The sequence below is a fragment of the Phocoena phocoena genome, chromosome 9 (genome assembly GCF_963924675.1).
Source record: "Phocoena phocoena chromosome 9, mPhoPho1.1, whole genome shotgun sequence".
In the NCBI taxonomy this organism is placed as follows: domain Eukaryota; kingdom Metazoa; phylum Chordata; class Mammalia; order Artiodactyla; family Phocoenidae; genus Phocoena; species Phocoena phocoena.
Window position 1 is genome coordinate 17,415,202 of NC_089227.1, and position 144,179 is coordinate 17,559,380.

The 144,179-nt window shown below is 45.9% G+C and overlaps 1 protein-coding gene across 1 annotated transcript; it reads right to left on the bottom strand.

Annotated features, from left to right (window-relative positions):
• Positions 1 to 39,437: 39,437 nt before the first annotated feature.
• CDHR3 (cadherin related family member 3) lies at positions 39,438 to 110,894 on the bottom strand. Its single transcript, XM_065883544.1, has 18 exons — positions 110,849 to 110,894; positions 96,541 to 96,740; positions 90,258 to 90,423; positions 86,734 to 86,831; positions 77,202 to 77,296; positions 76,322 to 76,426; positions 71,226 to 71,374; positions 69,104 to 69,293; positions 56,835 to 57,006; positions 55,480 to 55,582; positions 54,166 to 54,264; positions 52,486 to 52,712; positions 50,010 to 50,181; positions 48,214 to 48,464; positions 46,313 to 46,494; positions 44,265 to 44,274; positions 41,269 to 41,317; positions 39,438 to 39,745 (listed from the first exon to the last, which is right to left on the bottom strand). Exons 1-18 carry the CDS (start codon positions 110,892 to 110,894, stop codon positions 39,438 to 39,440), a joined length of 2,622 nt encoding a protein of 873 aa, XP_065739616.1.
• Positions 110,895 to 144,179: the final 33,285 nt, after the last annotated feature.

The following is a 144,179-nucleotide window of genomic DNA, read 5'->3' on the forward strand; positions in this document are numbered from 1 at the left end:
AATTAACATAGTGTAGTTCTGGTACAGGACTGCACCAACAAACTGACAGATGGATGCAACAGAGAGCCCAGAATCAAACCTGTGCATACGGGAGATTTTAAGACACTGGAGGTATAGACACTGGAAGTAGTGGGAAAAGGGAACACTAATAAACAAATGGGGCCAAAAAATTGAAATCAGCTCTTCGTATATAAAAATCCAATCTAGAAGCATTAAGAGCTTAAATGTCCAAAGCAAACTTTAACTTTTAGAAGAAAATATAAGTGAATGTCTTTCTGATATTAAGGAATAATTTTCTAAACAAGACAAGTTTAATAATCATAAAAGGTGATATTAACAAATTCAGATACATTAAAATGAGCCATCAAAACGTGTGATCAAAAGGTACTTTAAAGAAAGTAAAAGCTACAACTTGGGAGAAGTTATTACTACACAAAGAATTACCATGCAGAATATATAAAGATTTCTACAGACAAATAAGTAAAAGGAAAGTAGCCTAATAGAAAACTGCACAGAAGATTCAAACAGGCATCTCACAGAAAAGGAAATAGAGCAAAGAAACATTTGAGAAATGTAAATGAAAACCATACAGAGATACCATTTTACAACTATTGATAAAAGTTAAGAAGTCTGACATGTCAAGTTTGAAGGGAATGTGAATCAGTGTGATCACATTGCTGGTAGGAGTGTAAATTAATACAACCACTTTGGAAAATAATTTGTCATTGACCTGTAAAGTTCACGCGTTAAGACCCAGTAATTCCATATCTAGGTACATACCCAAAAGAAACATTAGCACCTGTGTAATATGAAATAGATAGGAGAATGTTCATAGCAGGAAAGCTTGTTTTAGAAAAAGAAATAGAAATGACCCAAATATCTGTTGGCAGGAGAAAATATATATAGAATTTGGTAGACTCACACAATGGACTATAACACAGAGGTGAAAATAATGAACTACGGTGTTACCACATGGATGTCTCAGAATCAGTGTTGAGTAAAAAGAACGGTACAGAAAACAAAATACAATGTGATAATCATTTTATTAACCAAGCAAACGCAATTATATATTATTTAGGTGTATAAGCATATTTGGTAAGATTCATTTTAAAAAGCAAAAGAATGACAAACACCAAATTTAGGAGAGGAGCAACCTATGTGAGAGGCAGAGGACAGGGATAGAGAGGGTGCCCTGAGGTCAAGGGAAAATGGTGGTGATGGTCTAGTTCTTGGTTGGGCATTGGTTTCAGCAGGTGTTCATTAGCAAATAAAAATAACTAAGTAAAATAAAGCCGTGCAAGGAACAATGATGAGAGTGTGCCATGAATCAAGAATTTCTATTATTTGCATTCTGTGCACTTGTAATCTATTTTTTAAATCATTAAAAAAAATGTTTTTTAAAAGGCTGTGAAAACGGTAAAAGAAATTTTCCGTAATCCCACTACCCCAGTGCAGCAAGCAACTCCTCCTCAAAGTGTCAGTTAATGACCTGGAACGTGCCTCTGTGGGTTTCCAATGAAGTGTGAAGTGCTGCTGTTCTTGTCAACAAACTGTCAAGCCACTTGTGCCACTTCCAGCAGCTCTAAGGTCAGGGGAATGATTTGGAAAACTTTGGCGGGGAACTTTAGGAAAGAAACAAAAAAGATGTCACCTAAGGCTCCTCAGGGACCGTGCTTAGTTTGTTTTAAGAATCTGGTTCCAAAAGGCTCGTTTAAATTCTAGAGAAAACAAATCAGGGTATTGCAAAGTCAATGTTTATTGCAAGTGTCAGCGTTTTAGGTCACGTTTATATTGTAACCTGCTTTGTACTTTTCTTCTGTGTGATTCATGGTTAAAATGTTCTTGAGAACTTATTATAGCCCTCAGTTTGCATTTCTGACAGAAATCATCAAATCATATCTGATATGTTTGATGTCAAATCCCTAATCAGGAATGTAACTCCAAGTTTATAACCTTGTTCTCGTGATAAAAAATACAATCCACTTGGCAGAAACCTGTTTTATGATGCTCCAACTTATGTGATGGTTTCGAGAAAATTTTTATAGCAACAGCTGAGGGTTGCCCCCTCACTAAAATATTAATTACATAGTCGGTGTAAAGCAATCCATCTGGACTTCACTTTATACCGTACATGTTTTCCTAAAATGGTGCCTATGAAACAAATCCTTGTCTCCATTACTTCACGTTATCATTTCAAAAGCACTTTATCTTTCTTTCTGCTAGATCACACTTTGAGGTGGCACCTCCAAAATGTCAGCTCAGAGTCTCTCTGCCCTTCAGCCTCTCTGATGAGTAAGTTAACGATCTGTAAATAAATCCTTAAATGTCCTCAGGAATCTGCCTTTTGAAGGAATCCTATTAGAAACTGAAGAATCCTTCTGAAATGCAAATACTCTCGTCCTTATTGAACTGGCCTGAAGTGGGCTTTCTGGAGGGGAGCAAACCCCCAACAGAGCCCCTGCCTGCCTTTTAGTGGTTCTCATTGTCTTTTGGGGGAGAGAGGGAAGAAGCAGCCTAGAAAATCTTTATCTCATATTTTTCAAGAGGAATAGGAGGAAGATCGAAAATAGTTAGGTCTGGCGGCTTAATCTGGGTTGACTGCTTTTGCCAGCAATATGTAAAATGTGTTTTTCAAGGATAAGGAGTTTGGGCCCTGGGCCAAAGCTTACGTCTGTCATCGACAGGAAGATGAACGATCTCTTTAACCCACTGCTATGCTCTTGTTTACCTTTGTACTTGATCATGAACACCATGCCTGCTGCAGGCCCAGAGCTGCCCAGGGTTGATCCTTCCCTTTTTCCAGGCAGGACCTTCATGCTGCCAGTTGGGTGGGCATGACAGGGCCTGCCCTTTGTGGGTCAAACTCCCAAACCAGCACCCCTCCCTAGAACTGGTATTTAGCTTCTACATGTTGCCTAAGAGGCTCATGAAGGGAACTGGAAGTACTTTTACTTTTTAATGCCCACAAAGGTCATTTCTCAAGAGGTGGGAAGAATACACACAAGGTTCCTACAAGAGACGAATGGCCATCAACCACCAACCACCAAGAGTGTCTGCGGCAAGACCCCTGGCAGAGTCTGGGCTTCACGCACGGAGCTGGAGCAGCACAGCCCGCTACTCTGTAGAGTCTTAAGGGGATGTCTGCTCAACCATGTTTCCTGTAAAGTTAACACAGCAGTGCTGAGGGCAGAGCTCAGAGCAGAGGGTTCAGGCATGAAAAAGGCATGGGACTGGCAACATGGCAAGGCCTTGACCCGTTCCATCTGGCCCTCTCCTGTCTTCCCCGATCAGCTGAGAAAAAAAAAAAAAAAAAAAGCACAACCTAAAATTTGAGAATTATGTGTTACCTGGCGGTCTTTCTGAGAACTCCAAGCCCAGGAGGCAGCCTCTCAGATAGTTCTAAGGGACTGCTCCCATGAGGTAAGGGAGGGGCCAGGATATATAGGAGTTTTGCAACAAAGACCAGGTAACTGGAACATCAGAAGATTACTGTTAATTAAAGAAAACCAGTCTCTCAAGTTAATGAATTTAGTGCTTTTCTGCATATGGGAAGATGCAAGAGCCTGGGTTCACTGAAGTCATTCCTTTGATGTGCCCATCCTGATGTCCTGATGCACTGTAGAGGTGGCTGTAGCCGCTTGATGGCTGTCACGTCCTTTGTCTACTGATAAGGCGGCCACATTTTTCATTCACACCCCCCTCACCGGGAGAGCTGTTTCCTCAGGGGTGGAAAAGAGCAGGGGGTTCTAGCTCGTTCAGGAACCGCACGGGGCAGGGCTTCCCGGGAGCCTGGACACGCACGAGATTTCCCTGCGTCCTGTGCCCTGCCCTTCTCCCAGCGTCTGACTTGCATCTCCTCCATCAAGAGCAAGCGGACAGGCCCAGCCAAGAGCTGAGACAGAGAGAGACTGACTCTGACCAAGAGGCAGGGAAAGAGAGACAGAGGAGGGACAGCCAGTGACTAAGTCACTCACTCAGCCCAGCTTCCCCAAATCCTGCCTCTGAAACTGGGGTAGGAGTATGCGGAGGACAGGACCACGATGGAGCTGGGGAGTGGGCTGCCACGGAAGGATAAGAGGAGCCACGGAATCAAAGTGGCATCATCTCCTCAATCCTACTCAAAGATTTGGAAAGGAAACATTGGAGTTTGTTAAACTTATAACGTTACTTTTTTTTTTAACATCTTTACCAGAGTATAGTTGCTTTACAATGGTGTGTTGGTTTCTGCTTTATAACAAAGATAACATTTACTTTTTAAACAAAGACAACCCTTTTTTTTTTTTCTGAAGTTGGGTCCAGCTACACCCTTGTTTGTGACTAAAAAGCAATGACCCAAAATAGCCCCCAGCCTGTAGCCTCTGTCCACTTAACCCCTCCCTCACCAGGCTTTCCTTGGGCTCCCACTGTGTGCCCTGATGGGAAAGGTGCTGTTTCTTCCCTCAGGGAGCTCGAAGTCCAGGGAGAAGGAGACAAGTTCATGGGTGTCTTCATTGTGAAAGGCTGGGCCCTGACAGGGGACCTGGGAGAAAGCTAGAAAGAGAGGTAGTAAAGCACGGGATTGGGGTGATGAGCGAGCTCCCTACCAAGCAGTCACATCGCCCTGGTCAGGTCCCCTGCCCTCCCAGGCGCCCATTTCTTCACCTGACAGATAAAGGAGTTGCCGGGGACGGGGACCGACGCTGAGGCCTTGCTGGCTTGATGTGTCTGCGGCTCCCTTCACACACACCTCTGCAGAGCCTTCTGCTGTCGAGGGACAGAGCCCAGCCCGAGGGCAGTGCAGGTGGGGTTGGGATGTGTCAGGCTCATCCTGACCCCAGAAACCAAAGACGGCCATGGCCGGCCCCAGGATGTCCTACGTTGCCTGGCAAGCGGGGAGTAGTGTGTGGCAGCGTTGGTCCTGAAATCTCGCCAGCTGGGCGTGAGGAACAGGCCTGGCAGAATCCAGGGCATGTTCACCTCTCACCGGAGGAGCCAGACTTGATTCTGGCTGTTGCAGAGGTGCCGAGGATTTGTTCTGGAATTGTGAGCACCCCAGCGACCCCACCCCAGAGGGCACCCCCCTGCTCCCCCAGCCCTGCAGCTTCCTCTTCCCGTTCATTGGTTGCTAGGCAGTACCTGAGAGGAATTTCACCTCATCTGGGCAGGTAACCCAGGGCACATCTGTAGAGAATTTCATATCCCCCTGCCCCACCAAAAAACACTCAAAGTTATTGCATAAATGTGAGACTTAAGGAGCTCCTGCCTGAGAAACGCACTTGCCCTCCTCCTGTAAGCAGTGCTGTTTTCAAGACCAGTCTTTTAAGTCCTTCGGAGGAATTCCTGTCCCTCAGTCAAGATTTAGCCCCAGTGGCCTCCTCCTGTCCATCCTGTGCACTTCCTTTGTGCACATCTCTACCAGAGCTTAAGAGCACAGCCTTGCAATTCATCTGTAGATGTGTCAGTCTCCCCACCAGGCCCTGAGCAGATTCTCAAGGGCAGCAACTGTTCAGGGTGGGGCTTCCATCACCTACTAAGGAGGCCTCTGCCAATGCCAAAGCTCTGTGAAGATTGCAGTCAGTTCCCAAGATTCTTGTTTCAACTATTATCATCTTAATTGCTACGGTCTCTGTTCCTTGCATAACAGTTTACTTATTTATTTAGACCTCATCTGTCTTACTGAATGGTGGTGAGTCATCACCACCAATGACTGATGGGTCATCTGGGGGTCAGAAAAACAGTGAAAAAATGCTGACACTCTGGCTACTACTATTTCTAGGGATAATAAAGTGTCCTTCTCTGACCCAGGAGTCTCATGTCTTCCACCAACATCCATGAATTATGACAGGTTAACTTATGAGCCCACGAGTAGGGTAAAATTGCGGGCCCTTCACAGTTCTTGACAGCTTGGAGCATTGCAGGTAGAGGAAACAGAATATGCAAAGGCCCTGAGGCTGGAGGGATCACAGCCTATTCTAGGAGATCAGAATTGCCAGGAGATCAGAATGACTATGGGATACACGTGCGGTGTGAGGTGGCAAGCAATGACTTCCTTCAGGCTTCTGCTCATATATTACCTTCCCTGACCATCCTGTTTATGACCATCCTATCTACCTGGCAGCTTTAGAGATCCTTTCAAGTATTTTGTGATTCTCATTTTAGGGCAATGATCCCTTTAGCAGTGTGGGGAGCTCACTGAAAGAGAACAAGACCATGGGAGGCTGGAAGACCAGGTAGCAGGTTGGTGCATAATCCAGGAGGATGACGCTGTCTGGATTTAGGCCGTTAGAGGTAGAGAAGAAAACGGATGAGTGTTAAAGCTATTAAGGATGTAGAATTGATGGGACTTGGTGATTGATGGGGTGCAAACAAGTCGGGGTCACAGATGGCTATTGGGGTGACTAGGTAAATGGTTCAGGGAGTTCAGGAGAAATGGGGAGAATTTCAAAGGGAAAAATTTTGGCTTAATATTATCTGCAAAACTGAAGTAAAGGCCTGGAAGCGTTGTCTGACATAAATTCAATAGCAAGTAGTCTGTCGCTGGTGCCAGGGTCGGAACGTGGTTCAGCCTCAGTCTTAAGGCTCACAAACGCATGGAGAAGCAGGTTACTGGGCTTTCTGATGACTGAGGCCAGCTCCAACATGGATAGCCCCCATTTAACTTGACCTATTCACTCTTCTCCAATTCCTCTTTTCTTTTTCAATATTTTTATTGATATAATTAAAATTTTCAGTTTTTTATTTACATGCAGTAAAATGCACAGATCTCGAGTGGACATCTCTATGAATTTGTACCTATGCCTAAACCATGTAACCACCACCCAAATCAAGATACAGAGCATCCCCATGTCCCCCAGGAAGTTCTCTGTGCCCCTTCCAAGTCCAAGGTAACCATCCCCACCCCAAAGTAACCAGTGTTCTGACTTCTATCATCTTAGATTTTTGGGGGGGAGGGGGGGTGGGGGTGGTATAGTTGTTTTGCAATTTTGTCATCTTAGATTATTTTTGCTGATTTTTTGAACTTCATTTAAATAGAATCAGACAGTGTATATGTTTTTTGTATGTAGCTTATTTCAGCATAATGGTTCACTTTGGTGTGCTTCAGAAATCTGCTCTTTTTTTTATAGCTGTGTAATAGTCCACTGTATAAATACACCACAAGTTTTTACCATTCTCCTGCTGATGGGCATTTGGGTTGTTTGGAATAAAGCTGGAAGGGACTTTCTTTTTGAAAAAAAAAATATTTATTTATTTATTTGGCTGCATCAGAGTTTTGTTTTTTTAATTTATTTTTGGCTGCTTTGGGTCTCTGTTACTGCACGCGGGCTTTCTCTAGTTGCGGTGAGCAGGGGCTACTCTTCGTTGTGGTGCACGGGCTTGTCATTGTGGTGGCTTCTCTTGTTGCGGAGCACGGGCTCTAGGCTCACGGGTTCAGTAGTTGTGGCTTGCAGGCTCTAGGCGTGCAGGCTCAGCAGTTGTGGCACACGGGCTTAGCTGCTCTGCAGCATGTGGGATCTTCCCAGACCAGGGCTCGAACCCATGTCCCCTGCACTGGCAGGTGGAATCTTAACTGCTGCGCCACCAGGGAAGTCCCTGCATCAGGTCTTAGTTGCAGCATGCAGGCTCTTCCTTGCAGCACGCAGGCTTCTCTCTAGTTGTGGCATGAAGGTTCCATAGCACATGGGCTCAGTTGTTGTGGCACACGGGCTCTAGAGCATGCGGGCTTAGGTGCCCCACAACATGTGGGATCTTAGTTCCCCGACCAGGGATCGAACCCTTGTCCCCTGCATTGGAAGGTGGATTCTTAACCACTGGACCACAAGGGAAGTCCCCTGCAATGAACTTTCTTGTTCAAGTATTTTTATCTCTACTTTCAACAATTCCAGGGAAGCCTGTGTTTCATGTGTATGGATGGGTGTTATTAAAAGAAAACCTTCTTGACAGGGCCTTGAACTTGCTGCTGCTGGTCTCTGCCTAAGATAGCCTTGGCAATTGGCAGGTCCGAGGAGCACTGGACGGGAACTCAATTCCCAGTGACCCTGGGTAATATCCCTTTATCTCAGTTGTTTCTGTTTTATTAATGAGCAAGAGGATTTGGGGGAAACACACCAGTGGTCTTGAGCAGTTATTTTCATGCACTTATGAAGACTTTTACAAACTTCCCAAAGACCAGGGCGGATGAAGGAGATTGAACCACGATGTATGATTGGTCCCATGTACCTGGAGAGTGGCATTGAGCTGCCTACAGCCTGTGGCCCTAAGTCAGGGAGATGGTTTTCCTATATCACAATGGAAAAGGTTTTCATTTCTGTGTAATTATACTCATACTTACATCCATAAAGCATCCATCACTAGGATTCAAATGAAAGAGGTCATCTCCTAATTTCTGCTAAAGAACTTCTCACATCCTTGATTCCTTGTGACCACGTGACATTCTCATAGACCCTTTTTCCCTTCTAAGCCCCTTCCCAGACATTTCTGATCTCTCAAGCACCTCTGCTGAAATGTTGCGAGATCTCTAATGCTAGACTCCTTCTCAGGCAACCCCAGATTTCAGAAGAGAAAGAGAATTCTCATTGACTAAGCCCTTGCTAGGTGCCAGGTATTGTGTGAGGGAGTTTATATCTGTTTTCTTATTTAATCTTCACAGCAACATAGTGAGATAGGTATTGTCTTTCCCCTTTGACAGATGAGGAAACAGAAGTGCAGAGAGGTTAATCACCTTGCCCTGAGTCACACTGCAGGGTCAGAATTTGATCTCAGATAGTTTGACTTTTTCTCTTCCAGCATACTGCGCTTTAGAGACTGGGTAAGCACGAGTAGACCTCCTAGCCTGGCACACACTGTCTCTAGGGTCTAAAAAAAAAGTGTTATCTTTCAAATGATTCTGTGGAATTCCACTGCCTTTAATAACTTTCTTGTATGGAAAATAATCATAGGTCTTGAGGCTAAATTGACACCAACCCAGAATCACATGTAGCCCAGTGTTAAAAAGCTTAAGGTGACACCAGCATCTCGTGGTGACTTCCAGAAATCTGCAAGACCAAAGGGGAACAGCTCAAAGGCACGGAAATTCCTCTCACACTACTTAACTCTCAGAGGGGCCCTGGGACAGGGGTTAGTCCCAGGTCACGAATGTAGGAAGCTGGGGTCCTTGGGGCCTGGGAGAGGCTCAAGGGAGCTGCCTGGCTGCCAGGAAGATGCTGGGGAGCACAGTCCAGCTTGGGGCAGGGCAGTTGCTGGCTGAGCGCTGATGGGAGTGTCAGCAGGAGTGTCAGAGCCTGTATAATTGCATTCTTCCTAATTTCTGAGGATAGTGAATCAATCTCCCTGTTTACCTATAAAAAAGAGCTTATGTAGATAAAAGCCTCCAGGGAAAGTCATAGAAAGTCACATAAGAAAACAAGAGATTTGTAAATGAAACTTCCATGTGTTTGTGGAATAATTTGCTGTTGGCATGGGGAACTTTGAGTTTGGGAGAAGCCTTCCAGTGGGGTGAGAAAACAAGCTACAGATCATTCTGGAAAGGAGCCCTGCTCATCCCAGGACACTGGATTTCACATAGGAACAGCCAGCCCTGGAGGAAAGGGAAGGGGCTGAGGGACAAGGGTGAATGAGGCTTCCCTCCCCTTGCTTCAGACTCAGCTCTCAGACGCACCCCAGAGAGTTCCAGGTCAAGCTGCCTCTAAGTCACCCATGTCACCGTGGCCAGCAAGACCTTGTTCCAGGACACTCCACCAAGGGGATCCCCATCCACTGGAGGTGTCAGACTGACAACAAGCTGCTGTAACCGAGCAGAACCCTATGGGCCCTTCCTGGGACAGACCCCTTCCCCCATGCTCTCTGCCTGCCTCTTCTTTGTATAAAAAGCTGTAGTCTCCCAGGCCTCCCCTGAGTCACAGAAACCTGGCTCAAGAATTAATGATTGAAAGGATGTGAACATGTAGTGACAAAAGTAGCAACTGAACCAGGAGAACTGGTAACAATTTAAACAGTATATCAGCCATACTGCAGTCACAGAATCTTTAGTTCCTCCCTGAAGTACTTAGATAACAGTATCTGATGCACATTTCCTGAGTTGTTTTACAGATGCTAAAACCCCCACCAAGTGGAAGAAGTTAACTACACGATGACCATGAGCATGTAGCCCCCAGACCAGCTGGAGCCTGAAGATGAGTAATGTTAACCCCTGTGACACCACCCTGTCACCTCACCATCAACCAGAGAATTGTGATCACATGCCCTGCGACCCCCCACTCCCTCACCTTGCCTTTAAAACTGCTTCCCTGACATCCATCTGGGAGTTGGGGGTTTTTTGAGCATTAGATGCCTGGGACTCCCTGTCTGGCACCTTAAAATAAACCACTGCACTTTCCTTCACCACAACCCGGTATCAGGAGATTGGCTTTACTGTGTGCAGGTGATGGGACCCACGTTTGGTTCAGTAACACTGCTTGATTTCAGAACGAAGGGCAGGGGGTTGAGACTGGGAAAAGGGAGCCCCATGAGGGAAGACGCTACAGGAGAGTGGATTCCAGCAGCTGCTGGATGGGAAGGTCCCAGATGGCCAGCTCCAGAGAAAAAAGGGGCTCCCAAGAGGCCTCCCCTCCAGACCAGGCAAATGGTGGGTAACGCCCCCCGGGAGCAAGCTGCCTACTCTGGCAGCCTTGAGTAGTTTTCTATTTTACACAAAGGAAAGGGAGGGAAACGGCTCTGAATGCTGGCGGGGCTCCCAGAACCCTGGCCACACGTTAAGTGGAAACAGCTGCTCAGCCGGACAGCCGGCTTGGCCAGCGCAGATCTGCGCAGACTCCAGGGCAGGAGGCGGAGCCCAGGCTCTGGTCCCTTAGTGGTCGCAGCCACGCCCACCGCGCCGCCTCAAACAGCGCCGCCTCAAGCCTCACCTCACAAGTGGTGGGTGTAGAAAGAACCCTGAGCTGGAAGTGTAAGTGCTGGCTCAGCTAAGGAGCTTCATCACCGGAGCACGAGTTAGTGACTCAGGGTCCCCAGGGCCCAAGAGGAGCTTCCAGCCTCGGAGGGGTTTGGCTCGGAGGACTCACACTGCCCTGCTAGCGGAGCCTCCTGAGCGCCCTGGTCCTCGCGGCCCTCGCGGCCCTCACGGCCCTGGGCGCAGGGAGACACCCCTGCGGGACCCCTGCTACCCCTACCTAGGTTTGCCCCACGCCGGGAGGCCGCATCTTGCCTCCTGCAAGGTTCACGTCCTCAGCAGTTCCCGGACGAACAGGTACTTAAGCAGTATTCATTGCCTGATTAATAATGAGCCCTGTCAGAGGGGGCCTTGGGGCGCCACGAATCCCCGTTGCACTTGGAGCTGTGAGGCCCGAGGTGTCTCCGCCTCTCCAGGGCTCAGCTTTCTCGGATGTAAAGTGTGGCTCCAGAGCGGATGGGTGCGTTAAACCAAGGAACATGTGGCAAGCAGGAGGGGGCCCGATAAATGAGAGTTCTCTTTTTCTGAGTGACTGGAATCCTTGATCCCTTACCTCCAGGGGGAGGATGTGAAGCCCGCTGAGCCTGTCAGGGCAGGAACCTTCTTGGTTTTAGGGTCACACCGTGGAGAGCGCGTGGTACATCTGCTGGGCTGGCACTTAGCTTGCGGAGAGGCCTTATGCCGCGGCTGTTGCCCGGCGCCCTGCAGAAGGGCCTCCCTGCAACCCCGTACTTAGGCATCTTCTGCTCCCTCACAGCTCCCCCCTCCACGCCCCCCACTCCTCCCGCCTCCCCAGTTTCTCACCTGTTGGCCCTGAGGAGGAAGGGGAGGGATGAGTCTTGCCAGTAATGGTTCTGGAACAGAGTGGAGGGTTTTCAATACGTGTGGCCTGTTCCCGGGAGCAGGAATTTTAACCCCTGATTGGTCTAAACCTATACAAGCCTCACCGCGATTCCTTCTGGTGGAATTCGGTGTTTCAGTCCTTTCAGCTGCAAGGAAGGTGGATGTGCGTGTCACTTTACACAGCACACTCGGGTACACTGTTTCCTGTGATCGTCACCACAAATCCCGAGGCAGGCAGGAAAGGAGTCCTTTGCCCCATTTTACAGACAAAAGCATTAGTCCCAGAGAGGTTGAGCAACTTGGCCAAGGTCACACAGCTTATTACTGGCACTGGAACTCATGCCCTCTAGACTCAGTGCTCCCCCTATTACAGGCCAGGCAGGAGGGAGCCATTGTTCAGCCTCATGTATTGAGTTTGGGAAGACATTTTGCATACACGCGTACACTCACGTTCTGTTTCTTTCCTGGGTTCACTGTCCTGTCACTATGGGCAGGGAAAGGACATGGAAAGTTACTCCCGACCCCATACTACAGACCCCACTTTAAGAAACCATTATGTAGGGGCTGCAGGCCTGGTGGCACCTCTGGAGTCTGAGAACACCTTTAGTCTTGCCCCGGGCACATTCAGCCTGTCCCCAGACCCAGGGGCTCGCTCAGGGCCTGCTTTGTTGAAGTCCTGGGCTAAGAAGCCACGGAAGGCACCTCTGACCTATGCTGTTTCTCAGACAGGTGTGGGTGGGGGCCTGACCATACACCCCACAGGTTCTAAAGGCACCGCCAGGCAGCCACTGCCAGGATGAGTGCCTTCGGCACAGAAGGAAAACAGTGGTCATTTGAGACCCACCTACATGTTCCAAGGCTATGTACCCCCTCCCAACTGCGATGTGGTCCAGGGGTGTCCTCCTCACTGTGGTGCCGTCCAGAGGCTGAAGCGTGAGCACTGAATAGGGTGAGGGCAGAGCTGGGAGGCATAAGAACAAAGAAAGCAGAGTCCCGGAGTTTAGATTCAAATCCTGACTCCCTTTCTTAGCAGCTGGGTGGTCTTAGGTAGCCCCTGAACCTCTCTGTGTGCCAGATTCCCCATATGGGGACGGTAATAGCACCTACCATGTGGGTTGTTATGGGATTTAAATGAGGTAATGCATGTAAATCACTGGGCGCTATACCTGTATACAGTGGTCGCTCAAACCGTGTTCACTGTCACTCAGTGGCCAGTGAAGTGAACTCTTCTCATGGCTGTGGTGCCGGGCACGTAGAAATCCTTCTCAGGGCTGTTTACCACGCTTCACACGTCATGGGTTTTGCTTTTCATTTTATGTCCTGTCTCCCGAATTGGAATATCATTTTCTTGAGGGCAGGGATTTGTGTGATTACGTTGTTCACTCATGTATCCTCAGTGCCTAGAAGACTATCTGGTGCCTAATAAAACTTGGCTTGTTGAGTGAAAGACAGAAAAAAAAGAAAGAGACGGACTGGAAAAGAAGGAAGTAAATCTCCTTAGGAATACAGTTAACAAGCTCTGTTCAGGGGGAGCTTTTGCAGATCAAAGATCTACGCTGCCTGCTGTGTTTGTAAAGACCACGCCGAAGGATGGCAACCACGGTGGCCTGGGCTGGCTCAGAATACACATGGCATGGGCCCTGAGGGAGAGAGGGGAGCTGGGATCCAGATGGCCAAGAGCAGTCCCACGACCCATTACAGTCCCTCAGTCACACCTGACTAAACGTCTCACCATTCCTGAGTTTGGAAGTGGCACTCAACCGCCACTGCTCAGTGGTTATTTGTTGGACACATAATTATGCAAAAGTCCTCTATAGGCTAAGCTGCATCTGGTTCTCAATACAGACGTGGCTTTCCATGATTTCAGGATATTCTTTTAGCTGCCTGTTTAGTTCTTAAAGGCTAATCAGGAAAGGTTTCATGGCCAGGCAAGCCCCAAATGAAAAGGGCAAGTGAGATTCTGGAGTGGGCAGACCAAGGGAGTGGTGGTTAGGAGTGGGGCCTCCTCAAATTCAGCCCAAGTCCGCACATGCTCCTTGTCACACATGGCTTCTGCTTCAGCCAATAGCAGGGCAGTGCTGCCCACGAGGGAGGAGAGCGGATTACCATCAGCGGAGGGTGCCACCCAGCCAAATCTCAGTCTGCCCACCTGCGCGCAGTAAAACCCATCTGCTGACACGGAGTTGCCGTGATGAAAAATGCAGTGTTAATTACAGGGCACCAAGCAAGGAGTCCAGGCAGCTAGAACTTAAAAGAGCTGAACTCCCCAGTGGTCTTTCAGGGAAAGGTTTTTAAAAGACAGGATGAGGGAGAGGGTTGCCGGGTGAGTGACCAGCTCGTGGACGTTCTTCTGATTGGTTGGTGGTGAGGGAATCAGGAGTCAACACCATCAGCCTGGTTCCAGTCAGTCTGGGGTCTACGTGCTTGTGGGCAGCCTGCAGTTAACTTCTCCCACCTGGTGCGGGTTTCAGTATCTGCAGAGCAGCTCAAAGGACATGGCTCAGAATATTATCTATAGCCCTTGAGGAGGAACTAAAGGTCCTTGACTTTGTTTAATGGCTACATTTTGTCTTGCTTGACGGTCTTCTTCCTGCATTTTCTCACTTCTCTGATTAAATTTATTCTTTGGAACTTGGGGAAGGCCTAGGAGGCTAATGTTTTTCTACAGAGAGGAGGCAGGCAGAGGACATGGGGTGGGCTGGGGGTGCCCCAGGAAGGCCCCATTGGGTCTTGCTTGGTTACAAGGGAGGCCCTCTTTTACCTGGACTTAGTCTAGAAGGTGCTCATCGTCAGCATATTTACATTGTCATAAATAGGCTGCCCTGAGTTCCCCATGGGCTTGTGAGGTGACGTGCACAGATTGTCTGTCTGAATTTCAGACTGAAAAGATGTTTTTGCAGCCCAGGTGGCCAGGCTGAGACCTGGGAGGAGAGCCAAGGGAAGATGCCGAGAATGGGGGCTGGAGGGATCTGCCTGAGACTGGGGGATCTTCACCCCCATATCCCCCACTGGTGGGGACAGGAAGGGAAAGGACAGGGGTCCCACTCATGCTCTGGGTGGGAAGATACTTGGGGGAAGGTCAAAGCAGACACTCTGCAGGGCCCCGCAGTCCAGGCCTCCCTCCGAGGGAAAGCCCCAGGGTCGCTGAGAACCCTCTGAAGAGAGCTCTCCGGGCCGGGAGCCCTTCATGCCTCAGCCGAGGAGCCAGACCTCATCACGGTCTTGGTTTGCGTTTTCCTGGATCCTGACAAGGTTGGCATCTCCATGTTTACTTAGTCTTATGTGTTTCCTCTTCTGTAGAACGCCCATTGTTTTTGCCTATTTTTCTACTGAACTGTTAGACCCTTCCCTACCGCCTCCACCCCGCGAGGAGGACCAGACTCTTGATATATTCTATATTCGAATCCTTTGTCACTTACGTGTGCATTTGTTTTCCTGGTTTGTGGCTTACCTTTTGAGTTTCTTTAAAGCACCTGTGATGAACTGAGGTTCTCAAATTTACAGTAGTTGAAATTATTCATCTTTAATTTTGTCGTTTGTGATTTTGTGTGTGTGTGTGTGTGTGTGTCTCGGTTAAGAAATTCTTCCCTACGCCACAATACCCGCTTCCATTCTCTTCTGGTAGCATATGGCACCCGTAGGACGCTGCCACTGTTGAGGAACCCGGGCCCAGGCCCCAGCGGGGATGGACGGGCTCCGAGCATGCCTTGATGCCAGGAGGGCCAGCATTTCAGGGCACAATCTTCACGGCGCCGTTGCTGTCAAACCTGCACAGCGATAGGCACTGGGCACAAACTGCATGCTCTTGTGCCAGCCCTACCCCTACTCTGGGTCAGCACAAAAGGTGCCAGTGGACCCGAGGCTGTAGGAGTCCACGTGGAGGTGGAGGCATCACATCCGACTGCGGCTTCTCAAAATACTGCGACCAGCACAGAGCTGTCTGCTCACCACATGCCAGGATCTGCCAGGGGCCATCTCACAGCTAAAGACAAATTCCTCCTGTCAGGGCCACAAAGCAGTGCTTTGTGACGCCGTGGTAGCCTGCATCTTCCCAGGGCAGGGCTCCAGGCTGAGCTGGTCAGCCCAGGCCACCGTGGACAATGGAGCCACAGTGGGGTCTGGGCGAGCAGTGTGGTCAGTGTGGGGAATGGCAACAAGAGGCAAACTCTGGCAGTGGCCAAGTCCACAGTGTGCCTCTCAAGGTGGGCAGTGGGGCAGGGCGTGACTCAGCAGTCACCTGGGCAACTTGAACCTGGCCAAGTCTGACCAGCACCCAGGCAGGCTCCGTAGAAACCCACCAGGGCCTGATTTTCCTGTCTCAGTCTTCACGTCCGCCAGAAGGCCCTTGATAAATATTCAGTCGCTCTGGCCCCTGGGCCCACATCTGGAGGACATGCTTAGGCAGTGAAGGGGAGAAAAGATGATTGGAGCCCTTGAAAGGAACCCCAATCCTCAGCTCTTCTTTCTGTTCTGGGTTTGGGTTTGGTTTGGAAGGGTCCCCGGGGAACTGCCCACCTGCAGGTCTAACCACCCGAGGTAGATGCTTGGGTTTTCTGAGCCCCGCTCTCAGGCAAGGAGGGGGAAGTCGGGCTTTGAGAAGGGACACCAGTAAATGTGGTATTTAAATTGGTGTTTTAAGACACTGATAGCAAATACAGTAGTATCAGGGGATTTTTTTTTTTTTTTAAACAAGCTGCTGAATTAAAAATTTGCATCTTCCCTGTCAGAGGAACGAGCCTTGGTCTCCGTCTGTGGTTCCATTTGAGCAGTCCCATGGCTCAGGACTCACTTCTGCCTCCATGTTCTGCCTGCCGCCCACAACGACTTCCCACTGGGGCGTCCATGCCCTAGCCAGCCCCCAGTCATCAGACTTTCCCACACACGGTCTCCCCTCTCTTTCCACGGGCCATTTTGAGTGTAAAGATTCCCATTTAGCTCAAAATATTTGGCAGACAACCCCCCCATTATAAGAGACTCATGTGGAATACAATATATATTAGACTTGTAAGATATGTAGAGAGAGAGCATCCAGTAGGTGAGAAACTCTCTGATGATCAAAGCGACTGTGAATTCAGTAACCACATTTAGTGACATTTATCCAAAGAACATCTAGGCACCTCTGAAAACCACCAGTGCCTAGGCGTACAGGGTTTGTTGTTTGTTCAGTGGCAAGTCAGTGGAGAGTCTGCAGCCGCCTGACAAAAGCCCTCGTTTCTTGAAGGGGCCCTGGTATCCTCAGGCCTGGAGCTTCAGGGCGTTCTCTGGGTTCCTCCACTAAAAAAGAACAGGGCTTACAGCCCAGGTCTGGGTCCAGGGCACCTGGTAACATGTGGATTTGGCCCAGGCTGAGTGCAGCTGAGTAAGTTCTCATCAAGGCCGACCCTGGAAGGAACATTGGTTGGAGCCAGAGGTCCTTTACCGTCTTTGGGTTATAGACCCCTTGGCATGAAAGCTTTGGAGGTTTCCCCTGTATAGTGAATTTTGCAATTCAAGGGATTCCCAGAATCCTGGAGCCCCTCCATAGGCATCATGGACCCCACACGGCAATCGATTGGATGGGGAGATCTCAAAAGCTTTTCCATTTCTAAGAATCTTGTATGATTACTTAGTGCCCGCTGGACTTTGATTCCCTGGCGGAACCTTTCTGGGGGGCGTCCGCCTCCTCTGCTACCAGCATGTGTGGTCAACCGTGACTGTGAGGAATGTCATGGTGCCACCTTGTGCTTCTGTTCTAAAATTGCACCTCCTCTGGGGCCAAGCTCAAGCCTCCCACCATCCACCCCCAACTCTCTGACCTCATTTCCTACTATTCTGATCCTACCATACTGGGCTCTTTATATTCTGGCCTCAGGGCCTTTGCACTGACTGTTCCCGCTGCCTGGAGGTGTGCTTTTGAAACTAATTATGCAAATGTGGTTTGTACTGTCATATAAGGAATCAAGAAAAAGTAAATCTCTATGAAGATACTTTTATTCTCATTTGACCTCAGACAGAGAAAATATCACGAGCACTTTTGTTTTGAAATTTGAGGAGGCTTTGGGGAAAGGTCAATGAAGATTATGGAGGGTATATTGGTCAGCTGTCATTAAGTTTTGCTGCAATAACGACCTCAAAATCTCGGTGGCTAACAGCCACAAAAGTCTTTACGTTGAAGTTACCTATTTGCTGGGTGTCAGCTGTGGCTTTGCTCCACAATGCTTCTTCATTGCAGATTGGAGGAGCTAATGACCTGCCAGGCAGTCTCTCACTTTTACCCCCTTCAAGGCGAAAGTGACACTGAACAAAGGAGCCAGGAGCCCTCCTTTTCCCCCACATTAACAGCCTGTATGAGAAAAGGAGGGCTAAGAGTTGTGGAATAGAAACTTCCTCCTCTGGCTATAGGGATACTAGGCTCTGCCTTCCCAGAGCAGGACTGAAGTTGTCACTGCCACAAAGCAGGAATAGGCTGCAGCCACGGGGAGGAACCAGAGGCCGGGGCACTGGAGCACCCCCCTGGCACTGCCAACCAACATACACCTGGACCCACAAGTGCCCAAGATTGCACAACTCCTAAACATTTCTTCTCCAACTACCACAGTACTGAGTAAGAGAGCTTCTGGGTGCTATAAGAGGGCTTCGGGCAAAGGCAATGAGAAGGGTGAAAGAAGAATCATAAGGAAAACAGAGGCCAGGAGGAAAGAGAGGAAAGAGGGGGAACATGACGGACCTGTGGTGTGTGGCAGGTCTCTCCGAGACAGCTCAGAACAGTCCAGCACAGCCAGCCCTAGAGACTCTCTCCTTCAAGGAAGCACCATTAGCCTGAGGCTAACCCTAAACCTCATCCTGGCCCCTCACCTGGACTTCTTCCCACAACTGAATGGACATTAGAACGGCCTACCTGGGACACTGATGGGTGATTTGTGTCCTTCCCTTGAAAGATCTCTTTTCTCAGCCACAGGAAAACAAGTTTCAAAGTAGATTGGGAAGAGGGGGCTGGGGTTCAGATATGGAAAGAATGAGGAGGGAACAGATGGTACCTGCTAAGGCGACCAGATTTTTTTCCCCCAGTTAATCTGGGAATGACCTGATTTACATAGTATTTGCATAAATTTCCATTTCAAATTATAGCTGTCCTAACTTCAAGTATACAGGAGAAAATAAATGAGATCAGGCAATCTACTGTAAATGAACTCAAGCTGACTTCTGTGAAAGGTCAAGCTTTCAAACCCTGGCAGATGAGAGGAAGGAAGTTTGCTGCTGTCCATTAGCAAGAGAGGGGCTGGAGAAAGCCTCTCCATCTCTGAAATTAGGCAAAGCTACCACTGGTCCAGTGTTGGGTCAGAGATGTGGGGAGATGATAAAATTCAATCTCTTCTTGCTCTACTCCTCCCTCCGCTGTGGGATCATCCCGGGAAGAAAAAAAATTAGGAATGGAGCAGAAAAAGCAGAGACTCTGTCCCAAAGTCCAAAGTCAGGGTGGCAGCATGGGGCCCAGCCTCTTGTGGAGAGCAGGAATTGCTTCTGAACATCCCAACATGTGTCTGGCTACTTTGCTCTCCATCCATTCATTCTCAACCTCCACTAAGTCCCAAATCCCATTACATACCCTCATAGACACACTAACTTTCATGAGTGTTCAGGAAGACACACACACACACCCACACACACACCCCGTGGTGAATACTGTTATATCAGTCACTTTGACACACCAAGCTTGTCCCAGGTCAGAGAGGAATCTCAGGTGGGTCCATCCACTAAATGTCAAGTCTCTCTCCCTCTCTCTCTCTCTGGGATTAAATCAGATCCCGGGAACTTGCAGGGCATGAATTCCTAGGGCAGATCAGATGGCAGATGGGGACAGAGCCACAGCTGGAGGCTAGGATGGTATCATGCCCTGTGGGGACATGCTGGTTGCCGTAGAAGAAACTCCCACCAAGATGAGGGAAGGCCAGCCAGTGGCCCTGAGTGAAGGCTAATGGTCAAGGTGTCTGCTGACAGTTCTTGAGTGCTGGACTCTGCATTTTCAGGGGCTGTGTCTCCCTCCCTCACCCCACTGATTTTTCTGCACAGAGCCTCCCCCTCTATTTCCACCCCCTTCACCTCAGAGAACATGGTGGGGGAAGCCCCGATCTCTACCTTAATGTTCCCCTGAAGCAGTTTTGGCTGAGAGCTCTTAAGGCCTCCCTGCCCCGAAGTTAAAGCCAAAGATGCTTCCTGTCCCCCTCACCCCAGCTGCCTCGAGACAGGAGCGCAGAACAGCCTGGCTCTTGGGAGCGGCAGGGAGTTTGAGGAGAGGAGATATTTAAAAAAGAAAAGACCAGGGGGGGAAGAAGGTGTTTATTAATATTTCAAAAAATTGACTTTGCCATATACTTTGCCGGGCAGGTGTGACCCAGAGTCCATATAAGCCCAAAGAAAAATAGAAAAGAACCAGAGAAAAGTGTTGCTAGCTAGACAAGAGGGAAAAGAAAGGTCAAGTGGAGAGAGAGGTCTGAATCTAATGCTGGCTGATTTTTTCAAAGGCTGTCTGTCCTTCCTGAGCCTGGCCCCATCCCCCTGGGCCAGGCCACACAGTGCCTGAGGGCAGCTGGGGCCTCTGGGCAGCTGCTGGATGGCTGCTCACCCATCAGTCAGTCCTGGGGTTAAGACGATGCTCCTGCTGGCCAAGGAGAGGATCAGAGAAGGCAGCCTCAGCAAAGCCAAATTTGTCTATTCAGCTGCTCCTTTAAAGGCCCCACACCAGCAATACCATTTCTTTAGGGGTAATCCCATCCCTAGCATGAGAAATACCATGCTTTAAGCCAGGGGTCAGGGCCACATAGTAAATATTTTAGGCTTTGCAGGCCACGCTCAAGTCTGCCATTGTAGTGCAAAAGCCACCACAGACGATATGCAAACGAATGAGTATGGCTGAGATCCAACAAATACAGACACTGAAATTTGAATTTCATGTAATTTTCATGTGTCAGGAAATTTTTCTTCTTTTGATTTTCTTCTTTTTTTTTTTTTCCATTTAAAATGATTCTTAGCTCATGGGTCTACAAAAACAGGCAGAGGGCTGGATCTGGCTGGTAGGCCATACTTTGCTTTAAGCAAACCCCAAAGCAGAAGGTTGGGTCCTCATCAATGCAAATTAAGAGTAGATTGATTTGATTTATAGAAGAATCTAAGGCGAAGGTTCCTTGAAGGCATTTAAAATAAGATTTGATTGTAACTTCTTCCTGACACGAAGTGTTGCCTTCCTTCCTTTCCCTACTTTGGTGTTTTTTAAACTGACATTTGTCATCCTTTAGTGGGCTGCAAAATTCATGACCAGCATTTTGGATAGAATAGAGTAGAGTAGGATAGGATAGGATAGGATAGGATAAGATAATGAATAAAAAATATATCAGAGTTCATCATACATAATAAAGTTTGATAATATAACATTTTGCAGCTGTGTGTATATTCATATGCATACACATATATGTATGTGTGTACTGGATTGTAATGTTAGAGATGGTTCTCCTAGTGGATCATGGTCAAAAAGTTGAGAACTTGCCTTGATGAATATTGGGGAAAAAGAGGGGTTGAATTTCCAGCCCTCCTGGATCACCCTCAGAGGCTGGCATTTCTCTTTCAACCCGTGTGTCCCTGTGGGTTTCTTTGTTGATCAGCCCTGAGAACCACAGGTCAGATAACCTCACCGTGATGCTTTGGCACACGGGGTACTGGAGATGACAAAGGCACAGGCCACACCTCGTTGTCATTTCCACAGCCCACCACACCAGCTGCTTGTTCACCCCGCACCTTGGAGACAGTGGCTGGTGTGTAAGAGAATCTCGGCAGATGTGTGTTGAATGAATGAGTGACTGAATCCAGACAGCAGGGTTGCAGGGCCGAGCGCTCTGAGATGTGACGAAGCACAGAGCATTGTGGAACCGAAAGAAACTCAGTGAAAGTGACCTCAGTGGCTCTTCTCGCAGCTACCCCTCCTGCCCGGGCTTACACACACTGCTCATCAGGGCTTGGTCGGTTTTTGGTTAGAGCATTCTTCTCCCCGTTTGTCAGGGAGCAAAGGGCCACAAGCTCAGGTTGGCCTGAAGACAGTGCCATCCACCTTATTCAGTGAGAAATGCCGGTTATTGCAAAGGCTTCAGAAAGATCCCAGCAACCCTGCAGAACCGTCCATTTCCAGGAGACTTTGAGAGTCATAAAGCAGGCAGTGATGGGCTGGGTGTTGAGATCAATCAGGGCTGGGCTCTTAGAAGGGACAGATGAGGAGGACCGTCCCAGGAGCATCGGCAGAAGCTGCTGCAGCCCTTTCCCTTGTGCAGTCATGCTTACAGAAGTTCCTTCCCAGAGCTCCTTGGAGGACCCTGCCCTTCCCTTGCTTTGTGCCTCTAGGCTTGGTGGTGGCATTTAAGTGCTGTTCATTTGTGTTGGGCCATTGTGTTTCTAAGTGTGATGGAAGCAGCTCTGCGGAGTGACCTTATCCAGGTGTCCTGCCACGTGGTCCTATCTGAATTCCTCCCCTCAGGAACCAGATATGAGATATGAGGCAATTCCATAACATCACACAGCATGGGTTAAGGAAACCGGGGCAGGGTGGAGGGGAACTCACAAGGCCAAAGGAGAGCCCCAAGACACAGACGGGCATGCATCCCCCATCCTGTCATCATTCCTGGGGTCAGGGTGAGTGGGCCCACAGGGTAGGTTTTCATGTCTCTGGAGGACCCTCCCCCAGGTTGCTGGAGGAACACACAGGCTACTGGGCTCCAGGCAAAGGAGATGTGCAGGCATTACCTGGGGTGTTGCAATGCTCCCTGGGCACCGATGGGGGCAGGGGAGAAAGCCTTGGTCTGCAGGAACATGAGCTTGGGTGCAGCCCCTCCTGCAGGGAGAGGGGACCAGGTCCCAGCTAGCTGACCATCCCAGTGATGCAGAGAGAGCTTCCAGGGACCCATTCCGATGCTCCTGCCCTTTGCCCTGCAACCCCGGGGGCAGCTGCATGCTCATTAGCATTCAGATGGGCCTCTGGCACAGCCCACTGGACACCAGCCCACTGTCTGAGACCCTCCATGTGCAAAGAGGGTCTGTGTTGTTCAAGATTTTGGAAAGTCTTAGGTGTGCACTACTGGTCTCAGCCATAACTGTGTCGTTCACACCAAGAGCTGAATGAAACCCTGTGACTGGAAGCCTCTCCATGTGAACGTGGAGTAGACCCGGAGAAGGCAGGACAGGAGACAGAGCAGACTTTCCCTTGCTGCTCTCAGAGTCAGACGTTTGGTTGAGATGTTTTGTTCTGTGTCGTTGCATTATTTTCTTGAGGTGAAACGAACATCTGGTACACAGATCTTCATATGTTTTAAATGCCTCTCCCAGCCTCTGTGCTGCTGGGACCCCGCCCCTCTCCTTCCCTGCATGTTCATTTGAATATGAACTTAATGGACGCTAAATAAGTCAGAGAGTTGCTGTTTTTCCTGCAGTGGAGCAGATGTTTCTGAGGAAATGTGCTTGTATGGGTAACCTCACCCGCTTCGCCTAGACAGACCACAGACTCGGCCAACCTCTGGGGCCCTGGAGGAGAGTGCCCACAGCTGCCTCTCTGGGGGAATTGAAAGTGTAAATGGCACCCAGCCCCCCTCCGTGAAGTTTCCTCCTCCCTCCTGTCCTCCCCCCTCCATTCCTCTCTGTGCTGAGGACTCCGGGGTCCTTCAATGAGGAAGGGACAGCCCCTGACCTCGAGTGGCACCTACCAGTCCAGTGCTGGGAAAATAGTCTGTGCTCAGCAACGTTGATGGACTAAAACCAGGGGTCAATCATTCAAGTTCCATCCTAAGTTCTAGCACTTTAGGGGATTCTGTGAAAAGCAGGACAGGCCAAGGAATGTGCCCTGAGCCTGGGTTGACTCATCCTCATGTTGAAGAATTCTTGCCTGAGGTCTGACATTCCCAATCTGGGACTTGTAAAGACTCACAGAAACTCCTTAGTGCAGCTGAAAGCTGGAGCAGTCACCCAGGCTGGCTTTGTCCCCTCTCCCGCACCAAGGACTATTGCTGAAGCTGTGCTAATGACAGGGACCTGGGCTCAGGCACAAAGCAGCCTAAATCTCAGCCTGGGCTTTCAGGGAGGCTGTCTTCCCAGCCAAGCAAGGGCTCCCTGGCCTCAGGTGCAGCTTGGTGTGGGAGAGGGACAGAGGTCCCAGGCAGTGGGTCTGGCCCTGCTCCTATTAGCTTGGTCACCTAGCCCTCTCTGGACTTTCCTCTCCTTATCTGCATGGCAAAGGGGTTGAAGAAGCTGACCTCAAAGCTATTTGCAGGTTTAAGACTCCATGCGGAGTTTTCTTTCCTCTAAACTCTGCCTAACCCACAGGATTGTTCTGCGACTGGCACGAGGTGCATGAAAGCTCCTGGAAACTGAAAAGCACTGGGCACACCAGCCCTTCTAGTGAAGATGAGTCTGTGAGCCCTGCTTGGTCCAGGAATCCTCCCAGATACTGTTCTTTTTTTTTTTTTTTTTTTAATATTTATTTATTTATTTGGTTGTGCCAGGTCTTAGCTGTGGCAGACGGGCTCCTTAGTTGCGGCTCCTGGGCTCCTTAGTTGCGGCTCCTGGACTCCTTAGTTGCAGCACCTGGGCTCCTTAGTTGAGGCATGCACGTGGGATCTAGTTCCCTGATCACATAAGTCTGCCCCAGAATCAAACCTGGGCCCCTTGAATTGGGAGCACAGAGTCTTATCCACTGCGCCACCAGGGAAGTCCCTCAGATACTGTTCTTAATGCATTTGCCAGCCTCTTAGATCAGCGATTTAACAAAAGCCTGGCTGAGCCCAGGTTAGGTTTCTTGGAGCCAGGACTTGAGGGCCTGTCCGGTGGAGCCACTTTCAAAGAGCCATGTGACCTTCTCAGACCAGGAGGCTGGCAGGGGCTGGGGCTTCTCACCCACGCCCATCCTCTGACCTGAAGTATAGGCCCAGTGACATCTAGCAGCAATATGCCTAAAAGGACATCTAGCACCGAAGAGTGGTGGGTCACTCACGCCCATCAGTGCTCAACACACTTTCCATGCAGTGAGAGGCCCCAGTCCAGACTTGCAGGTTCCATGTCAGCTGTGGCCTTGGCCGTCTTCTCTAGAACCAGTGACATTGCCCCCAGAGAGGCAGGAGGAACAGAGCTGGGAGGAGGACCCCATATGCCCGCTATGATGTTTCTGTCACCCTCACCTGGAAGGGCTCCAAAGTGCAGGCAGCCCCAGCAGGTTTCTAAGGGAAAGTTCTGATGGGTCCCTGGGAAATTCCACTTAGCTGGAAAAAAACAGTGGGTGTTTACCACTTACATGTACATGATCTCATTTAACATACACACTTCACCATGGGGCAGACTTATGTCATCATCATCCCCATTTTACACAGTAGGAAACAAAGCACAAAGATGTTAAATAACTTACTCAAGGTCACAAATATTTGACCCCAAGTGTATTTAATATCAGAGTCCACACCCTTAACCACTAAGCCACGTCACCTCCAGAACAGGAACAGGTCACCTTGGTTTGTCCACGTAGACTAGAGATGATTTTTTGTCTTGAGACACTGTCTGGCAGCAAAAGTCCAAAGAGTCCTCAGGAGGTGAATTAAATATATAAACCTAAACAAAGGCCCCACAACTTTGGAGAAATTAGCTACTGAGTTTTGAGAAGTTTTATCTTTAGGATTCTAGGTGCCTTCAAATACAAAAGAGAATTAGACTTTACTGATGGCCTTCTAGACCTTGAAGGAGTCAGCCCAGGGGGAGAGGGTGCATTCCCAGTTTAACATCCTGGCCCAACCAGGGTCAGTGCCTGACCGGGGGAAACTCCAAGTTGAAGTGTGGGCTTCTGATACAGCCCACCCTCCTCACCAGATTCCTTCCCATTGCCAACCCTGGTGGTTATGGTTATTTTACTAACAAGGGAGGCATCCTGGTATCTTTCAATTCACTGAAAACTTGCACAATGAGTTAATGGTAGAGCTTCCGACACCCCTTGTGTGTGGCTGGCCTGAGACAGGCCTCCCAGGTATGAACTTCTTGTTATGTTGAAAGTACTTTGGCTTAAAGCTGGAGGTTCTGGAGTTGACCTTAGAGGGTTGATGCAATACCACAGAATAAACTAGGAACAAGCTGGATGCCAGCATGTGGATATTCACAGCCCTCTCCCAGTGACAGGGGAAATAGGCTCTCATCAGGCTTAGGGAAAGCAGTTGAGACTGTTCACGCCTCTAAAGGCAGTTGACCCACAGTGAGGGTGGCAGCTGGGTACTCTGTGTCAGGGAAAAGTGGTGTTTTTTGTTTGTTTGGTTTTTAATTTTTGGCTGAGCTGGGTCTTTGTTGCTGCACGCGAGCTTTCTCTAGTTGCAGTGAGTGGGGACTACTCTTCGCTGTGGTGCGCGGGCTTCTCATTGCAGTGGCTTCTCTAGTTGCAGAGCATGGGCTCTAGGCATGTGGGCTCAGTAGTTGTGGCGCACGGGCTTAGTTGCTCCGTGGCATGTGGGATCTTCCTGGACCAGGGCTCAAACCCGTGTCCCCTGCATTGGCAGGTGGATTCTTAACCACTGTGCCACCAGGGAAGCTCACAAAGTGGTATTTAAATCCATGCTGTCTCGTCAGAGACCCTCAAAGAACATAAACCCAGTTAATCCTTTGGCTTATAGGAAAATAAAAACTGACAACTTTCAGAGACATCCAGTAAATGTGATGCAGGAAGAATGGAGGTATTGAACCTGAAGCCAGCTCTTCACAATTATTATTAGCATCCCCATCCCTAACTTTATCATGATTTTATTCTATTATTTATAGGACAGGAGAAGATACCAGACACATTGAACATGGAAGCTATCAAACACACCATTTCTGACTAAGAAAACTGCCCTAGTCATAGCTCCCAAGGAGAGAAGCGTCCCCAAGCTGTTGCTCATCCAAACTTTGCTGTGTTTTGACCACATGACCTGCACCCTCCTTTGGCCAGTGATTGGACAGAGGCGGATGCCTTGCCCAGGACCTCCATGTATGGGCTGACTGGTATTGTCTGATGTGGTCCAGCTCAATCAACCCTGCCCAGATGAGATCAATCAAATTATATCTTTCTCTCTTTGGGAATTGATTTTAGAAATAAAGAGAAAATGAGCCAGCTGGTAGCAGGACAAGAATCATGAAGATACACTTAGAAGAGGGGCGTGAAGATTGCAGTCACTGAATCACACTGATGCTGGAGCTCCAGGACCAGTGGTTCTGAACCCAAATACCTGTGCACACGGGCTGGAAGCTACCCTCACAGGTGGGTACCATATTGTGTTCAAGCTGGAGGATGTACCTTTTGTTGTAACTGAGGATATATGTTGTTACAATAGTGTTCCTCAGACAGAATGTTGAGAGGAGTGCTTCATGTAGAATGGGAGAATCCCAAACGGGCACATTGGATGGCAGAGGTAGAGTATAATGACAAGCATGTACAAAGGAACCACGTGTTTCCTAGGATGTGTGCAAACTTGGTCTCGTGAGTACAGAAGAGAGCACAATTGGGGCCATAACAGTTATCCTCGAATGAAAACACAGGCTTGAAGAGTAATCAAGTGAATGATATGATAAGTGGGGATGTAATTTAATCCATTTGAAGCCTTGCCAAAAATTCTAGTATTTGAACGTGCACTATGGTATTAGTCAGGACCCTTTTGGTTTTAAGTGACAGAGACTGAACTCAAATTAACTTACGAAGGAATTGGATGGCTCACGTAATTGAAAAATCTAAGGATGGAATTGACTTCAGTCCTGGCTGGATCCAAATGTGCAGTATCATTGGGAATTATTACCTCTCTCTTACTTTTGCTTTCCTCCAGTTGGCTTTATTCTTTGGTTGGCAGCAACTCCCACACTTGACATGGTGGCAGACACTGGCTGTATGTTTCATGCTTACCTCCTCCCAGCCGAGCAGCCTCAGCAGAAAAAGAGTAAATTCCCTAGGGGTACAGCACAAGTCCCACGGATAGCTCTCATTGGTCCACCTTGGGACATGTATCCATCCCTGAACCAATCACTGAGGCTAGGGAAAAGCAGCAATCTGATTGGCCTGGCCTGGGTCATGTGCTCGGCTTTGGATCTAGGGCATGATGTCAGTACCACCAGAAGACAAGGCTTAAATTAACAATAGAAAAATGGTTGTAACTGGAGGCATGTTGAATAGGCAGTCACAACAGATATCCACCTCAGCCCCAAACAAAATAGTTGAGTACAACCTCTCTGAGGTAGTGATCCTTGAACTGCTGACATGAACCTCCTATGGCTGCCTTGAATGTAGAATGACTTTCTGATTCCAATGTCCATGAAAGCTAACTATAATTTCATGGTGGGTTTATCAATCTGGGTTCTTACTTACAAACAACAAAACACTCTACTTTGTTTAAGCAGGAATGTGTAAGAGGATATTAGTGGCTCACAGAATCTCTGGCAGAGTTAGAGAAGAGGGCTTGAGGCTCTGTAGCCATAAACAATACTCATCTCGTATCCCCACTGGTCCAGTCAGAGGCTTGATCCCACTGCCTTTGGCTCATGTTACTGGGAGTATCTCTGCCGCTGCTTCCTCTGGGGGCTCCACATGCCTGGCCCCCATCACCAAGATGCAATCCCATGCAGCAGCTGCTTCGTTGCTTTTCACGCTTCTGTGCAAATTTCACGTTGCTGCATCCAACTGGCAGAGCCTAGGTCACATGTCTGTGTCCTAGCTGCAGAGTTGGTCTGGGAAACTGAGTTCTGATCTCCACCCTGGTGAGGTAATGACCCTAACATGGCCTGTTTTCCTAATTTAGGAAGGCTTTTCAAGTGATGCTGGGCTGGCACCAATATGACCCCCATCCATGCCACCACACTTCAAATAGTCAGGTCTTCTGCATCTTCTGGGTTCTGGAGAGATCAAGCAATGGGGCCAATGCTCTTTATTTCCACAAGCGGCTTCCCAGTAAATCTGAATCTCTTTGATCTTTGCAACCAATGGAACCCAGTTAATGCAGGTAATTTGGCCAATGTAATTTAGATAAAATTTAGCTTGGGGGAAGTGTTTCCTTCCCAGTAACAATGGATTGCAGAAGCTCATGGTTTCTTCTTCAACAGGAAAGCCTTCAGTGGGTCTCTTGACAGTCCCTTTAAATATGGCCTCGAGGAGCCCTCCCAGGAGTGCCAACCCACAAACATTTAATAGGCCTTTTTACAGAGCTCTACAAGTGCCACCCTGGGCTACTGTTTAACCACAGACTGTCCCCAGCCATTGACAGGAAGCTGAGTTGCCAAGGTCTGATAAATTCCCCTCGGAGTCTGGAATCCTATAGCAGCGCTTCCCAGGATATTGGATTATCTGGCCTCCCTCCCCTGCCCTGCCACTGCCTGATCAGCAGCTGAAGTCATTCAATTAGGAGATCGTTTCTGAGTATTAACTATGTCCCAGGCCTTGTACTAACACTGGACATACTCTGCCCCCAGGGAGCCCTCAGACAAGTAAATTAGCCAAAGCTAAAATGGAGCCAGGGGAGGCAAGGAAGGGGACGAAATGTTAAAGCGCCATTACCCAAGAAAGAGGTGCATAGTTTTCATTTTTAAGCAGACTTATTGATCAGGGTGATGATGGAAGCTAAGGTCTTTGACCTAATGTAGAAGCATAGTCGTTATATTTTCTCAACACGGAATCTAACAAAGAAATGTCTGGGATTGGTCAATTCATTTGTGTAAAAGTCTTCTAAAGGTATCACCACTAAATACATTCAGTTAGATTTAACACATGAAAAGAATAAAACTAGAAGAAATAACGACCACTTCAGAAAATCTAGCTAAAGTCTGTCGGATATACATAACTGGCTATAGTAGGAAGTCCAGTCTTTGACCAGTGCCCCCGCCATCCCTGGGAATTCCCATTAGAATACTGACCTATTACACAGGGCAAAATATGGCCTTTTGCAGCTAGGGAAAAGAAGACACTTCTGCTCTAGATCCCAGATAACACTTCACCAGACCACAGGCCTCATCGTTTCCACGATGGCGGCAGGTGCCCACAGAGACCACTAGGTGTCGCTGTGAACCTGCAAGAGCCTGGCCTCATGCTGCGGGCACACTTCAGCTGGGTCTGTTTTCAATCAACACGTTGTCAGTTTTTCTCCCCGAGGCCCCAGGGGTGTGCTAGGAATTTTTATTTCTTGAGAAATCCCGTGATTCAGCTGCCCTTTGTTGGTCCTGCAGGAGAGAATGAAGGCTGTTCTTGCTCTACCAGCTCCCCAGGCAGGGGGCTCCCAGGCAAGGGTCTGAAGCCACCTCTCTCTCTGCTCTTCATTGCTTGCTTCAGCCCTGTTGTCCTCCTCCCTTTTTGCCTTTCACTTCCCTTTTTATCGTTCTCACCCGGTGCTCAGTGACACTAATGAGCCCCTGGCTGCTCCATGGGAAGGGTCCGCATCCTGGAAGACTCTCGTCCAAGCACTGATGAATTTCAAGGCACCCAAACCAGCTCCAGCATAAACTAGCTTGTAAATTCTGTCCACACCTTCCCCTTCTGATTCTATGCCCAGCCTCGCGCCTTCTTCTAAAGCAGCCCCAAGTTGAAGGCAGTGTTGGGGTGGGAGCATGAAGGGGCTTAGAAGCCACACCTGCTTTCGGACTCCACCTCCCTCTGCCACTTACTAGCCGTGAGACCTTTGGGAGGTAAATCACCCTTTCTGAGCCTCAGTTCTTCATAGGTAAATTAGAGAGTACCTCCAGATGCATTATATTAAATACAACTATAAATACAAAGGACCCCACAAGATCTTGCACATTGCAAGCATTCTATAAATGCAAAATTTGATTTTAATTATTAGTACACGGACACATCACACACTCAACCAAACAAAGGCATGGAATTTGGGACCCTCATTCTCTGGAACATGTGGCAAGATGGTGTGTTAAGGGAACAAAATCTGGGGGTATTTATTCAGAGATGCCAAGCCCCACAGCTGATTCTAATCCTCTGTTCCTAAGTCAACAGTGATAAAGTTGTTCTGAGCCCAGCTGGGAGCTGTCTTCATCACTAGCCATAGCTTGCTTGGCAAAATGCCCTAATCACTGTCCAGGGGTCTTCCAGGAAAAGGCTACTCATGGGTGGAGTCGGCCACTCACTCCCTCCTCCAGAAAGTTTGGTAGGGCCCTCCAGGTTTCTAGCAGCCACATTGCTGTTGTGGGGTTTTGTGGGCGGCCACAAGGCGGAATCCTGACTATGGGTGCCCTGCGGCTGCTGTCTGCAGGGCCCGCGGCCACATACCCTGAAAAGCTTGGGGAAAGGTGGAAAGGAGGAGGACCAGTTTATTGGAGGCGTTTCTGGACCACTCAGAGGAAGCCAAATGGCAAAAAGAGCCCCTGCTGGCCAACATGTATAACTGCAGCCCCTTCCCCTTGGGGAGGAGGGGGCTGTTTCTGAGTGACCCAGACCTTGATTTAACGTCTTTGGAAGGCACTTGAATACTCATAGCCAAGATGAGACTGCTTCTGTTGAGCAGCAGACAGGTGGGGAATGTGTGCAGAAACGAGAAAAGAATAGACTGTGCCTTTCACACAGCCCAAAGACGCACGCTCTGAGCTTGCAGGGCTGCAGGAGGCTGGCGGCTATGTCAGATCCCAGCTCAAGCCAGGCAGGAGAGGATGCTCTCAGAGCCTGTCTGCTGGTCCAGAAGCTGGTATTGACGCTGCACGTGTGAGGGTTTGATTTTTGCAGGCATGAGTAGCCTTGGGCTTTCAGGGAAGAGGTACTCGGTCAGAGGATCCGTCTGAGGGTTCAGTCATCCTCTGACTGATTATCTTTTCCCTGAAAGCTCCCCCAGAACACAAATCAAAGGCCATAACTGAGCCCTTTGGCCTAAGCTCCAAGGAGACAGACCCAGTTTGGTGTCCCGGCTCTGTGACCTCTGGGCAAGTTCCCTTATCTCTCCACCCCTCAGCTTTCTCATCTGTAAAATGCAGCTAACTGGACCATCCTCAAAAGAGTACTGTGAGGATTTGGAGACTGTGTAGCTAGTGTGCCCAGCATATGTTAGACACACAGTTGCAATCCTGAGGTTTGTAGAGACCTATCTGCAGACCACTCAGGTGCAATGGAAGCTCAGTGAGGTCGACCAGCACTCCAGACCACAGGCAGACTCCTTATGCCAGAGCCTGACACAGTCTGGGAAGGGCTGACACCACCACAACCTGGGCTGAGGGCACCTCTTGTCTGTTTAAAAAGTTTGTGGGGCTTCCCTGGTGGCACAGTGGTTGAGAGTCTGCCTGCCGATGCAGGGGACGCGGGTTCGTGCCCCGGTCTGGGAAGATCCCACATGCCGTGGAGCGGCTGGGCCCGTGAGCCATGGCCGCTGAGCCTGCGCTCCGCAACGGGAGAGGTCGTGACAGTGAGAGGCCTGCGAACCACAAAAAACAAACAAACAAAAAAAAAAACCCAAACTTTGTGAAAGACTGGTGGAATGTCAAATGGTGCAGCCACTTTGAAAAACAGTTTGCAGTTTCTTAAAAAGATAAATATAGAATTATCATATGACCCAGCAGTTCCACTCCTAGGTATATACCCATGAGAAATTACACGTGTCTACACAAGAACTTGTACACTAACGTTCACTGCACAGTATTCATAATAGCCAAAAGGTAGAAATAACCCAAATACCCATCAACCAGTGAGTAGATAAATAAAATGTGGTATACTCATGCAGTAGAACATTATTCAGCCATAAAAAGGAATAAAGTACTGATATCTGCTACAACATAGATAATTCTTGAAAACATGCTAAGTGAAATAAGCCAGATACAAAAGGAAAAATACGATACGATGCTATTTATATGAAATATCCATAGAGACAGACAGTAGATTAGTGGGTGCTAGGGCTTGGGGATGGGGAATGACTACTAATGGGTGTGGGGCTTATTGGGGTGGTAATAAAAGTGTGTTAGAGTTAGATAGTGGTGATGGTTGCACAGCTCTGTGAATATACTTGGAAAACCACTGAATTTAGTGGTATGTGAATTAAATCACAATACCAATAAAAATGTTACCAAAAAAAAAAAAGACCAGCTGGAGGGTGTTCTGACTGTGGGCGAGCAAATGAGGTGGGCAGTGCAGGGAGTGGAGCTCTTGTGAGCTTCACCTATAAATCAGATTAACCAGCTTCCCTCCCTCAGCTGTGCCTGGGTCTGCAGGGGCTAGAGCAGCCGCAGATTGTTTCTGAACACCGCAAGATTCCCAGGGCTTCTGAGTACGCTGGGGCCCCAAACGGGCAGTGGGATGCTCTCGTCCAAGCACTGGGCCTGCCTAACCTAGCAGGCACCACCCAGAAGAGTGCAAAGCTCTCGTAAGCATGCTTTACTTTGGTCTTAAGACTTGCAAGGATCATGTTCTCCAAGCCCAGAATCAGGACTGATAATTATGGTTCGTACTCATGGGAACAGTAGGTGATATCATTTTAAGTAGCGACTGTCTCCAAAAATCTGATCATAAGGCTCCAGTTTTCTAGGACACACTTGCCTCCCGGTTTCCCTCTAAACAGAGTGGTTTCCTAAGAACTTAGACTCTCTTGGAAGTCACAGGCCACAGTTTTTTCATACAACTCAGGTCTCCTGGTGAACGGCTTTTAATCAGAACTGTACTTTTTCAGAGTGAGAGCTAATCTAATGCATGTCACGGATGAATGAGGTAACTGCGACCTTTTGCACAGCAAGGCACAGAGTCCAGACAGAGAAAACACCGTCCAGGCCTGTTTGCTCTGCTTCCGTGAAGCCTGTTTGGAATCTTGACAGGATTCAGTTCAATGTGGCAGAAACACTAAGGGCTTCTCTCCCCCAACACACCACACACACACACGCACACACACGCACGCACACACACGCACGCACACGCACTCTCACCACCATGCCGGATAGCAACAGCAACAGATTTCACAGACTAGGCAGGGGGCAGTTGTGTTCAGGAAGCACTGTTTGGTGTTATGTGAAATAGCTGTATCTGGAGGCTTCCTCTGAGGGAGTGGCTAGACCCTGCTGGGGCACCTTTATCTAATATGGGAGTAGACCCAGGGCTTCTTTTGCAGCTGGGACACTCCTTCCAAAAGGTCCTGCAAGGTTTCCATGTGCCCACCACCCTGCACCAAAAGCCATCGTCATCTCATACCTGGATTAGTCCAATAGCACCTCACTGGTCTCGCTGCTTCCACCTGCTCCCTGCCTTCCTGAAATCTGTTCTCAAATCAGTACTCAGAGAGACATGCTTTCAAAATAGAAAATACGTTGCTCCCCAAACCCTGCAATGTCTCCTCATCACACTCAGAGTAAAAGCCAAAGTCTTCACAGCGGTTCACAAAGCCCTACACGATGAGCATACCCTCCTCCTCTGCCTCACCATTTACGCCCTGCAGGCCACGTGTCCCCACCGCCACCCCCAAATACACACCTACTTCCCCACACGCACATGTGCGAAGGAGTCTCCTCGGGTCCTCACGCTCATCGCTCCGCGTCTCCAGCTAATCCTCAACCTGGCCTTGCCTTTGCGCTCTCTGCCTGGGGGCTCTTCCCCGTGACCTGCATGGCTCTTTCCCCACTTCTGCTGCTTGACTCTCATCTTACCATCGGCCTTCTTTGACCACCTGTTTGAAGAGGCCGTCCCCACCCTCCATAACGCTGACCCTGTTCATTGTCGTCAATAGCATTTACCACCATTGAAATATCGTATGTGTGCATATAAGATATATATATGTACATACCTATGATATATGCATACATATGAGATATACATACATATGCTATATATACACGTATATGTATAATCTGCTTATCTATCATTCCTGTGGAAACAAACAAAGACCAACCATATGGGAAAAGCAAAGGGTATTTATTTTTCTCTTACTATAGCAAGTGAGTCAGCCACCATCACTCCCATTTTGTCAGAGACTCAAAGGCGGGCAGAGGAGTGGGAGAGCTTTGTCGGGGAACAAAGGGAAGGCTCCGGGTGCTCTGATTGGAGGCTGTTGGCCTGGGGAAGCTGTAGGTGGGCTCACTGGAGGCGGTCCATCCTATGGTGTATATTTAGTTTTCTCTGGCTGGTCCTAAGTTAGAAGCGGGGATAAAAATTAGGGAAGCTGTCTGTTACTAATCAAGTCCTGGCCATTTGGGGCTGATTGTTACAGAAGTTATTGTTGAGCTTCCTGGATTGTTACTAGAAACAGCCATTCTGCTTCCTGCAAGTCTGACTTAGGCAGGCTGGCTTCCTGGGCTGTTTATTGTAGATAAGGGGGTTGGTTTCCTGGGCAGGTTGCTGTAGGTTGTAGGTCCAAGTTCTATTTTTATATATGGTCCAGCCATTGTCCGTTTGTACGTTCAGTCTCTGGTCCTTCACTAGGATGTAAACACTAAGAACATTGTTTTATTTACTGCTATCTCCCCAGAGCCTAGAACAGTGCCTGGGACCTAGTCGGCACTCAGTAATTTTTTATCGTTGATCGTCATAATGTTCGTGTAGATCTAGTTAGAAAAGTTGTGACTGCTACATGACTTGGGTCGGAAACCAACTGCCAGCTTGCTTAATTCAATCCAGTTCTACAAATGTGTTTTGAGCGCTTGCTACACCCCCAGGAGGCTCTGTATGGGCTGTGGTTATTCACCCCAGGTGACATAGGACAAGCACTGGCTGAAAATTGATTGACAACCAGGATTCTGAATGCTTTAGCCTTTGCTCAACATTTCTCTCCTCCTCCACTTTGGACGCATAGCTAGCTTTAAGAACCCTTCAGCGTCCAGGTCTTCCCTCACACTTTTAGAGATCGCTGGGGCTCCATCTGCTTTTTTCCACACCCACTACCTATGAAACTCATTTACTTCTCATGCAGTGCCTGGGGGGTGGCTGTGGTCTTTTCAAAGAGCTGGTTACCTTCTCAGTGGGATTATTCCTTAGAGCAGGAGCCCCATCTCACCCCCAATACAGGTGACACATAGTAGGGTCTCAGTCATCTGAGTCTCCCCCCGATTCTCCATCCCGTCCTATGTCTGGCCTTTTCCCTGGGCTCCAGATCAAAGGTCTCTCTGGCCTCAGGATACTCCCATCCTCCACACAAGGAAGTCACACCTGCTCAGAGCTGCCATCCTGAGGTTATAAGCCATACGCTGGTCAGATAACCCAAGGCTGGGGCCCCTCCTTGGGCATCTCAACTATTTTCTTTCCTTCTTTTTTTTTTTTTTTTTTGGCCGCGCTGTGCACATGTGGGATCTTAGTTCCCTGACCAGGGATTGAGCTTGTGCCCCCTACGGTGGAAGTGCAGAGCCTTAACCACTGGTCCGCCAGGGAAGACCCCTCAACTATTTTCTGATAAAGGCTCCCCATTAAGTTTTAAACAGTATTTAAGTGGTTCTGAAATATCTTCTTCCAGAAAGGAAATTCCAGACTTGGGTTAATTTATCTTTCAGATAGAACACTCAGGGAACCAAGAAACAGAGGCCAGGATGGAAGTGGAAATAGAATCTTTGGGGATGTGTATCAGCAGGCCACCTTCAGCTGCAGCAGACAGAATGTAAGCTCCTCAAGGGCAGGGTCCTGGGGCTGCTGTGTTTACTAATGAGTCAGCACCTGGCACACAGTAGTCACTCCATAAGTATTTACTGAATGAATGGGAGGTATAAACACACTAAGTTTGAAATGAGAAATGCCACGTTTCAATAGCCATCATTTTCTAGATTCACTCACTTGGTTGCTTTAATTTTCTCAGCCGTTACAAAACACATTACATAAAAAGGCAAACGGTAGATCTACAGACGTGAGCAAGGGCTCTATGGAGCAAAAGCATCATTGCCCGGTTTCTGCTCATGAGCCACACATGCTTTTAACACAGGCGGACAGCGATACGGACCTGGCTTCCTGCTGAGCACAGGGAAAGCTCAAACTTAAGAATTCACAACGGGGGCTTCCCTGGTGGCGCAGTGGTTGCGAGTCCGCCTGCCGATGCAGGGGACACGGGTTTGTGCCCCAGTCCGGGAAGATCCCACATGCCGCGGAGCGGCTGGGCCCGTGAGCCGTGGCTGTTGAGCCTGCGCGTCTGTGAGCCTGTGCTCCGTAACGGGAGAGGCCACAACAGTGAGAGGCCGTGTACCGCAAAAAAAAAAAAAAAAAAAAAAAAAAAAGTGAACAACAAAGAATTCACCACGGGGTTCCACATCCCTCAACAGTGGACCCCTCCGTGTCCTGATCCCTGAACATCTTTGCTTTAATTTTTAATGACTCAGCATCAGGCAAGTCAACATTAGCTACAATAAATTCATATGATTAAGGCCTTGGGAGAGAAATGTGAGAAAAGTTTCACAAGGTCCCCAATGGTCCCTGGCTTGATTTTATTCAGATAATTTATTTTTGAAACCTGGTAAATGTTAGAAACCAAATGGCCTCAGCCCTGGACCTGAGATTTCTGATTTCCCCGATCAAATAGTCAAATATGCAAAAAGAAAAGGTGGTTTTGAAGCTTCCTGATACCACTCCTGACCCATGTCTTGGGTTCCTCGAGGTTCACATCTTGGGGCTTGGAAGATAATCAGCTCTTCCTGCCCATCACCAGGGAAAGAACTGACTCTTCAAACAGACCCCAGCCTTTGGGAAGTCCCTCCCTGTGCCTAACTTAAATCTCTTCTTCTGGCCGAGAAGCATGATCCCCTCCTGCCCTGTCATCACCAGAGAAGGGATAACAGCTGTTCACCGCCCTCCTTTTAATCATCCTTAATGGGCTCATAAAGAGTTATCAGGCACCCCCTTCAGCCTTCTCGGAGCCTCATTTTACTTGCATTGAAGCTGAGAGCTTCTGAGGAAGGTGTTTTACCCGGGGCTCCACAGACTTGCAGAGTCTTAAATGGGTAGTCAGCCACTTCACCCACTTTAACCTCCACAAATGAGTAGCTCTGCCTTCTTTGCAAAATTTAAACCTATTCAAGGGAGTTCCCTGGGAACCAAGCCTTATTAATAAATTGTGCTTGCTCTAGGCCAGGACAGGGCATTTTAAAAATGTTTCTTTTTCTTGAGAAGTCACACAGACGCAGGGGCACACAATAAACGGGCAGCTCCTCCCTCCGAAGTTCTGCATTTGCAGGATGGATCCTGCCTGCCCTCTACAGGCCATCCTGGGCCTGGAGAGTTCTCATCTGGCTCTCCAACTGGGAAACGGGGTGCTGCTCCAGTAGACTCTCATCTAGTCCTTTCTTCTGGTTACTGGACTAGGGGCCCAGCAGCTGGGGAGCAGGACATGGAGCAAAGGTGAGGATTGCTTGGCCTTCACCAGGCACACACTGAAAATTTCCATTTTCTGTTGCATTGCAGAGAGATTTATTTTCAGGTCACTGCTTGTGGCCACAGGTGAAAGTCCCAGCTGTATGAATGGCTAGAGCTTCCCACTGTGTCTCTGCTCTGAGTTCTGTGGTTCCCCCCTCCACCAATCACAGAAGGTAGGGAAGGAGCCGGGCAGGTAGGTTGTAGGGCTGGTGTTGTTTTAGCTTTGAGAAAAACAGTGACTTTAGTTCAAGAGGAATTTTCACCAGGGTGGCTAAAATGTAAAGGACCGACAACACCAAGTGTTGACAAGGGAGTAAAGCAGTCAGAACTCTCCATCGTTGAAAGCATAAGTTGGAGCCACCAACTTCAGAATTCTCAGCAGATTCCAGCAATGGCTCTTGCAATCCCACTCCTAGGAGGAGGCTCAGAAGAAACACATGTTTATGCTATGGAAAGACATGTACAAGGAAGTACACAGTGCTATACCTTATAATAGTAAAAAACTTGGAGCAGCTACCCAAGTGTGGAATGGATAAATGACATGTGGTAGATTCCCTCAGTGGGATAAAAGACACAGTGAAGAGCCCTGCATGCCTGGTTCACAGTACAGCTGGGTGAATCTCACAGATATGGTGCTCAGCCAAAGGAGCCAGATACAAAAGAAATGGGGAGCTCTTTTTCCATTTATAGGAAATTTCAAAAAGGCAAAAGTAATCTGTGACAATAAAGACCCAAATATTGGTTGCATCAGGGAAGAGTCTACATAGTACTGAGCTGAATGCCTTTGATCTGTGCGCTTTATTGCATTATCAGTTTTACCTTAATGAAAAAGAATTAAAGGTATTTCGTGTGTTTTCTTCTTCCCAGGTGAGCAACTCATTATTCATCCTTTTTTTCCCACTGCTCTGCCTCTTTTGAAAAAGATTAGACGTGACTTACAATGGTATATGGTGTTGAACTGTATTTATAAGTGAAGAAATCTGGATGATGCTAAAATAAAGGCAGGAAAATAAGGTGAAACCAAGTGGGAGGGTAGTCCTCAGAATTTAGGCAGGAGGTCTCGTGCACTTCCTAGGGGCGAACGGAACAGAGCTTCCTAGAGGTCAATGTGAAGAAGAAACACAAGTCCACACCCACCAGTTAGCAGTCCAGCTGATCAGAGGTACTGAGGCCAGGGCAAAATCTCTCCTGGGCTGTCTCAGAAAAAGGCAACTCTGAGATGAAAGCCCTTCATTTTAAAGTCTGTCACACATTCCACCTGGGACCCTGGATCCTCCACATTTTCAGCCCTCCACGCCGACCCTGCCCTCGAAGAATGTAGGGTGAGGCAGCGTCCCAGACAGTCAAGCCCCCTCCCTGTGCTGTGCTGTGGGCCAGGCAGCCAGACCCCGTTCACTTTTCTGGGTGCGGTTTGGGGGACCCCCCACCCGTAAGGGCTGAGTTTCTGTTCTTTGGGGTGCTTGGCTTGCTGTCCTGGTTCCTGGACCATGGGACTGTATTCTTGGCCTGTGCTTTGTCTCTCAGCCCATCTCCTTCCTTGTGGGTGCTCCTTAGTGGCCCGGCCCCTTCCCCAGTGACAGGTCTTCTTGGAGCATCTCCCTGAGGGCTGGACTCCTTCCATTTTGGCATTTGGGTTAAGGTCCCATCTTTCCACTTTCTGGCTCCAGTTTTTGTGTTGAATTCATATATTGCCCCAGTAACTAGGGAAAAAAATTACACCATCAATGTATAAACAAAGGAATCCAAATGCTTCTCTGCTCCCCCATCTCCACCCTGCTCTCTTCTCACCCCCAAGGAAAGATGAAGCAGCTAGAAAGATTGAAAGCAGGCTTGTGAAGAACACAATCTTCACCTGCCTGCCCTTTCCACGAGCTGAGCTGTGTGGCTCTGACCACACAGGTAGCAAATCTCACACTTCCCTAGAAAAAAAAGGTTTAGGAGAGTCTCAAGGTCACCTCAATGGCAAGATGAGAGGCCACAGAAGTCTTGAATTCAACATGAGCTTCAGATAAGTTAGGCTCAGTTTCTCATGGGGTGACCCATTACGTTCTGATTTGTTTGTTTAAAAAGATCCCCTGAATCCCTGATATAAACAGGAGTTCACCAAGGAAGGAGGGAAAGACTTTGATTTTTATCTATGTTATGTTAGCAGAGATTTGCAGACACAGACACACAAATCTGGCCCCAGTTGAGATGATGCAAGGGAGCCATTTTTATTGTGTCGGAGCCTGTAGACGCTAATTGATGTTTGTTCACATTAGTCCAGTTGGCTCATCGCTTCCTTTTTCCTTCTCGCAAACACACAGACGCAGAACAGCCTCGGTCCTCCCTGGCTTTTGCCCCAGAAGATCTAGTTTCCGGCGTGCCCCTGCTCCTGCTGTTTCCCTACAGCATGAGTGGCCTCTCAGGCAGAGGATCCCACCAGCACTTATGCTAATGTGGGCACATTATGGTAACAAGTACCTAATAATAGAGGGAAATTTAATTCCAGCAGCAGCGGCAGCCTGTCCTGGAGAGGAGCCATCCTCCCTCTGAGGAGGACCAAGCGGAGCCGTTCGCATGTGAGGGTGGCAGGGAGCCAATGCACTTGCCTCCCGAATTTGGTTTCCTTCCCTTTATTCACGTCTATAATTGAGCCTTTGTAAGTGAAGGGATGTGTGTAAAGGAGCTAAATTTGGAGCTGATTTCATGGGGGTGATGAGAGCTCTGGAGGCCAGCTTTACCTTATGTTCATCTTGCTGTCCAAGAAGGAATTCTTGGCCCTCCTCGAGGAAAAAAAGAAGCCAAGCTTGCCATTTCTCCATATCTCTCGTTACCAATAGGATGGTGTTTAGAAGCATTCAGAAAGGATGAGGCAGGTGGGGGGAGGTTGAGTCCCAGTGAGCAGAAGACACAGTGGGTTATTGAATTCACCAATTCCCTGAACTGGCCTGTGATTCAGGGAGCGAGGCTGGACAGAGGCGTGGTCCTTGAGTGGGACCCTTTAGGTGGAAACCTGCTGAGGCCTCACACGTGATCATGTGCTTGAGTGTCTACAAGCCAGCTCTGTTTTGAGCCGATCTCACGTTGCGGTGCCGCCTGGAAGTATCAGCACTGTGTAGGCCCGACAACCAAACGCACTGGCAGACTGAGTGAAGAGCAGGACGTGGGATATGGTCCTCCATGACTCCACCAGCCTGGAATATGATCAGTGCCCTTATGGGCGACACTGCCACTTAATTACCTGGGTCTGCGGCTTCTCCATCAAAGACAGTGTTCATCTGGATTGTTTCCTAAGGAAAAGAAAGAGACGGCTTCAAGCACAGCCCTACACTCCTCCCCCCAGGAGAGGCTGTTCTTCCTTACAGCCCAGGTTCCTTACCCAGGGCCTCCCTGACATGTATTTATTCAGTAGGCACTGTGCTAGATGCTCGGGACACATCGGTGAACAAGGCAGGGCTGGTTACCGCCCTCCCAAAGCTTGCAATCAAGCAGGAGCCGTTGACAAAGAGGCACTGCAATTTACTGTGATAAAGCCCATGATGGGGGAATATAGGATGCTATGGGGGCGTGGGGGAACGGGTGGGAAAAGGACATTTAATGCAGACTTGGGGGGTAGGAAAGCATCCTGAGTAAACGCCATCCAAGCTGCACAGAAGGAAGAGCAGAAATGCCACGCAGCACCGGCCAAGATCGACATCACCTACGCGGGATCTGCCAGGCAGATGTTACATGCAGGGCCGGCACAGATGAGTCAGCCTAGGCCAATGCAGCGCTGCCTCCGGGCCTGGCCTGCCTCCCCTAAGCCTGGTGTTCCACTCCTTATTCTTTCCCCTGTACTCTGTGCCACCCTCCAGGACCTGACCTCTGCCCCCTGGAAACACCCCCTTCCCTCACACGGTGCCCTCCAACAATGCCGTTCTTCAGCACACTCACGAGGACGGTGTTGGGAGTTTAATGGGCCTTTGACCCCCGTTTTCATCACATAAGCCGTTACCTACTCACTTGCCCACAGCTCCCCTCTGTGAAAACAGAAGGAATCGAGATTGTACAGCTTTCCTCCATTTGATCAACTCAGAAGCTGCACTTTTTACGGCCAGGGGGATTGATTTACTTAATCGACGAATTTAACTCTACATATGTCTAAGTCTCTGAGTGGCATCATCAAGGGTACTTGCCTTAGGCAATAATAAGACCCAGGAGACAGGAGATCACCCCTTCCTCCTGTTTGCAGACCAGTGCTTATAAGCACTTAGGAGACTGGCCTGAAGCGATACTTCCTCCGCCTCCTGCCTGTCATTTCCCAAATTCATGGATCTTAGATCATAACAAAGTCCTATTATTAGGGGTTAGGGGAGACCTGGGAGGGGGTCACCTTCAAGTTCCGTCACTTCCAGTGGGTGGATCAGGTTCAGTGAAAGAAAACTCAGGAGGTCACGTGAGGAGGTAACTCCCCAGCTGTCCTGTGACACTTTGCATTTACATGACTCTTCATAATTTTCCCAGTATTTCCCCACCTGTTATCTCAGGGCAGCTGTTCTCACTCCCGTTCCACAGGTGAGGAATCTAAAGCTTAAAGAGGCCGAGGGAGTCCCTGAGGTCAAGGTCATATGGCCGAGAGGGCAGAGCCAGCCTCAGCCTCCCACTGTGCTCTTTTTCTATCACTTTTCCCTCAAGGTGTGGAAAAGCAAAGCAAAAGTAAATCCCATTGAAGGCTGAAGCACCAGTTCTGGTCTTTAAGCTCCTCTCCCCCTAACTCACTCTCCTGGAGAACTAGTGTAGATAATAAACACCACTATTCAATATTTATGAAATCCAGTTCTTCTGCAAATATAGCAGCAGACAGGTTCAGTGGAGGGAACAAATTCTATCAGGAGCTCGTCACACAGCAGTCTGCTCCAGTGGCCAGATACAAGCATCTCCCTGAATGATAAACACCCCCGTGGGACTGGTGAGACGGCCGGGGGGAGACCAGAGCCCCTCCCCAACCCGGTGCCCCGGGGCCAGCCAGCCTCACCACCGCAGCCTCTCTCTTTGTGTTCTTCATTTCTGCAGGGAAGAGGACAGACAGAAGTTAAGCTTCTTGGACACTAAATTGACCTTAAAATTTTACCCCTACAAAGAGATCTCTCTTAAGCAGGATTTGAGCTTAGTATTGCAGGCATAGCAAAGAATTTTCTGTCTCTAGACATGTTTGTTGACCTCCTTCCACCTTCTCAGAAACACACACACTCTCATAATACACCATTAAAAATTTTTAATTCTTTTTCCAGCTTATTGTCATTACTGGAAACTAGGTTTTAAATGGCTTTATAGGTAAAAAAGAAAGAGGGGGTTGCTACCTTTGTTTCTCATCTGAGGATTCTTTGCATCCATTCCTTATGCCCTTTTTACAAAGTAACTAGGATGGGAGATAGTTTGTGAAAAATCTCATTTATTAGAATTATCTCATTCGATACGATCAATAACCACTGTAGTTAAATTTCTAACCCTGCTGAGATATCCCTTGTGCATGTCACATGCACACACCTATGGCTGGAGTGATTAGAACAATCATTTTTCAAAAACACTCTTTCCAGTTCTTTGTTCTGTCTCTCCCCATAGCTTGGAGTCTCCCTGAGACCACAGCTTTGGAGACAGTGGTGATGTCTCCTCAGATAGGCCTTGCTCATTTCACCAACGCCCTGAAATCACTCAGCTCTCCCAGACCATCTGACTGCACCCAGCCCCGATTTCTAACTACCCTAACCTAAGTAACATGTGAGAATGATCAAATCCATCACAATCTGAGAATAAAGTATCATTTGTTCTTTAAAAAGAGGCATCTGTCTAATGCAGGGCACTAGCTGTCCTCAGGAGGGGTCACCCCCTCTGTGTGTAGCAGCAAGTAGATTCTGTGTTTAACTCACGGAGAATTCTCCATTCCTGACCCGTTTGGTAGGGAGCAGACCTTTAGGTGCTGATGTGAAGCTGATTGGAGGTGACTCAGTAAGGAACAGGCAGGACCAAATGAGACCCAAGCGGGCCAACGGCCCCATGCACCCTGCCCTGCCCTCCCCTTCCTCCAGCTACGTCCGACCTCTGTTTCGTTCCATCCACAGATGATGTGGTGGAAAACCCACCAACACAGGACTGTGCCCTGATTCTCCACCGAGTTGGAACCCTTTTATGTAGTACAACAGAGCAAGCAAAAAACAGTAATAGCAACAAACAAAGGTAATCGGCACCATACATACCTACTTTCTTCACCCTGTATCGGGGGAGAAGGGATGGACAAGAATTAACCCGAGAGCACTCTGCCCTAGTACACACGTGACAACATGGGGGCCTTTGGGCAACTGTGTTCCCCAGGATTCAGGGGTCGATTGAAAGAGGGACCAGGGCAGGGGACTAAAATGCAGAATGGGCTCCCAGCCCTGCTCTATCACTGCTGGGTTGGGACTAAGGAGGCTTAGGAGTTTGATAAGTTTGAAAACTATTGCTTTAGAGAACTTCAGGGAACCTATTTTCTCTGACAACACTGAGTGAGGGCATGACGACCCCATCAGATGGCCCAGCGATTCTTCCTGCCTGGTTTTCCTCCCCAGTAACCATCTGAGCAGAAGATTTGACCCACAGTGGGAAGGTTCGATGACTAGCAGTTAAACCCTGGCTTCGTGTAATGTGAAGAGCTGGACACCTGGACTCTTAAGACCCTTCATTCTGTGACTCTAATTTTATTCTCTGCTATGGGACAAATATTGGTTGCCATATGGTACAACAAATTGCCAGAGAGGCCAGGTCTGAGTCTGAATCACTAGCTAGTTTTTTAAAAGTCAACCACGTTGAAAACAATATTTAGAAGGTAACTGAAACCACCGGGTTCAAGGCGCACATTTGACTATAAATTGCATGTGAGTTGCAGTGTCCAGTATTGGATTACTTCCTTTAAGAACTTCTGCCCAAATCCCATTACAGAGCACTGCCATCCTTACAAGCTTAAGCATCACTCTTTTGGAGCTGGTTTTTTTTCTCAAATCAATTTGTGAGTATAGTCCAAATAAAAAGACCTTTTTAAATTTCAGCAGATGCTCAAGGATTTCTTACCTTGAAGTCAAGGTTGCCAATAGCAACAAATGCCCCCAATAAATATGGCAAAATGCAATGCACATCTTTATGCTAATACTTATACTTTTATACAGCCTTTCATCCATAGATTTTAAATTATTTGACAGTAGTAGTTAATCTTCAAAATACCTTTAAAAGGCACACGAGTCTTATCACCCCTTCTTTTTGCCAGTGAGAAATTCCAAAATTCAAGTTCCAATACCTCAAGATACTTGGGTGTACAGAGCTAAACTTAGAATCTAGAATCCTAAGCTCACTGGGACTCAGCCATGAAAAATCATGCAACAAGATTTTTTAAAAAATAGTGTATTAAGCATTTACTCCACATCAGGAACAGTGCTAAGTGGTTCCTTTGCATTTGCTCATTTAATTGTTTGGTTTTCAAATAAAGAAATTGAGATTCACAGAGGTTGTCACTTGCCCAAAGCCATATACCCAGAAAATAGCAGACCCAAGATTTGAACCTCAACCTTATCTGACTCCAAAGTCCAGGCTCAGAACCATCACATCCTCACTGTAAGAGCTACTAAGACTCAAGAAACTGGCTCTGGGGAAGCTTGTAACAATTTGATGCTTTCTCCACTTTACTCTAGTACCTCCCTTTAGCCAGTAAAAGACACTCGGCAGAGCGTCACCGAAAGAGGCGTATAAGTGAGCAGGTGAGCATCCCAGGGAGAGGAAGCAGGTCTGCGTTTACAGCCCTTGAGAGGGCCACACGCAAAAGAACAATGATTATTTAGTCACACCGGAGCCAAAAGCTTAATTCCCTTATTCCTTTTTATGCTTCCTCTAATTCCATCCCATCCTTTAAATATTCCACAAATAACAGCACGGCATATTCTACTACTACTCACAACCGGCCTTGTTTCTGGAGCTTTTATCCAGGACAAGGCCACCAAGAGGCTGAAGCCCCGATTTCATTGAGAACTCATCAAGTATGGAGCAGGTGCCAGGGAAAAGCAAAGGAACAGTTTCCTGGCCCGGCAGGTGATGAAGGGGGTCCACCAGGACAAGGGGAGCTGGGACGTCTCCCCCGTAGCTCCGTTTCCTTTCTTCATTCCAGGCACCCTCTCTACCCTGTGGAGAAATCCCAACTGTCTCCCTTTCCTTCTCCTGGCATCACCAGAGGCAGTATCCTCCGAAAGGAAATGGGGGAAGGGTCCAGCCCACCGGCAACTTACAGAGGTTTCTTGTGCTTCCCAGTCTTGCAGGGACAGTGTCTGTGGATGGCTTTGGCCAACAGGACGATCAGGGACACCAGGAGACCCAGAAGCAGCATGGAGCCCAAAGTGATGACAAAAGGCACATACCAGGCCGATGGAGAATACACGTTCTTCCTCAGGATCCGGTAGGTGATCCTGGGCTTGAATGACAGAAGAGGGAGATGAGTGGAGGCTGGTAGTCTTTGACATCAGAACCCTCTCACATTGGGTGGTTGAATGTTCATCCTGCTTTTTGTTCTTGCTCTAAAGGTCGGACAGTTGTGTGCTCATCGTTCTCACTCTTCAACCCATCACCTTATTTATAGTCTTGCCAGACGTCCATTAGACCAAAACCCAGAAAATGTAGGGAACTGGAGAGCAACTCTAGGCCTAATTTCATTCTCTTTCTTCTCCTTCCCCAAAGCTAAAAATTCCATTGGCTTTTTTTCCCTGCCAAATCATGGCATAAGCTAGGGACTAATATAGCTATTGTCTCTCACTGGGAAGGCATGAGCCATGAAAGTTGGGGTTTTTTGTTTCTTTTTTTTTAAACACTTTGTAAGCGTCTCAGTGTTCAGTCACTACCAGCTGTGCTGCCAGCTGAGCAGGCTGTTATCACAGTGAGACCTCAAGTTCAGCATTTGCTTCCCAGAGAGGGAGACTGATAACAAAAAGTTATGGAGATTTCCAGGTTGGAGATGTCAGAGCTGGGTTGTGTTGTAAGTTGCAGAAAGGTGGCAATTCCTTACTTGGGGCACCTACTGGCTCCTACCACAACTGAAAGCCCTTCAAGTCACCTAATGCCTCCATTCATTGGGGGTAATATTGACTCCAGCCCACAGGAAAGGAATATTAAGCAGCTCTTGGTAAGACTCTGAGAAGCAGAATTTGACCACCTGTCACAGGTGGCTTTCTGAGGTTCTGGTTCCTTTTCCCCTGGCATACTCCAAGTATGGGGCTGCTTTTCTTCCTACTGTTTATGACAGTCTGTAGGTAGTTTATTAATTTGCACACCTGTTTGTAATCCGTCTCTCCCTCTAGATCAGAGGCTCTAAAACTTTAGTGCAATCAGAATGGCCTGGAAGGCTTATTAAAAACACAGATTGTTGGGTCCCACACCACAGTTTCTAATCCAGTAGGTCTGGGGATTTGGTGAGGACTCCAGGTTTCAACACCCTTCCCTGGAAGTCGTAGTGATGATCGTAGTTGGATGAGGTATAACTTTAGTGTTCCGGGGTGGGCTCAAAATTTGCTTTTTCTAACAAGTTCCCAGGTGATGCTGCTGCTGCTGCTGGTCTGGGGACCACACCTGAGAACCACTAACCTATACTATAAGCTCCATGAGAGAGCAGAGATCATTTCTGGCTTATTCACCAAAGTGCTTGACATATTATAGGTATTAAATCAATATCTGCAGATTGAATAAGTGGATTTCTTTTTGGAGTGGAGGTGGGGAGTAGGGTACAGATTGACAAATGGTGACTCTTCAAAAGAAGTAGAGAAGAGCATCTGGCAGCTAGCTGCTCTCATGGACACGGACTTGTATTGGCTCTTAAGGGCAAGCAGAGAAGGGCTTGTGAAGGCGGCAACATGTCCATACCCTGGATAGGCGATGCCTGATCTATCACAAGTCTGTGCATATGTGTACCTCCTTCTTTACCAGACTAGGAAATGTCAGTGGTTCTATAAGCCCAAGGTCTCACCCAGATTTTTTCTACCACCCAGTGACTATTCCAATCCAGCCCACGGTTGGCATTTCTGGCAACATCCTAACCCCTCAACTCTTTTCAGTCCACCCCACATTTCTCCTAGATCAAGGGGCTCCGTCAACATCAATTACAAGGGATGTAACTGGGAAGTCCATCTCCCAAAACCCTTACCCTGGGGGTTGTGGTGACAGTCGTGGTTGGGTGAGGAATGACACTAATGCTCAGGGTCACTGTGCCTGTTTCAACAAGAGCTGCAGCTCTCTTCCTGTCGGACAGCAAGTTGTCATCAGTTATGTAGACAAGTAGTTTGTAGTTCCAGATCTTATCAAGCCCACTAGCATAGTCAAAGCGAGTCGCGAGGATCAGGCTTGTAACGTTGGACCCGGCGTTGGGAGAGAAGGTGAAATGACTGTTGATGTTCCCTAAATGAGATTTGATGCAAGGATTTTGGGAAAAGGAAGAAAAGAGTGTGAGAAATAAGGGTTAGAAGAAAACTACATTCAGTCTTTTTCTTAAACATCCCACCTCAGGTGTAGACTACTTCTGATGTACCAGGGTGGGGGCAGTGATAGGATATGGGCCTTAACAGCACCAGAGATTTCATGAGTACAGAGAGACTCTGGCTTACAACCAGTGTGGCTGCAATGAAAATGAGAGTAGAAAAGGGCACCAGCACAGGTGTCCAGGGAGAATAGCCGCCACCGCACTGAGCATCAGGCAGGGAGCTAGCAATCCTGGCGCGGCCAGTGCTCATTGTCAGCATTAACTTGGTAACAATGTGTAACTCACGCTCAGACCAATCAGTGGGCGGCAAGAGGGAAGAGGGGGCCACGTCCCTAGCCATGGGCCAAGTTCATTGCATGCCTTTCATGAAACTGGGCTGGTCACACCTGTGACAGATGTCCCTGGAGTCCCCCAAAAGAAGGTGAGTCCTGGGCTGGCAAGGACAGTAGTCCCCACCCCCACCTCCCCAGCAGCTCGTCTGGGGCTGCAGGCTCACAGCTTAGGGAGCCCAGAGCAGAGAAGCTGCCCGCCCAAGCAGCTCTTGTTCATTCCTCCAGTGGCTGCAGACTCACTACCAACTAAAAACCAGTAAATGGACCAGGGGATGATGCAATTTTACTCCCAAGCAATGAAGTGCCCCATAAAGGCCTGAGGGTTCTCAGTATGGATTGTTCCCATCTCCGGCCACTGCAGTCTCGAGGTGGGCTCTGCCCCTGGGTTTTGTGACACAGCCCGCTCGAGAGGCTTCCTGCTGCTCCAGTTCCGGCTCTGCCAGGGCTCAGCAGGCGGCGGAGCTGGATTTTCAGTCTTTCACGTGAAACTGCTCTGCTTGTTTGGGTTTAAATCTCTGGCCCCGGCACTTCATTAGATGAACTATTTTGGTCTCATTTCCATTGAGGGGTGCTCTTTTCTTTCCCTCTCACAATGGTATATTTTTAAAGAGAGAAAATGAATGGAGCAGAAGAGAATTCCTGAGGACGCGTTTCAAAATGCATTTAATCTATTTCATCTATTATTATCCAGAGAGAGGACTGGGATTCCCCTGCCCCCCCCCACCAACAAGCTTGCAGGAAAAGAGGTGGGGGAGGAGTTGGACTAAAAAAATGTTTTTAAGCTACACTAATCTGATTCATGAATCCTACGACAGGCTGGGAGTTGGGGGTGGGGGGGCGGGTCACCATCAATGGGATTCACTGTTCCTTGGGCCTTTGGGCAGCCAGGTATGGGAGTCTGGGAAGAGTTAGGTGAGAAGGGGAAGCCAAGCGGGGGCGGGGACTGGGAATTCCAGAACCAATTGACTCCTCACCCTTGGTTTCCTCATTCAAAACACCCCACCCCCTACACGCTGTACCAGATCAGTGTGTGAGCTCAGATCCCCACCCCTTCTCCCTAAACAGCTGCTACAGCCCCTAGTACCAGGAGCCCTCAGCAAGGGTCCAGGACCACTGACATCAATACCATACCTGAGCCAATGGAGTAACGAAAAGACCTGGGGCTGGAATCAAGGTCAGTACACGTGAGCTTGAAATTGTAAATATTTGTGCCAATTTTCAGATCCACTGGGATGGCCAGGAAGTACGAGTTTGGGGTACAGATTGGTTTTTCATCATTTTCTTCAATGATGTTCACAGTCACCTAGAGCAGCAGGAAAGTGGCCTCACTGAGTAGTTATCATTGAGCCCTTACTGTGTGCCACACACTGGGCTGTGTGCTTTTTGTGAATTAGTGAGGTTTAACCTCATCCAAGATCGATAATACGTTTATTCCCATTTTACAGATGGGGAAGCTGAGGCTTAGGGAGATTAGGTAATTGACCTAAGGTCATTCAGTTGGTGAGTGGCAGAGCTGGGATTTGAACTTAGGTCTGTCTTACTCCAAGTCCTATGCTATTAACTTCTCTACTGTGTGTTGTGTGTGTACATGCACGTGTGCATTATATACGTAATAATACATTTCCACACCCCCACACACATATGCAGCTAGACACATGTGCTTATCCCCAGATGATGCTGAGTTGTTTTTCCGGTAACGATGATGGATTTACGGTGACCCTCCTGTGCTTCCTTGCTTGCTGCCCCTGTGAGTTGGAAGTTCTGTCTTTAACTTTGGAAGATCGAACAATGGCTCTCAACCATGGCTCCACTTTGTCTGGCCCTCTCCAGACCAAATGAATTGGACTCCCTGGAGGGTGGGGCCCGGCCTGATTTTTTTTTTTTTCTTCCTTGATTGATTGATTGGCTGACTTGGGTCTTCGTTGCTGTGCACTGGCTTCCTCTAGTTGTGGTGAGCGGGGTTTACTCTTTGTTGCGGTGCACAGGCTTCTCATTGCGGTGGCTTCTCTTGTTGCGGAGCACAGGCACTAGGCGCGCGGGCTTCAGTAGTTGTGGCTCGTGGGCTCTAAGCGCAGGCTCAGTAGCTGTGGCGCACGCGCTTAGTTGCACTGCGGCATGTAGGATCTTCCCGGACCAGGGCTTGAACCCGTGTCCTCTGCATTGTCAGGCAGATTCTTAACAACTGCGCCACGAGGGAAGTCCTCAGGCACGATTTTTATGTTCCCCAGCTGATTCTAATACTCAGCCAGGGTTGAGAACCACTGGGATGGAAGGAGGCGACCTGGCTTAGCCAGGGTCTTGTGTGTAACCCAGGATCTCAGCACTGCACCGAGCCGGTGGCACTGGCCTGCCACAAGCAGGGGCCAGCCTGTTCTCTTTCATCACTGTCTTTTATGCCTGGTGAATTGGAATATGGACTGGGGTGCCTGCCAGCACGGAATCACAGAATGTCAGCCCTGAAAGGGACTTATGTGATCATCACCCTTTTTAAAAGCTTATGAATTTTTGAGTCGTATTCATTCTACCTCTGAAATTTGGGGATTTCAGCTATTTCTGAGCCCAGAGATAAATTGAAATGTTCTCTCTAGTTAGCTCCCAAAGTGGACTCCATTCATTCCTCTCAAAAACCCAGGCTAACAAACACGACAATTACCTTCAACTTAGCACATCTTTTTCTCAGCTAGCAATGCCAAGCCTTACACATCATTGAAAACATCGTCCCACTAATTCAAAGCAAGTCATCAGAGGAACTGGACTATTCAGGCATTGGGTTATGAGGTGACTCTCCATGTGTGAGAGAGAAATCAGGGTACAAAGATAAGCATTGCTCGGACCCCCTTGGCAAATTGGGATCAAAGTTGAGAAATGAACTCTGCCTCCTGACCCTGGACCAGTCATTCCATCACACAGGGCTGCCTGCCGCTAGCTGAGTTCATTTTGCCTTAGGCTTTTTCACTTTACTAACGGGAAAGACCAAGCAATAGTTTCCTCTTTGTGACCATCATATTACCCTCAAATATTCCTAACCACTGGCAGCACAGACCTGTCAAAGCCTGGCTCCTCAAAGCACGGCCATGGACCAGCTGCCTCGGCACCACTTGGAAGCATGTTAGAAATGCAGGTTCTCAGGCCCTACTCAGACCTACTGACTCAGAAATGCATTTAACCAGATTCTCAACATCAGAGGTTACAAAGCAGCATAGCGATCAAGCCAGATCATTTTAAGACCTATCCCATCTGGTATGATGGGGCTCAGGGTAGGAACAGGGTAAAACTACTTGGGGGCGATGCACAGCTACAGCCCACCTCAACAGCAAGGGGGGATTTAAGGGCAACAGGAAGAAGCTTGTCCCCCAGGGTGGCCATCCATCTCAGCACTTCTCCCAGTCACCCATAAACGTGGGCTTACAGATGTCAATCTTTATTTCCTGGCACTGCTATGTGTGTCCGATTGTGCTGTCTGGGACACCCCTAGCCATTTCTTGTCATGTCTGCAGGAGGTGCCCTATTAAGATTCCTTATTGCTACGGCCACACCTGGAGGGTGCCAGGGAGACCTGAAGTCAACCACTTGGGCTGGTGTGAATGCACCAAATAGCCCCACTCACAGTGACTGAGCTGCTGTCCTCGCCGTTGGTGGCCTGGATTCTGAGAATAAAGAAGGGGGTTGTCTCGTAGTCCGCTTTAGTCACCAGCTGGAGTTCTCCCGTTTGGGGATTAATCCAAAATATGTTTGGGTAGTGCTGGCTGGCCCCTCCGGTGGAGATGGAGTACACGATGCCTCTCTGGGGGAAGTCTTTATCTGTTGCTTGCATCCGTCCAACCCGGGTTCTAGCTGGAAGAATAAAGTACCTGCGATTACTGCTGAGAATAATATCTGAGATTAGTCCTGCTTTGGGGGTGAGAGGAGGAATCAGGAGCAGACACTCTCAGTGCCATGGGCGAGAGACTTTTGGGGGCCTCTTTGCTGTTCAAACTCTGTATGTTTTACATCTTTTAAATTCAAATTACACTAATGACACCCACTAGGAAACTGGCCGTATGATTCAAGCAGTACTGCGAAGTCTAAAAGACAATTCATACCCTCATACAGACTCCAAGCACACCAATTATTACATGATCTTAACGCTGCAAAGAACCTTCACATATACATCTTTTTGCAGCAGTGTTGTCTTTTTTATCTTTCAAATTTTCTATACTGAGCATGGGTTGCTGTTACAAAACCAGATGAAAAACATGATTTTTAAAGGTTTAGCAACAGGATGATTGGAATGTTTTTGAGTTTTAAATCCTGTTCTATTTTGCTTATTTTGCAAGTCTTGTTGGTGGGCTGCTGGACTTCGGGCTTGCTTGTTTTATAGAAGTTCTTCCTCATAAATTATACTCCTCAAGGGCAGCATCTTCTCTTATTCAACTATATAGAACAGCACTACGTGCTTGACCCAGAGTAGGTGATTAATAATTGTAGCAAGATCTGTGAATTCATAAAAAACCTATTCCTGTTGCACTTATTATTCACTGGATAAGGCATAAGGAATCGACAGCGTTTTCTTCAGACCCTCTTTTTGTATTTTGTTTAAAATGTAATGTCAGGAAATGGAGCTCATCATCAAGAGAGAGAACGAAATGAAGAGGAGATCATTTTAGAGGGAGATTTTGGGGTTTGTTTTGTTTGGTTTTTAGTGTAGAAATATACACAATCCAAGTCTCAAAGACTGTGGTGAGGTCTGATTATCTAGAGTTAACAGTCTCCCCTTCACTGGGAGAGACGGGGAGAAACCCAGCTGGAGTGGGGAGGAGCCTGCAGAAATCGAGGCATCCTAAAGGGTGGAAGAAGAGGCCTCCAGGGAATCCTTCAAAGGGAGAGAGAAAACATCTTTATTTTGTTTTTAAATGAAAGAAATCTAGAAATGGGAAGCCTTCTCTCTATTTTTAAATTTCAGTTCTCTGAGTGAGCTGGATAAAAATCACAGTGGAGACCAAGGGAAAACTTAGGCTGCAAAAAGAGAGGATTAGTTGGAATCAGGCACCCAGACAAAGAGGCAATCAGGGGGTTCAGAGAAATGCAGTTTAATCAACAGTTTTCAAAATCTGGATTTCACCTGAAGGGCTCCTCCACAGTGAGGAGAATTTAAAAAGAAGTAAGACATGCAATAACCAGGAATCAGCTGTGAGTCGCTGTGCACAACACCACCAGGGCCTCTGACGGGGAGCCTCCTCCACCCAAGTGCCTCCAGATGAAGGGGTCTATCAAGAGCACTGGAGTCTGTGTCTCGTCGGTTACTTACATGGGCTTAATTCTGACACGGCAAATACGTAGGATGGGCTATCAAAGACAAGAGGAAACTCATTTTCTGGGCTTGTTAGGATATAAATGTAGATATTATCTATAAACGGAAATAGGAAAAGTAATTAAATCACAATACAGGCATCCCTCATTCTGTTGCGTTTTACATATTGCAGTTTGCAGATATTGTGTTTTTTACAGATTGAACATTGTGGCAACCCTGTGTCGAGCAAATCTATCGGCACCATGTTTCCAACAGCGTTTGCTCATTTTGTGTCTCAGTGTCATGTTTTGGTAATTCTCGCAATATTTCAAACGTTTTCCTCTTTATTATATTGTTATGGTGATCTGTGATCAGTGATCTTTGATGTTACCATTGCAAAAAGATTATGACTCGCTGAAGGTTCAGATGATGGTTGGCATTTTTTAGCAATAAAGTTTTTTGTTTTTTTTTTTTTTTTTTGCGGTACGCGGGCCTCTCACTGTCGTGGCCTCTCCTGTTGCGGGGCACAGGCTCCGGACGCGCAGGCTCAGCGGCCATGGCTAATGGGCCCAGCCGCTCCGCGGCATATGGGATCTTCCCGGACCGGGGCACGAACCCGTGTCCCCTGCATCGGCAGGCGGATTCTCAACCACTGTGCCACCAGGGAAGCCCAGCAATAAAGTATTTTTAATTAAAGTATGTTCATTATGTTTTTTAGACAATGCTATTGCACACTTAACAGATTACAGTATATAGTGTAAATATAACTTTTATATGCATTCGGAAACCAAAAAAATTCACGTGACTCTCTTTATTGCTTTGTGCCAAGCCAAAGAGTTTGAATGTGAACTTGACAGCTATGGGGAGACACTCAAGGGCTTTCAGCAAGAAGTAATACGGTGGCATTTGCGTTTCCTGAAAATCACTGTCAGAAATGTCGTGGATGCGTTGGAAAGGGACAAGACTAAAGGTGGGCAGAAAGACTCTTGAAACACTCTTGGTGTTGTAATTCAGCTCCGATAGAGGAGGTTCTGCATTAGAGCAATACTAGTGGGATGGAGGTGCAGTGAAGTTGGGGGGAAGGCAGCAGATCCTTACTAAAATCCTTAGATTTTAGTAGTAGGTGACACAGAAGAAAGGACTTGGAGACTGATTAACTGTTCTTGGTGAAGGACAGGAGGAGGCTGGGCTGATTCCGAAGTGTTGGGGCTTTTGGAATTCTCCTTTTGAACATAAATACATCCCCAGCCCAAGCCCAAGCATTGTCCAGCACAGTTTAGTCATTGCTACTCAAGGAAGATGCTTCATGAAATAAACCAAAATGATACTTGCTTTTATAGTAAGGAGGGGCAACATCCTGCACCTGGATTATCACAGTGTATTTATTGCCGGCTGCTAGATTACTTGAATTTTCATAATCTAGATCACCAATCAACTAGATTAAAACAGAGAGATCAGATAACACAGAATAAACAATACTTTTAATTGAACTGACACTTTCATGTACTGTTAGTGGACATGTAAATTGCAAAACCTTTCTGGAAAGCACTTTTTCCCATAGGAGGAGCTTTAAAAAGTTATGTCCGTACCTTTGCTCACTGCTAGAGAACTTATTTGAAAGAATTTATCAGGAGAGAGAATCTGTTTAAGGATGTTCATCAAGCACTATTGCCCAGCATAGCCTCAAGATTTCAGGTTAAGTCAAAGAAAAGCATGATACAGAATCCTACATGCAAGGTTATTTCCATCATTTAGAATACTTATGCATATATGTATAGACTATACATAAAATCTATGCATAGGGAAGAAGACAAGAAAGAAATATATCAGCATGTTAATAGTGGTTATTACTGAATAGTAATGCCTTTCTGTGTTTCCTACATTTTCTACAGTGAACATGTATTAATTTCTCAAACAGAAAAAAAAAAGTTATTTTTAGTTGACACAGTGAATAAAATTGGTACGACTTTTTGGGGGATGGGAGGTGGAGAAGGGGGTGTTTGAGAGGATGGCTAGTGGGCTGCTTGCTCTTCTTCCTGAGGCTTTATCTCTGATGCAGAGATCTCCCCCATCAAGACCACCCCCCTGTAAGACCTCCACCTTACCCTGCCCTTCTATCTCTCTCCTCCTTTCCCCCCAACCCTCCAGTGGGAACCTTGTTGTTAAATGTCTCACACAGCTCATTGAGTCCTGCCTTTTGCTCCCATTCTTTTTCCAATTACATATTTGCCCCAGTGGAGATGCCCCTCTTTTTTGGGTCTCCAGTGGTTCTACATTGCGGAATTCAGCAGGACACACACATGGCCCTGGCCCTGCTCTCTCTCACCTCACACCTCTATGGCGAGGAATGAGCGCTGAAATAAACAAAAGTGCTTGAGCCCAGAGGCCACTGATATGTGACTGTGGAAGCATGCTAACCAGGCAGGCAGCCTGCAAACCGCGAGCTATGCAAGAAAGAATCCAATCCTTAGCATCCCAGGCATAACCATGCATAACAAACAATTCCTGGAACTTGGGTAAAATAAAGAGCAAATGGGGAAAACAGAGTCACTATTAAGTTTGTCAGTTACAGTCGCTTGGAGAGGGAGTTACTTTGGAAATTTCTCTCTATGGGGCAGCAAAAGCACTATGCCTGTTAGACCAACTTCCCCAATGCCCTTTGGATGATGCAATGACCGTTAACTGACCACGATTGTCCCAGAGCCAGCTGGATCCTGTAAAAATCTGCTGCCGCTCCCCACTCCGGATGGCGTGGTGAAGTTGAATTGGTTGTTTGGTGCTTCGCTGTCATCATCAAAGCAGAACTTGCTCAGGTCCAGAAGCAACGTCCCCTTGGCTGCTCTCTCAGGCACCATAATGCTGGCGAAAAGACACGATTCAATATTTTCCCCCAACAAATAGTGACTGAGCATTCCTTCTAACACAGGCCCCAGGCTAGACACCCCGGCTTTCATTTCAATTGAAAGCAAGTCCGTGGTTAAGGCAGTACCTGCCTAACTGGTGTCCCCGCTCTGCCCTTGACTCCTTTCAGAGGATTCTTAACACAGCAGCCAGAGGGATCCTGTGAAAATGTCAGCTCACGTCGCTCCGCTGCTCCTAAATCGCAAAGGGCTCCTGATTTCACTCAAAGTCGTGACTCTGATCTACAGCATCTTTCATGACGTGCGCCCACCCCTTACCTGTCTGAACTCATCTCCTACTAATTCTTCTTGTTCCCTCTCCTTCCACCCTGGCCTCCCTGTGCTTCTGGACACTCCCCAGGCTCTGGCCTCAGGGCCATTGCACTTAACTGCGCACCGCATGGTTTGCTCTTTCCCTATCTTTAGTCTCGAATCAAATGGCATCTTCTCAGGAGGCTCCCTGGCTACCGCAACTAAAATGTCAACGCCCCCAGCCCATTGCTCCCTCTCCCCTTCCCCCCTGTAGGTTTAATGCTTGGTGCTTACCATTTTCCAATATACTATACAGTTTACTTACATATCCTGTTTATCGCCTGTTTGCCCCCAAGAATGTAAGCTCCACAAGACTGGGGATCTTTATCTGCTTTGTTCTTTGCACACTCAAGAAATATTTGTTGAATGAATGAATGAATGGTAGCTTATGGGACTAGCACAGGAGTGAAGAAGAATATAAGAGAAATAGAAATTCTGCCCCTGCCTGCAGGAATTGATAATCTGGTTGGGGGGTATCGCTGTACCCCTGCACCCCTCCCTCCCCTGCTTAGAGGACTGGAAATTCCTCCACTTGTGTTCTCATGGCTTCAAAGTCATAGAAGGGCCTCCTGACACCTTAGCATCATTCATTCAATAGAGGCTTATTAAAGGTTGAATTCTGGGTCCCAATCTCAGTTCACTCCAGCAGGGAGGCTAATAGTATGCAAATGAGTAAAGCTGCCCCCAAACTCAGAGCCATCTGGTCAAGCCCAGCTTGGAGTGGGAGACTGAGGAAGCATGGTAACACCTCCAGACCCATTAAGGGACTTCACGGGTCTCCAGGTTTCAGTTTTTCCATCTATAAGATGGGCATGTTGATTAGCTTTTGCTACATAACAAACCAGCCCAAAACCTAGTGGCTTAAAACAACAGGCATTTATTCTTTCTTACAACACTAAGGGTTATCCATTCGCTCTTTTGGTTCTAGTCCAGCTTGGCTGGTCTTCCAGTCACTGGCAGCTCGGTGGGGGCTGGATGCTCCAGGATGGCCTCACTCACAGGTATGGTGGGAAGGTGGGTGGTTTCTGCTTCATATTGCCTCTCATCCTCCAGGAGGCTAGTCTGTGCTCTTCACATGGAGATCTTAGGCTTCCAAAAGTAGCAAGAGAGGGCAAGTCCCACTGCATACACACCTTTCAATCCTCTGCTGTGCCATGTTTGTGAATGTTCCGATGGCCAAAGCAATTCACCTGGTCAAGTCCAGATTCAAGGAGTAGAAAGAGATAGCCATCTCTTGATGGGAGGAATGGCAAAATCACACTGCAAAGGGGCTCATGTACAGGCAAAGAGGAATTTGTGTGGCTAGTATTTTCTTTCTCTTTTTCTCTCTCTCTCCTTCCTCCCTTCCTCCCTTTCTCCCTTTCTCTCTTTCTTTCTTTCTTTGCCTACCACAATCATGTTTTGCCTTGGGCAGGATTTCTTACAAAAATATATTGGGGATGCCAGGAGAATGTGCCTGGAAGACCTACAGCTGCGGGAATAGAATGACCACAGACCCCAGCTGCTGGGCTATGAAATCCATCACTGCATTTGCAGTGAGGTCGTGTACCAACGACAGAGGAGGGCAGAGATACTAAGGCAGACTCGTTCCTGTCCTGTGACAGCTGACTTTGGCTCCAGGATTCCCCAGTGCCCTAGCCAAGTTCATGGACTGCAGAACAGACTAGAACATTCCCACCCATGCACCCTCCCTCCTTCCTTTACTCAGGTCAGACTTGCATCACGGTCTGATGACCCTCGCAGCCTAGCCTAGCTCTTTCCCCATCTTCTCCCACAGGCATTTCCACTAATAAAAGCCTCGCACATTTAATCCTGTCTTGGCATCTTGGTCTCAGAACATCAACACGTGTCTCTAATCCTCTGTACTATCACCTCTCTCTGAAACAGAATTATGCTGCTTTCTACATTCCACATCAGCTCTTCATGGCAGCTAAAATGGGCTTAGCAAACATGGAGACAAGTCTGACGGCAAGGTTGTTTTTGTGCTGCTGAGGATAACTGGGTTTGTTCTGGGAAAGCAGTCTTTCTCACAGGTGTAACTGAATCTCCATGATGTCTCTGTGTCTCAGGAGGACTGGAGTCCGAGCATTTCCATTCTTGTCTTGATGGCACGATGTCATGGTTTTACTCATAAATACTTAGAATAGATGCTATTTGTTAAATACCAACTATATGTGGTATCCTACCAAACACTTTAAAAACTCTGTCTCTAATCCCCTCATCGCCTAGAGGTTTGTGTTCTTGTCCCCATTTTACAGATGAAGAAAGATTCAGGGTGGCTTCAAGACCTGTCGCAGAAAGCTGATGTATCCAGGCACCGTCTCCTTGTCAGTGTTAAGAGTCACAGTAAATTTTACTTTCGGTTCTGTCAATGACTCTCCAGGCCAACAGAGGGTTCAGTGATCTGAGCCTTGATTACAAGTCTGCAGAAGCCGGAAGGTTGCATCACCCAAAGACTCTAGGGTCCTGAAGCCAGACATTTCACGCCCTCCAAAAGAGCCTTCACACTTGGCCCTTTAGGGCCACCTGGCATGTTCTTTTCATTTTCCCCTGCCACTTGGTATTTTTCCCCTAAACGCATGACTTGGAAAACGACTCCCCCCCATTCATCACTCCCTGCCTCAAAGGCGGGCTGCTCTCACTCCCAGCCATCTGACCACGGTTCCCCCCCACACTTGGAGGTGACAGGCACAGCCGACATCCTCTGCCTTTGGCTCACAAACAGCTTGCGAAGCGCTTTCAGCCAAAGCGCCTGACGATTTACAACCATAGCGGCTCTGTCACGGGGCCTTTGATGCCTCCATCAGGGCCTTGGGCTCATTCATCACCAGCCTGGGAAAGCCGCAGGGGCTGTTTCTGTCTCTCGGCCTCCTGAGAGCCTGCATGGACCCACGGGGATGGCAGGGGACCTGGCACAAAGCCACCTGCCTCGTGGGATCCACTGGGTGCTTGACGCCCTCCCAGCCTATTCTACCTGCTCCCCCAGACTCTGCCGCAGGCACTGTGCCAAGAGCCCTGAAGAAAGAGTAAATATTCAGGGACAGGGCTGCCAGAGCCCATGGCAGCGCCAGTGCTGTCGTTTGGCTTGCTTTTGACCTGCCCGGGTGCTTCCACTGTGGTGTGGTGGGAATGGACAAGATGCTAGGCGGGGGAGAGTGGTGGGTGATGCAGGGTCAGGGTTTCCCAGCCCCTCCCTGGAGTATGCAAATGAAGCTGGGGTTTGGGAGTAAAACCTTTCACTTCCTGGACTGCTGAGGGAGGAGCCCTTTTGATATGAGTCCTCCTCATATCTTGGCTTTTACAGGACAACTGCAAGTTCCTCCCACTGGAAAAGCCCAGAGCCCTCCTGGAACATTGTTTAGAGTTACCTTTAGTAATAAATACAATTAGTTCAGTTACTGGCTGGCATTGACCTTCAAGGCTAATTTGGAGAGAAGATTATCAAAATGTGATTTTACTAGCTAATATGGAATGCAGTGTGTAAACTGTCATCTCACACATCAGGGGACTCTGGACCACAGGAAGCCACAGTACACACTTACTAGAAATGCACTGAGGGGAGAAAATTGACCAGGAAGATTGGAGATAGCACAGTCCTCTCCAATCATTGATACCCAGAGTTCTTACGCTTCAACTATCTTCCCCCACCTCTCAGGGCAGGAGAACAAAGCGGAAAGCAGGAGGGTCTAGAAGAGCAGGACATGAGGAGAAGAATTTCCCAAGATGCACTGGAGCCACCCAAAGGCACTAGCATAGCTTTAGATTTTCAAAGAAAGTGGAAGAGTGACTCTGTGGATCACCTCTGCTCCATCACAGGGACCAGACTTCTCTTAACAGTGGTGGGTTTGATTTATGCAGAAAATGGTGTGGAAGTCACAGTCCTAACTATCCATGACAACTGTTCTCACCCATCAAACAGACTCTGTTCTTGGGGTTGGGATAGGAACCTATCACATGGTCAAGGCCATTATTGATTTGATAGGGGCCTCAGTAAGAAGCAGATGGCAATTTAAGATAATTCGGGGAGGGTTTAGTAAAGGGACTGTTACAACGTGTACACGCAGTACGTGGGAACTTCAAAGGATGGTCTAGGTCTAGGAAGAGTGGGCCTCCCTTTCCACTGCTAGGCCTCAAGGAGCCAGAGGAGGGAGCAGTTCCTGAAACCGGAACCAGGGACAGAGGGTGCTGTGCGCAGAGGGCGGCCTAATAGGAGCTGAGACCTTCAGGAGGTGGAGGGGCTCATGCCGCTGACAGGGAGGGAGCCAGGGGATAAATACCCTGACTTCTCTCTCCCCCTCATTCCAGGGCTTCCCGTGGGCGAATGGGAAGGTGCAGGGCAAGGGAGCAGTTGATATCCATAGAGGTCAGCCTCCTGGGGCACAGAGCAGGGGTGGGGAGGCTGGGAGCTAGATCTGAAGAGGCAAGTGGGGTATGTCCAGAACAGCGTTTAGCTGTTTTGATGCCAGGCTCAGGACCACTTGATTCTTAGCACTATGCTGGGCATGCCACTGGGGAAAACGGGGGGACATTGAAGAGCATAATAAAGGAGTTTGTATTTCTTTTTTTTTTTTTTTTTTTTGCGGTACACAGGCCTCTCACTCTCGTGGCCTCTCCCGTTGCGGAGCACAGGCTCTGGACGCGCAGGCTCAGCAGCCATGGCTCACGGGCCCAGCCGCTCCGCGGCATGTGGGATCTTCCTGGACCGGGGCATGAACCCACGTCCCCTGCATCGGCAGGCGGACCCCCAACCACTGTGCCACCAGGGAAGCCCCAGGAGTTTGTATTTCTACTGCTTATCCTAGATAATCTTTGTCTAGGGTCCTTTGTCCTTTGCATGGCCACACTATGTATCGGGTCTATGTCCAGAGTTACCTAGAGCTTAAAAAATGAACTTGCAAAACCAAAGATAATCTCAGAGGGAGACTCTTTCCCTAGGGAGATCTGAAAGTGAGACCAGCTCTGGTGTTCAGCTTTGCTCCAGACACAGGACATTCTCTCAGCAAGGGTCACTATAGAGATGCCCTCCCCACCCCCAGGAGGAACCACCTTTCACACTCCCAAGAAACTGGAGACTAGTTATTAAGAAACCACAGAGATGAAGCTAACCTGGGGAATTATTCATCTTGTGGCATTGAGACAAAATAGTTAGTGGAAAGACAGTACTGTTTACCAAAAGTCATATTAACCCAGAATCACAAGGGACTTCATTGATTTATTTATTTTAATTTTTAAATTAAATTAAATTTATTTTTTTATACAGCAGGTTCTTATTAGTCATCAATTTTATACACATTAGTGTATACATGTCAATCCCAATCGCCCAATTCATCACACCACCACCACCACCCACCAGCCACTTTCCCCCCTTGGTGTCCATTCGATTGTTCTCTACATGTGTGTCTCAATTTCTGCCCTGCAAACTGGTTCATCTGTACCATTTTTCTAGGTTCCACATATATGCATTAATATATGATATTTGTTTTTCTCTTTCTGACTTACTTCACTCTGTATAACAGACTCGAGATCCATCCACGTCTCAACAAATGACCCAATTTCGTTCCTTTTTATGGCTGAGTAATATTCCATTGTATATATGTACCACATCTTCTTTATCCATTCGTCTGTCGATGGGCATTTAGGTTGCTACCGTAACCTGGTTATTGTAAATAGTGCTGCAATGAACTTTGGGGTGCATGTGTCTCTTTGAATTATGGTTTTCTCAGGGTATATACCCAGTAGTGGGATTGCTGGATCATATGGTAATTCTATTTTTAGTTTCTTAAGTCACCTCCATACTGTTCTCCATAGTGGCTGTATCAATTTACATTCCCACCAACAGTGCAAGAGGGTTCCCATTTCTCCACACCCTCTCCAGCATTTGTTGTTTGTAGATTTTCTGATGATGCCCATTCTAACTGGTGTGAGGTGATACCTCATTGTAGTTTTGATTTGCATTGCTCTAATGATTAGTGATGTTGACCAGCTTTTCATGTGCTTCTTGGCCATCTGTATGTCTTCTTTGGAGAAATGTCTATTTAGGTCTTCTGCCCATTTTTGGATTGGGTTGTTTGTTTCTTTAATATTGAGCTGCATGAGCTATTTATATATTTTGGAGATTAATCAATGTCCATTGATTCATTTGCAAATATTTTCTCCCATTCTGAGGGTTGTCTTTATGTCTTGTTTATAGTTTCCATGCTGTGCAAAAGTTTTTAAGTTTCATTAGGTCCCATTTGTTTATTTTTGTTTTTATTTCCATTACTCTAGGAGGTGGATCCAAAAAGATCTTGCTGTGATTTATGTCAAAGAGTGTTCTTCCTATGTTTTCCTCTAAGAGTTTTATAGTGTCTGGTCTTAAATTTAGATCTCTAATCCATTTTGAGTTTATATTTTTGTGTGTGGTGTTAGGGAGTGTTCTAATTTCATTCTTTTACATGTAGCTGTCCAGTTTTCCCAGCACCACTTATTGCAGAGGCTGTCTTTTCTCCAGTGTGTACCCTTGCCTCCTTTGTCATAGATTAGTTGACCATAGGTGCATGGGTTTATCTCTGGGCTTTCTATCTCGTTCCATTGATCTATGTTTCTGTTTTTGTGCTAATACCATATTGTCCTGATTACTGTAGCTTTGTAGTATAGTCTGAAGTCAGGGAGTCTGATTCCTCCAGCTCCATTTTTTTCCCTCAAGACTGCTTTGGCTATTCGGGGTCTGTGTGTCTCCACACAAATTTTTAGATTTTTTGTTCTAGTTCCATAAAAAATGCCATTGGTAATTTGATAGGGATTGCATTGAATCTGTAGATTGCTTTGGATAGTATAGTCATTTTCACAATATTGATTCTTCCAATCCAAGAACATGGTATATCTCTCCATCTGTTGGTATCATCTTTAATTTCTTTCATCAGTGTCTTATAGTTTTCTGCATACAGGTCTTTTGTCTTCCTAGGCAGGTTTATTCCTAGGTATTTTATTCTTTTTGTTGCAGTGGTAAATTGGAGTATTTCCTTAATTTCTCTTTCAGATTTTTCATTATTAGTGTATAGGAATGCAAGAGATTTCTGTGCATTAATTTTGTATTCTGCAACTTTACCAAATTCATTGATTAGCTCTAGCAGTTTTCTGGTGGCATGTTTAGGATTCTCTATGTATAGTATCATGTCATCTGCAAACAGTGACAGTTTTACTTCTTCTTTTCCAATTTGTATTCCTTTTATTTCTTTTTCTTCTCTGATTGCCATGGCTAGGACTTCTAAAACTAGGCTGAATAATAGTGGTGAGAGTGGACATCCTTGTCTTGTTCCTGATCTTAGAGCAAATGCTTTCAGTTTTTCACCATTGAGAATGATGTTGGCTGTGGGTTTGTCGTATATGGCCTTTATTATTTTGAGGTAGGTTCCCTCTATGCCCACTCTCTGGAGAGTTTTTATCATAAATGCGTGTTGAATTTTTTCAGAAGCTTCTTCTGCATCTATTGAGATGATCATATGGTTTTTATTCTTCAATTTGTTAATATGGTTTATCACATTGATTGATTTACGTATATTGAAGAATCCTTGCATCCCTGGGATAAATCCCACTTGATCATGGTGTATGATCCTTTTAATGTGCTGTTGGATTCTGTTTGCTAGTTTTTTGTTGAGGATTTTTGCATCTATATTCATCAGTGATACTGGTCTGTAATTTTCTTTTTTTGTAGTATCTTTGTCTGGTTTTGGTATCACGGTGATGGTGGGCTCATAGAATGAGTTTGGGAGTGTTCCTTCCTCTGCAATTTTTTGGAAGAGTTTGAGAAGGATGGGTGTTAGCTCTTCTCTAAATGTTTGATAGAATTCACCTGTGAAGCCATCTGGTCCTGGACTTTTGTTTGCTGGAAGATTTTTAATCACAGTTTCAATTTCATTACTTGTGATTGGTTTGTTCATATTTTCTATTTCTTCCTTGTTCAGTCTTGGAAGGTTACACCTTTCTAGGAATTTGTCCATTTCCTCCAGGTTGTCCATTTCTTTGGCATAGAGTTGCTTGTAGTAGTCTCTCAGGATGCTTTGTATTTCTGTGGTGTCTGTTGTAACTTCTCCTTTTTAATATCTAATTTTATTGATTTGAGTCCTCTCCCTCTTTTTCTTGATGAGTCTGGCTAATAGTTTATCAATTTTGTTTATCTTCTCAAAGAACCAGCTTTTAGTTTTATTGATCTTTGCTATTGTTTTCTTTGTTTTTATTTCATTTAATTTTGCTCTGATCTTTATGATTTCTTTCCTTCTGCTAAATTTGGGTTTTGTTTGTTCTTCTTCCTCTAGTTCCTTTAGGTGTAAGTTTAGATTGTTTATTTGAGATTTTTCTTGTTTCTTGAGGTAGGCTTGTATAGCTATAAACTTCTTTCTTAGAACTGCTTTTGCTGCATCCCATAGCGTTTGGATTGTTGTGTTTTCATTGTCATTTGTCTCCAGGTATTTTTTGATTTCCTCTTTGATTTCTTCAGTGATCTCTTGGTTATTTAGTAACATATTGTTTAGCTTCCATGTGTTTGTGTTTTTTACATGTTTTTCCCTGTAATTCATTTCTAATCTCATAGCGTTGTGGTCAGAAAAGATGCTTGATATGATTTCAGTTTTCTTAAATTTACTGTGGCTTGCTTTGTGACCCAAGATGTGATCTATCCTGGAGAATGTTCAGTGCGTACTTGAGAAGAAAGTGTAATCTTCTGTTTTTGGATGGAATGTCCTATAAGTATCAATTAAATCTATCCGGTCTATTTTGTAATTTAAAGCTTCTGTTCCTTATTTATTTTCATTTTGGATGATCTGTTCATTGGTGTAAGTGAGGTGTTAAAGTCCCCCACTATTATTGTATTACTGTTGATTTCCTCTTTTATAGCTGTTAGCAGTTGCCTTATGTATTGAGGTGCTCCTATGTTGGGTGCATATAATTTATAATTGTTATATTTTCTTCTTGGATTGATCCCTTGATCATTATGTAGTGTCCTTCCTTGTCTCTTGTAACATTCTTTATTTTAAAGTCTATTTTATCTGATATGAGTATTGGTACTCCAGCTTTCTTTTGATTTCCTTTTGCATGGAATATCTTTTTCCATCCCCTCACTTTCAATCTGTATGTGTCCCTAGATCTGAAGTGGGTCTCTTGCAGACAGCATATAGATGGGTCTTGTTTTTGTATCCATTCAGCAAGCCTGTGTCTTTTGGTTGTAGCATTTAATCCATTCACGTTTAAGGTAATTATCAATATGTATGTTCCTATGACCATTTTCTTAATTGTTTTGGGTTTGTTTTTGTAGGTCCTTTTCTTCTCTTGTGTTTCCCACTTAGAGAAGTTCCTTTAGCATTTGTTGTAGAGCTGGTTTGGTGGTGCTGAAATCTCTTAGCTTTTGCTTGTCTGTAAAGCTTTTGACTTCTCCATCAAATCTGAATGAGATCCTTGCCAGGTAGAGTAATCGTGGTTGTAGGTTCTTCCCTTTCATCACTTTAAGTATATCATGCCACTCCCTTCTGGCTTGTAGAGTTTCTGCTGAGAAATCAGCTGTTAACCTTATGGGAGTTCCCTTGTATGTTATTTGTCGTTTTTCCCTTGCTGCTTTCAATAATTTTTCTTTGTCTTTAATTTTTGCCAGTTTGATTACTGTGTGTCTCAGCGTGTTTCTCCTTGGGTTTATCCTGTATGGGACTCTCTGTGCTTCCTGGACTTGGGTGGCTATTTCCTTTCCCAGGTTAGGGAAGTTTTCAACTATAATCTCTTCAAATATTTTCTCGGGTCCTTTCTCTCTCTCTTCTACTTCTGGGACCCCTATAATGTGAATGTTGTTGCATTTAATGTTTTCCCAGAGGCCTCTTAGGCTGTCTTTATGTCTTTTCATTCTTTTTTCTTTATTCTCTTCCGCAGCAGTGAATTCCACCATTCTGTCTTCCAGGTCACTTGTCCATTCTTCTGCCTCAGTTATTCTGCTATTGATTCCTTCTAGTGTAGTTTTCATTTCAGTTATTGTATTGTTCATCTCTGTTTGTTTGTTCTTTAATTCTTCTAGGTCTTTGTTAAACATTTCTTGCATCTTCTCGACCTTGCCTCCATTCTTTTTCCGAGGTCCTGGATCATCTTCACTATCATTATTCTGAATTCTTTCTCTGGAAGGTTGCCTATCTCCACTTCATTAGGTGTTTTTCTGGGGTTTTATCTTGTTCCTTCATCTGGTACATAGCCCTCTGCCTTTTCATCTTGTCTATCTTTCTGTGAATGTGGTTTTTGTTCCACGGGCTGCAGGATTGTAGTTCTTGCTTCTACTGTCTGCCCTCTGGTGGATGAGGCTTTCTAAGAGGCTTGATGGGAGGGACTGGTGGTAGGTAGAGCTGACTCTTGCTCTGGTGGGCAGAGCTCAGTAAAACTTTAATCCACTTGACTGCTGATGGGTGGGGCTGGGTTCCCTCCCTGTTCGTTGTTTGGCCTGAGGCGACCCAACACTGGAGCTTACCTGGGCTCTTTTGTGGGGCTAATGGCAGACTCTAGGAGGGCTCATGCCAGGGAGTACTTCCCAGAACTTCTGCTGCCAGTGTCCTTGTCCCCACGGTGAGCCACAGCCACTCCCCCGCCTCTGCAGGAGACTCTCCAACACTAGCAGATAGTTCTGGTTCAGTCCCCTATGGGGTCACTGCTCCTCCCCCTGGGTCCCGATGTGCACACTACTTTGTGTGTGCCCTCCAAGAGTGGAGTCTCTGTTTCCCCCAGTCCTGTCGAAGTCCTGCAGTCAAATCCTGCTAGACTTCAAAGTCTGATTGTCTAGGAATTCCTCCTCCCATTGCCAGACCCACAGGTTGGGAAGCCTGATGTGGGGCTCAGAACCTTCACTCCAGTGGGTGGACTTCTGTGGTGTAAGTGTTCTCCAGTCTGTGAGTCACCCACCCAGCAGTTATGGGATTTGATTTTACTGTGATTGCACCCCTCCTACCATCTCATTGTGGCTTCTCCTTTGTCTTTGGATGTGGGGTATCTTTTTTTGGTGAGTTCCAGTGTCTTCCTGTCAGTGATTGTCCAGCAGCTAGTTGTGATTCTGGTGTTCTTACAAGAGGGAGTGAGAGCACGTCCTTCTACTCCGCCATCTTGGTTCCTCCTCCAAGGGACTTTATTTTAAAATAACGGTGAGTAGATTGTGAGACAAAGAACAGGTCAAAATATCCAAAAGAACTTGTATCTGCCTTCCCCCCCCCCCCATTGCCTTTTGTTCACAGGCAGTTAAGTTGTGTAAAGTGAATTAGATGCTTTGTTTTGTTTTAAGTAAATACTTGGTTTCATTTATTTGTATTACTGGTGGCGCACTTCTCTGGGAGCTCCTAGTTACCGATCCTAAGTCTCAAGTATCTACTATAACTGCTAACCAACAGCACCATCTTGCCATGGGTGGCAATAAATAAAGAAAAGGTACAGTCCAGAGAGCGCCTGACAAGTCCTGTGGACTTGTCACCAACGGAGATGAACGTGTTGTAGAAGAGAGCAAAATAAAAATATTTTTTAACAGAGTAAGAAAGTGGAGAAGGGAGATTACAAAGAGGAAAGAAAATGGAAGAGAGGAAAGAAAAAGGATGAGGAAGGAAAATCTCTCACCTAAAGGGACAGTTCAAATCTACTTATTTTATTGAGCTGTGTCGCAGGTGCCCACAATCCTTCAGTCCCCACCAGACTATACCAGAAAAACCAAGCACCCCCAAAGAAGTGATGTGCCCACATGTGTCTCAGAAGGCAAATACCTGAAGGTGAACTTGGTGCATGTCGAGGGGTTGTCATTAATGTCTTCCACAATGAAGGTTATCTGCTTGCGATTCTCCTGACCCCCAGAGGGTCTATCCTTCACCAGAACCTCCAGAGATATGGTGGGATTTTGTCTTAATTCACCTGCATCTCGGTCTATCCTGCGCACCACTTGGATGGTCCCAGTCACTGTTAGAAAGCAAAGGTCAGAATATGGCTCTTTGGAGAGAAATGAAGAGTCAAAGGTAGGTGGAGACTTGGAGTACATTTGAAAAGAACATTCTGATGCGAGGGCTGGCTTACAAAGAGAATATTCTTTATACAAGTACATTTTAAAAAAAAACCTCATGTAAGTTCCTGTCTTGGACATTGACTGGGGTGTCTGGCCTGATCCTTCTGGAATTTTGCACCTCATGCCTCAGGGTTAGGCCCCCTGGCAGCTGTCCTTGCCCGTCATTCATTGGACTGATAGACAGCTGACTCCAACCCCTGAGTTCTCTTTCTGGAGAATTTGTAACTGGGAGACACAAGTCAGGTTCCTAGTGGAGCTACAGATAAGATGCCAGAACTCTAGGTGCTGAGGTCACTGGAGCAGCACTGCTTCCCATCCTTCCTGTGCCCTGACTGTTTACTCTTTCTCATGAGATATGCAGTATCCTGGTGATAGGTGTCCCCTACTATTTTTTTCTCTTGCTTGGTTTGGCTGGCCTTAGTTTCTGTTACTTGCAACCAAAGAGTCTTAATGAATATACTACCAAAAAACCCCACTGTATTTGTTAAAAGTTCAATTTGCAATACTCGAATGAACAGAATTCTAAACCACAGTTGTCCGTCCTGCCATGATCACTGACTGGAGTGAGGTCCTCAATGACAGACAGCACCGCCTTTGCCCGCCTCTCCTGGGCACAGGTAAACTTTGCCCTAAAGCCTATGGGACGAGTAACACATTGTCTTTTTGGGATTGTCCAGTGCTGGCCTCCACAAAATCATTATGTAAAGTGAAGTCCTTTGGGTGATGTGACAGGGATTTATGAGGTGGTATAGTCTAGGAGTAGGGAAGAGCGCAGCCTTTGGAGTCGGGCAGCTTTGACTTGTATCGCTGCTTCACAACCTACAAGCTGTGAGACCTTGGATGAGTCACTTAACCTGTCCGAGTTTCTCTCCAAGCCTCAGTTTCCTCATCTGTAAAATGTGGATTATGGTAGTTCATTGGGTTGCTCTGCTGGGTACTTCAGATAGAATGCATGTGGATCACGCAGCATCCTGCCTGGTATGGACTAAAAGATGGTCATTAAGAGGGAGAAACTCTCCTTCTCTGCACCAAGATACTTAGATGGGAAAATCTGCCAGGAATCCAGCAGATGGATGTATCAATAGATTGATGCAATCCAATATGGTAACCACTAGCCACATGTGGCTCTTTAGCACTTGAAATGTAGCTAGGCCAAATTGAGATGCGGTAAGTATAACACACAACGGATTTCAAAGAATTAATATCTCATGAGTAACTTTAAAATCTTGATTACAAGTTAAAGTGATAATATTTTGGATATATTGGGCTAAATAAAATGCCTTATTAAGATTAATTTCACCTGTTTCTACTTTTTGTGGCCACTTTAAAATTACATGTGTGGCTTCCACTGTATTTCTTCTGGACAGTGCTGGTCTGAATCCTCTGTTCAGGAGACTTCAAGGTACCCTCAGGATAGTGAACTCATCCATCCTTAGATGGCCACCTGCCTCAAAGGTGGAGTGGTGATACAGCTGATGATACAGCTGTCGACACAGGGCCCTGTTCAATGTCCCCAAACCTTATGCCAGCTGCTTTTAATGCACCTATTACAGGGAATTCCCTGGTGGTCCAGTGGTTAGGACTCCATGCTTTCACTGCCGGGGCCTGGGTTCAATCCCTGGTCAGGGAACTAAGATCTCCAAAGCCACGAGGTGCGGCCAAAAGAAAAAATACACCTGTTACCCCGATAACTTACTATAGTCTAGACGGAAAGGCATGCCCCAGACCAGAAGACAGAGAAAATATTTGTAAAACAATCCAACTGGCTGAATTAAAGAATGCACATAAGGATGTGTGTGTGTGTGTGTGTGTGTGTGTGTGTGACTTACACTGATTGATCATGAAATAGCTGTTGACAGTAGTGATGCTGTAGAAGAGGAAGCTGGTAAAACCTTTATCATCAGGGTCCTCAGCTGTGATATTGGCCACAATTGCTCCTGGACCCAGCTCCTCGGGAATCGTGTACACGTGCGTTGGGCTGGAACAGAAATACAGCAGACACAGCTCATTTCAGGGGCACAGGAGGGTGGAGTCTGGGAGGTGGGTATTTTAGTTCGTGCTAAATATAGCGCTGAGCTGTTGGAGTTGCATCAATGTGTTGGGGAGGGAGAGCTCAGGAGCTGAAAGGAGGGGTGACTGGCTTTTGTGCTGCCACAGATAACATCCCTGTGGATGCAAAGAAGTTGCCATGCTGCAATGGCAATGATTTATACCGGCCACGGTCCCTGACTCCACGCAGGCCTGATGCCATTTCAGGTCAGCCTTGGCATTAACATCTTTTAAAATAAGGATAGTCGGCCTGTCCAGCTGTCTTCTCTTCTCCCAGTTCGTGTGCAGAATTTTCCTGAATTCTTTTAAAAATCCCTTTGGACACAATATCCAAAACTATAACTTCCTGATGCCCACACCATGGCTGCCCCCAGAAGCTAATTACATTGTGAACCTTCTCTATCCCAGGGCCTCTGCTCACTTTTTATTTCTTCCCCCACCCCTTTTTTTTTTGTTGTTCTGAGGAGGCAGAATTTACACACAGAACGTGTATGCCTTTCCAAGTTGCGTTAACCGTGAGGTCAGCTCTCTGAAGGGAGAAGTGAGCTCCACTGGCAGAAGCTAAGGTCAGCGCGCTGCCCTCCAAGGATGACTTCTTACAAAGTAAGCCCAAACTGCTAACTTATGCACCTTCCTCAGCCCTCTGCTGCCTTGGAAAAGGCCCGAAACCAGACAGATATGTTTGAGGTTTTAACTGCACAACCTGCGTAAATTGAATAATTTTGAATGTACCAGAGGAAGCTTATTGTTTAAAATAACTCTGCAGGAAGTCCTTTTGTGGAGGGAAAATCACTTCAGTGGGACAAATAGTCATCTTTAATTTACCAGTTTCCTAAATTTGGGTTTTCCCATGTGGGATTGTCTTTAAGAGGGGAATGAATACTCTACCTCGGATCTAAAGGATTGCGTTCATTTCATGAGCTCAGAAGGTCTCTGTGGTTCTGTCCCATCATCTGTAGGGCCAGAGGGAGGAGAAAGGGGCGGGGACCTCCAGGGGAGTCAGAGGCAGGCCGAGAACAGCTGGAACCAGGGCCTGCCCAGCCAGGCTGCTCTCGGGATCCTGGGCCGGCCCCCACTCCTGGGGCGACCTCCTGTAGGCTCGCTCCATTGATGGGCGACAGTAATCTTGTTCAGGCCAAGAAGCCACCTCAGTGCTCTGGACCTCTCACTACCAGGGGTCCCACAGAAGCTGCCGTTTGTCCATTTACTTACCTGACACACACCGTTGTCAGGGAATCCGTGCCGCCCACCAGTGGGTCCAGGGACGGACAAAGTGGGAGGCAGCTGAGGAGGCGGGGTGGCAGGAACCAAAAGCAGAGCCAGAGGAGAGAGGGGGACGGACCTGGCTCCCCAGGCTGGACTAAGCCCTTATTCCACTGTGTGAGAGACCCTGTTTCTCACGTATTGGATTTTTTCCTTTGGCTGCATTGAGGGGCTTCCGTTAATTTCCAACAGAGATCACTAAGACACCGTGCGACCTCCACAGCCTTGCCTTTGCTACCCCAGGGGTGGTCCCCGCCTTCCTAACTGCCTTCCTGAGCATGCTGGGTCCTCCGGCCACTCCAGACCACTGAATCAGGAGCCAGAGTTTCACCAGATGTGCGGGGTCGGGGGCGGGGTAGCACTTTAAAGTTTGAGAAGGACTATTATGAGGAGTCACCAGAGGTGACAGCCAGAGGCTCCCAGCCTCTCATAGGACAGACAGAGGACACCTTGGGAGAGAAATCCCCTCCCTCCCACCCTCCTTCTTCCCTTCTAAGACAGTGGTTCTCAGCTGCAGACGATTATGTTGTTTGTCACAACTAGAGGAGCAGGCTGCTATCGGCGTGTAGTGAGTCAAGGTCAGGGATGCTGCTAAACAGCCTACGATGCCCAGGACAGCCCCACCGCAGGAAGTATCCCGCTCCAAATGTCAGGAGTGCAGCTGTTGAGGACCCTCATCTGCGGGCTCCTCCAGTCCACACTGGGCGCTCCGGGAAATCAGGTCCTCGTGAAGAGGACTGATCAGGCTGTTGGTGAAGACACAACTCCCCGGGTACAACATCCTGTCCTTGGCTGACTTGATATTGAGCCTGGCAGAAGATAAAATCTGTGGTTTATTTGGTTTGGGGATCCAAGACCCAAGTATGTATAAAATATCACTTAACTTAGAAGTGTTATCCTCAAACCACAGTAGAAATCTGTTCAAATGCGGTGAAGCCAGGACCCCTGCAGCCCCCCCGACAGGGGAAAGCTCTGATATCACTAATTCCCACACTCTTCTCCCCGTGACACTGGCTCACCAGAGCCTGGATCCAGGACCACACTCAGGGGAAAGGGTGTGAATCTGGGATGACCTGGGATGGCTTCTGTAAGTCCATAAAGTGTGTCTACACTGCCTCACGCCAGGTTGAAAAGGACTGTGAATGAATGCAAAAGAAATGGGCAGAAGGGGAGAAAGACCCACCTGCCTGACTCTAAAACTAAGTTCTTTGCAAGAATAGCGAGCACTGTTTGCGAGGTAGAGGGTGAATGTAAGTCGGATACTCTTATAATAAACTGCCCGACTTTCATAATGGCAGCATCCTGGAGTGCATATCACGAGAACATGAAACGTTCAGCATTTGTCACCACCCGGGAGAAAAATGGTGAGGCATTTTCAACAGCAGAAATAGTACTTGCTTTGGTTGTATTTCATTGCAGGACCTTAACAAATAGTAAAGATAGAAGAGTTGTTTCCACATTTTGCATTTCTAACTTCACACTCAAACTCAGTCTACTTGAGTCCATTTGAGGATTTAATTTTGTTCATCCTGAATTAAATAACTTATGGTTAGTCCTAGCACTGATTTGGGAGAAAAGAAGGATGATGGTTCAAGAGAACCAGGAAGCCCTCAAAGTTAGTACCTAGTTTGAAACTGAGCAAACCTGTTGAAAGTGAGGATGGCTGAGGGACTAGCTTGGCTCTAATTGAGCAGCCCTGGCAAAGTAGGGCAGCCATCCTGCCCCAAATCCTGCCACACATCCTTCTAGATCACAGGCTCTCCCAGACCCATCCTTACCAACATTCAGGGAACACTGTTTGAAATAAAGTCGGCTGTTTTTTTTAAAAATGGTTAGACAGGGGCTTCCCTGGTGGCGCAGTGGTTGGGAGTCCGCCTGCTGATGTAGGGGGCGCGGGTTCGTGCCCCGGTCCGGGAGGATCCCGCATGCCGCGGAGCGGCTGGGCCCGTGAGCCATGGCCGCTGAGCCTGCGGGTCTGGAGCCTGTGCTCCGCAACGGGAGAGGCCACGGCAGTGAGAGGCCCGCGTAACACAAAAAAACAAACAAAAAAAAAAAAAAAAAAAAAAAATGGTTAGACAGTCACAGAGGTCATGCTTCCTTGTCTGGGATGGAGCCTAACAGGTTCATCTCTCAAACCAAAAATGAGAACCAGAGTTCTGGAGCAATCTCTGGGGGATCCCAACAAACAGCCAAGGTCATGTTCTCTTTCTGCTGAGGCCAATTGCTTTATTTTGGAAGATGTAGTCCAAACCAGATGGCCTACACGTTCTGCCCCTTGGGCGAACTGATTATTTTCCCCTTTGCAGGCCCATTAGTCTGCTTTCCCACCTCACAGACTGGGGGTGTGGAGAGGGCATCACAGAACGTGTCAGCTCTAGCCCCACCGCCATTGCCTTCCTCTGGGGGATCACTGATGAATCTGCATTGCTATGTTGGCCAATACTTGAGTCCGAATCCAGGCTGGGATGTCACAATTATTTATAAACTGCCTGTACTGTGTTCCTGGAAGAGCCCGTCAGCAGAAATGCACTGCACCGTCCTGCTGAGCTTAACCTGGCAGCAAGCATTTTGTGGGAGTGCCTCTGCTGCTGCTCCCTCCATGTTGACACTCAGCAACTGGGCTGTAGACTGTGATGACGTCCAGAAGTTTCACAATTGTGGTGTGTTTTGCCAAAAGGCACTTGGTTAGCCTGTGAGTGGAGTTGCTTTAATACCTCAATCTCAGAATACTTTTGCAAGCATTCTACATAGGTCTGGGGCCCAGTGGCTTTTGGTTGGTGGAGTCTCCCGAGCTGAATGTATTCCGTGAATACAGTGAACCCAGGCAGGGGAGTTTGCCAGTTTTCTTGTGGCTGGTTCCTGAGCCTGGCTCAGCAACTGTGGGGTACGGTGGGGGGTGGAGTCTTGTAACCAGTAACCAGGCTGTTTGCAGGGTCACATGCCAGCTCAGAATCCCATCTCCCCCTCCTAAATCCTTGTCTGTGACAGGCTCTGGTCTCGCCTTTGTGCCTGGGCTGGTGCCGGGCACATTCCCGCAGGCTGCCTCTACCAGATTCACTTACCTTCCTCACGTCTGTTGGATGGAGGAGCTGCCAGACAAGGCAGATCTCCTTTCTGAATCCACCACAACAGGAGGAAACTTAGAGCACCCAGCAGTGGGCAGGCCCCTTAGGCACCATCGAGACAGCCCTTTCCTCAGTCGGAGAGGATGACCTCCTGACAGTGGGCTTTATGGAGCCTGGACTGATGACGTGCTCTAGGATTCTGCTGTTATTAGCGGTGAGCCTCCTATCCTACGAGTACCCGCCTTCTACCTTCTGCATGTGCCCAGTGGCAAGCCTTGCACCAGGGGCGTGGTGTCTAGCCTCCACCCCTTCCCCACCATACCCAGAATTCCATGGTGCACACGTCTGTGGGGTGTGGAGACGGGGGGAACAGAGGTGGAAGATGTTAAGTCTGGAGGTCCAGGTAAATGAGCCTCTTACCTCTCCTCCAGGCCAGAGCAAAGGGCAGCCCTCTGCCTTGCATGAAACGTGTCTGAGGCAGCTCAGCCACTTAAGAGACATGGTACCCCCCGGCCCACGGAGACCCCCTCCCAAGCCCTCAGGCCTACCTGGTAAAGCGAGGGATCTCATCATTGATATTCACAATGTTCACCTGCAGCTCCATGGAGGCTCTGAGCCCTTGGCTATCTCTCACTTCCACGATGAGATGGTACCTGTCAGGAAACAGCCCAAGTCAGGGAGTCAAGCTTTGCTGACATGACTGCAAATGGGGCGGGGGGAGGGAGGGAGGAAAGTGTCCGTCCCCTTTCTGGCCAACCCCTCCATATCCCCCTTCAGAGTCAGATCTGCTAGGTCTACCCTTCTTTCCTCATCTCTAAAACCCCACCCCTCCATTTCTCATCCTATAGTTATTACTGATGGCTGCCATCTCCCTCCCGCCACGTTGCACACCCTTTCTCCATCCTCCCTCCCGTTATCTTGGCAAAGTGCCTCATCCACCCACGTAAGGAAACTGAGGCTGCCATGGATTAGATAACTAGCACTGCTTCTCACACCTGCTGCAGATCCCAGAGCCAAACCTGTGTGGACCCCAAGGCCTGTGTGTTTTCACCCTCAAACCCTGGCTACTCCTCATCTCTTTCCCCAGAGGCCTGCTCACCTCCACCATTCTGCTCTGATGTCGGCGAACAGCTCTGACAGCTGCCTCTCCAGAGCCAGAAGGGCATCTGAGGCAGTCCTCCGGATGCTTCAGGGGCCCCCTCCCACACCTTCGCTCTTGTGATCCAGAGATGTAGATTTTGGGTGGGAAGGAGGCCTTCAGATAATGGCCTTACTCCTGATCCCTCTTTGGAGCTCACTACCCTCTGAACCTAGCAGCAAGGCAACAGACCACTCAGGGCCTCCGCAGCTGCCCTCAGTCTGCACTAGGCCTGTTCCTTGGACACTCAGATAAAAGGTACTTCAAGCAAAGTCATTGGCAAAGGCTACCTGCTGTGTCCTGCTTCAAAGTCAAATTCTGTTGTGGAGAAGAGGGTCCCATTAGCAGACATTCTGAAACTCTTTGAAGGGGAAATCAGGAAATACTAAAAAACAAGGAAAAAAAATATTACTAAGTACACCTATGTAGCTTTCCCCAAGAGATGAGTTTGTTCACTTCCCATTTTATATTCTTGGCCCGCGCAACTTTTTTTTGTTGTTTTTTTAAAGGGCACGCTATTTATTTATTTTTGGCCGTGTTGGGTCTTCGTTTCTGTGTGTGGGCTTTCTCTAGTTGCGGCGAGCGGGGGCCACTCTTCATCGCAATGCGCGGGCCTCTCACTGTCGCAGCCTCTCTTGTTGTGGAGCACAAGCTCCAGACACACAGGCTCAGTAGTTGTGGCTCACGGGCCTAGTTGCTCTGCGGCATGTGGGATCTTCCCAGACCAGGGCTCGAACCCTTGTCCCCTGCATTGGCAGGCAGATTCTCAACCACTGCGCTACCAGGGAAGCCCTCGCGCAACATTTTTGATGTATCAGGATGAGGCCCAAATAGGCAGTTCTCGGGCTTAATGGTTCTTGATTCAAGAAGGCTCTGGATCAGTTGGTCTGAGCCTCTGACCCTGATCGGCTACACCCTGAGAAGCTGGTCACTGGATCCTGCTTCAATTACAGAAAATACGCATAAAGAGCTCCCTGCTTCTGAGTCCAGCATACTTATCCCCATCACTGTATTCTCACTTCTGCTTCCCAGGACAACTTCTGGCTTTGATTTGGTGTCTTGGCTTTAACCAACACTGTTTCAACACAGCTCCCATGCATTAGGAAATAGGACAGTACTAAAGCAAATACGATCTGGTCTCTTTCCTTAAAAGAACTCAGGATACGGTGTGGTGTGAAAATGTTCACAAAGCATCATTCATTACAATGATGGCAGGGAAAAGGAAAGAGACAAGTGTTAGAGAGAATGAACCTTAGCAGGTACTAGAGTCCAAGTTGGAAGCTGGTTTGGGATGTAGACGCGTTTTTTAACATCCCATCTCAGGGCTATGGCCTCTGGTCAAGCCTTTGCACATCCTGGGGAGTTGAGGGTCTGTCCTCCTTGGTTCCCAGTGCTTAGCCCAGCTCTCTTGAGGACCCCTTGCCCAGCACCAGTTGCTCTGATAAGGACACAGGCTTCTTTGCACATCCCACTGAGGGCCAGCCCATAGGAGGCCCACCCCTGTCCGTCCACAGGCGCTTGTCAGAATTGCTTCCTTGCTCCCATCGTGGAGTCAAGAAGCAGGGGAAGGCCCTGGATCAGAAGAGCTGAGTCCAGGCTCTGGTTCTCACCTCAGGACCTGGGACAAGTCCCTTCCTTGCCTGTAACTTAGGGCTGAGACCACCAGCAGCTCGTCCGCATTATGGTAAGGATTAAATCGGAAGGCACACTGGAAAACGTGAAGGGCTGCACGGCAACACGTGAGGCTTACGTATTTATAGCCATCTGTTCCAAAGGGCTTTAAGGGCAGAAGGTTTCATTATTTCCCACTAGGGTGAGGGATGATCTCTGGATCAGATCATAAGTGGAGGTTATGCAACCAGAGCCACAGCCCCTGAAGTCTAGAATCAAAGGAAACGTCAGCCGAGCTTTCCAACCCAGTGATTTGCTGTGTTGTGATCGCAGCTGAGCTCCCCGTAGAGGAGACAGAATGCACAGAAAATAGATGAAAGCTCTCCTTTGGGGCCAATGTAAGATTTTTTAAACGATTTTTTAAAGTGTTTACTGTCTGTTTATTATTTAATAACATTTTTCTAATTGTAATGAACATATTTTTAACCAAAAAACTGGGACCGAAAAGTCTAAAAAAGAAAATATTAATCACCTGTAAAATCTCATCATTTTCATGACGTCTTCTGTTCTTTTCTATGCAAACATACGCCCTCCAAAAAATTGAGATGATGTTCTAACCACAATTATAATATTTTGTTCTTTTTATTTATAGCTTGAGCATTGGCCCATATTCTTGTCTCATTTTATAGACTGGTTGGTTAATGACGATATGGCCTTCTTCTGTAAGGGCTTATTTTACTAAGTCTTTCTTGCTGGTTACTTAGGTGCTTCCAACCCATTTTTAAGAGGGAATATTTGGGCAATGCCAAGAAGTGCCCTTCTCCCAGCTACTCCGCCCTCCAAATTGTATAAGCACCTTGACAGCACTTAGAGGTGTGATGTTTAAATCCCAAGCCCCCCCCACCAACTCTCCAGCTCACTGCCTGGGCCTGCAGCTGGCAGCACGTGGAGCTGTCCTGGCTCTGTGAGCAGAGCCTTTCCTGCAGAGAATCCTCACATATCCACATATCAGAGGCTCAAGCTGGATGTGCTGGAATGGCAGAGTTCAGAGACCCTGGCAAGGCATTAACTACATGCACCTGAATCGGGATGCCTTTCCACATGTGTTTTTAAACGCTCTAGGAGATAGGTCCCCGGAGCTGGTTGTTTCCCAAACAGTGCAAGGTCTTGGGATATGGAGATGACAGACAGCCCTGCTCTGCCAAAGATGATGGTCAATCGAAGGAACATACAAAGAAGATGTGGGACAGGTGCTCCACGAGGGATAAATACAGGATATTAGGGCAACAGAGAAGGCGGCCTCTTAGACCCATCCGGAACATGAGTCACACATTCGGGCAGTTGAGTCGTGAAGTGGCTCTGGATCCAGGCTGGAGCCAGACTGCTGAATCTGAATCCTGGTTCTACCATTTTATGAGAGCTTGTGCAACAAAGAGGAATAATAATAAGGCATGCCCCATGGGGAGATCACGTAAAGTTCTAGAACAGTGCCTAGCAGAGGTAAGCTGGCCATGTATGTTAACTACTACTGTCCAGTTAGAATGTGAGATCCATGAGGGAAGGGGCTTCATTTTATTCACTGCTCTATCCCTATGCCTAACACATACTAGGTGCTCAATAAATATTTGTTAAATGTTCAATATTGGGGCTTTCTTCTCGCGTATTTCCCATCTGAGACCCCCATTCCCACCTTAAAGGATCTTAAAAAGGCAACAAAAACGTTGCCAACCTTTATAAAAAGTCTGTTTCAATTTGGTAATGCTGGACTTGGGTATGAAATCGTCCTCCAGTCTCAGCAAGCAAGAAAAAAGCAACAGCAGCAGACAGAAAGGGTAGAGAGCTGTAGGATTAGAACACGGGGAATTTCTTTTAAATTTTTATTAAGAGGCTGATTTCCTGGAATCCCGATTTTTTTTTTTCTTTTAGAGCCAGGCTAATTTCCTTTATCCCAGAACCTATGAGCTTCTGTTAATGGGAATAGCAGTTTGGTACTTAGAAAGGAGATAATATCCATAGACTAAAAATATTATGTCATGTGGCCATTTGCCAGCGACTCAGCAAAGCTTTCTGTAAAACCTGGCATTCTCTTCCCTTTTTAAAGGCTTGTTTAATCAAAGCTGCTCCCTTGATATTCGTTCTTGGAAAACAGAAATTAAATAGGATGAAAAGCAACGGCAGCCCCTCTCTGCTCCAATACTGGCTAAGAAAAGTCCTGAGTAATCAGATCAATTCTGTGAACAAATGCTTGTCAGACAAGCTCTCGAGCGTCCCCGCAGGGAATATTCCTTTACCGTCACCCCAGGTTTCTCTCTTTGCAGCCCCTTGGCGGCAATGTTTTGCTCACGGACACAGAGCTTCGGGGTGGAGAACGATGAGCAGGCTTCCTGCCCCATTCATCCTTTATTGTGCCACCGGTGCGGAGAGAAAAAAGGCTGCGAGGGAGCTGGCCCAGTTTCCTGAAATGTCAGGCTCCCTGGGGAGGGCACGCCACCTCCGGGCCGGCACCCCCCCGCCCCCCGCCCCTGCCGCTACAGCTGGAGTCACGGGCGAATAATGATCTAACCTGTGCTGATTTGCAGCCCTCGGTTGCTTTCGGGCCTGCAGTGGAATCAAGCGACAAGAATTCAGCCTCCCAGCTCGAAGGAAGAGAGCAGTCAATTTCCAGGGGCCAAGTTTCCAGGGGGAAGCAGGACCTTTATTCCTCCCAAGTTCGGGGAGTGCCAATGACCCTACCAGCCACTGAGAACATGCCCCCAAGCCCACCCAGAGGGCCCAGACAGGCAGCATCTCTCTACTGGGCCAGGGCAAGTTATAAAGATGACGCCACGGTCCTATTATTTTTCAGTGTAAGCTGAATGTTTTATAAAAGCCTCAATTCCTCTCTTTTCCCTCTATTCCACCCCAAAGCAGCTCAGAGGTGGGAGGGGGGGGACAGGAGTGGGAGGGAAGGGCGCCTAGGAGGAAGAAAACAGCTACCATAAAAAAACCTACTGCAAGCCCTTAACTCAACTGGGCTCTGCTTGTGTGTGTTATTATCATGAGGGTGAGCTAGGTGGGTTATAGACAAATATTTGTTTTTAAGAAGAGCCACATGTATAAATGCAACATGCTGTAGATATGTAAAGGCTGCAGTCCTTTACTGAGGAAGCTGCAGATCTTCCTGTATTCTGTCAGTCTTTTTCTGTGATCAGCCTGGGTCCTGTTCTTTGATTCAGGCGTCACTAATCTTGAGAACAATGATGCCCTTCTATTTGAGGAAGTATCTCTCCGGACGTATGAACCGTCATCAGTGGTGGTGTATTTGGAGTGGGGATTTTCAAATAGCACTGCTTGTTCCCTTCTCAAGCATTCTCACGAGAACCTGGAGTATAAAGCGTTTTGTAAAGACTTCCAGCGGAGACTCCTGAGTTAGGCAGATGCCCGGGGGGCAGTGAATAGTAGGGGTGTGTGTGGGTGGGTGGAAGGGGATGAGCAGAATCCCTTGATTTTCACTGGCATTACCTGGCCCAGGCGAGGGCCTCAGATCCTTCCCTCGCCAGGAAATAGGGGGCTGCTCAGGGGACCTGAAAACTTCCATCCAGTGGGACTGACAGTCATCTGCTGATCACTCTACTCTCAGGAAGATTGCAAGGTGATGCCACTTCTCAGAGCCATGAGCAAGATGGAGGTGGAGAGAGAATTGCTTCCCCTGCTGCCCTCCTGGTAGCCCAGCTGGTAGCAAGGTTATTGCTCTTTTAATTTCATCCTTTGTCTGCCCTGGTGGAGACAAAGCACATTTCACTTTATGCAAAAGTCCTTCCCTAATGGAAAGGCCAAGAGAAAGCCCCTTAATGGAAGAATTGCTGCACTAGATCACTTTGCCTCCAGCTGCGAAACTGATTAACGTCGTCCTTCGAGTCTCCAAGGAAGCTCTGCTGCAGACACGGTGGCCATTTCCAAGCATGAGGGGCGGGGAGTGTGGGAGTTGGGTGGGAGGGAGTGGGCCGCAGAGAGCCTCCTTCAGGAGGTGGAGAAAGGGCAGGCAGAAATGCCAGTAAATCTAATTATTCACACAGGGACCGTCCTGCGCATCTCTGTGTCCTGATGCTTTGCCTCTGAGCCTCCTCCATCTGCACCCATCACAGCACAGAAGGTGTACCGGCAGGGGAGCGAATGCTGGGCCCCAGCCACACTGTCCAGCACAGAGGCCACCAGCGACGGGCACCTGTGACCGCAGAGCATCTGCACTGTGGCTGGTCCAAAAGGAGATGAGCTTTAAGTGTAAAATACACGAGTCCGAAGAGATACTATGAAAAAAAGGATGTATAATATCTCACGAGTCATTTTTATGTTGATTATATGTTGGAATGATAATAGTTTGGATATATGGAGTTCAACTGTATTAAAATGAATTTCATCTGTTTTGTTTTACCTTCTTGATGGGGCTACTAGAACATTTAAAGGCACAGAACTAATTTCTGGCTCACAGTCTAGCTCTATTGGGCAGTGCAGGTCCAAACAATGTACAACCACATGCTTTAGAACTTTCTTTAAAAGGGAGGGAGCAAATACCAGTGGTTTCTGTATTAGCCCCAATTTTGCACAATCTGTGACAAACACAGTTTCACTTTATTAAGCTGGATGAGGGTGGAGGATTTGTTGTAAAAGAGTTGCAGGTTCCGGAAGTGTCCTAGAGCTAATATTTAATTTATCCTTCCTCCTCTAGTCGCTGCCATGAGCAAGGTGACTCCTGGAACCCACCAGGTAAGATGACAGGCACAAACCAAGCCCAGGTGGCTTCCTGCACATGCTTTGGTATTTTATTAAAGTCTGTGCTTGTTTACTCAGGTCAGTGGTTCTCCAAAGGCAGAATACATCAGAATCACCTGGGAAGTTTGTGGTCCAATTCAGCATTCCGATGCAGAGTCTAGGAATCTGCATTTTTGAAGCATCCTAGGTATGTTCTCATGCAGGGTCTTGAACACCCAGTGAGAAGCACTCATAAACCAGTGTTCCCAGCCTTTCTGACCAGAACAGTCACCCAAGGTATCTGGCAAATCTGTAGATTCCTGGCCCCATCTCAGACCCATAGAATCCAAAACTCCAAGAGAGAGACCTGGGGAGTGTGGGAAACAGTGTCTTAAAGCCGTAAAATAAGTCAGAGAAAGACACGTAATGGATGATATCACTTAGTGTGGAATCTAAAAAATACAACAAACTAGTGAATATAACAAAAAAGAAGCAGACTCACAGATATAGAGAAGAAACTAGTGGTTACCAGTGGGCAGAGGGAAGAGGGGGCGATTTAGGGGTAGGGAGTTAAGAGGTACAAACTATTAGGTATTAAATAAGCTACAAGGAGATATTGTACAACACGGGGAATGTAGCTGACATTTTATAATAACTCTAAATAGAGTATAACCTTTAAAAATGGTGATTCACTATATTGGACACCTGTAACCTATAATATTGTACATCAACGATACTTCGATTAAAAAAAAAAGCAGCGGTTCTCAACCCTGGCAGCACAAGAGATCACTGGGTGGGGTGCTTTAAAAACCTGATGCCTGGGCCACACCCCAGGTCAATCACATCAGACTCTTAGGGTGTGGGACCCAGATCTCTGTGCTTTTGCAAGTTCCTCTGGTGGTTTCAATTTACAGCCAAGGTTGAGAAGCACAGGTTTGGTCAATAGCAAATTAACCCATCTCCTTTCTCCTTGTAGGGAGCAAAATATATCATTTAGTACCACCAAGCGGGCAGAATAAAATATCTGTGTACAAAGGCCGTGGCATGTTACTTCCTGAACTGTTATTACCTTTTGCTAGTCTGAGAAAGGTTCCTTCTAGGTTATGTTCACTGCTCCTGAGGGCTGGCTGTTGACTTTCTGTGCAGCTGTCAGTTCCAGCACAGGTGTTAAATACTTCATTAACGATTTCTGCTGCAGTGCCCCCTCTCCAAACAATCCTAAACTCACTGCAGAAGCCACAGTTGCAGCCACCCGGCTCCAGGTTCCAAGGGTCTGCAGCTGCTCTCCGATATCTTTGGATGGCATTACATTTTCTTTTAAGGGAGCAACACCTACTGTATTTGCTCCCCACCTGGGCTGCTTCCCTTCATCTGAAACGGTAACAACCTGACTTAGGAGGTATTTTTGAAAGGGCCATGACCTTGTTCCTTCTGCCTAATTTTCGAAATATATATTGAAATGGAGATTTAAAAATAAATATTTTTCTTCACAGCCGAGATTCCTTCCACTCTGCCCCCACTGCATCTTGTACAAACTTTATAGTAATGATTTTATTGAATTATCATTATTTGGTGTACGCATGAATGTCTCCCATCCAGACTGTAAACTTCTTGAGGTACAAAGATGTGTCTTATTCGTCTTTGTATCCAAAGCATCTAATAGAAAGCCTGGCACATAGTGGATTCTTGGTAAATGTTGAAATGAACTAAATGTATAAGTGTGGTACTATGCTTTGGGTTGCTGACTTAATGTCCATCCAGAATCCCTTTTCCCCTGGTCACCACCAAGCAACAGTGGCCATAAGATACAGTTCTGGCCATTGAGAAGTAAGCAGAAGACCCCTGGGTAGGGTTTCCAGGAGGGTCTTGATTTCCCCACCAAAAAAGGGACAGACTGGGTTGGCCTGCCTCCTTTATCCTGTACCCCATCCTGCTTTCTTTTTCTCTTCTTCTTCCTGCCTGATACTTAGAGGTAAAGCCTGGAGGTACAGCAGCCATCTTGTAATCATGAGGTTAACAAAGGGAGAACAAAGCCAACATACACTGGATGAAATAGCAGAAAGATAGGAAGAGCCAAGGTTGCTGAGGGTAGCAGCTGTGCCAGCCCTGGACTGCTTGCGTGCCTGCCTCTGGTCTTCTTGTTATGGAAGGAAAACAAATCTCATATCTACCACTGTGGTTAAGTTTTCTGTTACTTTCAGACAAACACATTTGTGAGTTATAGAACAAGTGTGTTATTAATAAGTACACATTTAAAGCACCTAGTATTGCTCTTAGCAGGTAGTAGGGACCCACTAAGTGTTTGCATATTAATCACTTATTCATGCAGATAGAATCTTGGATGAACGAATGGGTTGATTGGTTGTTTTTTTGACAGAAGGATTGTCTTCCAATGATAACAAATTATTCCCTAACTTAAGATATGTTCAATAATCTTAAAACAGCTTTGTTGCAAACCCTGTAGAACCATATTCTATTGGTTCTGGAGTTCATTCCCAAAGCTCCCTCCTGTTAGAGAAAGTAGTCCAGTTGAAGCTGCAAATCATGCAGCAAATGCAGAGACAGCCTCCTGGCGTTGCCAATTCCCCAGGTGTCATATTTCAAGAATTCTCTTCTCTGTACGGTGGGTTTGCTGGAGTTTTGTTTGCTCCAAGATTAGACAGGTGGCATTAGCTTTGGTGTTTTCCTCTCCAGCCTGGGCTGCCCAGCTGCATTGGGTACACAAGCTGGGAGCTGTGCACCCACTCATCGGAGGGCAGAGCTGGGAGCTGAGGCATCCTTGCCCAGGGATAAGCTAAGAGGCTTCTTGACCTGAGTGTTAGTGGTTACAAGAGCTCCACTGGCAGCCCCCTTAAGGAAACTGATTAAAAAGGTGGGGATCAGCAGTCTCAGACTGAACCACGAGGCAATGCTGCAGGACTCAGTCTCCTGCTTTTCTCTGTGGAAATCCTCCTTTTCTTCGGAACTCTGGGACTGTCTTCTAATTTTCTTTTAAAACTAGGCTCCAAGCAGCTTGTCTTCATCTCTTGAAAAGGAAGTGTTAATGCCTGCCTTTGAGGTATACATTTTATGCTTATTTTTAGAATAATATAGCTGGTTTTTTATCACCTTAGAATTAAAAAACTATTGAACAATTTTGATACACCAGGCACTGGACTAAGTGGCTTTATGTGTGTTACCTAATACTAACCATCCCCCTACTATGGTAGCTGCTATACTATTATTCTTCCATTTTATAGATGGAGATATTGAAGCTCAGAGAGATTAAGAACTTGTCCAGGATCACACAAAGCCATGGATCCAATGTGGGGTGTTTGTCCCCAGAAGCCCCTCACCCATTCCAGCCTCCCCGGAGCTCTGTGCCTGGCAGTGGACAGCAGATTCCTCCCACTGCCCCCACCCAGCCCACCCCGCTGAGACTCCAGGCTCCTGTGTCAAAGACCACACAGAAAAGCCCCTCTGCAGTTTAGCAAGGAGACTTACACCGAGGGGTATGTTTTGCCTTGTGTCTTCTGGATCGAAGGCCTCCACCTGGTAAATGAATCCAGGCTTTGCTCCTTCCACTATGTAGAGGTCTAGACCTATACCGGCATGCAAAGGGGAAAAAAGAAACATTTTATTAAATAAAACAAACGAGGAATTCCCAAACCAGGACAGCCATATCGAGCCAAGCACTGGGGGAAAGAAGAAAGCAGTGATTAAGGCCATGAGTAAGACCACTGACCAGCTTGCATGGGTGGATCCATTTATGGGAATTAAGAAAGAGCTAGGATTGACCAAGCTGGTGTCAAGTCTTTATGTATCTCCCGGGTTGAGAGGTAACTAGGGTACTGTTGTTTGTGGGGGAGGGGAGTGATAAGGATAGAGAGGTGGAAAGTAACCCAGTGGGAACCTCCAGTGTGAGTTCCAGATCCACTTTCATGTGCAAATTCCTCCTAAACCGAGCCTAGGTCACCCCTCAAGTGCACTTAGCATCTCAGCAGAAATGAGTCCCTGAAATGAGAGGCCTTATAGTGGAACAGAGAGAATATGGAAAAAAGGAGAGGGAGGGCTACAAAGATTCAGGAAAGGGACCACACATGGATTCCGTCCACTTCAGAGTTCTCGGCCGGCAGGGTGAAGAGGGAGCAGACAGGGTCACTAGCACCACCAGGCTTGCCCGAGGGACCGCCATGCTCTGTCCTGGCATCTCTTTCTGAGAAGCTTTCTGAGAGATGACTGAGAACGTTCACATTAACTCACTCTTTTGGAGACACTATGCTGAGGACTTACGTTTCCTCCTTTCGTCTTCACAACAGCCCTGTAAAGTAGGTATTGTAGTTATCTCCACTTTACAAACAAGGACACAGGCTCAGAGAAGTTGTGAGGTTGTCTCAGCTGCTAAGTAATAGAATCACAATTCAAACCCAGGCCATCTTACATCCAAGCTCCAGCTTATATTTGCTTTGATCACTGCTCAGGCTTTCATTCAAAAAAATATTGATTGAGTTCTCACTATGTACTAAACACGGATCTACGTATTGGTAGTACAGCCATTCACAAAACACAAAACCCTGCTGTCATGAAGCCTGCATTCTAGTGGGGAGATATAGAAAATAAAATAAATGAATGAAATACATGAATGTTATTGAGCAATGTTACGGAGACGAATCAGGGATAAGGCATGTGGTGAGTTGGGTTACCATGTTAAATAGAGTGCTTCTGGAAGGTTCACTGACACTGGAGTCAAGATTCTTAAAGAAAGGAGGAGACAGAGATGCAGGGGAAGGGGCAGAGGAAACGGTGGATGCAAAGATGCCGGGGTAGGGCGTGCCTGGGATATTCACAGACGGGTGAGGAGGCCGGGACTGCGGCAGCAGAGGAGTGAAGGGGAGATGTGTTGGAGAGGAGATGGGGTTTGGAAGGGGCTCATCGGATCTGATAGGACTTTAGGGAGACTCTGGTTCTCCTTGTGAGGGAGATGGGAAGTTCCTGCAGGGTTTTAAGCAGAGGAGTGCCTTGATTTAACCGATGTTTAAGAATATCCCTCTGGTTGTCGTAAGAAGAATCAACTAGAGGGGGCAAGGGCAGAGCAGGAGACCGATTAGGTGGCCACTGCCGTGATCCCGGCGAGCCATGCTGGGGTTGCTGGGCAGAGGTTGGATTCTGCATAAACTTAGAAGCTGGCAGGATTTCCTAATGGGTTTGATGTTGGGTGTGAAAGACAGAGGGGAATCAAGGGTAACTGCGAGGTTTTGGCCCATGAAACTGGAAAGATGGAGTTGCCAGTAACTAAAATGGGAAAGATGAGAGAAGCAGATTTGGGCTGGGATGGTGGGGAGGGAGACGGGAGTCAAGAGTGGTTTGGGGGCACATTAAGTCTGAGATGTCAGATTCTAACACCAGTTCCAGTGTGTGTCTAGGGGGGTTCCCACACGACCAAGCAATTCTCCAACACCAGCTGCGTGTCCCACAACTCAACTCGATTCTGACACTGTCTACCCAGAGATAGCGTCAGATTCCACAGCTGCAGGGCTCCATCATACAAGACAGCCCCTGCCCCTTCAGATGCCAATCACACGTCCAGGTGGTCACCTGTGCTTCTGACCAACCGGCTCTAGATGGGAGGTTCCCACAACCCCCTCCTCGGGTTCCAATAATTTGCTAGAGGGGTTTGCTGTCTAGTGAATACAGGGAAACATTTTACTTACTAGATTATTGGGTTATTATAAAAGGGTATAAGTCAGGATCAGCCAGATGGAAGAGATGCATAGGGCACAGTATGGGAAAGGGGCAGAGAGTTCCCATGTCCTCTCCAGGCACCCACTCTCCCCAGGTTCCACGTGTTCACCAACCCGGAAGCTCTCTGAGCCCTGTTCTTTTGGGCTTTTATGGAAGCTTCATTGCATAGGCACGACTGATTAAATCATTGGCCATTAGTGACTGAACCCAATTTAACTCAATCTCCAGCCCCTCCCCCCTCTCCACTGTCCAACCTTCTAATCATATGGTTGGTTTCTCTAGTGGGCAACACCCATTCTTAGGTGGGGTCCAAAAGTCACCTCATTAATGTAAGAAAAGACACCTTTATCACTCTTATCACTTAGGACATTCCAACGATTTTAGGATCTGTGCCAGGAGGGGACAAAGACAAAATATATGTTTCTTATTATAAATCACAATATCATGGATGTCCATTAGACATCCAAATGGAGATGTTGGGTAGGACAGTTTTTATCTGAGTCAGGAGTTCAAGGGTGAAGCTGGTGTAGCAGCTTCTTTGTTAATTTGGAACACTACCCTTACATGTGTGTAAAGTGACTGCGTTTCTAGCTTGCCTTGTCCAGAGGACATTAATATGCTAGGTTGATGTTTAGCCATCTTATTTGACTTTTTACTATTAATATGATGTACTAAAGTAGATTCCTTTGAAAAAATAACAAGGTAGTATATACTGATATAAAATGTGACATTGATAGGTTAATAAAGATGATTGAATCCAAAAAATAGAAAACAAACAAAAATAACAGTGGACTTGGGAGTTGTCAGTGTATGGATGGCCTTCAAAGCCATGAGCCAGGGAGAGATCACACAGGATGTTACCCTATGCTCCGGTCCCCTGTATTGTCCCTACCCTGTAGCAGACCCCAAATACACAGTCCCCTTGAGGGGTCAGCATCCATGCGGAGAATGCACCAGTCAGTCAATGGCCGGTATCCAGTGCTAAGCCTGTAAACGGGCTCAGCCCAGTTTCCTCCATCATGATCCACTTGAGGTCCTTGAGCCCCAGGTTCCTCCCCAGGAGAGGCCCAAGAGAAGCCATGGATGGAAAGGGCTTTGTAAATTATTGGGTGTTACTATTGGGAGTCCTGGGCTGGTGGACGTTTCACTTATTCCCCACTCATTAAGCAGTTGCCTTTTCCAGGGAAACAGCTGCTTGTTTATTTACTTTTCTATTTCACTCTGTCACCCAGCGTCCTGCCTGATGCCACCGTCTGGGCTGCATCGTACACCCCAGTGTGTCTTACCTGTTGCCAAGTTGCCTTGAAACTCAGGCGGCTCATTCACATCTGTTACCTGGACCGTCAGGACCTGCAGGTCAGTGACACCCACGTCATCCTTCACACAAATCTGCAAATCAAATATGCGTGGTCCTGTTTCAAAATCTAGTTGTTCCTTCCCGGTGGTGACAACCTAAAAGCAAATGCACAATTCTTAGTAACCATGTGAAAGAAGATCTGTTTTGTATGCACACATTTTGCAAAGGGATATTACTAGGAAGGAGGCAACCAGCACCCTGGAAACCATCTTTCACTCACTGTCAGGGGAACTGGTGGTTTTGCCTGTGTCTTTCTGACACAAACCCCGTAACACTTCACTAAAGGGACTCCTCTGTGGGCTACTGCTCTTCATAGGAAAGACAAATATTCAGGAGACATCCTAGTTCCATCTACTGGAGATGGAAAGCCCGAAAAATTTAAAACCTGTCACTACTTGGGGTAGGCTCCTAGGCAAGTCCCTTAGCTACCCTGAACAAGTTTGATTTTCTTGTCTTTAAGAATAAGATGCTGCACTTTCCTGGGATTGCTGTTAAGTTACGTCTTGACTCATCATTCCCCTCTAAGTTTCCCAAGGCCACATCTAAGGATAAACAAGAGAAGGATACATCTGCAGAAATAAGAAATGATATTTACTTACACCAACAGGCTCTTTGGGTTTTTGGTACATTTCCACACATTCTTCCACTGTCAGAAATGTGTCCTGTGCAAGACAAGTGTTTTGGAGTGGAGATGTGGAAGGGGCACCAAGCACCAGGGCCAGAGACATATCACGGGAATCTAGACTGTTGCCAGCAGGAACCCCTGTGGTCCATGGTGGAAGGGCCCTGCTGAGGTTAACTGGAGGCCAGTCTGTGACCTCTCACATCTATATGCACATCCCTGCCACCAGCTTAGCCTGTGGAGCTCCCAGAAGGCCCAGAGCCCTTTGAGATATCAAGGACTAAATTTCATAAATATCTTAATTTATGCTCATAGAAGAACCTTTTGGTTATTAATACAACTGGGGCCAGGCAGGGAGGCATTCAGTATCCTCTACTGAGAAAAACACTTAGCTCCTATCCAGTCTCCACCACTGGACTTCTTTGTGACCTTGGGAAAGTTACCTGACCGTTCCCTGATTTTGTTTCCACACGACTATCGTTAGGTAAATAATTCTCGCCCTAGTTAAACAACTGAAGTATAATACAAGGTATTATAACAAAGAGCTAGACCACGGTACTATGGAAAATCATGGGGAAAAAAGTTCATTGTGAGATGTGTTTAGTCGAGGAGGACTTCATGGAGGAGGTGGTGGGCATTGTATTTGACTTTGTACCATCTGGATTGATTATGAGAGGAGAGGATGGCCACAGATGTGAATGAGCACATGCAGTGGAGGGGGCACGTATGGAGGAGGGTTGAGAGGGGAAAACACAGTAATCTTGTCACCACCAATAAACAGGGTCAGCCCGGCCTCCACACAAGTGGAGATGACCTGTCTTTCTGCTTGGCACGTGGGAGGTGAGAGGCAGCATAACATAGGAGTCAAGAGTGTAGACTCTGGAGCCAGACTGACCGGCTTCAAAGCTCAGCCTTCCCATTACTTAACCTTTCCGTGCCTCAATTTTACCATCTGTAAAGTGGGGATACTAATGGCATCTGCTTTCTGCAGTTGCTGGGAGGACTCTATGAGCTAATCCATGGAATACTTTGATCCCTGTCTGGTGCTGAGCGAGCACCCAGCAAACGCTGAGTTTCATTATCATTAGATGTCGAAAACTGTTCAGTGAACGTGTATCCACCAGAGCTGCCCCTGTCACAATGGTCCTCTGTGCTTCCTGATTTACACCCTAGCTTCCAGCTCCCTAAGCCTGGAGTCCTCTCCTGAACTCCATGCTTGCAGATCCTTCACCCCAATGTTACCTATTGACAGCCTTTCTCCTTGGGGCCCGGCTCTAACACCCTAGAGGAAGAAAATAGAACAGTCAAAAAAAGGTCTAGGGCTTCCCTGGTGGCACAGTGGTTGAGAGTCCGCCTGCCGATGCAGGGGACATGGATTAGTGCCCCGGTCCGGGAAGATCCCACATGCCGTGGAGCGGCTGGGCCCGTGAGCCATGGCCACTGAGCCTGCGCGTTGGGAGCCTGTGCTCCGCAACGTGAGAGGCCACAACAGTGAGAGGCCTGCGTACCGCCAGAAAAAAAAGGTCTAAAATGTTATATCTTGGAACCAAAGGAATTAGGTTGCTGCCAACACATGGAAAAGTTGCTTTTGCTGTTGTCTTTACCAGCATTAATTAAATGTTCATGTGCAAGGCTCTGGCCAAGACATTTTGTGGAGTATTTTATTTAATCATCGCAATAACCATAGGTTGGAAAAACTTCCCCCTTTCACACATCAGGAGACCAGAGCAGGGAGGAGAAGGAACTCCAAAGGTCACAGCTGGGAGTGGTGGAGTCTCTCTGATGGTGGGCAATCTGGCTGCAGAGTTTTGCTAAAAGACGATAAGTTTAGTTTTAGGTGTGTTAAGTTTGAGGTTGTTCTGGACAAGGCTGACCAAATGTAGAAGGTCCACAGAGCTCACGACAGCAGATGAGGACAGAGCGGTGTTAAGCTCTGAGATGGGCCAATGGCAGGGGGGCAAGCGCTGCCGCCACGCAGCCTCAGAGAGCGCCTGCCCTTACAGCTCTCGTGGATGTCCGTTAGTCCCGCCTCCCTGACTCCGCGGAGCTCTCCTTCTTGGTGCTGCTCCAGAGGTGAGCCACATGCGCTGCTGGATGAGGCTTGGATATCCCTCTTGGGAGGCAACAGTGAGGCAGCACGGCTTGGGGGCGATGAACAAGTGTTCTTGGGGCCAACCTGCCTGACCTGAAATCTCAAGTCTGCCACCAGTTAGCTGTGTGAACTTGGGCGAGTTGCTCAACCTCTCTATGCCTCAGTTTCCCCACCTTTAACATGTAAGTAATAATAGCGTACCACTTCATAGCATTGTTATGAGGATTAAATGAATGCGTTCACAAAATGTTTAGGGGAACTCCTGGCATACGGTAAATGCGCCATAAATGTGACTTGTCGTCATCATCATCACCATCAGCATTACTAATCCACCTAACCCCCCATCCCTGAAGTCTCAGCAGCTCTGTCCAAAAGTAGGGCAGCCTGCCTCTGGCATGATTGGAGGTCACCCTCAGAAAGCCCTGCATGACTGAGTCCCAAGGCCAACAGTGACCAGACCTCTGGGCCAGAGACCCCAGAACCTTATGGCTAGGTCACCCTGCAGAGGGTCAAGGAGGAGCCAGGTTCTGCCACAGAGATGGCATTGTTGTGTTCTGTAAGAACAGCCCTTGTGAGCAGTTTGGGTCGGAGAATAGTGACTTCTTGCAGGGGATGGTTGATAATACTGGGTAGTTTCTGGAGAGCAGCAACAAATTCTTGAGAACAGCTTCAGGACGTGTGAACCTGTGGCCCATCCTAGTACCGACACGGGGTCCTGGGCAGCTGTTGGCTGTGGTGCCAGGAGGGCACCAGGACTGGGACTGTACACTGAACACGTGACCTAGATCAGTGGAGAGGCTCAGAAATTCTCCATTCCTAGAGGTCAGGAATGGGATAGAACTCCTCCTCGACTGACAGCCCTGCTTGAATCACACATGGAATGTGGGAAGGGCAGGTATGATAGCAGAGGATTTGGGGGCTCATGCAAGCAGGAGTAGATGTGCAGGGCAGTGTAGGGGACAGAGCCTGACACTGGGAACGGGAAGACCTGAGTCAAGTTCTTATTTCATTCTCTCTGGCTCTGTGATCTCAGACAAATCAGCAGTTAACCTTGCTGTCTCTTTGTGATGTTATTTCTAGAATAGGGTTTTGCAATTTTAATAGTGATAATATCAGTGTTAGTAGTAACAATTAAGAGACCAGGATGTGGACGTGCTTTTTTTTCTTTTAAACAGCCCTCATTTTTTAAATTAATGTTTATGTATGTATGTATGTATGTATGTATTTGGCTGTGTTAGGTCTTAGTTGTGGCATGCGAGATCTTTCACTGTAGCACGCGGGCTCTTCATTGCAGCGCATGGTCTTCTCTCTAGTTGTGGTGTGCGGGCTCCAGAGCATGCAGGCTCAGTAGCTGCAGCACGTGGGCTCTCTAGTTGTGGCACAGGCTCTAGAGCGCACAGGCTCAGTAGTTGTGACGTGCAGGCTTAGTTGCCCTGTGACATGTGGGATATTAGTTCCCCAACCAGGGATCAAACCCAAGTCCCCTGCATTGGAAGGTGGCTTCTTAACCACTGGACCACCAGGGAAGCCACTGAATGTGCTTTAGAACATCTGAAAATCTGAAATAGCTTGGTCATCCTCATCATTAAAGGCTATAGACTATAAGAGGCTGAGAATGAGGGCTCTCAAGTGGAAATAACCCAAATATCTGTCACCTGATGAGCAAATAGACAAATGTGGTATATCCATTCAGTGGAATATTATTCAGCCATTAAAAGGACTGAAGTATTGATCCATGCTACAACATGTATGACCTTTGAAATTTTATGCTTAAGTGAAAAGAAGCCAGTCATTAAAAACCAAATACAATATGATTCCATTCATGTGAAGGGGTTCAGAATAGGCAAATCCATTAAGACAGAAAGTAGTTTAGTGGTTCCCAGGGCCTGGGGGGATAGGAGACAGGGGAGCGACTGCTAATGGACTTGGGGTTTTGTTTTGGGGTGATGAAAACATTCTACAATTAGATCGTACTGATGGTATGTGAATAGAGTAAAAACCACTGACATGTGTACTTTAGACGGGTGAATTATATGCTATGTGTATTATGTCTCAATAGAGCTCTTTAAAAAAATAGTGAGAGCTCTAAAACCAGACTACCTGCCTTCCAGTTTCAGCACAGCAGTAGCTGTACAACCCAGGGCACGTTATCTCACCTCTCTGTTAAATTTCGCATCATTTCCCCCACCTGTACAAAGGAGATAATCATACAAATAACATCATTGGCTTGTTGTGGATATTCCAAGAGCAAACACATGTTAAGCACTTTCCACAGTGTCCGGTGTATACTACGTGCTCTGTAAGTGTGAGCAACTGGCAAGGCTTAGAGACACAGATGAGCAACAGCTGTCAGAGATGAACCAGATGTCAAGGGAGCAGGTAGATAGGCAGGGAAGTCACAGAAGCGGTATGTGGGCCCTGGGAATGTACACTGGATGGTGAGGTGAAGTCTTCCTGAATGTGTGCTCCTTGCATACCAGAGGGCCCACCCCTGGGGTGCAGAGAATACCAGATGCTGGGCTCTTGCCTCCAAGTCCTGGGCTCCACAGGTCTGCTCTGGGGCCCAGATATGCACACTTTCTGAAAGCTCCCCTAGTGGCTCTAATCATCAGCTGGGTTTAAGAACACCTTATGTATCTCAGAGAGGCAACCAAGCCTAGACCAAGCAGGCCCACTGGGTCCCACCAGAAACCCAGAGCAATGGCAGGTGGGAGCAGGGGCAAAGCTGATGATGACTGTGGGAGGTCCCTACACCCATTGAGGAATGAGGTAGGCCTGGGGGATAATGCAGTACAAGCGGGTCCAGACACCTAGACCGTAAAGACATCCTTAGAAGGCCTTTGAGGGTTACCAGTAGACATGCAATCAGCAGGTTTGTCCTGCCTAAGGAGAAGTGAAAACTTTGGAAAAGACCCAAATGACAAACGAGAAAACAGCAGCAGTGGCATGGCTCTTGAATGTGAATGATTGGGGTCTGAATTGTCTAAGAGGAAACATTCACATAGTATGGCTGGACATCCAGACTTATATTTTTGTTAAGGGTGCATTCTTCCATATGAAATGTCTCCTCATAAATTTCCTTCTGAAAAATTACAGAATCATAGAAAAGAAGAATCACCAGGTACAAATTCATCAGGGCCTCGTTTTTAAGGAGATCATCACACAAACTGTGCCACCCAAAGAATTCAGTTACTGTCAGCACCTCTAACACCTGTTATCATGTGAGGGTGGTTGGCAATAAGAAACAAACCTTTTATTTGTAACAAATTGAACATATTGTTCATTTGGACTGAATTAAATGGAGAAAAAGTCCAAAGCTATAGGGGCATCTAGCACAGAGGGCTGTAGAGTGCCCCAAACAGAATGCCCGGATCTTACAAGAGGGGCAGTTAAACCAGGGAAAGAGGAGGAAATGATCACTGATCCAGAATCCCATCCACCCCATCTTCAGGACCCCTCTTTGTGAGCAGCTCCTATTGGGAGTAAGATGGTGCTTACCTCAAAGTCAGTGTCTGACAGCCAGTTCACCCTGAAGGCCTCAGTGAGGGGACTTGAGTTGATTAGGGGAAACCCTGGGATCACAGGTGACAGTGATGCGGATAATGTCACAGAAAACTTGTGCACTGAAGTCTCAGGTGGAGAATTCTCTGCCACGTTGCTTGTAGCAGGTAAGTGGATTAGGTGTAGTGCATGTCCCACTGCGGATTTAAAAAGGATGCAAAATGACATGAGCACAAAGCCTTGTGCTGGAAACAAGGACTTAGTAGCTTGGTCTGTGGCTTCAACTCGTAGCTCAGGGCAACACTGGAACCCGGTCACTCCCCAAGAATGAAGACTCTTGCCAAGAGCTGGAAACAGGAATGCGAGATCATCTCAAAGCCAAGAAAACAACCACCAGCAAACAACCATGAAATCTGCTTCTGTCATTCTGGAAATAACGCTGCTCTCTTTCTTTTGTCTCTCGGCTTCCTTTCTGGTTTCTCCCAGCCTTTGTGAAGAGCCAGGGAGAGGGAAATGTGATGCCTTAGAAGACAGACACCCCTTGGAGGACCCAGTCTGGCCATGGCATCCTCTGTCTTACAAGGGCCAGGGAGTCTCTAAGAATTTATTTTCCTTCTCCATGTCAGTGTTTGATTCAGAGGCCGTTGAGAATGGAGTGTGCATGAGAACTCCAAAATCATGCCAGCTCTCCCCACATCCCTAAGGAATCTCACGGACAATGATTTATTATTACTGGATCCTGTGGGCATCATGGAGAGGGTCGATCAGTACATCATGCTCGATAGAGTGACTCCCATTTCACAGAGAAGGTAGTGAGAGACTCAGGGCAGGCCCGTGAATTACCTTGGGCTGCGTTATAAACAGGGAATGTTATGATGTCAGAGAAAATGTGTTTCTTCCAGGAAAGCCTCAGGACACTCTAAGGTCTCCTTGACACTCTGCAGGATTTTGCCAGCACAGAGGAGAGCAGTGGGTCATATTCTTTATGCTTCCATAATGATGGTTCCTGTAGGGGTTGAATAGTGCCCCCCCAAATTCATGGCCACCCAGAACCTCAGAATGTAGCTTATCTGCAAATAGTCTTTGTAAATGTAATTAGTTAAGAGGAGGTCGTGCTGGATTAGAGTGGGCCCCAAATGTAGTGAGTGGTGTCCTATGAGAACAGGATAGGACACAGAGACACACACAGAAGGAAGAAGCCCATGTTAGGAAAGAGGCACAAACTGAAGTGATGTAGCTACAAGCCAAGGCATGGCAAGCAACCCCCAGAAACCAGGAGGTAGGCCTGGAGCAGCTTCTCCCTCAGAGTCTCTGGAAGGAACCAATCCTGTTGACACCTTGATTTCAGATTTCTGGGCTCCTTAACTGTGAGAGAATAAATTTCTGCTGCTTTAAGCTGTTCAGTTTATGGTAATTTGTTATGGCATCCCTAGGAAATTAATACAATTACCACTTAACCAATGGTCCAAATAAATGCATCATGTAAAATACTTTCTCTCATTTACTCCTCAGAATAATCCTCTCAGATAAATATTAGTGTCATCATTTTACAGATGAGGAAACCAAGCTGAAGGACACATGGTGAATAATAAGTAATGAAGCCAAAATTTACACTGAGGTCTTGCTTCTCAGCCAGCTTCCAACTTTGGCCACCGTTAGCCACTGGGGACAAAAATTCCTGGAATGGGAGGAGGTAGGGGGGAACAGTAGAAAGATCTGAAAGGTGCAAAATTTCTAGAAACAAACAAGCCATGGTAAAATGTTGGCTTGTATAAGAGAATGTTTTTATTTCAAATTTGGGGGAGGGGATGCAGAGAGGTAGGTAGAAATGCAGGAGAAAGTGAAATATAAACACATTCACTGATACAAGCTTTCCTAAATCTAAAATCATCTGATTTCGTTTAGAGACTAAAATGCATTATGCATAAGTTATTTTTTGCTGGCGGCATTACCCGATTTTATGGGCAAGGACTGTGCAAGGACTCAGAAATGTCAAAACAGCTGAGGTTTAGGGTGATGTGAATACAAATGGATTTTTTTAATCTATTAAAATTGACTTTAATATTAGAGCATTCTTGTGATTTAAAAACCAGCAGCAAAATAGTATGCCTGGAGTATTTAGAGGCAAAAAGTTCCCCAAAATAGTTTTTCAAAACGAGAAAAATAATCAACTGCTGTGATGGGTTGGGTTTTGTGGGTATAATTTCCTCCAGCCCTCTTTTCCCACCACTGGAATCTCCACCCCACTCCCCCAAGCTGTTCACAAGTGTGTTCCCTCCCAGCTCAGCAGGGCAAGATGGTCATGAGCAAGATGAAAGGTTGGCAATTTGTCTCCAAGGGCCCCACCCCCGACCTGATCTTGCCCCCTCCCACTCACTCCAGTGATTCGTGCCCCTCTAGCCAACGAGGAAGGAGGCCTCTGAGCATGTTTAAACAAAGGTGTAACTCACTACATTTTTCTCAAGGATAGCCTGGGGTAAGGTAGTGCCCAGCCCAAAAGAACAGACTGAAACTAGTAACCACTCACCTTCACTGGGCACCTACTCACTGGGCATCATGCTAGGTGTGCCTGATTTCATCCATTCTAACCATGGTCCCTGGATGTAGGTATTGCTGCCACCATTTCACACACCTGAGACTACACACCCAGTAAGTGGCCATGGGGGGCTCTGGCTCATGCATCTGGATCTGTAGATAACAGACTGCATGTCCCCCACTACAGACAGTCTGTTGCTCCATGCTCATCAGGTGACCCTGCATGTGGGATGCATTGTGGTTATTCTATGACCTGGTAGCAGCATAACAAGATGGTGCTGGGAGCTGGTAAGAGATTGGACCCATGACCAAGATGTTAGATTTGAGTGATGTGATCTGTAAGAGGCCATTTGGGGGAACAGCATAAGGCATGGTGCTGGAGTATTAGCTTGATATGGGCTCGGGTATGAGAGGCTTGCTAAGCCCTACTCAGGGCTCCGCACAGCCTCACCTCGAACAGATAGATTACCACAGCCACCAACCTTGCTGCGTGTCCTGTGGCAAACTGGAGAGGCCGTGTTCCCCAAATATCTCCAGCTGAAGCTCCTAGTTTGCTTCGTGGGGAGTGTATCCATTGATCTTGTTGCGTTAATTATAACTTGGATAAGCCCTAGGTTTGAGAGGCTAATTCTATGGAAGAACCAACCTTCCAATCCAAGTCTTTGACTCCAAGGACAGGACTCCTTTGCATGGCTCCGTGCTGCCTCCTTACACTTATAGAGCTTGTTGTGCTCTTCCCTGAGTGGTCCTATTTCACATAGCAGTGAGGGAAATATTTCAGAGGGAAAAGTGGATCTATTCAGTGGCCCTTAAGCACTTTGTGTTGAGAACTACCTATTCCATGTATGGATAAAACCAGGCTGTGTCTTTGAATATGCCCTTTCTGCTGACATTCTTGCCGGAGCTGTTCTGCTCTTCATCTGGAGGCCTCTCTTCCCAGGAAAAAGTTATGTATGCCAGGGTCATGTAACTGAACCCTAAAAACTTTGAGGCAGACACTCCAGGGACACTGATAAGAAAGGTGGCCAAGCTTGGATCTCCCAACTCTTAGTCCAACACCCACTTTCTCCAGCTTCCTTGCTATTAAAAGCAGTAGTAGCAGTATTAAAGCAATAGTAATAATAATAATTAGTGGCTAGGGTCCACACCCTAAAAATAGAGCAATTAATAAGATATAAAATTCACCAAATATTCAGTTCATTCATTCTACAGATAAGTTTAAGGGATGTCACCAGAAAGACAAGATCCAGCCCCATCCACCAGAACACAGGCACCAGTTCCCTCCACCAGGAAGCCTACACAACCCACTGAACCAACCTTACCCACTGGGGGCATTCACCAAAAACAATGGGAACTATGAACTTACAGCCTGCGAAAAGGAGACCCCAAACACAGTAAGTTAACTAAAATGAGAAGACAGAGAAATACACAGCAGATGAAGCAGCAAGGTAAAAACCCACCAGACCAAACAAATGAAGAGGAAATAGGCAGTCTACCTGAAAAAGAATTCAGAATAATGATAGTAAAGATGATCCCAAATCTTGGAAATAGAATGGAGAAAATACAAGAAACATTTAAAAAGGACCTAGAAGAACTAAAGAGCAAACAAACAAGGATGAACAACACAATAAATGAAATTAAAAATTCCCTAGAAGGAATCAATAGCAGAATAACTGAGGCAGAAAAACGGATAAGTGACCTGGAAGATAAAATAGTGACAATAGCTACCGCAGAGCAGAATAAAGTAAAAAGAATGAAAAGAATTGAGGACAGTCTCAGAGACTTCTGGGACAACATTAAACACACCAACATTTGAATTATAGGGGTCCCAGAAGAAAGAAGAGAAAAAAAAAAGGGACTGAGAAAATATTTGAAGAGATTATAGTTGAAAACTTCCCTAATTTGGGAAAGGAAGTAGCCACCCAAGTCCAGGAAGTGGAGGGACTCTCATACACGATAAATCCAAGGAGAAACGTGCCAAGACACATATTAATCAAACTATCAAAAATTAAATACAAAGAAAAAATATTAAAAGCAGCAAAGGAAAGGAAACAAATAACATACAAGGCAATTCCCATAAAGATAACAGCTGATCTTTCAGCAGAAACTCTGCAAACCAGAAGGGAGTGGCAGGACATATTTAAAGTGATGAAAGAGAAAAAACTACAACCAAGGGGCTTCCCTGGTGGCGCAGTGGTTGAGAGTCCGCCTGCCGATGCAGGGGACACGGGTTCGTGCCCCGGTCCGGGAAGATCCCACATGCCATGGAGCGGCTGGGCCCGTGAGCCATGGCTTCTGAGCCTGCGCATCTGGAGCCTGTGCTCCACAATGGGAGAGGCCACAACAGTGAGAGGCCCACGTACCACAAAAAAAAAAAAAAAAAGGGTACAAAAAACTACAACCAAGATTACTCTACCCAGCAAGGATCTCATTCAGATTTGATGGAGAAATAAAACCTTCACAGACAAACAAAAGCTAAAAGAATTCAGCACCACCAAACCAGCTTTACAACAAGTGCTAAAGGAACTTCTCTAGGCAGGAAACACAAGAGAAGGAAAAGACCTAAAATAACAAACCCAAAACAATTAAGAAAATGGGAATAGGAACATACATATCAATAACTACCTTAAATGTAAATGGATTAAATGCTCCAACCAAAAGACATTGAATGGTTACAAAAACAAGACCCGTATATATGCTGTCTACAAGAGACCCACTGCAGACCTAGGGACACCTACAGACTGAAAGTGAGGGGATGGAATAAGATATTCCATGCAAATGGAAATCAAAAGAAAGCTGGAGTAGGAATTCTCATATCAGACAAAATAGACTTTAAAATAAAGACAATTACAAGAGACAAAGAAAGACATTACAAAATGATCAAGGGATCAATCCAATAAGAAGATATAACAATTGTAAATATTCATGCACCCAGCATAGGAGCACCTCAGTACATAAGGCAAATGCTAACAACCATAAAAGGGGAAGTCGACAGTAACACAATCATAGTAGGGGACTTTAACACCCCACTTTCACCAATGGACAGATCATCCAAAATGAAAATAAATAAGGAAACACAAGCTTTAAATGACACATTAAACAGGATAGACTTAATTGACATTTATAGGACATTCCATCCACAAACAACAGAATACACTTTCTTCTCCAGTGCTCATGGAACATTCTCCAGGATAGATCATATCTTAGGTCACAAATCAAGCCTTGGTAAATTTAAGAAAATTGAAATCATATCAAGTATCTTTTCCAACCACAATGCTATGAGACTAGATATCAGTTACAGGAAAAAATCTGTAAAAAATACAAACACATGGAGGCTAAATAATACACTACAAAATAACCAAGAGATCACTTAAGAAATCAAAGAGGAAATCAAAATATACCTAGAAACAAATGACAATGAAAACACGGCAACCCAAAACCTATGGGATGCAGCAAAAGCAGCTCTAAGAGGAAAGTTTATAGCAATGCAATCCTACCTCAAGAAAAAAGAGACATCTCAAACAACCTAACCTTACACCTAAAACAATTAGCGAAAGAAGAACAATAAAAACCCCAAAGTTAGCAGAGGGAAAGAAATCATAAAGATCAGATCAGATATAAATGAAAAAGAAATGAAGGAAACAATAAAAAAGATCAATAAAACTCAAAGCTGGTTCTTTCAGAAGATAAGCAAAATGATAAACCATTAGCCAGACTCATCAAGAAAAAAAGGGAGAAGACTCAAATCAATAGAATTAGAAATCAAAAAGGAGAGGTAAAAACTGACACTGCAGAAATACAAAGGGTCATGAGAGATTACTACAAGCAACTATATGCCAATAAAATGGACAACCTGGAAGAAATGGACAAATTCTTAGAAAGGTACAACCTTCCAAGACTGAAACAGGAAGCAACAGAAAATGTAAACAGACGAATCACAAGCACTGAAATTGAAACTGTGATTAAAAATCTTCCAACAAAAAAAAGCCCACGACCAGATGGCTTCACAGACGAAATCTATCAAACATTTAGGGAAGAGCTAACACCTATCCTTCTCAAACTCTTACAAATTATAGCAGAGGGAAGAACACTCCCAAGCTTATTCTACGAGGCCACCATCACCCTGATACCAAAACCAGACAAAGATGTCACAAAAAAAGAAAACTACAGGCCAATATCACTGATAAACATAGATGCAAACATCCTCAACAAAATACTAGCAAACAGAATCCAACAGCACATTAAAAGGATCATACACCGTGATCAAGTGGGGTTTATCCCAGGAATGCAAGGATTCTTCAATATCCGCAAATCAATCAATGCAATACACCATATTAACAAATTGAAGGAGAAAAACCATATGATTGTCTCAATAGATGCAGAAAAGGCTCTGACCAAATTCAACACCCATTTATGATAAAAACCCTCCAGAAAGTAGGCATAGAGGGAACTTACCTCAACATAATAAAGGCCATATATGACAAACCCACAGCCAACATCATTCTCAATGGTGAAAATCTGAAACCATTTCCACTAAGATCAGGAACAAGACAAGGTTGCCCACTCTCATCACTATTATTCAACATAGTTTTAGAAGTTTTAGCCGCAGCAATCAGAGAAGAAAAAGAGCTAAAAGGAATACAAATCGGAAAAGAAGAAGTAAAGCTGTCACTGTTTGCAGATGACATGATACTATACATAGAGAATCCTAAAGATGCTACCAGGAAACTACTAGAGCTGATCAATGAATTTGGTAAAGTTGCAGGATACAAAATTAATGCACAGAAATCTCTTGCATTCCTGTACACTAATGATGAAAACATCTGAAAGAGAAATTAAGGAAACACTCCCATTTACCACTGCAACAGAAAGAATAAAATACCTAGGGTTAAACCTTCCTAAGGGGACAAAAGACCTGTATGCAGAAAACTATAAGACACTGATGAAAGAAATTAAAGATGATACAAACAGATGGAGAGATATACCATGTTCTTGGATTGGAAGAATTAACACTGTGAAAATGATTATACTACCCAAAGCAATCTACAGATTCAATGCAATCCCTGTCAAACTACCAATGGCATTTTTCACAGAGCTAGAGCAAAAAATTTCACAATTTGTATGGAAATACAAAAGACCCCAAATAGCCAAGGGAATCTTGAGAAAGAAAAACAGAGCTGGAGGAATCAGGCTCCTGGACTTCAGACTATACTACAAAGCTACAGTAATAAAGACAGTATGATACTGGCACAGAAACAGAAATATAGATCCACGGAACAGATTAGAAAGCCCAGAGATAAGCCCATGCACATATGGTCACCTTATCTTTGATAAAGGAGGCAAGAATATACACTGGAGAAAAGACAGCCTCTGCAATAAGTGGTGCTGGGAAAACTGGACAGCTACATGTAAAAGAATGAAATTAGAACACTCCGTAACACCATACACAAAAATAAACTCAAAATGGATTAAAGACCTAAAGGTAAGGCAAGACACTATCAAACTCTTAGAGGAAAACATAGGCAGAACACTCTATGACATAAATCACAGCAAGATCCTTTTCGACCCACCTCCTAGAGAAATGGAAATAAAAACAAAAATAAACAAATGGGACCTAATGAAGCATAAAAGCTTTTGCACAGCAAAGGAAACCATAAACAAGATGAAAAGACAACCCTCAGAATGGGATGAAATATTTGTAAACGAAGCAACTGACAAAGGATTAATCTCCAAAATACATAAGCAGCTCAGGCAGCTCAATATCAAAAAAACAAACAACCCAATCCAGAAATGGGCAGAAGACCTAAATAGACATTTCTCCAAAGAAGATATACAGATTGCCAAGAAACACATGAAAGAATGCTCAACATCACTAATCATTAGAGAAATGCAGATCAAAACTGCGGTGAGGTATCATCTCACACCTGTCAGAATGGCCATCATCAAAAAATCTACAAACAATAAATGCTGGAGAGGGTGTGGTGAACAGGGAGCCCTCTTGCCCTGTTGGTGGGAATGTAAATTGATACAGCCACTATAGAGAACAGTATGGAGGTTCCTTAAAAAACTAAAAATAGAACTACCATATGACCTTGCATTCCCACTACTGGGCATATACCCTGAGAAAACCGTAATTCAAAAAGAGTCATGTACCACGATGTTCATTGCAGCTCTATTTACAATAGCCAGGACATAGGAGCAGCCTAAGTGTCCATTCACAGATGAATGGATAAAGAAGATGTGGCACATATACACAATGGACTATTACTCAGCCATAAAAAGAAACGAAATTGAGTTATTTGTAGTGAGATGGATGGACCTAGATTCTGTCATACAAAGTGAAGTAAGTCAGAAAGGGAAAAACAAATACTGTATGCTAACACATATATATGGAATCTAAAAGAAAAACAAAAGGTTCTGAAGAACCTAGGGGTAAGACAGGAATAAAGATGCAGATGTAGAGAATGGACTTGAGGACATGGGGAGAGGGAAGTGTAAGCTGGGACGAAGTGAGAGAGTGGCATGGACATATATACACTACCAGGTGTTAAATAGATAGCTAGTGGGAAGCAGCCGCATAGCACAGGGAGATCAGCTTGGTGCTTTGTGACCACCTAGAGGGGTGGGATAGGGAGGGTTAGAGGGAGACGCAAGAGGGGGATATATGTGTACGTATAGCTGATTCACTTTGTTATACAGCAGAAACTAACACCATTGTAAAGCAGTTATACTCCAGTAAAGACTTTAAACTTTTTTTTCTTTTCTTTTTTTTTTTTTTTTTAAGGTGTGTGTCCAAAGGCACCCACCTAATCGGTGGCAGAGGGAAGGTTGGGAGCCAGGGGCCCACTCTCCCTAAGACATCATGCACTTTCCTTTTGAGACTGGTGTTCCAAACTGTCTCTGGTGGTCTGAGTGCTTGAGAGCAAGAAAGAGGCTTTAATGGAATTTGACTTACACATGCATCTTAATTAAGAAGCAAATTATAATTGCTTGACGGGTACACTTTGAAAAAGAAAAAGCACAAAAAAAGGTTTATTATCAGTCAGTGAGCCCACTGAAACATCTCGCTTGTGGTTGAGAGCTGGCTGGATGATGGGCTCGCTTGTTTCCAAATGAGCAAAACCACTGCCTTGCCAGAAAGGAACCAAGGAGGCCCCCTCCCTGGAGCACGTGTGGGGATAATGAAGGCCTCCGCAGCCTCGGTTCCAGGGGAGGAAGCTGACCATCTGGATCTCTGACACCAAAGTTGATGACGTGGTCCGGGAAGTGTGGGGCAATGCCATCTTCTCCCTCCGGGGATGCAGCAGCTCTTACTTACAGCTCTGCTTTTGGTACACAGGGCAGGTCTCACCTGAGGTGATAAATACCTCTTCATTCTCTCTATTAACCAATCCAAATGGTAGTAAAAGAAGTCAGAGGAGTGTTGTGAAAAGAGAAGGATTTGGAATCAGAGCTGCTTTGTGCCTTGCTGCTACTTGACTATGTGACCTTAGGCTGATCCCTTAATTTCTGTTGGGCCCTCTGTCAACTCTATCTCTCAGGGCTGTGTTGCTACACTGACAGTAGCCATTAAACACTCTAATTGTTCAAGAAGACACACAGGACCCAAATGAGAATGCTTCCACATCTATAGTTGATTACAGAAAAAGGATACGGTATAGCAACAACATTAAAGTAAAGATGTGCATCCCAGCTGAACACTGCCTCGTAGCAAGAGGACGGGAGAGGCCCGGTGCCAGCTTCTGCTGTCCTCTTGTCCCTAAGAGCCAGAACAAAGTGCACTTGCTCAGATCAGGAACCACCAACATAGTCACTGATACCCTGGAAACAGTGAGCCCAAGTTAGAGTCTCTGCTGGAACTGTTTCTATTTTGATGCTCCTGTAGGTACCATCCTATTACATAACCAGCACCAAGAGCAGAGCCCTCTGAGGAGCTCACCGAGGCCAGGTGCCAATCATCAGTCTCACCGTCATCAATAACAATGCTTCCAGGCCGCTGCAAACTGTCCCCAAACTCCCGGAAGCCGTGGTTACAAAGCAGTGCTATTAATCAGCAGACTTCCTGCCTCGAACGGGAGTCAGCTTTGTGCAGGAACTTTACCAAAGCCACTCAGACTAACTGCAGCCCTACTGGAATTCCCTGTCACAGGTACTGTATAAGAAAATGCATACACTCAGCATACTAGAAAACATTATACAGTGTTGTTTCACTATATGCAATGTCTTCCTATCCTATGTCTTTCATTTCCACAGTGTATGCCTTCCTGGATGGGATGCTCACCCACCCACTTTGGGGGGCTGATTCTTTACCCCGCAAAGGCTAATAGAAGGGAGCCCTTAGTAGGACACAGAAGAAAGGATGGTGAGTCTTGTAATGATTCTGTGAAATCTGCACTTACACCTACAGTGTAAATGGCTCTAGGTCATCATTAATGGGAGCGGGGGTTGTTCGTCTTGCCACGTCACTCTGGTGCTGGCCTGAGGGGGACTGGCTTCTCACAAACCTCCTGCAGCTCCTTGGAGGTGGAAAAGCAGGCAGATTCCAGGAAGTGAGTGCTTCAGCTGGAGGTGAGGGGGAGACAACTGGGTTGCCATGGAAAAGGAAGAGGGAGGGAGGACTGAGAGGAGGGATGGCCTTTTGCTTCTCTGAGGTTGTCTGAATAGGAAAGTGACATGAGAGAAAAAGTAGAAACTTTTTGTAATGTTCTTTGGATCCCATTCAAAGGATTAATCACCCACAGAAAGACTTTCTGGAAATGGACTATACCTTCCTGCCTTTTCAAATTAATAAGAGCATTCAGGAGGGGTTGCACCTGCTTCCTGAGCAGCAAAATACACTGAGCCTGGGGCCTCTTTTGATTCCTGACACCACCTAGCAGGGGTCTAGGCCCAGATGGCAGACTTGGGGATTGTCCTAGAGAGACCAAGATGGCCTCACACCTGGTGCTCCGTGGACAAAACTCAGGTCAGTGGGCCTGGTAACGTTTTCATGTTCCTGTGGGTCTTCCAGCTACCAAGGAGCCCTTCTTCCATTAAACACACTGGTACTTTTCATTTCCCTGAGACTCAGACAAAAGCTAGTTCCCTGGAGACTTTCTCAAAGTGGAGACAACTTCAGTGTGCAGTGGATTTAAATACACCAAAGGGCCTTTGCTAAGTCCTCTATCTCCCACGAATGACACATGGTCCTTTGGTATGGATGGAGCCAGAGATTGTTTCATCTCAACTCTTTCCCCTGCTACAATTGGGAGTCTTGTGTAGTTTATGTTCTTTTAGGGCCTTCCTTTCTAAGTTGTCACTGGAATGGGACACTTTAGCATCCCAAAGAGAAAATGTTTTCTTTCCCTCATCTTACTAGGAGGTGAAAAAGACAGAAGCCAATCTCAATGCCAATATTAAGTAGGCAGATGATCTAAATATCTGCATTTAGGGGATATCAGTAAATGTGGGGGAAAAAACAGGTCCCCAAAGGGATAATGATCAACAAAAACAACATTTATTAGCTACGCTATATGTGTTGGCACTCAGGGACCACAGAGCAAGAAGAAACGTGAAACCTCTTATTGTAGGGTTGACATTCCACTTGAGGAGACAGGGCAGACACATAACGGATGAATTATAGTATAACTCCTGCTACCTTTCATTGAGCACTTACTCTGTGTTAGGCTCTGTACTAAACCCTTAAAATGCATTCCATGTGTAGACGAAAGGAACTCCAGGGTGCAGCAGGGAGAGTGTGCACCAAGAGCTAGGGCAATCTGGGAAGGCTCCATGGAGGAGGTTGGGCCTGATTGGGCCTTGGAGGATGCATAGGAGTTAGACCAAACGAGAGGAAAAAGGATACTGGAGAATGTTACTTTGTTTGAGATTATTTTGGTGATGTGTGTTTCCAATTCCCCAAAGGCAGGGACTGGTGTGGCTCTTCCCCTCTCCCAATCCTCTGTGACCCTGATGTTTTTGAGATCAAGGGTAAGGATCAGGTTCTCAGACTCACCTAAGAAAGTGAGAGAGAAACAGTCTGCATCACAGTAGACCTTCCAAAAAGTAGGATTTGACCTGTGGAGGCAAAAGTGCAGTACAGTGCATGGTCTTTTGGAGAGGGAGGGATTGGAGTGTGGTTTTTATAAAGAATCTCAAGTATTTCTTGCAAACTTTTGTGATCTGTTCCTTTCACACATCTGATGAGAAGATTCCAAATGATAATGTTTCAGTATAAGATGATGGATTCTTCCTAACCTCACTCTTCCCCCAATGACAATAAATGTCACCTCTTAACTCAAATGATTATGACCCTAAAAGCCTATATTTCTGGGAATATCTCCAATGTTTACTTCAAGTGAGAGTCTGAGAAGCTCAAGGCCCAGCTTCACACTCACAGTTCCTCCTGCCCTCTAAAAGCCCAAGGTTAAAGACAGTTCAATATTATTAGGAAACCATGATTTATTTATGTTATTAACAGGTCAAAGAGGAAAATCAAGTGGTCCTTTCTATAGATCTTGAAAAAACATCTGATTTAAAAATCCATTTTGACTTACAAGCAAATAGCCTAAATAAGAATAAAAGCTATCTCCTTAACATATAAAACATACCCAAAGCTATTTCATACCAAAAGCTAACATCATCCTTCATGGAGAACAAGACAAGAGTATACACTCATCATTATTGAACAACAATCTGAAGATACAGGCCCAGTAGTTGGATAAGAGAAAGAAATAAGAGACTAAAAAAAAAACAAATGAGGAAAAGAACAAATATTTATCATCTTCAAACCTGGAAAATGCATGAAAATCAACTGAAACATCATTACAAATAATAAGATAATTCATCAAAAAACTTCCATACATTATATAACAATCAATTGAAAGGTAAGAGGGAAGAGAAAATTCTATTTACAACTGCTAAAAAGAAAAAGAACTAGAAATAAACAATCAGAATTTGCAAGATCTATATGAAAGAAAAACTCTCCAAATACTCCTGAGAAAACAAATGAAGACTTGAACAAGTTTCTAGAGCCCTGTTCTTGGATAGGAAGACTCAATGTCATACATAATAATCACTAACATTTACTAAGCATTTACTAGGTACCAGACACTCCTCTAAGCATTTTTACTATATAACTCATCAAAGATGTAAATTATCCCTAAATTAATCTGCAAATTTAACATGATTGAATTCCATACATAATGCATATACTACCTACTCAAAAATAAGATTTAATTTAAAAGGCTCAATTTAAGTAATACAAGCTGACAACACTGAAAAATCATCCAAGATTCTTGAAGCTCTTGAGTTAGGAAGAGGGAGTGCCAGAAGCACGAGGTGAATCTTTGGCTTCTATCAGAAATTTTCTTTGCTCAAGACTTGAGACACTAGCCCCTCAGTACCTCGGTTTTCCCATAGGGTGATTTGCAACCTCAGTTTGCCCCCAGAAGGCTCCAGAGTAAGGCCAGAATCTCCACAAAGGCTGGCTGACATACATAAAAAGCCCTACTAGGAAAATTCTTTCCCCAATTTTAGGTGTTGAAAGGACCACACAGGCCAGTTAGCACAAGAGGGGAAGTGAAGTCTGTATGAACATTGATTAGATGGTGGCTTTTTGGGTACCCTCTTCTCCAGATACGCCATCCCAGCCTCTCAGGGCTCCCTGATGCTGAGAAGCCCACACTTGAACAAAGCCTCCCAGAGGCAATTTCCTCTTTGGGGACTTTATTACACAATGATATCAAGCAAACTGAATGGGCCAAGACAGGTGGCAAAACAGAGTTCCTACCTGACAGGGCGCCCAGGAGAAGCAGGAAGAGGATGGCCTCCTGCATCTTTAGTTCACTTCTGTGCACCCTTCCAGCGTGTTATCCAGGACCTGAAACCTGCCTTACACCCAGAGTGTATTCCAGGTGCCACTCACCTTCCCCTCCTGGTTTTGTTACCATGCGAGAAATCAAACACAGGCTTTAGTGTCACTAAGGGAGACTCCAAACACCACAGGACTGTTTGTTCTTTGATTCCCCCCTTCTGTGACCACATGGTACCAAGAGGCCAGCCAACCAGCCCTGGTCAGCTAGGGGTCCATCTTAAAAGTCCACACCCGGGCTTCCCTGGTGGCGCAGTGGTTGAGAGTCCGCCTGCCGATGCAGGGGACATGGGTTCGTGCCCCAGTCCGGGAAGATCCCACGTGCCACGGAGCGGCTGGGCCTGTGAGCCATGGCCGCTGAGCCTGCGCGTCCGGGGCCTGTGCTCCGCAACGGGAGAGGCCACAACAATGAGAGGCCCGCGTACCGCAAAAAAAAAAAAAAAAAAAAGTCCACACCCACCATGCATCTGTACAGAGAACCCCAGAATAAAAGTCAAAAGAGCAAAGAAAGAGTGGATGGTAAAAGCTGGACATAAACAGAGTCATCCATGATGGGCTCCCTGTCACCAGGCACGTTGTCATTCTCAGAAACAGGGGTAGGCAAGTAGGAATTTTTCTGCTCTCCTGAATTTATGAGTCAGGCTCAGAGTTGGAGACTAAAGCACTCATTCCAAAGAGAGGAGCCAAAAAATAAAAATAAATAAAAATAAAATAAAGAGAGGAACCAAGGGCCAGACCCCTCCTCAAGGCAGATCTGCAACTGTAGACACTGCCCTTTGACTCCATCCACCACCCCTCCAGCCCTCAAAGATGTCAGTGGAGGAAGATTTTGAAGGAAGCTTCTGCCCACTGCAGGGTGATGTGGCCTATCCCTTGGGGCCAGGTGTTGCCCTGTGCAGTGCTTTCATGCCTCATGCAGCCCTGTGCCAGGCTACAAGACCCGGTGAGTGAACCACAGCTCGAGTCCAGCCTCCACCCAGACAAGGAGCGGTGACTGTGCAGAGGGAAGGTGGTGGTGGAGCAGCCCCTGCCCTCAACATGGTGCAGGAGGAAGACAGTGGACAGAGTGGAAGGAAGCAGGACTTGGACCCTCTCTCCTGCTCCTTTCACTCGAGAACTGCCTGCTGGGAGAGGGGTGCCCAGCAGCCCAAGGCTGGTGGCAGGGGATGGATGGGGGCATTGTTCCTCCCCACCAGGGACGTGAGCCGTGGGGAGACCCCCAGGTGCTCTGAAGAGCACGTGTGCCCCACTAGTGAACCAGCATTTGGATACACAGAGGTCACCCCTGGCTAGTTAGTCTGTATGAACCCAGAGAGCTACCACAACCAATGGAGGGAGACAGCAAGGAGGGCCAGTTAGGGAGCCACGCTCATCCCCTTTCCTCTCCCTCCTTCCCACCTTCCCCCCCAGGGCAAGGGAGCAGGGCCACACCCCACGCCCAGGCGCCAAGGGTGCAGCAGGGGAGAGGCTGGAAATGAGAACTGAGTTTGAGATGGAAGCTGTGACTATCAAGGACGATGACTAACTGAAAGTGACTGGGAAGCAAGATATTAAGAAACAAGAAAGGGAGATGTAGTAGAGGCAGATTAAAAATGATGACTGGAGGAAAAATAAAAACATTTCTGTTTATATGCCCCTGGATTGAAACTGCTAAATAAACCGGTTACAGCCCCTTCTGGGCACAAGGAAACTAAGGCTCGGAGAGGATGAGTAACTTGCCCATCATGTCCAAATCTTCATCGAGCCCCTTCTAGCCTCCAGAGTGCCCCATGTAGCTTCTTTTTCCAGTTTGGCTGCCACCTCTCTGACTTAGGTCCTGGCCTCTGACCTGGACTGTCTCTGTAGCATCCGATGCATCCTACAGGCAACTGTCAGGTTAATTTCCCAAAAGGACAATTTTGGTCACTCATTTTTCCCTTAGGAAAAGTTGACTTTTCCTGTGTAAAACAGGAGTTAAGGGAGTTCCCTGGTGGCCTAGTGGTTAGGATTCCAGGCTTTCACCGCCACGGCCCAGGTTCAATCCTGAGTTGGGGAACTGAGATCCCACAAGCTGTGCGGTGCGACCAAAACAAAAACAAAAACAGGAGTTAAGATTCAAAATGTCAGTCTGTATGTTTCTCTCTAAAATAGGTAAATGGCAAAAAAAAAAAAAAAAAAGTTTTTTCTGTGTGACCTTAGGCAAGTTACTTACCCTTTCAGAATCTCAGTTCCACTTCTATAAATCAGGGAGAATAATACCTGTGATGCAGTATTATTGCAAGCAGTCCATGAGCTAATGAAGTGAAAGAAACTGGCCCATAGTATATGCTATATTTTTCCTAATAGGACTGTAGTAAAGGCTGCAACATAGTAGGTAGTCAATAAACATGGGCTGAAGAAAAAGATGAATAAACAGTTGCTAAGTTACCAATTCTCACCTCTCAGTTTTTCCTATCATATTATTTACTGTAAGTAATCCATTTCATTATGCATAATTAAAGCTGAAGTGATGGCTTAGATTACGTTATGGAAGACGTCAGAATAATTAAGGCTTTGAATTAAAGAAACTCACGTCTGTTTAATTTTCAGCTTGACTGCACAGCGTTCTTCATGTTTCCCTGTTTCTACCATAAGGGGAATCTCCCCGTCCTTCCCCTCCCTGATCCAGGGATCTTAAGGGTCAAATTTTGGAATTTGTTGTGGGTTTTTTCTCCTGTGATTACAGCGTCTGTTTCCAGCCCTGAGGTTGTTTCTGCCATTATGATGTTCTGTTGTCCGTTTGTCAGCTCAAATCTCCTTCTGAAAGCCTGTGGTCCTGGCACCAAGGACCCAACTGGGCCAGAATCACACAGAGCCTGAAAGGGACCCGGATGCCCCTTGCTGTCTTGTTCCTGACCTCTGAGATGCTGAATCCTGGTTCCACCTAGGTCTCAGCCAGGTGAGATGGATCAGGTAGCTGGAGGGCAGGGCCAGAATCTTTGGGGCAGGCACCCCTCCAGCTTCACATGAAAGACCCGGGGAGTCTTCTCCCGCATCAGCCATGGTTCAGGCCCTTAAAGTATTTAAAGGGACTTTCCTGGCATCCAGCTACTGCAAGTGTCTAATTTGCTAGCAAAGGAATCATGTTCCGAAGCTGTGTTAAGTTGGACCTTGGAACACGCTTAGCTACGGATGGACTGCTTGCAGCCTACAAACGCTTACGTTATCGATAATGTACTTGAAACACGACAGACTTAAGATGAGAAGAAGAAGCATTGCTGTGAATGTTCCAGAGTCCAGCTCCTTCAGCAGATCCGCGGGCAGTGAGGGGAGAGCCAACAAACCCAGCCATCTTTATATCTGTGGGGAAGCTCTGTCCATGGTCCCTGTTCATCCAGTACTGGAACCATGGGCTTCTAGGATCCAAACCCTAGGATGGGACACCCAGGTCGCACCACTCAAGCACCTGTACACTGCAGGCCTGCCTTGGGCAGAAAGCACTCAGGGCCCGGCTCACGCTCCCAGCGGCAGTGGCCATGCTGATGGCATGAAGCTTCTTGCAGCTCTCTACAATGGCTCCCCTGTGGGCCACTGGACCAGCACGCACATGGCTTTAGCACCCCACTCCCATGGTTCTCCCACATATTTGTCTCCAGCCAGTCTTGGCAAGCCTTTCCAGGCCAGAGAAGCTCATATTCATTGCATCCTGGTTGCTTCACGTGTAACACTGAGCAAAATATTGCGAACTTACTAAATTTACTTTCTGCTCCCTTGCCCTGTGCCACTCTCTCCCCCACCCAGAACACCCAACCACTGAGAGACCCTCCGCTCTTTCAGAGGAGGAAATAAAGTTCCACAGCCTTCCTCCCTTCCAGAACCTCAGGAACACTCACTCCCTGACTGGTCCTGAACATCCCCGGATGAGGTCCTCTGAAGCCAAGGCCCTGTAGGAGAGGAAAAAATAATTTCCCTCTGCCCTTCTAAGTCCTTAGCTGAGACCCCTGTAATAAAAGACAGATTAACAAGAGAAGTTTTAACATGTATACCTCATGGACCCAGGGGAGATAGCCAGGGGAAAGTGAGTGAATCCCACGGTGGCTTAGAATTCAGGTTTAAACACCATCTTAATAGGGGAAGGGGAAGGGGGATGTACATGATCTTAGGGGAGAGAAAGTGATTTTTAGGAAAGATGAAAGGGCCCTTAGAAGAATAGAGAGGAGGTGTGATTGTTCGTGACAGAGTTTGTCTGGATGTGGTGTCCACCTCCAGGCAAAAATCAGTATCTCTTTTCTATTTGCATTTCCCTTCTCATGAGTAGAGTTGAGCATCTTTCCCCAATATTAAGGAATCAGTACTGTTTCCTTTTCTGTGGCTTTTCTGTTCATTTCTACCATTTTTCTACTGGATTTTGGGTACATTTCTTGCTGGCTTGTGGGAAGTCTTGATATGTTAAGGAAATTAACACTTTGTCTGTAATAGGCATTGCAAATATTTTCCCAGCTTATCATTTTATTTTTGACTTTGTTTATAGGAATTTTGGCCATGTAAAAAATTTTTAATTCTTATATAGTCAAATTTATCATCTTGTATTCCATGGCTAAGTAGCACACAAAACCTTCTCTCTGAGATAATTTTTTAAATTTCATATTTTCTTCTAGTACTTTGCTATGGTCTGGATGTTTGTAGCTCCCTAAAATTCATATGTTGACATCCCAATGTGATGGTATTAGGAGATGGCACCTTTGGGAGTTGATTAGGTCATGAAGATGGAGCTCCCATGGAAAGCATTAGTGCCCTTATAAATGAGACACCACAGAGGCCCCGGAGAGCTAGCTCCCCATCCACCATGTGAAGATGCAATGGGAAAAGGGTTCTCACCTGACCATTGCTGGCATCCTGATCTCAGACTTCCAGCCTTCAGAACTGTGAGAAATAAATTTCTGTTTTTTATAAGGCACCCTTATAAAAAGGGGCATTTTGTTATAGCAGCCTGATTAGACTAAAACATACTTTTATGATTTTATTTCCAATGGGGGCCTCTGATTTCTTTGGAGACATTCCTTCAGGTATGAGGTAGGATCCAGTGGGAACTCCGCTTTCCAGCAGCTGTCTCAGAGTTCTCTTTAACCAGCTTAGCCAGAACCCTCCTGATCAGCTCCAAGATTGGGGACAGTGGAATAATGTTTTTTCTTCATCTCCAAATGGGTGGTTAAGCTTAGGATAGAACAATTAAGCCAAGAAAATGTGCCTCTAGCCTGTTCCCCACTGTACCTGGTAGAAAAGAGGGAGGGATTTTCCCCCAGCCCAGAATAGGCCATTCAAGAAAGAACTGGGACTTCCCCCTGCATGAAAGAATCAGGCCATGACTTGCTTTTCCTGGCCTCGTTCCCTACATTTGCATGGAGGCAGGTGACTGAATGTCCCGTGCCTGTCAGCTGTGTATATAGTAATCCCGTCCCACACAAAGCACTGGGCTGAATAGATGGAGACTATGTCGTCAGTGTCACTAACTCCCTGTGGGCACCAAAAGTGAGTCTCATTCTTCAGGCTCAAGTACACAGTTCTGCTGTCCCTGCCTTTGCCTAAGCATGAAGCTATGTCCTTATTACCCTTACCTGCCCAGAGACCAGAGAGCCTGATGACCTGATTTATACCCACAGCCCTCTAGTTAGCAATTCTGGCTATGAACTGCTTCTCAACAGCAGGAATGGCTGAAAATAACAAGTGTTGGCATGGATATGGAGCAACCGGAGCTCTCATATACTGCTGGTGGGAATATACATGGTACTACCACTTCGGGGAACAGTTCAGCAGTTTCTTAAAAATAAACCTACTACCCAAATGTTCAACTGATGAACTGATCAATAAATGTGATGTACACATATGATGAAATACTATGCAGACATAAAAACACCAAGTGTGAACCCTAAGGTAAACTGTGGACTTTGGTGATAATGATGTATCAATATAGGTTCATCAGCTATAACAAATGTACCATCTGGTGGGGATGCCAGTAATGGGGGAGGCTATGCATGTGTGGTGTGTGTCGGAGTGGTATATGGGAGATCTCTATTAGCTTCCTCTCAATTTTGCTCTGAACCTAAAACTGCTCTAAAAAAAAATGTCAAAAAGAAAAGAATTAAGATATCTGCTACAGGATATATGAACCAACGAAAACATTATGGTAAGTGAAATAAGCCATCATCACAAAAAACCCACAAATCATACAATTCCGTTCATATGAAAGTCCAAAATAGGGAAATCTTTAGTGATGGAAAGTAGATTAGTGGTTGTGGGTGTGGGAAATGATGTGGTGGAAGGATAATAGCTAAGAGGGCTTTTTTTCAGGTGATGAAAATGTTCTAGAATTCAGTGTGATGATGGTTGCACAGCTCTCTAAATGTACTAAAAACCATTGAACTGTACACTTTAGATGGGTGAGTCGTGTGGTATGTTAATTATATCTCCATAAAAATGGTAAAAAAAAAAAAAAAAGAAGTAAACCTACTATACAGTCATTCTACTTCTAAGTATTTACCCAAAAGAAATGAGAACCCATGTCCACACGAAGACTTGTCCACATAAATGTTCATAGAGCTTAATTCACTGCAACCCCAAACTAGAAACCACCCAAATGTTCATCAATTGGCAAATGGATAAAGACATTGTGGTGCATCCATAAAATGGAATACTGCTCAGCCAAAAAAAAAGAAGGAGGAGAAGAAGGAAGAAGGAGAAAAGAACTACGGATACATTCAACAACATGGATGAATCTCAAAATCATGCTCAGCAAAAGAGGCCAGACACAAAAGAGCACGTATTGTTTGACTCCATTTACATAAAATTCTAGAAAATGCAAGCCAATCTATCATGTCAAAAGGCAGATCCATGGTTACCTAGGGACAGGGGTGGAGGGAGGGGTAAACTTCAGAGGGCCTGGGGTAATAGAAATGTTCTGCATCCTGATTGTGGTGGTTTCAGGGGCATATACAGTTGTTAAAATTCGTCAAGTTGTACACAGTCCATTTTTACATGAATATACCTAAATAAAAAATGTTAAAAGCCCATTGTAAACTGTAGGGCATAGGATGTTTATTTACTAGAGGTAGTAGGAATACCTGTGTACCTTTGGGAAAGTCAACTAATACATGTCCCATAATACATGTAAAATTAAGTGGTGGGATAGATCATTTCAAATGCTTTTCCAAAATTTCCTATCTGCCCTTTCTGTGAGCATTTACTAGATACATACTATGTGTAAGGCACTGTGCTGGTCGTGGAGGTGCTTGAATGAAAAAGCTCTCGAGATGCTAACAAACTAGCTTAGAGTCTCTGATACAAGCTCCCAATGCAAATCTGTCCTGCTATGGAGGAGGAAAACAAAATATGCTTTGATAAGTATTAGCCTCGTGTGTCTTTATTTCAAACTTTCTATGTAAATTTTTAGGTATGATTCTTGATTGATAGGTTATACCTTGATTTTTAAAATTCAACCTAAAAGTCCCTTTCTTTTTAACAAATAATTACAGTTACATTTATTTTGGTTGACGAAATATTTAGTCTCATTTCTACTCTTATTTCTTTTTTTACTATTAACCAAACCTTTACTTCTTTCTCTTTTTCTAACACTCTTCTCTTTATTTTCCTTTATCTTCTCTCTATCAACTTGGAAGATACACATTCCATTTCTATTGTTTTTGTAATATACATTTTTTAACATAAAACATAACTTTATATTTTTCAAAAAGATGTTAAGATCATTATTATTTTTATTTTCCTCCTCCCAAAACAGAGGCCTTGGTTAGTTTTTAACTTCCATCTGAAACTCCTCCTCCCATTTTCTGTGTTTTCCACATTATTTACAATTAAGTTCCTCCTTGTTTGAAACATCAAAAAGGGTTGGAATTTTAACCATAAACATTGTCAATATTTATATTTACCAAGATGTTTTGCAGATTGCTTTGCCTGTCTTTGCTTCTGGCATCTCAGTCCTTTTTTTCTAGATGCATTTTCCTTCTTACTTATATCCTTTAGTAGTTCTTTCAGTTACAGTCAGTGGGCAATAAGTACTTTGTAATAATACCTTTTACTTTACCTGCACTTGTAATTAATAGCTTAACTGAGTGTGTAAGTCTACGTTGACAGTTACTTTCTGTCCACTCCTTGAAGATATTTTCTCCCTGTATTCTTGCCATCTGTTCCTACTTGCGAGTAGTTTGTTGTTAGTCTGATGTGGTTTTTGTTTTGAGAAATATGTCTTTCTTTCCAGTAGCTTTTAAGGTTTTCATTTTATCCTTCATGTCCTACGATTCCAACATTCGACTTTTGCTGTGAGACTACAAAATGAGCTGTTCTTCAAGGTCTGTTGTAACTTCCTCGTTTTGAAAACGTACAAGTTGATACCCGTTTCTAAAGCTCAAATGGTCTGTTGCCAGGTGAAACACATATTCACTGAGTAGATGATGATATTATTATTAATTTTTGTTGTGTTACATTTTCAAAACCAGAGGCATAAATAGATTTGAAAGAAGTGTCTACAAATCATGACTCCTGCTAAGGCGTGTCAGATAACCAGACTTACTGTATGTGAAATAAAACTTCAAAACGGTAAACAAAATTCACAAATAGCATATGAAAATCATTGTTATTTTTGCATCATAATCATTTATAGGTATGCCTCATTTAAAAACTGACCTCCAAGGGAAAAAACTCTTAATTGTAAGCCAATAAATGATAATATGAGTCCTTGTAAGACAAAAATTTAGAATTGTGTTGGTTTGGTGTGGTTTGGTTTGGTTTTGCTTAGCTTTGAGGACTTACTAGGGTTTTCTTTCTTTTTGAAAAAAATTAGTATACTCTCTGTGTAATCAAAATATTTCAATTAACAAAAATTTAACTTAATATGCATATTTTTAGAAACATATTACCTCTTAATATGAGATTCTTTTGTGTGTGTGTGTGCATGTGTTTGTGTGGTGGGTAAACCCACATTAAAAATAAATTCCAATTCAAGCAGTTGGGCTTTAAACCACCCTCTGTACTTTTGTGGGCCCTCTCTAACCTGCATTTCAAGTTTCTACTGTATTAAAAACAAGAAAACTCTTTCTCCTCTGATCTCCTAAGAGATCATTAAGTTTTCTGGACATTCATTTGATTATATTCACGAGGTTCCCTCAAACAACTAGAAAATGTAAGAACTGTGTAAAACTATAGAATTCTAGAGCTTGAAAGGGCCATAAGGATCTTCTAGTTGAGTCCTGTGTGAGTTATACAAGCTTTGCATTTCCTAGATAAGAAAAAACTTTAGATGACTTGCCCTGGTTCCCAAAGCCAGTTAGTAGAGGTCCGGGAATGGATGCCAGGCCTCTGGATTCTCAGCCCTGCTATCTTTCTCCTACTCTACAAATGTGATAATAATAGTAGGAGGAGCACAGCAGCAGCAGGAAATATGTGAATGTTACTAATATGTGTGTGTTACTTCTTGGAAAGCACGTTCACATGCAGATAACGCCTTCTGTTCTGATGACTTTATGGACCACCACTTAGAACTTACCAGTTAAGCCTTTCAAGCTGCTGCCTTTGTCTCTCAACAGATAATGTGAGAATATAGATATCATGTCACAGACATCTGGCTGTGGAGGATTCATAGGCAAAGTGGCTGCTTAATAGATAAAAAGAAAAAATTCATGGATAAACAGTCCTGAGGAAGGGCCTGAGGCATGGGAATGGATGGTCAGTAGCCATCTGGACCTGACCATCACTGCCGTCATAGACCTCCCCAGGGCACAACATAAGGGGTGACTTACCTAAGGTCCCCAGCCTTGGGGAGCTCTGATTCAGAAGATGGTGGTCAGGGAGTAACAGCAGATTCTGCCAACAGGTGCCAAATGTGTATGTATATGCACAAATCTGCACGTGTATGAAGGTATGACCAGGAAAGGAGATTTTCCATCTGATTCTCATTTAAACTGATACAGAAAATTTAATCTAGCTATTTTCAGATACACACAGTCAAATTCAGTGCCTTCCTAGCCAGTCTGTTTATATATATATATATATATATATATATATATATATATATATATATATATATATATATAAATTTATTTATTATTTATTTTTTGGCTGCATTGGGTCTTTGCTGCTGCACGCGGCTTTATCTAGTTGCGGTGAGCGGGGGCTACTCTTGGTTGTGGTGCGCGGGCTTCTCATTGCGGTGGCTTCTCTTGTTGCGGAGCTCGGGCTCTAGGTGGGTGGGCTTCAGTAGTTGTGGCTCATGGGCTCTAGAGTGCAGGCTCAGTAGTTGTGGCGCACGGGTTTAGTTGCTCTGAGGCATGTGGGATCTTCCCGGACCAGGGCTCAAACCCGTGCCCCCTGCATTGGCAGGCGGATTCTTAACCACTGCGCCACCAGGGAAGCCCCCAGTCTGGTTTTATAGCCGATTCACAATCAAGATTTTCTTCTCCCTCTTTCTCCTTATCCCTGAAGCTGACACTAATATCTGGCTGCTTTCACATTTGCCAACATGGTGTTGAGGGCTTGGGAAGGGGGTGGTGGCTAGACACCTACTTTTTGGTGCTCTGATGGCCTGCTGCTTCAGATGCACCCCATCCTGCCTAAACATTCCTCCCGGATCTCCCGCAGTCCTGACCATGGGCTGCACCCTTCTGATGTAGTGTCCCCTCGTTCTGGTCTCAAGGCCCCATGGGCCTGCTCTCTCTTGTATCTCACTCAGGAGTCTTGGGTATTTTCTGATGGCCACCACACCCCTTTAGGAATACAGGGAACTCAGGATAGCCTCTGGCCCTGTATGACATGCTGCCATTTCTACCCCATGGTTGATACACAACAATGGAGCAAGCTTACAGTTGCCCTGCACATCATCCATCATACAGAGCACAGGTCCTTTCCATTCTCAGATCTCCAAACTTAGAAGGAATCCCTTGTGTATCTTCAACAGACACACCCACATCTGTGAGCTGGCTTGTGTAGGGAGGACTGAAAGGATGCACAACTTCCACACTGCGTCTAACTCTCTTATTTCCTCTTCAACTGTCCTCTCTCTATTCGGGTTGAGGGCTTTATCTGTTGGCTTGGAAGTGGGGGAGGATGTGGATGGAGAGAAAGCAGGGAGAAATGGGTGCTGCCTGCTTATATCTTATTTCAGATTTTTCTTCTGTCCATAGTTGGATAGTGGATTCTGAAGCTGAGGAGTTGGTATCTTTGTTCTCTATTTCTGCACTGTTTGGATTATGGGAAGCTAGGGCTGCCATGAAGAAGTATCACAAGATGGGTGGCTTAAACAACAGAAATTTGTCTCCCAGTCCTGGAGGCTAGAAGTCTGAGATCAAGATGTCAGCAAATGGGTTCCTTTTGAAGGCTCTGAAGAAGAATCTGTTCCATGCCTCTTCCTAGCTCCCGGTGGTTTGTTGGCACCCTAATCTCTGCTTTCATCTTCCCGTGGCATTTTCTCTGTGTGCCTGTCTGTCTCTGTGTCCAAGTTTTCCTTTTTATAAGAACACCAGTCATATTGGATTGAAGTCTATCCTAGGACTGCATTTTAACTAATTACATCTGCAAATAAGGTCACTGTGATAGTTAATTTATGTGTCAGTTTGACTAGACTATGGCACTCAGATATTTGGTCAAACATTAGTCAGATGTTTCTGTGAAGGTATTTTTTAAATGAGATTAACATTTAAATCCATAAACTTCTAGTAAAGCACATTACCCTTCATAACATGAGTGGGCCTCATCCAGTCAGTTGAAGGCCTACATAGAACAAAGGCTGACCTCCTCCTAACAAGAAGGGATTCTGGTAGCAGACAGACTGCCTTTGGACTCAGACTGAAACTTCTCTCTGGGTACCCATCTTACCAGTGTATTTTGCAGATTTTGGAATTGCCAAGCTTCCACAATCACATGAGCCAATTCCTTACAATAAATCTCTAGATAGATAGATAGATAGTCTTCTTTCTCTAAGGAACCTTGACTAATATTATTAATACAGTCACTTTCTGAGGTACTGGGGATTAGAACTTCAGCACATCTTTTGGAGGAACACAACTCAACCCATAACAGAAACTATTCAGGATACAAGTGAATGATGTATGAGAGGATTGGAAGCGGGGATGGAACACTGCTTCTCCACTTACCTGCTTTGTGACTGGGCAGGTCACTTAAACCCCCTGACTCTGCTTCCTCATCTGCAAGGTAGAAATAATAGTATCTTCTCCATCACAGAGCTGATTATGAGAATCAAAGGGAGCATCTGTGAAGCATCCAGTCCTGGCACATTGCAGCTGCTCAGACATGGTATTATTGCATCCCACAGAGAGTCACTGAGTACTACATCATTCCCATGATTTTTACAAAGGTCTCCCCATTTACAGGTTAGGATGCTTTCCACTACAACACTATCATAAATGAAGGAAAGGAAGGAAGGAAGGAAGGAAGGAAGAAAGGAAGGAAGGAAGGAAGGAAGGAAGGAAGGAAGAAGTTTTTCCCTCAGGTTAAAAATTCCTATCCTTTACAAAATTACTACAAACAAGACCTTCACTGACAGATTTTCCAGTTACTGTCATTGTTCAGCCGCTTTAACTCTTTTCTGGAAGTAGCCAGGTATTCATTATAAATAAATTATAAATGAGACTTGCTCCCCAATTATGGTATAAGCTGTGATAACCAAGTTTATAGCGATGGAAAGACAAATCTCATGTCATAGCTATCTCTATGACAAGAGCGAGCATTCATGTAGTGTGTTCTTTGCCAGACACTGCTGGACATGCTTACTATGTATTAACTTGTTTAGTACCCACAACACCACCGTGGGACAGCTGTACTAATATTATCCCCCGTCTTACTCCACAGGGAAACCAAGGCGCAGAGAAGTTCAGTAACTAACCCAATGTTACAAATCCAGGAAGTGATGGAGCCAGGATTCAAACCCAGGCAACTGGGCTCAGAGTCTGGGTTCCAGATCACGGCCCTGGTAGCCTGTTTGTCCCCTATTATTGGACTATAGAGAGCACCCACATACACAAACAGCGCATGTGTCCTCAAATAGAATGGTGCCCCACCTCCATCACCTCATCTGTCTTATTCCTACCCCTGTAGTCATGGGAAAGAAAAGGAACTGTGTGGAAGGGATATACAGGAAGAACCTAAAAATCTGGTTTGGTTTGGTTCTTTCTTTTGTTTGTTTGCTGTTTGCTCTTGCTACTGTAGCAAGAAGTCCCACTGTCAGTAACTGAACCGGAGCGGGCAGGCTTTGTTGTCAGGAAGGAAAGTGTTTCTGGGATCTGGGTGCTGGCTCTCGATGGGGACAGGCTCTTCAGTGTTTTCAGCTCAGGGATCTCCCTAATGGGCATCAGCACCTGCCAGTGAACCAGCCAGCTTGCCCGTGGGAAAAAAGGACAGGATGAATGAACACTTGGGGGCTTTGTCTGGGGAGAGAAGAAGAGCCCTAACCCCTCGTGGATCCCTTGGCAAAGGCCTGGGAACGGGGGTTGTGAAGGCAGATGACTGAGTCAGCCAGGACTAGTGTCTCTGCAGCGAGAGGCCCCCAAAAGGCAATGGCTGATCAAAGACCAGTAGGGCCCCTTTCCCAGTGAGAGGCTCTGTGGCAAAGCTGGCACATGGAACCACCCACAAACCTAGACAGACACCTGGGGCAGCTGCCTGAGGGCCCAGAGGCCCTGCCCCCTCCCGGGCTTCATGGCAAGGGGCCCTATCACACAGGTCTGGACCACTTGGCACTTGCCAGGGCAGCTAGACTCAGGTAAAACTGAAAAAAAGAAAGCTTTCATTCAGTTGCCCTCAGTTTTGGAAGTTTCTCCAACAGGCTTCCAGGAGAGAATAGTCCAGCAAACACTTACCTAATTATTCCTGGAAGCCAGTGAATTCTCCAGCCATATGAACTTGAGAGGGGAGAGGGAAGGGGGACCAGGCAAATATAGGTTTTTACTCAGGTCTTCCCTATTCATTCCCTAGCAAGGGGGTCTGGAAAGGAACAGCAGCCTTTCCTCTTTAAGTGTTTCTGAGGTATTCACTTTGGCAGGGTCCTTTCTGCCTGAGATGTCTGCCCTGTCTCTGCCTTTGGCAGAAGTGAGTGGTTCCACCAAGCTGGACCCAGGGCTCTCTTTGCATCATTGCTTTGCCTGCTTAAGGATGCCTGGTTGATATGATTAGATGACACACTGGTGTCCCTGGGAAATTCTGAATGATGCAAACAAGCATGAAAGGAAACAGAGAACAAGTTGAGGCTTCTATGTACCCAGACTAGAGGACAGCTCTGCTTTCATGAATCAGTTCCCAGGGTTGGTAGCTTGTCCTGAGGTCCAGTTAGAGCTGGGGCCAAAGCCAGAGTTTCCTTGGAGAGTCTACTATAGAATAGGGTTGGTCATGAGCTACTGGACTCACAGCCTTTGACGATGTGTGTCTGTGAGGGACACACTACACCATTCTAGCCATGGCATCACCCAGAGTAGGTGGAAGTGGCTGTCACTGAGGAAAAGTCAATTCAGACTTCCTTGGGTTACAGCCGGGAAGGTGGCATTTGTAGCAGAGGAGGTTTCAGAGAAAGATAATCAGAAGACATTCCTTTATGAACCAGATCGAGGAAGACACATATATGTGTGTAGTTGAATATTGTAATTTGAACACATGGCCTTTGGCAGTAACTCTTGGATTAGCTTAATCAATTACATGTGGTGTGCCTGTGTGTACCTGTGTGTGTTTGTGCATGTACACACACACACACACACAGAGGTGTAAGTAGGACTGGGGTGGACATGCCAGAGATGCTGGTCAGAGCCCCCCCCATCTCCATCCTCTTCTTGGGGAATCTGTCCTCCCACGGCCCCTAGAAGGAGGAACCCGTTCGCCTTGGGTCTTGCTCATACCTCACTCCTGGCCACAGGGGACTGGACCATGGTGTTCAACCAACTCAAGGGACACTAGGCTATCGGCAGGGCTGTGCCTGTCATATTTTCTCTTTCTTTTTTTCTCTCAAGACATTGACCTAAGAGACATGGAGATGGTCCAATGATGGTGGTTATGTCGAATCAAGACAGAGGAAGTGTGGCAATGAGTAAGTGGAAAGGCAGAGAGAAGCTGGAGATAGGAGCTGACACACAGAGAAAAGCAGAGGAGAGCCTGAGGCCCCAGGAGAGAGGCAGGAAGAGCTTGAGATCCCAGCACCCAGCTCTACTCCGAGGGACCCAGAGAGTCTTCATTGCCAGCCTCAGTGTCTGGAGGTTGTGTGTCGAATCCTTGTGTCCTGACAGTAACCCTCGTTAAATTCAACTAGTTTGAGTAGTTTCTATTCCTTGCAACTAAATAGTCCCTAAGACAGTGTGATTGGACAAGAAGAGGGAGTAGATGTCTAAGACCCCAAAGACAAGCGTATTGAAAAGAGAGTTGTCGGGATGTCTGTGATTTACTTTGAAATACTTCAGCAAGGTAGGGTTGCTCATGTTATGTGTGTGCTGGTTTGTTTAAGCTTTAAACTTTTACTCCAAGGACCATCAGTTGCTCTAATGGAAAATCCCACTCCAGGATAGTCATCTAGGATTTTATCAGAAAAGCTACATTCCAGAAGCCACCACCTCGAGTGCTTCCATGATCCATAGCTCACTGAATACCACAGGCTTTGTTCATTAGCATAGTGAATGTCAGAAATGGGTTTTTATTGCTGAAATTAGTTTGTTGTTAATAAGTAAGATGAACATTAGAAATGGACTCCCGTTGGTGAAATTAAAGGTATTCAAGATGTGTGGATTGACTAAAATACTTAGCCACGTGCCATTCTTCCCTGTTCCCTGAGCAGTGTGGCTCATAGCTACAGAGATGTGCGGCCCAGGGAGGGCTTGGTGCCATGTTGCAAGCGATGTGGTCAGCAGACCCACACCTTCACTTGTAGAGAGCCTCCTCCCCCAAGGCCACCCTTCCTGGGGCAGCCCTGATCCAGTGACTGTGCCAGGTGGGGATAAAGCCCCAGTTGTTTTAATCCAGTGCAAGATGGCCCTGATGGGCAATATTCAGTCCAGAGCTCAACACTGGGTTGGTTGAGGCTTCCTGGGATGTGCATTATTGTTCAACTTTTCACTCTGCCCAATCTCGATTCCTTCCCCACCTTCTTAAAAATTTTATCTTAAGTTTTATTCAGCTTAAATTCTTCTAACTGAAGCAGATTCAAATAGAGCAGTTATTATTAATAAATAATTAATAATTATTATTTTATTAGATCCATAGTATATTAAGTTATTAGCATTAATACTTCCTTTTGATTTATAGCTTATAAAGCTCCATCAGTTTGGAAATAAACACCTAATTACATCATACTTTTGATAAACTAGTAAGAGAAAACAAGTGTAACGAGTATCAGTGAAGCTTAAAGGTCATCTATACTGTGATATTCAATTCTTTTGAACTTTTTTTTAAAGCAGAACTAGAACTAGCTGGCCATATATGTTAACTGGTTTCATGTCATTTGCATTCATTTCTTTTTTTGGCCGTGCCACGCAGCATGTAAGATCTTAGTTCCCTGACCAAGGATCAAACCCACGGCCCCTGCAGTGGAACTGCAGAGTCCTAACCACTGGACCACCAGGGAAGTCCCTGCATTCATTTTTGATGATGGATGCTTCCCCTTCCTTTTATAGGGTTTGATGCCTAATAAATATTTTGCGCCCTAAACTCTGTCTCAGCACCTGCTCCAGAGAAGCCGACTGGTGACAAATAGGGAAGAGGAAACCACTGAGGCTGATCGCACCGCATTAGCGTGCAGCGGCTGCCAGAACAAAGCACTGCAGTCTGGGCAGCTTCAACGATAGATATTTACTGTCACACAGTTCTGGAAGCTAGGAGTCCAAAATCAAGAAGTTGGCAGGGTTGGTTCCTTCTGAGGACTGTGAGGAAGGATCTGTTCCAGACCTCTCCTTGGCTTCTAGAAGGCTGTCTTCTCCCTGTGTCTCTTCACACTGTCTTCCCTCAATGCTTATCTGTGTCCATGTCCAAAATTCTAAGACCTTACAAGAAACATCATTAGCATTCGTATTTCTAGCAATATTCTATTCATGATAACGTATGTATTTTCTAAGACAATAGAACCTTTCTCTACAGCTCTTCCCTTTCCTTTCTGAGCTCTCACCAGAATCTCCTTTAACGTCCTTATTTCTACCAACAAGCTCTTCAAGGCAATCTCGGCTTTTTGTATCATGCACTTCAAATTTGTCCAGCCTCCACCTTTACCCAATTCCAAAGTCGCTTCCACATTTTTAGGTCTTTGTTACCCCACTTCCCAATACCAAAATCCGTATTAGTCAGGGCTCTCCAGAGAAACAGAATTAATAGGAGATCTATCTATCTATCTATCTGTCTATCTAATCTATCTAGATAGATAGATAGATCATATAGACAGAGAAAGAAAGAGATTGAGATTTATTATAAGGAGTTGACTCATAATTCTGTGGGTAGCAAGTCCAAAGTCCAGAGGACATGCCGGCAGACTGGTAATTCAGGTAAGAGTTATTGTTGCAACTCTTAACTGATGAGTCCAAGGGCTGGAAACTGAGGCAGAATCTGTGTTGTTGTCTGGAGTCAGAATTCCTCCCTCAATGCAGATCTCAGTCTTTGCTCTTACAGCCTTCAACTGATTGGATGAGGCCCACCCCCACCAGAGAGGGTAATCTGCTTTACTCAAAGTTTACTAATTTAAGTGTTAATCACGTCAAAAAAATACCTTCAGGGCTTCCCTGGTGGCGCAGTGGTTGAGAGTCCGCCTGCCGATGCAGGGGACACGGGTTCGCGCTCCAGTTCGGGAGGATCCCACATGCCGCAGAGCAGCTGGGCCCGTGAGCCATGGCTGCTGAGCCTGCACGTCCGGAGCCTGTGCTCCACAATGGGAGAGGCCACAACAGTGAGAGACCTGTGTACTGCAAAAAAAAAAAAACCTTCACAGGGACATCCATATTGGTGTTTGACCAAGCAGCTGAGCACCGTAGCCCAGCCAAGATGACAAATAAAATTAACCACTACAAATGTGTACCCTTAGGGACAGCCCCTGAGGCTTGATCCTGGGCGGTCCAGCTTCTGAGCCTTGGTGAGGAAGAGCTCTGGTCACCTGCTGCTGAGTCTCAGTGTAATAGAACCCTGCCTCTGGTGAGTTTTTGCCTCTGCCTCAAGTGACCCTCTCACACAAGGCCACAGTAAGAGATCCTAGAAGGACAGAGTGCTGGGTCTCCCCCGAGCTTACAAAATGGTTTGTATAAACTACTTGAACCTGTTAATAGTAGTAGTATCGACATATATACATTACCAAATGTAAAATAGATAGCTAGTGGGAAGCAGCTGCATAGCACAGGGAGATCAGCTCGGTGCTTTGTGACCACCTAGAGGGGTGGGATAGGGAGGGTGGAAGGGATACACAAGAGGGAGGAGATAGGGGGATATATGTATGTGTGTAGCTGATTCACTTTGTTATAAAGCAGAAACTAACACAACATTGTAAAGCAGTTATACTCCAATAAAGATTTTTTAAAATGCTTAATAAATTTCTGTATGTATGACCAAATTTGGTAGAAGATTTGCTTCCATTTCAAACTGGGAACTTATATACCTCAGTCTTCTTTTAACAGCTATTATCAACTAGTAAGGCCTAAGAGCTGTGCATCCTGACCCAGTTGACTCAGGCCGGTTGATAATAATGGAGACATGTGATTTCCTTTTAGCTCAGGGCCTCTCACATGATTCACCCCTTGTTTCATTCAAGTCTGTCTGTTTAAATGTCAGCCCTTTCCAGCAGCCTTCCTTGATGAATCTAACCCAATCAGCCAGTGGAAACACACACACTCTCTCACACATGCTATCTGTCACTACAAATCCTGTCTCATTCTTCTCATTGGCTCTTATCAAACCTGAATTATAATATATTTAGCAACGTGTTTATTTGTTTTTGTTTTTCTCCTCCTCCAGTATGTAAGCACCATAACTTGCTCACTGCTGAAACCCTGGAGCTTGGAACCACATGGGCATATGTTAGAAGTTAATCATTAAGTGTTGATTAAACACATTAATGGACCTTTGCAAAAAATCTACAGTTGTCAGGTGGCAGCTATGGGGCACTGGGGCTTTAAGGCACAAAAGGGATAGTTTAAAACAAGTGACTGGCTGTCAACTTTTGGTCATGTAACTCTGCCTTGCCACCCACTCCCCTTGCCATTCTCATCCTCTTGAACACCTGGATTCCCAGTCTTTTACGTAAGCTCACTAAGGTTCAACTTCTGGTTCCTAAGAAATAGTTCATCTGACCAGTCCAACTGTATAAGAAGCTCAGCAAATGAAGTTTCTATGCCAGGTGATATGTTTTGACTCTTCATGGGTCAGCTCGTATGCCTCAACAGAAATACTGAAATACAGTGACCGGTTGCTAATTAAAAGGACAGGGCCTGGGGGTGGAGATGGTTGCTAGGCAGAAAGAGTGTGCTAAATAAATTGATAATGCAAACAAAACTTGGGAGGACACTTTCAGTCCACATGGAAGGACACTCTGTTTTCAAATATTGCTTAAGTAGATAAGAAGCAACTATTTGTCTAACCAAAAATTGATATGCCAAATACAAATCATTCTTCATTAAAGCAATTCTCCTAAGTTTCTTTACCAGGCAGCAGGCAGCAGGCAGTTTGCTAATCAGGTTGTAGCATATATTTGCAAAAAAAAAAAAAAAAAAAAGTAGAAGAAGAAGAGGGAAAGATAGGTATCTCTAACTAGATCACTCCTCCCAAAATTGGTCTGAATAAAGTTTTAATCTCCAGCACCAACAAAAATAACATGTGTGACTCAATTAGTAGTGGTGGTGGTGATGGTAGTGATGGTGGTGGTGGTCATGATAGTGGTGATGGTGGTGGTGATGGCTGTGATGGTGATGGAGGTGATGGAGGTGCTGGTGGTGGTGATGGAGGTGGTGGTGATAGTGGTGGTGGTGATGGTGGTGGAGGTGATGGTCGTGGTGGTGATGGTGGTCGTGGTGGTGATGGCGGTGATGGAGGTGGTGGTGGTGGTGATGGCAGTGATGGTGGTGGTGGTCGTGATAGTCATGGTGGTGGTGGTGGTGGTGGCGGTGATGGTGGTGGAGGTGGTGGTGATGGAGGTGATGGAGGTGCTGGTGGTGGTGATGGAGGTGGTGGTGATAGTGGTGGTGGTGATGGTGGTGGAGGTGATGGTCGTGGTGGTGATGGTGGTCGTGGTGGTGATGGCGGTGATGGAGGTGGTGGTGGTGGTTGTGATAGTCATGGTGGTGGTGGTGGTGGTGGCGGTGATGGTGGTGGAGGTGGTGGTGATGGAGGTGATGGAGGTGCTGGTTGTGGTGATGGTGGGGATGGAGGTGGTGGTGGTCATGGTGGTGATGGCGGTGGTGGTGGCGGTGGTGGTGGTGGTGGTGGTGGTGGTCGTGGTGGTGATGGCGGTGATGGAGGTGATGGTGGTGGTGGTCGTGATAGTCGTGGTGGTGGTGGTGGTGGAGGTGGTGGTGGTGGTGGTGGTGGTGATGGAGGTGGTGGAGGTGGTGGTAGTCATGGTGGTGATGGTGGTTGTGGTGGTGGTGGTGGTGGTGGTGGTGATGGCGGTGATGGAGGTGGTGGTGGTGGTGGTGGTGGTGGTCATGGTAGTACCAGTAATAGCTAACACCACCTGTGGTCCTGTGGACCACAGGCCCTAAGACATGAACTCCCACTGCATATGGCTTTAGTCTTCTCTTCCGCAAGTTCAGGTTTCACAGAGTGTGTTGGGACTGGCAGCTGTGAGGGTTGACCTTCAGGTCCTCATCTTTGCTGAGTTTAGATTTGGAGAAATGTTGCCATCTAGTGCCCCATGGGAGTCTTAACTCTTTAAGCCGATAAACCAGTCTCCCTCTGCCTAGTTCCACCCACCCTCCCAGATAAAATGTCAGGTAGACCACAACCTAGTACTGGTGAGCATCACTCCCTTACCTACAGTAGGAACCATGGAAATGTCTTCAGAATTTTAAAAAATCCCTTTTCCCTTTACAAAATGAACAGAGTAAGAGCTAGGCAGAGGCAAAGGAACAGCAACAGAATTAAAATTAATATTGAGTTAATATTTACCATGTATAGCATATTAAACTCAGTGAGGAATGGGGCAAAGAAATTAGGAGAGTTCTAGATAGAACAGTGAAATACGTGAAGAGAGTCATTGGTCTGGCCTTCCCTTGCACTTTGAGTCCCCTCCCTTCTGAATCTCTCAGACCCTTCCAGGTGCACCAAGCTATAAACCTTCCCACCCTCACCCACATAAAGCCACTAGTCTGTTTTCTCAAGGATGTCCTCTTTCTTTCTGCAGTAACAGTAGCTAAATCCGTAAGATACTTCTGCTCTTGTTTCTGACCTTCCCCTGTCAGGTAGAAGAGGTATATATATATTTAACATCTTTATTGGAGTATAATTACTTTACAATGGTGTGTTAGTTTCTGCTGTATAACAAAGTGAATCAGCTATACATATACATATATCCCCATATCTCCTCCCTCTGCGTCTCTCTCCCACCCTCCCTATCCCACCCCTCTAGGTGGTCACAAAGCACCGAGCTGATCTCCCTGTGCTATGCAGCTGCTTCACACTAGCTATCTATTTCACATCTGGTAGTGTATATATGTCCATGCCTCTCCCTTACTTCGTCCCAACTTACCCTTCCCCCTCCCCGTATCCTCAAGTCCATGCTCTACGTCTGCATCTTTATTCCTGTCTTGCCCCTAGGTTCTTCAGAACCTTTTTTTTTTTTAGATTCCATGTATATGTGTTAGCATACAGTATTTGTTTTCTCTTTCTGACTTACTTCACTCTGTATGACAGACTCTAGGTCCATCCACCTCACTACAAATAACTCAATTTCATTTCTTTTTATGGCTGAGTAATATTCCATTGTATATATGTGCCACATCTCCTTTATCCATTCATCTGTGAATGGACACTTAGGTTGCTTCTGTGTCCTGGCTATTGCAAATAGAGCTGCAATGAACATTGTGGTACTTTATTCTTTTTGAATTATGGTTTTCTCAGAGTATATGCCCAGTAGTGGGATTGCTGGGTCATATGGTAGTTCTATTTTTAGTTTTTCAGGGAACCTCCATACTGTTCTCCATAGTGGCTGTATCAATTTATATTCCCACCAACAGGACAAGAGGGCTCCCTTTTCACCACACCCTCTCCAGCATTTATTGTTTGTAGAGTTTTTGATGATGGCCATTCTGACTGGTGTGAGGTGATACCTTACTATAGTTTTGCTTTGCATTTCTCTAATGATTAGTGACGTTGAGCATCCTTTCATGTGTTTGTTGGCAATCTGTATACCTTCTTTGAAGAAATGTCTATTTAGGTCTTCTGCCCATTTTTGGATTGGGTTGTTTGTTTTTTTCATATTGACCTTGCATGAGCTGCTTGTAAAGTTTGGAGATTAATTCTTTGTCAGCTGCTTCATTTGCAAATATTTTTCCCATTCTGAGGGTTGTCTTTTTTTTTTAATAAATTTATTTATTTTATTTATTTATTTTTGGCTGCATTGGGTCTTCGTTGCTGTGCGTGGGCTTTCTCTAGTTGCGGTGAGAGAGGGCTACTTTTGGTTGTGGTGCGTGGGCTTCTCATTGCAGTGGCTTCTCTTTGTTACAGAGCATGGGCTTTAGGCACACGGACTTCAGTAGTTGTGGCACGCAGGCTGAGTAGTTGTGGCTCGTGGGCTCTAGAGTCCAGGCTCAGTAGTTGTGGTGCAGGGGCTTAGTTGCTCCGCAGCATGTGGGGTTTTCCCAGATCAGGGCTTGAACCTGTGTCCCCTGCACTGGCAGGTGGATTCTTAACCACTGCACCACCAGGAAAGTCCACTGAGGGTTGTCTTTTCATCTTGTTTATGGTTTCCTTTGCTGTGTAAAAGCTTTTAATTTTCATTAGGTCCCATTTGTTTATTTTTGTTTTTATTTCCATTTCTCTAGGAGGTGGGTCAAAAAGGATCTTGCTGTGATTTATGTCATAGAGTGTTCTTCCTATGTTTTCCTCTAAGAGTTTTATAGTGTCTGGCCTTACATTTAGGTCTTTAATCCATTTTGAGTTTATTTTTCTGTATAGTGTTAGGGAGTGTTCTAATTTCATTCTTTTACATGTAGCTGTCCAGTTTTCCCAGCACCAATTATCGAAGAGGCTGTCTTTTCTCCATTGTATATTCTTGCCTCCTTTATCAAAGATAAGGTGACCATATGTGCGTGGGCTTATCTCTGGGCTTTCTGTCCTGTTCCCTGGATCTATATTTCTGTTTTTGTGCCAGTACCATACTGTCTTTTTTTTTTTTTGAATTTTATTTTATTTATTTTTTATGCAGCAGGTTCTTATTAGTAATTGATTTTATACATATTAGTGTATATATGTCAATCCCAATCTCCCAATTCATCACACCACCACCACTACCACCACCCTCGCCACTTTCCCCCCTTGGTGTCCATATGTTTGTTCTCTGCATCTTTGTCTCAATTTCTGCCCTGCAGTCCGGTTCATCTGTACCATTTTTCTAGGTTCCACATTTATGCGTTAATATACGATATTTGTTTTTCTCTTTCTGACTTACTTCACTCTGTATGACAGTCTCTAGATCCATCCACGTCTCTACAAATGACCCAATTTCATTCCTTTTTATGCCTGAGTAATAGTCCATTGTATATATGTACCACATCTTCTTTATCCATTCATCTGTCGGTAGGCATTTAGGTTGGTTCCGTGTCCTGGCTATCGTAAATAGCGCTGCAATGAACATTGGGGTGCATGTGTCTTTTTGAATTATGGTATTCTCTGGGTATATGCCCAGTAGTAGGATTTCTGTGTCATATGGTAATTCTATTTTTAGTTTTTTAAGGAACCTCCATACTGTTCTCCATAGTGGCTGTATCAATTTACATTCCCACCAACAGTGCAAGAGGGTTCTCTTTTCTCCACACCCTCTCCAGCATTTGTTGTTTGTAGATTTTCTGATGATGCCCATTCTAACTCGTGTGAGGTGATACCTCACTGTAGTTTTGATTTGCATTTCTCTAATAATTAGTAATGTTGAGCAGCTTTTCATGTGCTTCTTGGCCATCTGTATGTCTTCTTTGGAGAAATGTCTATTTAGGCCTTTTGCCCATTTTTGGATTGGGTTGTTTGTTTTTTTTAATATTGAGCTACATGAGCTGTTTATATATTTTGGAGATTAATCCTTTGTCCATTGATTCGTTTGCAAATATTTTCTCCCATTCTGAGGGTTGTCTTTTTGTCTTATTTGTAGCTTCCTTTGCTGTGCAAAAACTTTTAAGTTTCATTAGGTCCCATTTGTTTATTTTTGTTATTAATTCCATTACTGTAGGGGGTAGATCAAAAAAGATCTAGCTGTGATTTATGTCAAAGAGTGTTCTTCCGGGCTTCCCTGGTGGCGCAGTGGTTGAGAGTCCACCTGCCGATGCAGGGGACACGGGTTCGTGCCCTAGTCCGGGAAGATCCCACATGCCGCGGAGCAGCTGGACCCGTGAGCCATGGCTGCTGAGCCTGCACGTCCAGAGCCTGTGCTCCGCAATGGGAGAGGCCACAACAGTGAGAGGCCCACGTACCGCAAAAAAAAAACCCAAAACAAACAAAGAGTTTTCTTCCTATGTTTTCCTCTAAGAGTTTTATAGTGTCTGGTCTTACATTTAGGTCTCTAATCCATTTTGAGTTTATTTTTGTGTATGGTGTTAGGGAGTATTCTAATTTCATTCTTCTACATGTAGCTGTCCAGTTTTCCCAGCACCACTTATTGAAGAGACTGTCTTTTCTCCATTGTATATCTTTGCCTCCTTTGTCATAGATTAGTTGACCATAGGTGAATGGGTTTATCTCTGGGCTTTCTATCCTGTTCCATTGATCTATATTTCTGTTTTTGTGCCAGTACCATATTGTCTTGATTACTATAGCTTTGTAATATAGTCTGAAGTCTGGGAGCCTGATTCCTCCAGCTCCGTTTTTTTCCCTCAAGACCACTTTGGCTACACTCTTGTGTAAATTTGTAAAATCCTTACAAATTTTAAGATTTTTGTTCTAGTTCTGTAAAAAATGCCATTGGTAATTTGATAGGGATTGTATTGAATCTGTAGATTGCTTTGGGTAGTATAGTCATTTTCACAATATTGATTCTTCCAGTCCAAGAACATGGTATATCTCTCCATCTGTTGGTAACATCTTTAATTTCTTTCATCAGTGTCTTATAGTTTTCTGCTTACAGGTCTTTTGTCTCCTTAGGTAGGTTTATTCCTAGGTATTTTATTCTTTTTGTTGCAGTGGTAAGTGGAAGTGTTTCCTTAATTTCTTAGAAGAGGTATATTTTTAATGGAAACCTTTGATGACAACAATAATTAGCTATTTGATAGCTAATGGTCAGGCTGGTGGGGGGAGATGCTTTGAATAGGAAGCATCTATAGGGCCTTTCATGCCCCAGCTCTGCTGTGCAGCTATGATCTTGTGTTTCACAGTGTTATGTATCTTGACTTAGATTTACATCTTCATTTGTTTGTTTAATGCCAGGCTCCCCAACTAGTCTGTGAGCTCCACTGGGGTGGGGGCTCTGTCTGTTTTGTTCACTGCTAAATGCCCGGAGCTTAGCACAGTGCCTGGCACACAGGAGCACTCTGATGAATGCTGGAGAGAAAAACCTCTAGAGTGACATTCGGTGAAGCGAGTGGAGACTGGGAAGCAGAGCCTATGACACTGGCACTGTCTAGTCAGAGGGGATGCAGTCTCATGATTCTCAGAGCCTGAGCCCCTGGTTCACCTGAAGTCTTAAGCTGGAGCCCCTTCCTCCTTTTTGAAGAGAGCATCGCTCACTGTCTCCTACCCCCTTCCACTGGGGCCCAGCCAAGCCTCCAAAAGGCCCCAGGCAGCACAGTTTGCAAACAACTGATTCAATCCCTTCATTTTACAGAGAAAGAAACCCGTGGAAAGTGGAGAAACGTGGAAAGGTGACAAAGGTAAGAGACAGAAGACAAAAAAAGTGTATGTCAGGGAAAGAATCTGCTTTGTCATATTTGCCCCTGACAGCTCTTCACTGTAATTCAAGAACACCCGTCAGAGCTGTTCTCCCTCATCTGGGAATTCACTGTGAGAAACATCCAGCCTGGCCTGGAAACAAAAGAGGCCTGGAGAGAGTGTCAGGGGCTTGGTGTCCAAGAGGAACCGAGCGGCTGGAGGAGGTGGCTTTGAGGATCCTGATGATTAAGAGGGTGTGTACGTTGTAAAGGGCCCATCTGGGAAATAGCAGCCACGTTGAGACGTTGAGGACAAAGGCTTTTTTGTCCTTTGCCACCCGTGAGGCAATGCTTTTCTGAGCAGCTCTAATTATAAATCCCTGTCCCGCTAAGATGGGTAAACTTGGCAGCATTTGAGGTCTGCCTTGTGCCTTGACTATTTCTCAGTTGGTTTAGGTTTGGCAAAACCCCAAGTGCATTTTGCCAAGCACTCTTTCCCTTAATTTCTAATCCCCTGAGTGGCTTAAGGGAAATTTCATCCATATGTTTCTGAGTCATTTACTGTGAACTCATCTTTTTGGTAAGAGAAATATGTTCCCAAGCCAGCACAGTCTAGAGAATAGCAAAATTTTCAGGCTGAAACAGGTCATGCTTTCTTTGGGAAGAATTTCCTGAGTTTTCTGAGTACAAGTAGGAGGGAAGGAGAACAACATTTCCTGTTCTAATATTCCTTCCCCTGCCTGCATGTCCTTTCTTAAGGCTTAGTTGAAAACCTCCTCTATTTTCTAGGAAGCTGGTGAATGCCATATTTGCATTTGGATCTAAACAAACTCTATAGACTTGTCATTTCGACACAAATTCTCCTTTTTAACCTACATTGGAAAAGAAACAAGCAATTATTGAACACATATACTACATGGCAGGTGCATCTTAGCGGCCTGGTGAGATAGACATTATTCTCACATATAAAGAGTCTGAGACTAAAAAATATTAAGTTAATTAGACAAGGCATGAGCTTAATAAAAGGCAAAGTCAGAATTCAAATCTGGGGCTGTCAGTTTCCCAAGTTCACGCTCCTTCCATCTGTCTATGCTCGTTCTCATGCACAGAGAGGAGGCCCAACACGTTCTAGTTGATAATCATCATGGAGCTAATGATGAATTCTGGCCAGATGTTTTTGGTAAAGTCAACAGAGACTAGATTTGACATTATTGAAAAATAGTTATCTTCTTTTCTATTACCTCAGGAGACTTTGGGACGTACTTACTCACTGTGGGGAGATGTCATACATAGAAATTATGAGTCTTGATCATACTACTATATATAAAATAATCAACAGAGATCTACTGTATAGCACAGGGAACTCTACTCAATATTCCATAATAATATATGTGGGAAAAGAATCTGAAAAAGAATGGGTATATGTATATGCATAACTGAATCACTTTGCTGTGCACCTGAAACTAACACAACATTGTAAATCAACCATACTCTGACATAAAATTAAAATTAAATTATAAAAAAGAAATTGTCAGTCTTGGAAGTGAACTCTTCTATATTACTAATATCCAAGGTATAACTCTTAGTTTACAGAAATTACAAGTAATCAAGGAACACGTTAAACAATACCATGAGGATGCAATCAGCAAAATCCAGAATGTTGAAAATTCTGTGAGACAGATGGCCCAGTTTCTTCAATAAACAAATGGCTAGGGGGAATAAAGAGGGCAAGGAAGCCTATAGATTAGAAAATGCAAGAGACATTTCAATGGAATGCAATGTGTGGCTCTTATTCGGGTGCTGATTTGAGCAAACCAAGAGTAAAAAAAATCATGAGCTAATCAGGGAAATTTAAGCGCTGCCTGAATAGTTTATAATATTAACAAATTATTGGGTCTTTTTTTTAGATGTGATGAGGGTATTGTGATTGTTTTTAAAAAAAAGAGAGAGATAGACCTTATCTCTTAGAAATACTACTTAAGTAAAACTTTATGTTGCCTTGAACTTGTTTTAAAGTAATCTGGGGTGGGGAGGATGTTGCGAATGGGATGAGGGGACAGATAAAAGGAGACTGGCCACATTTGAACAAGGATTGAAGCTGGGTGATAGGTACAAGGGGTTCCTTATATTAGTCAGACAGATGTTTATATGTTTGAAAGTGTCCATAATTTTAAAATTGTTATGATTATAATGATCAAAGTTATTCTAATTAATTTAATATTTCCCCTTTTCTCCCACATTTGCATCTTAATCTTTACAACAACTCCATGAGGTCTGACATGAACATGTTATGGGTTTTTGTGGTGGTAGTGGTGGTTTAAAAGAAGAAAAGGAAGGAGGGAAGAAAGGAAGGGAGGGAGGGAGGAAGGAAGGAAGGGAGGAAGGAAGGGAGGGACTAAGGAGGAAAGAGAAGGAAATGGAAGGGAAGGGAAGAAAAGCTGAGCTACTGGAGGAGAAGGGAAGTAATTTCTTGACAAAGAGAGTCAATTTTCTGCAGATTCAAGTCCCCAAATACCTGGAATTCATGTGTGTTCAGTCTTAGCCTCTTGACTCTCTGATATCTGGATTGTAGAACTGAACTATAGGCGTGGGCCTAGGTGCCAGGACCTAGGTAAAGGAGCACTTCACCTTGGCTTTTGTCCCTGACTCCATGGAGTTTCCTTTAATGTTGACCTTTTAAAGCTGCTCTCAATAATCTGCACCATAAAGGATATTGGACAGCAAGCGGCAGACATACTTGTAATATTCTTCTTTAAAAAAAAAACAAAAAAACACAACTTCCAGATATTTTGTTTCTTGGATGAAGTTACTGAGGAAACAATTATGAGTGACGTTAGGCTGATGGTAAAGTAAATGTATGCTCCCTCTCAGGTATCACATGAAAATGAGAGTAAGAACTTTACATTCAGTTGTATAACATCATGTGCTTTCTTCTGTAACTTTTTTTAACAGACATTTTCTGATATACATAAAGAGAACGCATAGGATATGACCTGCTTCCATGATGTCCAGCTCTAACAGTTGTCAATAACCATATTATGTCATCTATGCCTTTCCTTCCCTCCCTGCCAATGGATTATTTAAAAACAAATTCCAAGCATCCTTATCATATCATCTGTAGAAGTTCTGTGTGCATCTCTTTTTATTTCACATAAATGGGATTAATAGATGAGCCGCAGATGTATCTGTAGAGCGAAGACTACACCCAGAGATAACCAGTCTTGTGGCTTTGGAGGTAGGAGGAGACGGTAGGGCAGTTGGCGAAGGCTGCGAGGAAGCACAGCAGCGGGTACTGCGTCAACAGTGAGAACCGCAGATTAGAGGCCCAGAGCTCTGCCTGAGCGCTGCAGTTTCAAGGAGGGGACTTCCGTATCCGATGCCGGAAGCGGGGCAGGGCTGATTATGGAGCGGAGCGGAAGCATCTGGTCCTCTACGATCACCACCTGGGCAGCGTCAACGTGACGGCATCAGAGCTGCCAGGTAGGGAGCGGCGCGGAGGGAGAGTCCAGGTTTGGGACACTGAAAATTGTTCATTTGGACTGTCAAAACGTTTATTCCCACCCAATTTGATAGAACCCTTTCTAAACCTTTTTTTTTTTTTTTTTTTTTTTTTTTTTTTTGCGGTACGCGGACCTCTCACTGCCGTGGCCTCTCCCGTTGCGGAGCACAGGCTCCAGACGCGCAGGCCCAGCGGCCATGGCCCACGGGCCCAGCCGCTCCGCGGCACGTGGTATCTTCCCGGACCAGGGCACGAACCCGTGTCCTGTGCATTGGCAGGCGGACTCCCAACCACTGTGCCACCAGGGAAACCCATTTCTAAACCATTTTACACACTCTTCTGCCTTCCTAAGGAGAGAAGTGCAGGAAACTTTCAGCCGTTTCTTAATGACTTCAAGGCATTACCATCAAGGACAGTTTTGTGTTGACCTCACGTATGGCCATGCCTCCAGCGACTGAGAATTATTTTACATGTGTGCTCCTAAACCAAAGGGCCACTAGATTTTTCTTTTTTTTTTTCTTTTAAAGTATTTATTTACTTGTTTTGGCTGCACAGGGTCCTAGTTGCAGCATGTGGGATCTTTAGTTGCCGCTAGTGGGATCTAGTTCCCTGAACAGGGATCGAACCCCGGCCCACTGCATTGGGAGCACGGAGTCTTAACCACTGGACCACCAGGGAAGTCCCTAGATTTTTCTTTTTCTTTTTTAAATTGAAGTATAGTTGATTTACAATATTGTGTTGGTTTCAGATGTACAGCAGAGTGATTCAGTTACATATGTATTTTTTCAGATTATACTCAATATCTTATAATAATCTATCTTTTTTATTTTAATAGGATAAGGTGAAGGTGGAAGGCATTGTCTCTGCTCTCCTGTCAGCTGTCACTTTTTACAGCCATCAACATACCTGATGGTAAGAACCACCTCTGTTCTGCTTCTAATGTGATGCTTCTAACCAGGCTGTGAATATTGTTACACCTGTGTCTGAGGTAAGAGTAAATTGACTGTGTGTGAGAATCCAGGAGACTCACTTTGGGGTAAAGTGTATGGATTTTGTGACACCAGTTTTGTGTCTTCAGAATCTCTTTGTGGCTTGCTTTTTAGTTATTAGCTTAGTCCTGGGTAGTTAAGGCTGCTGAGTAGGTGAAACATTACTTCTGTATTGCTCACAGCTGTTTGACACAAGCTCAAGAAAGACCCTAAATCAGATCTCAGCATCTCCCAGAGATAAAAAAAATGATAGCAAGGCATAGGACATGAGCAGTAAGTAGCCTGAAACTATAGATGCACCATGGTAAAAACATCCTCTTGGATATCCCTGGGTCTTGGTGGGAGAGAATTGAGAATGGAAATAGTAATTTTCTAAAGTATGTTTTATTCAAAAAACAAAAAGACACAGAACTTATCTTTAAGAATGCATTCTACTACATAAAAATCAGTAAGTCGGGGAGTGAAAAGATGCTCATCTAATGAAGTGGATAAAAGATGGTTTCCCAAAACATAACATAAACCTTTGCATACAGATAAGAAAGCAAGGCCAGTGGGCTCAACTCCCCAGACTTGTGCTACAAGTTTCAGTTGCCCACAGGAAGTGCAGGTGGTTACCTTTCCAGTTATCTTCCTGACAATTCCTTGCTCAGCAAGAAGACCCTGTGTTTTGGATTTATTTTGACCAACAGGGACGCGTAGTTGGCGTGCTGGAAATGAGGACCGTCTTAGGTGAGAAGCTCCTGATTTACTGGCGTTCTGAGTTACGGGAAATTGGGATGCAAGAGGCTGGCAGACAAGGGTTCTGGGTGTTAGGAAAGAAGGTTCTCAAACTGCAGAGAAAAGATAGAAATTTTATGAACTGAGGCCCTGTAGCATTGACTCTCAACCCTTACTGTGCAGTAAATTCATCTGGGGAATTTTGTTCATTGAATTTTCCTGATTGAGGTATAATTTATATTACTCAAGTGTATAGATATAAATACCATATTTAAGACCCCACTTTGAAAATGAATGTGGACAAATGCATATGCTTTGTAACCCACACCACTGTCAAGATGCAGGACAACTCTACCATCCCTGAATGACCCCTCGTGAGCTTCCCAGAAAGCCCCCCTTTTCTACAAGCAACCTATGTTCAGATCCCTGTCTCCATATCTTGTGCCTATTCTAGAACTTCGTATAAATGGAGTCATATAGTAGGTACTTTGTGTGTGTGTGGGGGGGGGTTTCACTCAGCATCATGATTTTGAGGTACATCCATGTTGTCACGTGAATCAGTAGTTTTCTCCTTTTCTGTTACCAAATCGTATCTTATTGTATGGATATACCACAATGCGTTCATCCATTCTGTAGTTGAGGGACATTTGGATTGTTTCCAGTTTGGGGCTGTTATTAATGAAGCTGCTAAGTCTTTTCATGTGCATGTATTTTCACTTCTCTTGGATGAAAACCTTGAAGCAGTGTTGTCATTGGGTAGGTGTATGTTTCACTTTATGAGAACCTGCCAGACCAGTTTCCAAAGTGGTCACATCATCTTGTTCTCCCAGCAGAAGTGAATGAGAGTTCTAGTTGCTCTGCTGTTGTCAGTATTCTTTTAATTTTAGCCGTTAGTTGGTATCTCATTTTGGTTTTAATTTGCATTTCCCTGGTGACTAATGATATTGAACACTTTTTCATGTGCTTATTGGCTGTTTGTATTTTTTCTTTTGTGAAGTGCCTAGTCAAGCTTTTTGGCCAGCTTTTCAGTTGGGTTATTTGTGTTTTTAATTACTGAGTTATAGGAATTGCTAAAATATCCTGGATACAAGTCATTTGTCAGATACACATGTGGCAAAGATTTTCTCCAGGTCTGACTTGTTTCCTCTTTTTCTTAGCAGTATATTTTAATGGGCAGAAGTTTTTCATTTTAATGAAGTCCATTTTAACACTTTTTAAAGTGATTATCTGGGTAACCTAAAAATAAATACCCATGACGTGGCCCTACCCCAGAGATTTGGTTCAACTGGTCTGTGTTGGGGCCAAGCATCAGTGCTTTTTAAAGATTCCTTCAGTCTTTCCACTGTGCAGCCAGGGTTGAGAACCCCAAAACTAAAGGGAAATATGACTTGAAATATAGAGGGCTCTAAAAAATGAAATTCTGAAAATATGATAAGGCATAATTCCAGTTAACGTCAAGGAGGTACCTAAAATCCCCTGTGCATCAGCACAGGAAATGTTTACAATGAGGAGACAGAGTCAGCAGGTAATGACAGGCTGTGGTGCTGTTACACCTCTGGCCTCAGGCCTGTGGGATGCTCAGAGATGAAAAAAATGGACCTTAGAAAATTGTGTTTGGGGCAAGAAGATGAACAAGAAAGGCAACATCCTAGAGTAGCTGGGAAAACAGATGATGGGAGTGCCCCGCTGGGGTTTTATTTCTGCCCTTGCCATCTGGAAACAGAATCTCCAACACCAGTAAAATGGAACATAGGTGGTTAAGAGGGAACAGTAGCTGAAGATGGATAAAGAGGCAGCAAGGGAGACCTGAGCAGCTCCCAATGAGTTCAGGTTCCCAGGCCATGTGAATCACAGCCCTGGGAATGGGAGGACCTTGAGAGGTAATTGAGGAATCACTCTGTAATCTTTGAAAATCACGGATCAAGGGAACAGTGCCAGAAAACCCCAAATGAGAAAATGCTCCAAGTTTCAAAAATGGCGCTGTCAGAAACCATCAGGTCACAACAGTGTCCAGCAGCTGTCCTGGGGATGTGCCCCTTGAAGACTGGGCAGCCCCAGGCAGT

Bases quoted from the DNA above. Each gene is read 5' to 3' on its own strand.
- CDHR3 (XM_065883544.1), bottom strand. From the start codon at position 110,894: ATGCAGGAGGCCATCCTCTTCCTGCTTCTCCTGGGCGCCCTGTCAG. The intron at 90,424-96,540 runs GTAAGCACCATC...ATTTGCTTTTAG, and splicing joins TGTCAGACACTGACTTTGAG to GTTGTCACCACCGGGAAGGA. The intron at 55,583-56,834 runs GTCAGTTAACGG...GTTTTAATCTAG, and splicing joins CTGGCTCTGGGACAATCGTG to TTGATTGGTGATCTAGATTA.